This window comes from Epargyreus clarus, unplaced genomic scaffold (genome assembly GCF_041222505.1).
Source record: "Epargyreus clarus isolate Ecla_fem2 unplaced genomic scaffold, WU_Ecla_fem_2.2 ptg000029l, whole genome shotgun sequence".
Classification (NCBI taxonomy): domain Eukaryota; kingdom Metazoa; phylum Arthropoda; class Insecta; order Lepidoptera; family Hesperiidae; genus Epargyreus; species Epargyreus clarus.
In genome coordinates this window covers 10,361,318-10,505,496 of record NW_027332235.1, presented here as the reverse complement: position 1 = coordinate 10,505,496, position 144,179 = coordinate 10,361,318, and the positions used below count along the sequence as shown (strand labels likewise).

Here is a 144,179-nt window from a genome sequence, read left to right as displayed (position 1 = left end):
ATCCAAGTTACCAGTTACACTCTTAATTAATGATCCTAATCCATCGAAAATACCTCTTTTTGTGCGGTTAGGTTCTAAGCTTTTTAGTTGGGATCTTATCTTTATAAGTTTGGAGGTCAAATAGTCAATTTGAAGTTCATATATGGGTAGGGTGTTGTTGTCTAATTCAGTCTTAAAATAGTTCAATTGGTTGTCAATAGAGTTAAGTTGGTTTTCCAAGTCTGAGAGCTGTATATACTGTACAAAAGAATGGTAATGGGTAATAATTTTAGTTTGTCCAAGGTTAAAGGGTAGTAGTCCAGGTCCATTGTCAAGTGGTTCCAGTCTTATCTCGAGCGCCATCGTCAGGTGAGCTAACAGTACCAGTCGAAACCTGTAACAATTTTATTTGGGTTTCTTAGGCGCACGTTTAAGGCGGGATTTAGCGATGGGTCCTTTCTTTTTTGAGGTATATATGTGAATAGGGAGGTCGGCAAGGACGGTATCCTGTGTATATCGTGGTGCTAGTTTCTGTCTATTAGCTAATGGGTTTTTAATAAATACTTGTTGGTCAGGTGAGTATTCTATTTCGGGTTCGCGGTTCTTATTTCGGTTATTCATTAATTGGTTACGGTCAGCTGTGGTAGACTCGTTTATCAAGTCGTATACAGTCTTCATTTGTTCACGATGAGTTAAGATATACTGTTGCATTAAGTGCTCGGTAATGTCAATGTCCAGTGGGTCTCTAGGGTCAAAATGTCCTCTTATTATGTCGTGGGGTCTGCATTTAGTAAAGCTGTGTACTGAACTATTATATGCTAATATCGCATAAGGCATCTGATTAATTGTCGGTTCGTCCTTTTGTCTAAGTCGTAATATACGTAAATGCTCTAATAACGTCGAATGAAATCGTTCTATGATTCCATTATCATTAGGTGAATTAGGCAATGTTCGGTGGTGGTTAATTTTGTGAAGTCTTATAAATTCGGCGAAAAGTTGATTTGTGAATTCGGTTCCATTGTCGGTCACTATAGTCAGGGGTAGTCCGTGATGTGTACAGTAGGTCAATAATCCTTGTAAGATACTGAGGGCTGTACCGTCACGTAAATGATAGGCTTGTCCGTATTTTGAAAAGGAATCTACGAAGGTCAAATATTTCTCATTCTGTGCAGTGAATAAATCCATATGTACTATCTCAAAGGGTCTAGTTGCGGGTGGTACGATATTAAATTGTGGTTTGATAGGGTTTCTGTCATATTTAGTCTGTCCGCATATTGTACATTCGTTTATGTATTTGGTTATTTCTTCCTTCATTTTAGGCCAGTAATAACGACGGGAGAGGGACAAATAGCATTCATTAATGCCTCGATGGTTAGTCTTTCCCTCGTGATAGTGTTTTATTATCTCCTGTTGTCTTAGATATTCCTTTACGTCTTCTAGCTCAGTTTTAGCTAAAACTAAGTTCATAGACGAGTTTCTAAAGTTCCTCTGAAGGATTGGAATAACAGAATACATCCCTAGTGGTGGTGTGATTTTAAGGGCGGTCTTTATTTTGGGGTTAACGTATTCTTTAATTGCATTGACAACGTCTTGTTCTAAAGTCGACTCGGAGATTTGGATGTGGGTTCGTGTGTGCGTGTCAAAAGGTTTTGTAACTGTTGTCCGTCGTTTAATGTCACCTACGATTGTCAAGCAAATTTGTCTGTGGAATTTATTTAAGGGTTCGTCTGTGATGGGGATCTCTAAAATAGGGTCTTCATTGGATGTGTGTATGGTGGCTGTTGAAGATCCAGGGGGTTCAGGTCTCGTGGATAGATCGATTCCACATTCTCTAAGGAGGGATTCTATTTCCTCGTTATTAATCTGAACTCGGGATAGGGCGTCTGCGTTGGTGTTACATTTTCCTTTTTTGTAAATGATAGTGTAGTCGTATTCGCTCAGTTTAAGTCGCCATCGTGTCAGTCTAGAGTTCGGTTCTTTCAGGTTCATTATCCATTGGAGGGGTTTGTGGTCAGTCAAAATTTTAAATTTTCGTCCAAACAAATAGGGTCTGAAATACTTAGTCGCCCATACTATGGCTAAAAGTTCTTTCTCGATAGTGCTGTAGTTCATTTCACTATCGTTTAAGGTTCTAGAAGCATAGCAGATGGGTTTGTCTGAACCTATAGTACCTTGTGAAAGTACGGCTCCTATCGCTACGTTAGAAGCGTCTGTCGTTAAGATAAAGTCCTTTGTAAAGTCGGGATATTGGAGAATGGGGTCGTTAGTCAGTAAAGTCTTACATCTCTCAAAACAGTTAATGTATTCTGAGTCTAAAGTTATTTTATTTGATTTTTTTAAGCATTTAGTCATTGGTTTTGTCAGTCGTGCAAAGTCCGGTATAAATTTCCTATAATAGCCTAAAAGTCCTAAAAATTGTTTTATTTCTTTACTTGTCTTAGGTATTGGGTAATTTTGAATGGACTTAATTTTATCAGGGTTCGGTTTGATGCCTTCTCTAGTAATTACATGTCCAAGATAGGCTGTTTCTAATTTTAGAAATTCAGATTTATCCATCTGAATCTTAAAATTAGATTCTCGAAGTCTACTGAAAACCTTCTCGAGATTCAACATGTGTTCTTGTAGAGAAGTACTGAAAACTATGATGTCATCTAAATAAACCAAACATATTTCATTTTGAAGTCCTCTGAGTACATTGTCCATGACTCGTTGGAACGTCGATGGAGAATTTTTAAGTCCCATGGGCATGCGTAAGAACTCAAAGTGCCCATGTTCGACATTGAACGCGGTCTTAGGGATGTCGTCGGGGTTCATTTCGACCTGATAAAAACCTGAGGCTAAGTCCAAAGTTGTAAAATATTGACACCTACCAAGTTTGTCTAAGACGTCTGAAATATTAGGGATGGGGTATTTATCGTCAATAGTCTTGTCGTTAAGTTTTCGAAAGTCGACTACCAGTCTCCACTTTTGTTTGCCGGAAGCGTCCGCTTTCTTGGGTACTACCCAAATAGGCGAGCTCCAAGCAGAGTCCGAAGGTCGTATTATGCCTTGTTGTAACATTTTTTCTATCTGGTCTCTAACTTCTTGTCGGTGTACGAAAGGGTAGCGATAACTTTTGGTATATACTGGGATTTCGTCATGGGTCCTAATATTGTGTTTGATTTTGTTGGTAAATGTCAGGGGTTCTCCTTCTATATAAAATACGTCGGCATACTGTGCACACAAGGTCTTTAAGTTAGCTTGTTCTTCGGGGTTTAGGTGGTCAGTTCGAAGTCGGGCTAGTACGTCATTAACGCGACTTGGGTCTTGTTCCTTAAGGGTACACTCTGCGTTACAGAGTTCAATAGTCATTGGTCGGTCAAAGGTAAGTAATACGTCATTGTTTGTCGGGTTTCGGATCTCCACTATACCAGTATCGTCTGTCACTGTCGTAATGCATTCGTGTATAACACAATTGCATAAAAACTGTTCAGGGATGTATACGTCGCCATTAGGGTGATGAATAGGGATGGTCACTAGGCGAGAGGAGTTGGCCGGAATAATTTCTTCTGACTTAGGTTTTCTACACTGATAACGTAATAACGGTATACTTGCAAATTCAGTTAACAAAAGGTTATGTTTTAAATCTATTTTACAATTTTCTAACAAATCTAAGCCAATTAATCCGTCGAAATAGTTATGAAATTTATATATGAATAATTTAATATTTTTCTGGCTATTGAATTCCGGAAAACTAGGTATAGTAATTGAATGTTCATGCGTACTTGTCACACGCGAATTAGTGACTTCAAAAGGATCAAAGTTTCTTTGTATGTGTGAGAAAAAAGTATTTACGGCTTCAGGGCTTATAAAGGACTGGTTTGCACCGGTATCTACAAGGAATTTAAGAGGTGGATTGTGGAACTGAATATATGGTAATTCTTTTTTTGATTGCAAATTAAGTTCTATTCTGGTGTGGTTTCGCAGTGGTCCTTGGGAAAATCCTTCTCGGGTTTTCTGTTAGAGGGTTGCGGCGGTTCTTTAGAGTGCATGGGACGTGAGCCCTGACTCTCACAGTACTGAGGGTAATTTTCGTAGTGGTAGTCTGGTACAGTGTGGTAGTCATAATAATTATTATAGTCAGGTTCTGTATAGTCGGTCTGATAGTTATAATAATAGTCATAATAATCATAATTATAGTCATCGTAGTCATAACTCTCATTAAAGTTCATTTCTCTTGTCTTAAAGTAGTTAGATGGAGGGGGATTGCCAAATCTTTGCCAATCGTGACCAGAGATTCGCGGGGGTAACGGCTTAGGTGTAAAATGACTAACTCCGCTCATAGGTTTTGGTCCTGTAGCCTGAGGGGCGTTCCTGGGAGGAAGTCTAAATCCACTATTATTATAGTTTGGAGGGGGAGCTCTGAACATTTGCTGCGTACGAGTGGGCTGCATAAACATACGCTGCGGGGGTTGGTTAGATTGAGGAGGGGGACGCCAATGCTGGGGTGCATTAACAGGCGTGGGGGCAGGCCTCTGCCAGCTTGGTCCGGGAGAATTTAAATTAGGCACAGAATAATTGTTAAAATACGGTACTTTTGGTGTTGGTTGTGGTGTGATAGGTGGACGCCGGTCCGAGGAAGAGCTATTGCGATTCTGAAGATACATCACGTTAAGTTCCTCTTGGACAAATTCCAGAGCCTTCTCTATAGTTTCGGGTCTCATACACCGTATACGGGACCCGAGAGGTTCTTTCAAACCTCTGACATACGCCTGCTTGGTTAATTTACGATAAAGGTTTCGCTTGGCCTCAATGGTTGTAGCCACAGACTCATGCAAAGAAACGTATGTCATAATTGTACTAAAAAGGGTCTGGCATCTGTCATAAAACTCTTGAGGGGTGTCGTTACCTTGAGTCGCTAGAGATAGATCATTGTAGAGGGCAGTTTCATCCCTCTGGTCGGCAAAGTTATTAATTAAGGCCTCTCTAATACCTAGCCAACTATCGGGAATGCCGTTGGAATTAATTGTACGAGCTGCGGCGCCCGTAATTTTATTTAAGATGCCATTTATTAAACATAAATTCGTCAACTCGTAGCCTGGATCATTTTTAATATATTGTAGTACTAATTGGTCACAAAATCTTATAAATCGTGTGAGAATATTAGGATTGCCGTCAAAATCTGGGACTGAGCGTAAAGCCTTAAAAATCGTATCTGGGTCCATATTTAAATTAATTATCGTACTATCTAAATATAAGCTAGAACAATTTAAATCTACGCTACAGTTTAATGAATCTGAATTATTAGAATCCGAATCTAATGTATCCAAATTTCTATTATAATCTAAAGCACTATTTCTATGAATCTGTCTTGAAGAGACAGATTCTTCCCCGAGTTTTCTTAGATGGAAAATGGTGGGAAGGGATAGACAACACGAAAAGAAAATGCAATTCAAAGCACTTACATGTGTCTTCTCTGGTCTTTTTCGGCGCTGATTTCTGAGTGCGGCCTCGGCTGAACGTACGATGTTCGGGATACCTCGACGAAACACTTGATAGTGTACGCAGCTGGTCCTCTTCTGTCCGATTTCTTGGTCTTCTAGAGCCTAACCACTGCTTCGAAGTATCCTACCGACTGCGCCAATTACGTTAACGACAGCCGGAGGACTCAAAAAAAACCAAAGTTACTTTAAACTAATTTATTAAACTAATTAAATTACAATTTAAGATTATAGTGGTCGATGTGAGATCCAGCTATATAATGACAAATAATTCTAATTATAATTCAAATGAAAATTATTAAATGCTGATGTCGCGTCAGCTACATCTAAATTGAGGGCGCGCGTGGAGTTAACACGCGCTGCAGCGTCGGCGGTCTTCATCTAGGTCGCGCATGTAACAAGCATAATAGCACAGTAAATGCTAAAATAGAAATAAATAACACTATTATTAAAAATAATACAGTGACAACCTTATTCTTCAATGGAGTGTAGGTAATTATTTTATCAACTAGGCTTACTTTCCATACTGTTCCATACTTGTACTGTGGCTCGGCCGTCTCGGCGCAAGATAAATGAGCGAGATGACTAGACTCGTCTAAACCGACTCGAGGCGGGTGAGTGAGCGAGATGAATATTGTATTGTATGAACAGAAAATGGCTGCCTGGTTGCTTGTCGCTGTGCGTGCATAATGTTTATATTATGAAGAGAGTTATACACGTCGCGCTTCATATGAAAGCTGTATGAGTTGGTTACCAAGTAAGCAAGCAATGAAAACATTTTTTTTACTTTTGTTCACTTGTTTCCGTCGCATAGTCTTAGTACTAACTAATAGGAATACATATTAGTTTATTATTTGTTTTGATTTGACCAAAGCTCACAGCGTAATTGTATTCGGTTCGTACACAGCTAGAGCGATGTGCTCGCACACAGTGACTGATATAATAACTGAACTAATAGCTATATTTATTTGTGTTTTGTGATTATTTTTGGTAGAGATTTTATTGGTTGTTTTAATTATGAAGCGGGCGAGAACTAGTGAAGTTTGGACACATTTTACCGTAGAGTCGGAAGAAAAGAGAATAGCAGTTTGTAAAATATGTGAACAGAAGTGCTCTTTTAAAACAACAATATCAAATTTAAATTAACATTTAAAAAACAAGCATGTCGCGGTGTTAGTATCATCATCAAGCGAATTGCGACAAATATCAAAATCTGACACCGGCTCCGCTGAAACACAGGGAAGAAATTTACAAAATGTTCAACCTTTGGCCGTGTCTTCAGTTGCAGGAATATCCAACCCAGGTCAGGACAGCACATTAACATTAACGTCTTCAAGAACACTGGTGCAAAGTACAATAAATTTAGCAGTTAAAAAAATGACTGCGTCTCAACGAGAGAAAATTGACGAACAATTGATGCTTCTTTTTATTAAAGATTTTCAACCGTTTTCCGTTGTTGAGGATAGGGGATTTAAGAGCTATTCAAATGCTTTGAATCCTGCCTATCAATTACCGACTAGGCAACATATTTCTAATACGCTTTTGCCGGCACTATACGAAAAATGTGTAAATAGAGTTCGTACATGTGAAATTAAAAACATCACTTCATTAAGTATGACAACAGATTTATGGACGTCGGCATCACAAGAGAGTTACATAGCCATATTAGCGCACTACATAGATAAAGATTTTAAGTTCAAAAAAGTATTACTGGAATGTGCGCCATTACCCGGATCTCATACAGCCCTAAACATCGCGGAGGAAATATCCCGGACAATCGATGATCTCGGCATTGAAAAAAAACAGATTCTTATAATAACAACCGACAATGCACCTAATATGCAAAATGCTGTCAAACAGCATTTGGGCTTTAAACATTTTGGCTGTTTTGCCCACACAATAAATCTGGTGGTGGAGAAAGCTTTGGAGGTTGACGCTATAAAATCAACAATAGAAAAAGTTAAAGCTGTTGTTGCGTATTACAAAAGAAGCAACATAGCTATGGAAAAGCTACTAGAGTATCAAATTCAAATAGGCCTCGCGCAACCCAAGAGGCTTCTTCAAGCAGTTCCTACGCGGTGGAACTCCGTGTTCTATATGTTAGAACGTTTCTTGGACTTGCAAGATGCACTGCGAAGTACAGCGGGCTTGTTGGATAGATGCGTACCTATGTTATCTGTAGAAGAATGGCAAATTTGCAGGGATCTCTGTACTATTCTAAAGCCTTTACAAGAAGTCACTCAACAGATGAGTGGTGAGGAATATGTAACCGGGAGCCTCATAATTGTATTTACAAGAGTACTTTTAACTGTCTACGAAAATAAAATTCCTGCTACTATCCACCCCGATGTATCCACATCCGTTGAGGTCATTGTAGGACAATTAAAACGAAGATTGGGGCAAATAGAATACAGTGTTACTTTTTCAATTTGCTCATTGTTGGATCCCAGATATAAAATGCACTGCTTCAATGATAAGTCTGCTGCTGAGAAAGCCAAAAAAAACCTTATAGAACTCGTCACTGCCGAAATCAACAAGAAATCTCAAAGTACCATCAGGTCAGCGTCACCTCAACCATCCACAAGTACAAGCACGTCCAGCGTATCTATTAACGACGGCTTATCAATATGGGATAATATTAGCGAAATGTTTATGGATGTCGAGCCAACTCAATATTCTCCGCAAGCATCTGCAATAACAGAAGTGCAACGATATCTTGCAGATAGGTTGTTACCGATTAAGGACGACCACGGAAAATTATCCGATCCTTCCGATTGGTGGAGGAACCACCAATTTGTATACCCAAACTTGGCACAATTATATCGCAATAAATGCTGCGCCATGAGTAGTTCAGTATCTTGCGAGCGCATATTTTCGACTTCAGGAAATATTCTTACAGATCGTCGAACTAGACTGAAATCGGAAAAGGTCAAACAATTGATGTTTTTAAATGTAAATATGTAAACTAATGTTTTAAATTGTATATATAATTTTATTTTGTTTGCAATACTTCAAACGTGCGTATATAGGTAGATATTTTGTACCTAGCTCACGTTGCAGTGTCTTTAAAAAAAGTATGTAAAAAAAACTAAAAAAAAAAGTGGTGAAAAAAATGATGAAAAATGTATATAATCTAATGTAAGCGTACAGAAAAAAACATTGTACATAGTAATAATCATTGTACATAGGTGATTAACTTTTTAAATGCGCCAACATAACCGACGTTGACAGTCCTAAGCCTGTTGAAGCATGAAGGAAAATTTAATCACCTTCTCCTGTTTACTTCTATAATAGACATTCTACGTGAATTATATCGAGCATATTCTCGAGAATCTTGTATTTAATCAAGAGAATCAGGTATCAATATAACATTGTGTAGCTAATAGTGATCGGTTCACTAATATGTGACTAATATCCCATAATAGGTATGTTATCCTAATGTACGATACGCAGGTATCAATATTACATTGAGTAGCTAATAGTGATCGGTTCACTAATATGTGACTAATATCACATAATAGTTATGGTATCCTAATATACGATAGCTAATTTATTCAATAATAGGATTACCTAAAAATTACCCTAATATAACATCTCTACTGACTTTTCTGCGACATGTTCTAATTACACTCCACCGAGACACGAAGTAAGTTTAACTAAAATACTTCATTAATTCATTAATAATAATATGCTAACGGCTGTTATCCCAAAAGCGGTAGCACTCTAAGCCGAAGCAGTCCTTAAGCCATGTCAGAAACCTTCTAGGTGGCTTAAAATATCTGCGAGCGCCAATTCAGCATTGAGATCGGGGATAGGTAATTTTGATGTTCAGCAAGGGATAGACAACACTTATATCACTAATCAAGTTGTTACCTTCAAATTAACGAAGCAACAATAGTAAAGTGCAACAAAATATAATAAGCTTTTTTTTTGTTGCAGACCAGTTCTGATGATTATTTTCGCAATGAATTTGGAACTTCGAATAATTTAACGCCATTAGAATGTGTTTCGAACTTCGATTCATCGGTCAAGGAGCCTATTAATCTTAATTATAGCGAAATTAGTCACATAAGCGGTTCTCCATGTAGTGTATTTGTAAAAAGGAAACTTCTTTAACCTTATAAAGCAGATGAATTCGTACCAAATCAAGGAATACCTCTCGATGTTAATAATTCCTTGTCTAATGTATCTTTCAAGCCACCTAATAACATAAGTTTAAGTGAAGTTAGTTGTAAAAGCAGTTCTCCTTGCAATGTAATTGTAAGTAGGGAATTTCCACAGCCTTACAATGAATCAGAACCAAATGAAGAGATTATTTACGATATGAATAGCGAATCTCAAATAGAAGATAATTCTAATGATAGTACAACAATTATCCAAAGGCAAAAACCCAAAAGTTTAAAGGTTCGAGATAAAGATTATTGCTTTTACTGTGAGTCATTTGTTTTAAATTGTGCTCGTCATTTAATCCGACACCATATTTATGAAACTGAAGTCCAAAAAATTGTGTCAAAACCCAAAAAAAGTCTTGATAGAAAACAATTAATTGTAGCTCTACGTAAAAAAGGAAACTACCTTGTAAATTCAAAAGAGGTCACTAAACTGATGCGAAAATTCAAATTTACTGATTATTTGCCGTGTACAGAGTGTCTGGGATTCTATTCTAAAAAACTATTGTGGAAACATAAAAAGAAATGTAGTGGTAAATCAGGAAGTAAAAACATTCAATCTGAGGCTCAAAATCTACTGATACGTTATCTTAAAATCGACGAAAAACTTAAGGAAACTGTATTTCCCCGAATGCGAGCAGACAAAATATCACTTATAGCAAAAAAAGATAACCTTATATGTGCTTTCGGATCTCAATTTTTAAAAACTCACCGAGAAAAACATTTCGTTAACGTAGTGTCTAGAAAAATGAGAGAGCTTGCAAAATTATTACTAGAATTAAAAAAGATTGATCGATCCATTATTGACTTATTTTCTGCCTTAAGACCAATTCATTATGATATCATTGTACAAGCAACCAAAATACTGGGAAATTATGACATAGAAAAAGATAGGTATGAACACCTACGTTCGCAATGAATCTGTCCACCACCTTGAAACAATGCTGCAATATTGCAATAATGTATGCATTAAAAAAGCAAGGGCCTTACACGGAAGTAGATACTGGCAAAATAGAAGCCGACTTAAAAACTTTGATTCAACTTATTGAATCAAATTGGAAATATGATGTGTCTACACAAGCTGCAACAGATTTAAACAAGAAAAAGTGGAATAAGATAACTATTGTGCCTTTAGCAAATGATTTAAAAATTCTTAAAGAATACCTAAATAAAAAAATCCTTGGATGCTGCTATAAAAATTAAAGAAGGCTTACAAACTACTGAAACATATACACAACTTTTAGAGACTGTGTATTGTAGGGTTTTATTATTAAATAGGCGCAGGCCTGGAGAACTTCAAAGAATTACAGTGCACGATTATTTAGAAAGCGACAATAATGATAATAATAAGTATGAAGAGTTTGATTGTGCGCTTACTGCCTCAGAAAGGATTCTGGTAAAGAAATTTAAACGTGTTGTCATTAGAGGTAAACGCGGCCGCGGAGTACCAGTTCTGTTTAATAAAGAAGTTCAAGATGACATTAAATTATTATTATCGATTAGGCATATTTTTTTTGCTTCGACACCAAATCAATTTTTGTTTGGTAATCCCGGTTATAACAATACAATTTATGGCTACAAAGTTTTGGAAAAGCATGCCAAATTATCAGGGGCGAAACAGCCTAAAGCAATATCCTCTACAAGGCTAAGAAAACATTTAGCCACCTTATCACAAATTTTTAGCATGTCTGAAAATGATATGGAGCAGCTGGCTACATTCATGGGCCATACTAATGAAGTACATAAAAAGTCATACAGGTTGCCAGATGACGTATACCAAACTGCTAAGATATCAAAGCTTCTCATTCTTATGGAAGATGGAAAAGCAGACGCTTACAAAGGAAAATCTCTCGAAGAGATTGATTTAGATTTGAATGAGGAGCTAATTGAAGAGCCCGTGGAAACAACGAAATTATAGACTATAATCCTGAACCTGAACCTACTTTAGATGCTAATTCTGATTACGTACAAATATATTGTACTTTAAATGACTTATCTCAGGCTGGACCATCTGGTATGCAAAATGATTCTCAACAACTTATTAATGAACCCGTGTCTCAATTAGGTAACGAAAACAAAATACGAAAAGGAAAAAAAAAGGACGTTGGTACCTTGGACAAAGGAACAAAAGGACGTAGTTACAAAATACTTTAAATTTCACATAAAAAATCACCAACCGCCTAAAAGAAATGAATGTGAGAAACTAAAAGAACAACATGTAGATTTACTTAAGAATAAAGACTGGCTAAAAATAAAGGTATTCGTCCAAAATATTTACTCAAGGCTAAGAAATGAGAGAAGAAAATTTATGTTTTAAAATAGTATGTTTTGTTTCAAATATTTTTACTTTGTTAATGCATACCAATGATTAAGATACTTATTAAGTTTGAATTGATGATTAATACCCGGTTTCTGAGCTCCGTATCAGCTGTTTATTTATTCCATAACTTTATCTGATGTTTAGCTGTCATTAAACTTTGTTTAAAAACGATTTTACTGACATAACTGCAATTACATAAGCAAATGCCTTTAAAAGCATTTTTAAACAAAGGACTTAATAAAGAATTAAAAAGGTTGTCTGTTTATTAAATTAATAATTAATGAAGAGATATCTAACAGCACCTCAGAAACCGGGCATGAGACTTTTAGTTGTAGCCACTGATTTATTTTAATTATAATATAAAAATACATAATCCATTGTAATGAAGACTGATTGATGTTCATAATTAAGTTTATTTTGTTATTAGGTAAAGGCAGAGCCCATTTATGTTTAATTATTTAGTATAACTAAAATTGTTAAATTGTAAATGTAAAATGTTTTGATTTTTATGTTTAGATACCCATTTTTTTACAAAATTTTAAATTGAAAGAGAAGCTGCAGATGGAGTTTAGGTTGTAGATGGAGTTAACATTTCTTTTAAGTAGATATCTAAAACAAGAATGACAACATTGGGTTGATAAAAACCCTACTGATTTCTTTTAATTATAATATAAAAAAAATACATGTTCCATTGTAATGAAGACTGATTGATGTTCATAATTCAGTTTATTTCGTTGCTAGGCAAGGCAGAGAAAATTTATGTTTATTATTATGTCAATGTTAAATTGCATTGATTTGTTGATTGAAAAGTTTTTATGTTTAGATACACATTTTTTGTAAAATTTAAAATAAAACATTAAATGTTTTATATTACGATATGCCTTTTATTCCGTATATTCACCTGCATAAATATGACTAGGTACTATTATATTATTCGTATCATAAAACTTCCTCTTTCTACCTTTGAACCTACATGTTCCCACCAACCTGTGCATCTGAGCTTACCTGTTTATACATACTTACCTGTCCAACTCCGAACTTACCTGTTCACACCAGCCTGTGCCTCTGAGCTTACCTGCTTATACATACTTACTTACCTGTCCAACTCCGGACTTACCTGTCCACACCAGCCTGTGCCTCTGAGCTTACCTGCTTATACATACTTACTTAAGACTTACTTTTTAAGATTTTGTAGACCACCAAAGTGAAAATTCCTACGCTATACATAGGTATTGGCCATTTCGCTACATTCACATGAGCGTAAGGTGGAAAACTCTCATGGCCAAGCCATATATTTTGACTAAGGTGTAGCGTTTTGCGAAGTTAGGCCTAGCAGAGTTAGGGCGTGTAGAGTTAGAAGCTTGGCTCTACATGAGATCTGATTACTTTTTGACAGTGCGAGCTACATGGTCTCGTCTTGGCAACATTTAACATGAAATGTTTTTGTGGGATTTCATTTCTTTTTGTAAGTCCTTTATGATATTCATACGAGTATTTTTTCCGTATTTTTGTCCTTAATTTAAAGGGTAGGGGATGATTTACTAAAAATCCTCAAATACATATCTTATTATTTATAACAAGTACCCTATAAGGGGGGGGGGGGGGGGGGTAAAAGTTTAAGTTTTAAGATTTTTTTGTTGTTTGTGTACTATTACTAGCTTACATACCAAATTTCAGCTTTCTAGGACTTCAGGAAGAACCTTAGAATATTGATGATCATCAGTGAGTCAGTGAGTCAGTGACGAAATCGGGGTATTTTAGATATCAATAAAATCTAAAGTACAAGAGTTACGCAATTGAAACTTTATAGGTTTAATAAGTCAACCACTGACATCATATCCCGAAAATTTTGTTTATCTGGTATAATCCAAACCCAAATTAAGAAGGTTCAAAAATACGACGAAGTGCTTCGAGAAAAGGTAGGTAGTGCCCTTGCGCTTCACTTGGCTCGTCTTGGCGGGGGCACTCCCGTGCCCCCAGATTATCTGTGCCTGGAGTCATTATAAGCCCTTATATAGGTGGAAGCTTCTTGGCTGTTAAGCTGGATCCAATAATTCAAAAACAGTATTCGGAACCAATCTGAATTCAATAGTAGATGGATGTAATTTAGTTATTATAATCATTATGATATATGCAGAGCATTATACGGAATTGATTTAAACATACATTCGGATGGAGGCGGGAATGTGCATGCAGTGTTTAGTAGGTATACGCAGGTATTCAGTGTGCAAGAAAGATTTAAGAGTGAACGGATGCACAAATTCAGCTAGAAATATTTAATTTGAATATCACCATTTAACGTTTAAATGAAATTTGACGTCGACTACTGATATGATACTGATTAAAACATCTTACATACGCATTGAAAACATTAAAAATCTCACTACATTCAGTTGACGCCGCAGGGTGGTAGTTTGTAAAGACGCAAGAAGTCCTTCGCGATTTATATATATATATATATATATACCTATCTACTATCTATATGTATATATCCTAGAGATTTTCAGTAGTTGAAATTCAACAAGTAAATAAATAAATTTGTTTGGAAATTATGTAGTTTGATTACTTTTTTACCGCTTTGACACCGTTCGCCATGATAAAGTCTTTCTTCCCTTCACTAAGTTAGTAGGCCTTTCGATTGGTCTGGTCTTCTTTTTACAATTCGACTTAGGACAATCTTTAATGGCATGACCTAATTTCTTGCATGTAAAACATCTTTACAAGGCGGAAGCATCATCATCTTTGTCACATCTTCGGATATTCTCCTGCAATAACTTTCCTTTAACAATTTCACTGGATAGTACCACATTCGAATTCTCTAAAGCCATTATAAGAGGATCGTAGTCAGATGTTAATCCGCTTAACATAATAACTGCTACAAAAGGATTCTCTAAAGGTGAGCCTGTCAACTGCAGTGACAACTCCGTAATTTTGAGCTTTCCATGTCCTCACTCTCATTTAGCTTCATGGTAAATAATTTTCGAGGAGACCCAGCCTGCGGCATAATCCGCTGTCATATTATGCTTTAGACTAGAGGTTTGCACCGGAGCAGTGAGTACCGGAGAATAACCGGTGATTCACCGGTAAAAGTAATCGATTGTAATAATCGGTAATTAACCGATTGATCTCCGGTGATCTCGCATCTTATTTTTTAATATAATTAAGTTACACAAATAAAATACACATTCATCAATCATATTTTATAATACAGTAGGACCTCTTTAATCCGAACTCTGAAAATTTAGCCCCCGTTCGGATTGGTGGAGCGTTCGGATTATAGGGGTATAGATGATAAGGGTATTTTTTGTGAATAAAACTACATAATAGATACATACATAATACAATATTTGTATTCATCTATAAACGTTACATATTTTATTCAACATTTTTAAAGAAATCCAGTATTTTGGTTTGTCGTGTGGTGTTTAATGACAAATAAAAAGCTTTGTCTCGTAATTTACGTAAAAGCATTTTTTCTGGCAAAGGAATATCCACTTGATCAGCCCATTCAAGACATGTATTTAAGGCAGACATGGCGCTTGAATGGGAAACGCTTGCCACGGGTTTAGCGTGTGAAATCTCTTCATTTTCACCATCACATTCCTGTGTTACTTGCCGTATAATTTCATCGTCAGTAAGAGGTTCAGTTTCATTTAGGTCATCATTGCTTAGTAAGAAGTTATTAATTTCAGCCTCAGAGTAGCCTCTATCAACGAAAAATGCTAAAGGAATGTCATCTTCGGATTCAAAGTCTTCGCCTGTATGTTCTTCGATGTGTGATTGAGGCCACAAGGCAGACCAAGATTTTTTTATTAGGTCCGCATTCAAGTGATGCCAGCTTTCAGCCAGTAAGAAAACAGCATCTTTCATGGTGGTCTTCTTAAGGACATCAGATACAGTACATTCAGATTCCAATTCTTGCTGAGCAAAAACTTGCAGTAAAAGTTTTTTCTTGTAATTCACCTTTATATTTTGGATAACGTTTTGGTCCATTGGCTGGATAAGAGCTGTGCAATTAGGAGGCATATATAAAACTGTAAAATCTTCATCAATGGATTGCAGGTCTTCATCAATCGGATGTGCTGGTGCGTTATCGAGAAGCAATAGCGCTTTCAGTGGCAGATTCTTTTTACTTAAGTATTTTTTTACTTCAGGGATAAAGTATGTTTTAAGCCACTCCAGAAATATAGATCTCGTCACCCATGCATTCTTTTGCCCCATGTACTGTACGGGTAGTTTTCGTACAGAAGCAAAAGCACGTGGTTTTTGTGCTTTGCCAATGACCAACAAAGGCAGTTTGTGCGTCCCAGAAGCATTCGCACAAGGCATAAATGTTATTCTTTCTTTAGAAATTTTAGAACCTGGGGCTGTACGTTCTAATTCAGAAGCCAGCGTTTTATCTGGTATTGTTTTCCAATACAAGCCAGACTCATCCGCATTATAGATTTGGTCTGCACATAAATCTTTCTCCTTGATAATATCCATAAATTTAACCTGAAATGGTTTAACGGCGTCTTCGTTATTTGATATTTTCTCGCCGGTCATTTTTAATTGCCGTATACCGTGTCTCTTTTTAAATTTTTCCAACCAACCTTTACTAGCAGAAAACTCTCCGCGCCCAAGCCTTCCATGAAAGTATTTCGCCTTCTCCATTAAAATATCACCTGACAAGGGAACATTTTTTCGACGTTGTTCTATAAACCACGTAAATAATGCATCTTCGAGTTGTGGATTTTCGGGTGTTTTCAACGTCTTTCGAGCACCTGGACCCTTTTCAGTTTTCACAACATAAGATCGTATTTGTTCTTCCTTCTTTTTAATATCGAAAATGGTAGATTTGCCCACATTATATTTTTGAGCAAGAAAGCTAAAAGAAATACCTTCTTTAAGTTGATCCAAAATCTCGCATTTCTGGGAAATAGTCAGGGTAACGTGTTTCCTTTTCTTTGACGTCGAAGCCATGATGCAAAAGCACAAATAACAGTCAAAATGCACGAGCGACACAATAGCTACACAAAATGGCGTACGGATAACAAAATCAAATACGCGTAATACCTACTCGACGTTCGGAAAGTAACTGGCGGGCGAGAGCGAGACAGCGCGGACTCGGGTCGGGGGTTCGGATTACAGAGGTGTTCGGACTAGAGGGGGTTCGGATTAAAGAGGTCCTGCTGTATTTAACATCATGAAAATGAATTATCAACTTGTTTCTTTCGAATTAGATTAATTATTTCAGTCATTAATTCAAAGCGGTCTTATCCGTTTATGTGATTCATTTCAATAGCAATTAACTGGCCAAATCAATAGCAATTAACTGGCCAAATAATTTGTTGCAATTTTGGTGGTTAATTCTGTAATTTTCTGTTTGCGTTCCTTGTTCATTGCTCATTACTATGGGTTGCTGTTTGATATATTTCTAGCACAACCACCTTCTAGTTCTACGTCAGAGTAGGTCATTCTTTGCGCATATTCTTCAAATAAATCTAAATAGAAAAAATAGGTAAATAAAAAATAGATTCTCACATATGTTTACCAAATTCGTAAATTTAGCTTACCATCAGATTCCATTTTGTAGTACTATTCAAACTTATTCTTGTTGATATATTTCAGAATGGCGAAAGTTCAGTCAAGAACTAAAGGCCACTTTGAAAAGTAGATGAACACGGCAAAAAAGTTAAATGTAAATTATGTAATGCGGTGCTAACCACTGGCGGTGGAACATCAAATATGCTATCACATTTGAAACGAAAGCATTCTGATATTATGAGACAATCATATTCTCCAATGTCATCTGGTACAAATTATAGTATAGAAGTATCTACTATGGAGCAGTCAAAATTTTAGCGAATCAAAATTTTAATAAAGTGTACGAAGCTCTAACTTTGATGTTAGCTACAGATTTTGAACCTTTTTCTTTGGTTAATGATAAAAGCTTTAAGAACTTTGTTCATAACAGTAACCCAAACAACAAAATTCCAGATAAAAGAAAAATACGTTATGAATTAATGCCGAAAATATTTGATGAAGCTAATAAAATCTTATCTGAAGCTGATAACTTGTCACTGACCACAGATATTTGGACGAGTCATACCATGGAGTCCTACATGACGATCACTGTGCACTTTTTCTTTTCAAATGGTCTTAAAAGTTGTGTACTAACCACTACACCTTTGATAGAGTCTAGTTAGAGTAGAGTTTTGCACACACTTTGAATTTGGTTGTAAATGATTCCTTAAACATTCCTGAATTAATAAATTTGGTAGAGAAAAAAAATTTGATGTAAAAAAATTGTTAAACATTTCAAAAAATCCAATATTGTTACACTAACACTTCACAAAGCACAAATGGAGATAAATCCTGATGTAGAATCTTTACAATTACTACAGGACGTTCCAACTCGTTGGAATAGCCTCTATTATATGATAAAAAGAATTTTGAAGTTAATTTTAGTAATACTATATAACCGCCGCAAAGAGAAAACTGCCTCAAGCACCTTTAATAATTAGCCCAGAGGAAGTATGATATGAAATGATATGATATGAAAAGTATTACAAGATATGGTGCTTTTGCTGGATATATTTGAGCAATCAACTCAAAGGATAAGCGGAGACCAGTATCCAACCTCTAGTTTGATTATACCTATTATTTACGGGCTATTTGATAACATTCAAAGTTCGTGTCCCAGAATTTCTACAGCGGTAGGTGAAATATTTTTACAAACTTTGAAAAACTGTATGAATGATCGCTTATTGGAATACGAATCTCGAACTGTTCGTCGAATTTCTACTATACTGCATCCCGTTTTTTGAAACAGCTTTAGACAATTGCAAAATAAATTGGCTGCTAAAGATGCTGTAAAGGCAGAAATACATAAAATTTTCCGGATCTGAAACATATCTCAATGCGCAGAAGAAATAGGCACGTCAAGTGAAAATACTACAAGAGAAACTGGTCGGCCACCAGTAATGCAGATATGACATCCGCTACGGCAATTAATTTATTCAAAATGTATACGGAAACACAGTATCCTGAAAAAGCCACAATTGGGGCGAAGTTGTGCAAACATCTTCCTTATTTTCCACGCATTCCCACAAATTTTCTGGTATCAAAATCATCTTCATCATAAATTTCCAGGAAATATATTTCCCTTCATTTAAATTTTTCAAAGGAAATAAAATTCATGGTTATTGTCATCATCCCCATTATACAGAGACTTGCCCTGCCTTAAGGATTTAAGCATACAAAGAAAAAACAAGCATGGGATATTTTAGCCACAAAATTAAAAGGTATTTATTATATTGACTCAGCAGCAACGCTGTGTCTGCGAAAAAGAAAAAAGATAATCTTAGAATTTCTTATACCCGGGAGAGTCTAAGAAGGTACGTCCTCAGTTTATTATATTTAGGTGCTTACGTCCTGCCGTCGCACTTTACGTCTCCTCATAATATTTTACCTAGCCATTAACTTTTTTCTACGATAATCTTTTTTTAACCTAGAAAGGTCAAATATATCGATAGATACAGATATCGCGTCCACCAATTCATCGTCCATCTTGTTTTGATGACTTCGGAATATCTGTGAATGTGAAGAGAACGTTTTTGCAAAACATGTGTGGCAGGTAAAACAAATAAATGTTTATATGTGCGAGCAAAGTCTTCAAAGTCGATACATTAATTGGAAGCCCGACCTATTTTGACCACGAGAAGATTTACCGGCCTCCAAGGAAAAGAAAATTTTGAGGTGGCTTAGAGGGTAGTAGCCACAGAATTGAATATGTTACAAATTGGCTCTGTAAAATCGCCTGAGCAGTGCATGACGGTATAATTTCTTACTTATTATATTACTTAATGGTTATATAACATACAATAACAATATAACACATGTATCTTGAGCCAAATCAATATAACTATATGTATAACTTTTAATAAAAAATGAAATGCAAGTTTTAAGTATTAAACTTTGTTACTTTTTCAGGTAAATATATGTTACAATTGATAAGGTTCAAAAATTACATTATCTCAAAGGTTACATTAATGAAGAAGCGGAGCAATTATTGAGACAAATACCTGTTTCAGATGCCAATTATGACAGATGTTGGGCTCAGCCGGAATCGCGTTATAACAATGAAATGTATCTATCGCACTGTATTCTTAGAAGATTGTTAAGTCAACTTAACATTAATAGTGAATCATTAAAAAATCTTATCGATACAACTGTTGATTGTTTAGGAGTTTGTCAAACTGGGGTATTGAAGTTAACTCTTGGGATATTTTAATAATACACACATTTACTTTAAAGTTGGATCCTGAAAGTAAAAAGGAATGGGAACTGAATGTAATAAATAACATTGAGATTAATCAATTACCCACGTTTGAGCAATTTAAGGAATTTATTGTTAGTCGTTATAGAGCACTGGAATTTTTTGACATTAAGACTAATAATTATTGTAATCGAAATGTTAGAAAAGTAAGTTAATGAAATGAAATACAATAATATTGTAAATATTGTAGTGGAGGACACCGAATAAATAATTGTCATAAATTTGCTAACATTGGAGGGTACACTCGGCGCAAGTTTGTCCAGGATAACAATATACCTTATATTTATTTCTAAATTAATTTATAAATTAAACTTCTTGATTTAATGATCATATATTACCTATGTGTATATTTTCTTACATATTAAAAAATTACACATTATTTTTTTACTAAATAAACCGAATTAAACAGGTTGTTCCAAATGTTTACACTTAGTAGACGCATAAAACTAGTGTAAATCTGCGTATTTCGGAATGAATTTTAATGGTTTATTCTAGGTGTTGGCAACATTGAGTAATCTGTCAGTTGACAATTAAATTACCGAAGAGAAATGCGTGAAAAATTTTATAAAATATATTTTTAAGTATATACACAAGTTTTCGTAAAACATCAGCGCGTCTTTTCTTGATGATATGAAGAAAAGTAAGTACGATCATTTAAAATCTTTGATTATGCTGTAGTTGTTTGTTTTGAGTTCTGGCGTGCAGATACTGTGTGCTGTTTTTCTAACCTCAAAAGTTCCGTCGCCATTTTTTTAACCATGACGAATTCTTTCCTGTAGAAATCGTTTCTGTAGACACAATGTCCACAGAAGAGTTTAAGTCTACAGAAGAGAAATGTTACTGCAAATACTATTTTTACAGAAAAGACAAGATGTACAGAAATATTATGATTACAATTTTTACGATTAAGTGTTACTGCAATATTAATAACGTTTGTCTTTGACTTTACGCGTAAACAATCTATTATCCAATTTTCATAAAATTCTACCTTTTGCCCTTGCCTTGCCTTTTGCTTGATATTAATTTAATAATGTGTCATTTTAGAATACCGCGAAGAAGTAGATCTAGGTCTCAATTATCCGCAGAAGAGTAACTTAAACGAAGACGTGAACAAAAAAAATATGTACACGTCATGCTCGGGCTGAAATGACCGAAGCAGATCTTGAAGAAAGAAGAAGGAAAGATAGAGAAAAGTATCGGAAGAAAAAAGAACAAGGACTTATTAAAACAATTAAAGATTTCACTCCTAGAGAACAAAGAAAAATGAGAAAATTGTGGAAAGAAAGCAAAAGTAAAAAGAGAAAAGGAAAAAAAGAACAAAATTGCACACAATTTTATTGAAATAAATACTACATCTTCAACTCCCAATCAATCACGTAGCAGTGTTGGCAGAACAATATCAAAACTCAATAGACTGCTTCTTAAAACCGAAGATACTAATTTGAAAAAAAAAAGATATACGAGTTAGAGACTAAATTAGCAAAATATAGCAATATTACATATTGAACAACTGAAGTCCCTAAAAAATACCATGATTTTAATACAAAATAAAACCTTTTCTGTATTGTTATCGTCGTTAATAAGAAGCTTGGATATTAACGATATCACATTTTTATAACGTTACATTAAAGTAAGTAATAAGTGACTCAGTTAATACTACAGTTTAAAAACAAATGCGGGTAGGTGAAGTGGGGACGACACCTTGGCGGCGCTCGAATTAACAGAGAGCGACATTCTGGTCGGAGACTTCAGCAAGAGCAGTGGAATAACGGAGATACTTGTGTAGTTATAATACTTCTAATCACTAGTGTGAACTTACTTACGTATAATTGTTATATCGTTACTCTGTACCGTTTATGTGACTATATTATTACATGACTTCAAGACCTTCAAGATGACTTTGATTTCAGTATGTTGGTTTTCCTAAAGAATGTTATTTTATAGTTCACCTTTTACATAAACATACCAAAATAAAAATAGATTACATTTTACTTTGCTTAAAAAAATTAGGATAAAAACAACATTTTCAGAATTAGAGGACAATTTTGGTTTATCTTTATCGTATGCCAGTAAATTATTTTCATCAAACATCCCAATATTAGCTAGTTTTTTTAAAATCATTCATTGTGAACTTAGACAAACAATTAATAAAAAAGAACCTGCCCATTGCATTTGACATCGCTATCATAATGCCATCATAGACTGTTCAGAGATTGACATTCAGAAACCATCAAAGGCTGTTAATCAAACTTTAACATGGTCTGATTATAAGAAAGGAAATACTGTTAAATACCTAATACATGTACACCTAACGGCCTAGTAAAATTTAATTCTCATGCTAGCGATGCCACTATTTTAGAGAACTGTGACTTTTTAAATGTATTGCAACAGAATACTTATAATACTAGCTGACAGAGGCTTTAAACATGTTGAACAATTTCTTCATGAAAAGGTTATAAGGTTATTGCGGCCACCTAGTGTCAATGCTGGTGAAAAATTAAGATCAAGTACTGGACTGTAATTATTATTGCATGTGCACTATTTAACTTGCAGAATTACCTTATAAAATAAAATAGTGTATAAATAGTATTAATATTGATTCAGGAAAAATATAATAAAATAATAAATTACAATGTTATACTACGCGATCAAATTAAGAATATATATACTATATACAGTCGTGGTCAACTAATTAGGGACACTCTTTGGTTAAACCGAATTGTGAATTTATTTTTATTTTCCAACGAGTCTAAAACATATTCCATATCTCTTACATGTAAGTATAATTAGTAATTTATGTGCCCGATTATACAAACAATAACAACTTCTTATACATTAAACCTCTTTACAGTATAGCTGATAGATTATCGTAGTGCTATTTGTTCAAATAATGCTAGCTGGCCATTTAATTAGGGACACTAAGATATTGCGTTCTATTTTCAAAATTTGAATCTCAATACTTTTTTACTTCTTCTCTTATTGTTTCGTGGTAGTTTTGGCGGCAATCCCGATATTTATTTTAAGTTTTGAAAAATATTTTGAAGAAAAATGGGTAAAAATAAAAGTTGCGATCCAACACTACGAAAAATTATCATGAAATTTGTTGTCGAGCATGGTTGGCCATACCGAAGGATAGCAGAACATTTAAATTGTTCAAAAACTATGGTATACAATGCAGTGCAACATGTCAGACGCAATAACACAGATTTAAATGTGCCCAGAACAAAAAGATCGAGAAAAACAACTCCGCTAGAAGATAGAATGATAACCAGGTTAGCTAAGAAAGATCCGTTTCTAGGCTCTATTTTAATTAAACACGAAGTGTTTGGGACAGACGAAAGAGCTGGTGTCTCAGCGAGGACCGTTCGACGACGTCTGGTAGAAGCAGGGTTGATCGGAAGAGTGGCTCGCAAAGTACCGTTGTTGAAGAAAGAACATAGAAATGCTCGTTTGGCGTTTGCACGTAAATATGGACATTGGACCTACGCCCAATGGCAACATGTATTATTCTCTGACGAGACCAAGGTTAATTTGATTTCTTCAGATGGAAGGCAATACGTACGGCGTCCAGTAAAAGCGGAAATGAATCCAAGATTCACAAAAAAGCAGGTGAAACATGGCGGTGGAAACATTAAAATGTGGGGTTCATTTTCTGGACGTGGAGTGGGACCTGTAAGAATAGTTCAGGGTAACTTAGACCAACATCAATACAAGGCAATATTGGAGGAAACGATGCTTCCCTATGCTGAGGAGCATCTCCCTATTATATGGACGTTTCAGCATGATAACGACCCGAAACATACCGCCCGTTCAGTCAAGTCGTTTCTTACCAGTCAGTCAGTCAGTATCGGTGCTAGATTGGCCAGCAAATAGCCCGGACCTTAACCCAATCGAGCACCTTTGGCACGAAATCAAGAAAAAAGTAGCCACTTATCGTACCACAACTTTAGATGAACTTAATGAAGCTTTTTGTGAGGCATGGGCAAACATTCCTGTCGAAACATGCCAGAAACTGATAATGTCTATGCCACATCGGTGTCAAGCGGTAATTACTAACAAAGGTTTTGCTACTGGGTACTGATTTTACACGTAATAAAATGGAGCTGTTAAAGATATTATAATACTGCAGATTTTATTAGTTTTGCTTAACTCTATTTTTCATTATAGTTTACTGTCCTTAATGAAATGTCCAGCTACAGAAATATACCTTAAAATTGAATACATGTTCAACCTTTGATATTAAATACTTTTTTCTATTTATTTATTCTTTTATTTACAGCCATTTAAAGCATAATAATCGGACCAAATTATGCAAATAATAGTTACTAAGAAATCAATAGGGTTTATTATTTGTATGTACATAACCGGTTATTGTTCTTCACTATCTTGCATGTCCCTAATTAGTTGACCACGACTGTATATATATATATATATATATGTCGGCGCAGGTCATTTGAGTGATTCAAATTACGAACGTATTGGAGTTTACAACGCCTTGGCGAGAGATGGCGCCGGGCGTAACGGAACGTTGGAGAAGAAGACAGACGGTCTTGTCATGGCGGCAATGATCGGAGAGCTCCGACGGATCGTTGTAAACCGATATCGAGATGCATCTTATTATTCTGTTCTAGTTTCCATTGTTTGAAGCCTTTTGTGAATTTGTGTTTGTATAATAAAAGTGTAATGTTGAATATTTAGTGATGATTGTCATTCGGATCGCTGATCTCTTACATCGCCTTATGTACGATCTTATTATCTGAAGCAAGCAAAGAAGATATGTGGCCATCAGCCGACATCAGAAGTGGCCCAACCCAGCGCCCCAGGAATAATCGTGATAATTTCAAGGATATAAATTCTGCAAAAAATGTGTGACAAATAAAGATAGACATAATTGACATTGGAAGCTTTGTAGCTACAAACGTAATATGTCTTGGATATCCTAACAAAGTGAAGTGATGCTGTAGATAGTTTTCATTAAAGAAATGACCGCAAGAAAAAAATAAGATCTTGAAAGCGATTGATTTCTTCATTATGTGATTCGGGGCTTCGGGGACGTGTATTTTAATTTCTCAATAAACTTAATACAGATGAGAAAAGAACAATAACATGTGCACATACTTTGAAACGATTGTTTGGAAGATTTATAAAATGTACGAAATGAAATTAATAAAAACCTCCTTTTGTTTCTATGAAGTTCGATAGAGGAAAAATGTATGACAATATAAAATGACTTTGTCACTTCGGAAATGAAAATAATGAATTATTTTGTAAATTTTATGTAATAATTTGTGAACTTGTTCCTATTGCAGTATTTTTGGTTACTGGGTAGTTGCATTATTATTGATAGCGAAATATTATTTTAATGTATCATAAATTTTAAGATAATAATGGAAATAGAATATCGCGTCATTTTTTTAATGGGATGAAGGTTGTATTACGAGTAGATAAAATGGATGAAGTAAATATTGGGTTTGTGTAATGAGTACGAAAGTTCTCAGTTCAACGCTTTACTTGGAAATCTTGGCTTGGAAATTGGAAATCTGTAGAGAGTAGTTAAATATAATAGAAAATGTTTAAATATTATTACTTTATTACAGATAAAGAAGATTATTTAATTATCTGCTAACGGGCGATGCTGTACAGGGAATTTTTGTATCGGTCATGTGGTATCGGTGAATTAATTTAAAATTAAATGATCCATTTGTGAGATACTTACAGATGCAAGAATACACCCATACGATTCTGGAGTAGCCTCACGTCTCTACGAAAATCTAGCTATGTTCAGATGTATTCTTCAACAAATAATGCATTAGAGGTATCAAGACAAGAGTTTATACTGTGTGATGAAATAACAGGTACGCTTTGTCGTTATTTTATGTAATCGAAAAGCCCGAAGAAATACTTTATTTTGAATACACAGTATTAATTAGGAATGAATGTGTTTGTTTGATTGTTACGAGTATGAATGCAAACCATGGAGTTAGTACGTGATACGATGTTTTATTCAGATTTTTTTAGCTCTACTGATATATGAAGTGTCTAATAGTCAACAGTGGGTTTATCTGCGGTACACCGGTCAAAATACAATAAATTTATCGTTAATTTATGGTGTAGTGAATTGTGTAAAACTTGGAAAAAAATATGGAAACGATATGAGTTTTTTTTTGCTGTTTTTTCTCTAAACTGAGAGGCCTAGTGAAGTGGTGACTTGTTATTGCGTAGTGCTCTACAATAAAATAATGGGTTTGTACCGGTTAGTTAGTTTTTAAGATGGTCTCCTTGTTCCATATGGGATTTCATACATAAACGAAGTAATACAAAGCTACTTGGTGTAACTGTAAGATAACGAAGTTATGATTGAATGAAAGATGTTGTTTATATACAAGGGATGGGTCGTCAAATAACACCGATTTTTTTTCTTGTGAGCAGTGTCATCTTGTTCGGTACTATAAAGTTGAAAGGCATTTGTCAAAAATTGTAGTGAGGCATTGGTTCTTTTTTTATGAAGACTTGACGACGTAGGCTAAAATATATAACGTGGAACGGGTATGTCTGAGATATGGAAGTGGTCTCTTTATGCATCGTTGGTCTGTAAAGTTTACAAAAGATGTGCTCTGGCTAAAAAAATGCGTTCGCATCTCCTACCTAATAATTTTGAATATTGCACATTGACTTTAGTAGAATATAAGGCGAGACGCATCTATAATTTCTACGTGTATGTTTGTACTTTAAAGTTGTCGATACATTAGTATGTGCAGTACAGTTGTGTAGTATGTTTTTCATTTCAATTGAATTAATTTATTGCAGGATAAGGTGGAATACATATGTGAAATACATTAATTCTGTGCTCCTTTCCTAACCCAAAGGCTCAATGTTCCTCAACCGGACCTGTTCGTGGCATGAGCTGCCTCTCCGTATGGCTAGTAATCCAGAGAATTATTGGGAATCAGTAATTGTGTTTCGCGATATATTTTAATAGTATGGAGAATTTAAATGGTTTGGTGCGATAACAAAGTACAAATACAGGCTACAAGTTTACTGTAAATATTAAAACACTTTCTGGTAACGGGTACTACTTGCAAAATAAATTATTTTTCTAGAAGAGGTTAGAATTAAAATGTTTTTTTTTTTTTTTCTATGTAACAGTATTAACAAATAACAAATGCATAATCATGGGATACAGTCAATATCATGTAGACGGTATTAATTATGGGGATAATTGATAATAAAATAACATAACGAATTTTTTTAGAATTGTGGCCGAGAAAATGAAGAACAAAATAAATTGTATGTGTATTGTGTTGCGGATGAATTGTGTGTGAAATTGTATGTGTATGTGCATTGAAAATTTTGACTACAATTGTGATTTTGAAAAATGTGATTGATTTTTGCTACGCTTTTATTAGCTTGACCTTTTTTTTTTTTTTTTTTTTTTTTTTTATATAATATAAGAGTAGCAGACGAGCATGCAGTCCACCTGATGGTTAGTGGCTACTGCCGCCCATGGACATCTGTAATCAACCCCAGATAGGATTAGATATTCCTACCTGAGGTCGGCCACAGATGCGCCGCTACCCCTGAGGACTAAGCTGGAACGCCTCGGAAAAGTCTGTCTCCCTTACCACACCCTTCAAACCGGAACACAGCAGCGCTTAACACTGCTGTTATGAGGCAGAAATAGGTGTGGCGGTGGTGCCGCCGGAGTCGAACCACAAAGGGTTCTACCACCTTGTAATTGAGTCTAAAGATTCTGTTACATACCTGTATGTAGGTATGTAACAGAATCTTTAGACTCGATTTTTATCCACCTTGAACGATGCGATTAATTTAAAATTTTGAACAATTATCAAGAACCGATGACAATATACGATTTTAATAATCTTATTCTTATCTTCTCATCAGGATCGTCAGGAATCAGGATTAACGATTTTCCGTGTGCGATGTTATCGTGGTTTTTAATTGAATTATTTTCCTGTAGTGTTGTCGAGAATTGATCATTATATGAACTCTGTTGGCAGTTGAAAGGATGTGGAAATTTTATCTTATTTAAAGTTTGTGAGACGCTTTCAACACTTTAGTTCCACACTGGGGTTCCCTGTGTCGTGGGTGCCATGGACGCACGTATGGAGGAGTGCACAAGCACTCAGACCCGGAAACAGAAACCTAAATGCATCCTTTACTTGTTTGTCTCGCCGGGGATCGAGCTCGGGACCCTCTGCGCGTCAGCGCGCGAGGTATCTGGGCGAAGAAAAGGCTTAGGGATTGGCGATCCCTATGTTATGTCACTTTTTAGACCACATCGGCTGTTGATTGTAATGGATAAATTGGAGATTATTTTGGTTTTAAGGGCTGCTGCACTCATCGTGTTACATGTACGAAAATTTTGGATCAATGGCTATTGTGAAGGAAGAGTTGAACATAAAGCGACGGTAGTCTGAAGGACTATGTGACGGTAGTTTGAGGGAGTCGCCATGAGAGGAAGTCGTCATGAGAGAGAGTCGTCATGAGAGGGAGTCGTCATTAGAGAGAGAGTCGTCATGGGAAGCGTCATGGTTCACAGCTTCAAGTTAAAAGGAAAGTATTTGTAATGATTGTACTTATATGGTGCGTTATGTAGATGTCAATGTTGATATGTGGTGAATTGCAATATTAATACTTGGGGTTCGTAATGTACTAGTGATGAGGCGTATATACTGGAACAGGTTTTGAAACTAGGTTTCCTCAAAGACGTATGAGGAGCCAGTATGGCATCCATGTACGAACGCGTTTCGAGTATTTAGGAGTACCACACTCACAGTCACAAAAGCGATCGCGATGCATACGCGTTCGACGTATACCTGCTCCTTACTGTGCTTACATATGCCAAATGAAAATCGACCTTATGTTCTGTACACTAACACCCTTTTTCCATGCACTGTTTTCGAAAAACTCCTAACCTTACAAGACTCATTCGATATACACATGTGTGAGTGAAATCATATAATTCAAATGTCCGTTGAACGCTCCAGGCGCCAGAGCTAGTGCGCTTTGCGATATTCAATGTCAAGTGACAATAGACCTTATTACTATGAGTGTACATTTTATTTTTCTCAAAAAATTGTAAAAAAACTTTTAGTGTCTTTTAACACTTTATTATTTTTAATAAATTATAAAGTTAGATAATTCTTATAAAACATATTCGCGTATTAAAACACATTTATTAATTACATTTATATAATAACTATTTGTATATTATTTTTCGATAATAAAACACTAAAAGATATGTTTACCTTTGACGATTGGGAAAAACGAATACTTATAATTATTAGGATATTATCTGTTAGAACGAGATAGATAGACATAAATTTGTATTGATTAAAACAGGATAGTTAGACTTTCGAAAGACCAAAATAAGTTTTATATATGGTTAGGAAATTAAAAATTGTTTGACCAAGTTTAACAAGCGCGCGAATAGTTTTGTTTGTTTAATGTTAATTGCAACTTTACTAGTCGCGAGTGTTAAATTTAAAATATTCTTATGTTACTTGACTTTATCGAACGTTGGTGGTAATAATTGTGAACAGTTTACGTGTAATTATAACTATTTGGATGAATGGTGATGGAGTGTAAATAATAAACAATTTTATTAGACATTTTAAATAATTCGAACGGTGGTGGTAATAGTTGTGAACAGTTTACCTGTAATTATAACTATTTGGATGAATGGTGATGGAGTGTAAATAATAAACAATTTTATTAGACATTTTAAATATTATTGAACGTGTGTAGGTATAAGTGTATAATAGGTATAAACTAAACTTTTGCTTAAGTTAGTCGTTTTTTGGTGGTGGAACTTTTTAAACTTTTAATATAATAATAAACAAATCTAAAAAGTGAAAATAATTGGATTAGGTACCTGTACCTAGCCATTTCTATTTTAATTGAATATGGCACCCAAAAGAAGTTTAGTTTGGGACCATTTTAATGATAAGGGCAATGATAAAGCCCAATGTAAATACTGTAAAATAGACATTTCTTACAAAACCTCGGTATCTAATTTATCCAAACATATCAATAGAAAACATGGCGTGATACAATTAGTGCCCAGGAAAGCAGAACCTTTAACCACTACTGGGCAGGCGATGGAAGTTTCTACACAGGCGGTAGTTTCTGTTGCTGCTGCAGTATCGCTGCCCCAAGTCAATATGCCCAGTACGTCTACGCAGGCTCAAATATCCGTACCTCCAATAAAGAATACTATGGCATCGTACTTACGTAGAGACTGCTCAAAAATAAAAAAAGACATAGATCGACATATTATGAATCTTTTCATATACGACCTTCAACCCTTTTCCATAGTGGAGGACAGAGGTTTTCGTGAATTGATATTATTTGCATTTCCGAATTACACCATTCCAACACGGAAATATTTCGCAAATAATATGTTGCCAGCTCTTTACGAAATCACAAAGGCTGAAATTAAGGAGATGCTGAATAATGAAATGATATCGATATGTTTATCAACAGACATGTGGACGTCGCGAAATGGAGATTGGTTTCTAGGTGTTACTGGACATTTGATTAACAATAATATGGAAATGCGATCGGTTTTATTAGAATGTTGTGCGTTGACTGGAACGTCACATACTGCCACGTCTCTAGCCGATGAATTATCGCGCGTTGTTCGAGAATGGCACATCGAAAATAAAATAGTGCTTGCTGTGTCAGACAATGGTTCTAATATTAAGTGTGCTATTGAAAAATGCTTAGGATGGAAACATTTTAATTGCTACGCACATTGCCTGAATTTGGTGGTAAGCAAAGCTTTAGAAAATAGCACTAATATTTCTAGTATAATTTTAAAAGCCAAGAGCATCGTATCGCACTTCAAAAAAAGCACAGTCGCATGGGAAAAGTTAAAAAGGTACCTAGAACAAGCGGGCAAACCAATTATGAGGCCTCTTCAAGAAGTTCCCACTCGATGGAACTCTACTTTCTATATGTTGGAGCGCCTAATATTGCTGAAAGAAGAGCTAAACAGTGCTATTTCAAATCTTAACGCCAATATCCCAATCCTGTCGCCAAACGATTGGCATCTTATCGCCAAACTTATTCTTGTGCTGAAGCCCTGTGAAGAAGTCACAAAAGAAATTAGCGGCGAAAGATATGTGACTGGCAGCTCCGTCATCCCGATAACGATCGCTCTTAAATCGGCGTTAACGGCGATCGGGTTGGATGGAACAGAAAAATTGCCAGATGAAATTGATATGATTAGGCAAGATCTTCTAAGCGGACTGCAGTTAAGATTTTCGCAACTGGAGAACAGTCGCACTTTCACAACGTGCATGTTTCTGGATCCGCGATATAAATTGTATTTTGAAAACGAAAATACGGCAGACTCAACAAAAAAATATGTCATTGGCTTAGTGACAGCATTAATTAATGAGGAAAAGACAGATACTCTTACCACAGAGACCACACCAAAGGCAGCAACCGAATCAATTTGGGACCATTATTATAAGAAAATGCAAAACATCAGGCCCGCTGGTACTGCATATTCGAGAGCTGTGGTTGAAGTTCAACGGTACATTGACGACACCGTATTGCAGAAAAATCAATCTCCTTTAGAATGGTGGAAGGAAAATAGAAATTCTTACCCACATTTAGCTATTCTTGCCCGAAAAAAATTAAACTGTCTAGCGACAAGTGTGCCTTGTGAAAGATTGTTTTCTGTTGCTGGCAACATTATATGCGAACGAAGAACGCGACTTGGAATCCGAAAAGTCCAACAGTTGCTATTTTTACAGCAGAATTTAAAAAAATAACAAATATGTACATACTATACATTGTATATATTATGAATATTGTACATAATTATAAATATTGTACATACTACATAGTAGTAGTCATGATTGTGTAAATAATGTTGATATGCTTTGTAAATATGCCCAAGAATTAATAATGATCATGTATATAGAATGAATTGAAAACTTCGAAATACGCCAGCTCTCGTGTAGTTGAATTTATTATTATTTGGATCAAAAACTGTTTACATGATTCGTCACTATCATCTAAAATAATATGGTCATTTTAACATTACCTATATAAAAGCTGACAGTCCTAAGCCTGTAAAAGTATGAAGGGAAGTTTTCAATAGTTTTAACCTTCGATCAAATATGTACAAGATTAAAAGTTACGGCACCAAAAACGGCAAGAGAAATAAGAGCACAAATGAGATTGTGGTCTTATTTCGATTTAATATCGCCCAACCATAACCCATATAGAATAAGGAATGCATGGAGTAGTAATGTTTTAATTTTTATTGCATTTTTAAATTAAAAGAAATGTACTCCAACATAGCAAATCCCAATAATAAGAAAACCGCACAAAACACACACACTCACGCACACAAACACGCACACACACACACACACACACAAACACGCACACACATACACACACACACACACAAACCATACGTACGCACTACTTAATACTTAATATATTTTCAAGAAAATTTATTTAAAAATAGAAATAAGTCATTTTTTTTCATTTTGTTGACTAACACTGTCTAACCCCCGCATTTATAGTGAAGCCAATTCTAGTTCTTAAGTAATTGCTATGTCAAGTAATTTCTCAGAGCTAGAAATCTTAAAATTTGAAATCTATTTTATAGACAAGTATGGACTATTACTTGGCTTAGTATATTTCTTAAGAAATTGCTTAAAATCCTACCAAATGAAAAAGAACATACATTTCAACAATTGTCATGTTATAAAGACATTTTCATTTTCTCAATATAATAAAAACTTCAAATGGCATTGTCAACCAGACGCAATTTTAAATTGATTATTATTTACCTACTACCGAAACAGTTTTATTTTTGTTGAGTCTCAATAATTTTGTTCAATATGAATCGAGTAATTAAACGTAAAAAAGTATTCTCTTGCTTAGAAAATGATTTGTTTTTAGATTTAATGCAAAAAATAATAAATCGTCAATATTATCTATTCTTAAAAACAAACTTTCTACTTCATTCATTTTCAAAACTATAATTTTAATTATAATTTGAATGATCCAAACGTGATCTAAACGGCAAAATCTTGCTTAGCCTTTGCTAAGTAAACGAAATGGCGACTAAGGCTTGGTTAAGAATTCTAAGTTTGACAATTCTTACTTTTCACATTTTCTCAACTATAGAATAAAAACCTTTACTTAAGTACTGATAATTGCTTAAGTCATTACTTTGTCTGGTTTATAAATACGGGCGTCAGTCTCGGTGGATGAGCGGGGTACCTGTAACACGTCTAAAACCTAGTACAGGGCTCTTGCGAATTGTAAATGTGACTGTGTTTATATCAATAAAATATTATTATTTATTTTTATTTTTTGTAATTACTTACCGAGATTCCTTTTCTATTTGTATTGAAACGACATTGCTCGAAACAACGTTAAGTTCTACGATCTACTCTGACTTTAACTTGATTGATGCGACATAAATTTTTGTACGGTTTTATAAAAAAAACTGTACAAAATTTATGTCTTCTTTTTTATTTGTTTTAATTTTTTTATTATTATTTCTTGATGAAATGTTTTATACGTAATAGTTTTTTATTTAAATGTATAATATTTGTAAACTTTTGTCAGCAAAACAACTCCATAAGTTCTATGTTCGATTCGCTAACCACGTATATTAAAAAAGGGCCTAAGTAAGTGAGTACTACAATTTTAAGCGTTAAAGTCATAGCAATATAGTTGAATTTTCCAGTGCTCACTACGCGTACGGTCATAAAATTTTACGAGCGTCCATAATATCGCGAAGTATAAAGTCTTATATCCATTACGGGCTATTCGAAACTAAACTTTAACATACAACGATAAGGTTGGCTTTCATTTAAATGCTTTTGGGGCATAAGCCATATTTTGTATTTCTGTATGTATATTATAGTAATAAATACTGTATTATAGCAAACTCTTGCCATTTTTTTCGAGTTGAATTTGTATGCAACTCTAATAACGTCCGTATTAATAAACAAGACAAAGTAATGACTTAAGCAATAGTTTGTACTTAAGTAAAGGTTTTTATTCTATAGTCGAGAAAATATAAATAACGCTTAAATAAATAACGATTTCTACACTCACAGCCCCACACTCGGATTCCCTGCGCTAGGATAGGGCGCCTTGGACACACACAAGACAAATACACAAACACCCAGACCCAAAAACAGAAATCTAAATTCATCATTCAGATTTCAGTCTGGCCGGGGATCGAACCCGGGACCCTAAACGCGTCAGACCGGCATGGTGACCGCTCCACCACGCGGGACGTCTTATGAAATCGTCATATGAAAAAAGAATTGTCAAACTTAGAATTCTTAACCAAGCCATAATACTTTTTTACGTTCAATTTCTCGATTTATATTGAACAAAAATATTGAAATTCAACAAAAATAAAATTATTTTGGTAGTAGGTAAATAATAATCAATTTAAAATTGAGTCTGGCTGACAATGTCATTTGAAGTTTTTATTATATGGAGAAAATGAAAATGTCTTTATAACATGACAATTGTTGAAATGTATGCTCTTTTTCATTTGGTAGGATTTTAAGCAATTTCTTAAGAAATGTACTTAGCCAAAAGTACAATAGTTATAATATACTTGTCTATAAAATAGATTGTCTATTAAGTTTGGTTGATATTAATGTCTTTCATTGTTCGCACAGAGTACTTTATATTATATTATAGGATATAGATATAGCGCCATCTGGTGGGACGTTGAATAAACTTTTTACCAATATACGTATTATATGGGCGCAGATGTAGTAGCGCTATCTAGTGACAGATTTTGTAGATTATAAAAGTTTGCAAGTTTATCAATCTATGACTTTCGGTTCCAAATTATTATAATTGAAATTTAATAAAAATATTTATATTAAAAACAATGTCACACTTGTATATCTTTTGAATAATAATTATAATTTGATTCAATAGTTTACTGTGTCGCCAATGATATAATAAAGTTTTATAATATCATTATGTGTCGCCATATTGAATCAAATAATTGTTGCGGCTATTAATATGGAATTCAATTAACATATTATTATTCTTATTTTGGATTAAGTCAGCTAGTAGTAAATAAAACACTTAATTAAAATTAAAATAATCTATATTTATTGTTAAAAATAATAATCGCCAATTTGTCTCCACCTCTTTGGACATATTTTCATTAAAATTATAAATTGATGTATTAAGTTGGTAACGAATACTATTATTTTAATAACTGAACGAAATGAAATGTACCTAATGTACTGGTGACAAAATAACAAAATTAAATCAAGAGTAGTCGCAGTCAGGGATCGATAATCGACTTATTTGGTGACAGATCTACCATTCTGGGCACAAAGCTATTTATTTAAGTAATAAAACTATAAGAACGAAGTTTATATTCATGTAATGCACTACAATTTTATTGGTAATCCATCTCTTATTTTACACATATATTAACTTTAATTTGATAATTTATACCTGGGAACATTTTTTGTTTATTAGAGAACGAAAATATTACGTGGCGATAGATCTATTAATTAGGAGATACAACTTGTTACTTGATGACAAATATAAATTTTGGTGACAGAAAATATATTTCTCTTTAAAATATCTACTACTAATTTCGATCTAAACATATTACCTAAACATTTACTATTAAATAATTACATGTACCTAAATATTGATAATTCTAATGAAAACGCGGTAGGACCCAGGACCCACGCTAACAAGATTCTATTTGTATTTGGTGACAATGGACTTATACTTATAAATACTCGTGGAGCTAGTCTTAGGAACCAGTATTTACACGTACTCGTACTCGTAAGACTTAGTACGTGTTTTAACGAGTACGACTCATCTCTATAATGTACATATATGGTAGAGCTAGATGTTGGTACGTGGTGGATCGAGATGTTGATATGTTTTGGATCGAGATGTTGGTACGTGGTGGATCGAGATGTTGATATGTGTTGGATCGAGATGTTGATACGTGCTGGATCGAGATATTGAAACGTGGTAGATGGAAATGTTGATATATTCTGTGGTTGCCCCTTGTATTAAGATTGCACACGGTTTATCTAGTTGTTAGTGACGCAAAGATATGACGACATTGGTACTGTGATTTTCTGATATTGGTCTCATTTAAAGGCGTTAAAGCAGAGGCTTTAGAGATCCGTCCGACTTACTAGGGGGCGTCCGGTTCTGTGGGAAGTGGGAACTGCCGGGAATGGTGGCCTGTGTGACTACTAGAAAGCTGACCATGCAAACTTTAGCAACGACGCATGAAGTATCTAATTACGAACTAAGCTGTGGGGCATTTTAGAGTTCTGTAACTAAAGGGTAAAAATGGGACCATATTATACATTAGACCTACAAATGAGAAAATGTGACATTGAATATGGGTTCTCGGACTAATGGAATGGAATAAAAATTTGGGTGGATTTTCGTAGATTCGTATCAATAGATATGGCTTGTGTGTATAGCTGATTTGTTTTCCAGATGCGACACGAGGGCGTGTATTAGTCAAGAATGGCGTGTCGGCGGAGATCTTATACGCGTGAGGACACGCGAGGGTCAGGAAGGCCGTGTCGGCGCAGGTCATTTGAGTGATTCAAATTACGAACGTATTGGAGTTTACAACGCCTTGGCGAGAGATGGCGCCGGGCGTAACGGAACGTTGGAGAAGAAGACAGACGGTCTTGTCATGGCGGCAATGATCGGAGAGCTCCGACGGATCGTTGTAAACCGATATCGAGATGCATCTTATTATTCTGTTCTAGTTTCCATTGTTTGAAGCCTTTTGTGAATTTGTGTTTGTATAATAAAAGTGTAATGTTGAATATTTAGTGATGATTGTCATTCGGATCGCTGATCTCTTACATCGCCTTATGTACGATCTTATTATCTGAAGCAAGCAAAGAAGATATGTGGCCATCAGCCGACACATATATATATATATATATATATATATATATATATATATATATATATATATAGTTTTATGTTCCACGTCATGCTCGGATCTGTGATAATCATGTAAGATCTTATCTCTGGGGAATACTCTATGAATCACAAAATAGTTACTCAACTTTTGATGCTGAACATGTGTTCATATTTTTAAATCAACCAAATCCTGACCTTAACAATGTCCTTTCGAAGGAACGAAGTTCCCCAGATACAAACAACAAAAAGAGGCTTAGTTGGACTTTCTGGGTTGTTAATTAAATTAAGAAAAGGTGACTCAGACGAGAGACTTGCTAGCCTAATGAAAAAACCCCGTCGTATGTTGGAAGGATTAATAAATAAAAACAGAGATATATTAATGTTACATTTTGTTCCCCGTAATTTGGGAATTGAGAATATCACCAGGGAACAATTATTATGCAGAAATCGAGTAATACCAAATGGTGTATTTAATCTTGAAAATAATTCTAAAGCAATTGTAATATGCGATGGAACATATATCTATATAAATAAAAGTTCGAACTATATGTTCCAAAAAGATACATACTCTCTACACAAGTACAAAAATCTTTTAAAAACATTTTTAATTGTGTCATGTGATGGATATATTGTGGATTGCTTTGGCCCATATAAAGCTACTACATCAGATGCAGAAATAATGATTTCACTATTTAGAGACACTTCTTGTCCGCTTCGTGCATATTTTCACAAATATGCACGAAGCGATATCATGCATATTTGCAACGATATAATTCGTTGCAAATATGCACGAAGAAAGCAGAACTTTCAAATAGCAGCCAGCATATTGAACAAGTTTGCTCTAAGGGCTCTAAGTTTGCCCAGAAGAATCCGAAATTGTGCAAATAATTAATTCTAGAATAAATCTGCAAAATAATTTAGCTGATTTTGTTGAAACAAATAATATGAATCGACGTTCTTCCAATTTTGTCAGCATTACAGCAGATTTAGATAATGTTTTAGATTTTCCTCGAATGCTTTCTAATGATTTAATATTATTTGCTTTGGGAACGTATCAAATAAAACAAGCACGCTCATACTTTAGAGAGCTCATACGTTCCCACGGCAGATATTTGATAGAAGTATGTCGAGAGCTGAATGTTGACACTACGGAACTGAATCTGGGAAATCGAACAGTATATCTAATAAAAGGCAAAATAAAATCTAGGCATGTAGGCAGACGCCAATATTTTGTCTGTATAATAATAGATTGGCTATCTATCTGGTAGAAATGGTATACTTGCATATTGCTGCAATTGTCTTGTTGGGCGTCGTACAGTAGGATGTTGTGCTCATGTCATGACTCTGGTGTGGTATCTCGGTTGGGCCAGATAATAATCAATATACGTCCACCAGCAGAATTTTTAGATGAAATTGTGATACAAAGATATAATGACGAATAAAAATTATAAAAAGTGTTTGTTTAAAAACACGTTTTTTACAAATAACATTGAGATTAATCAATTACCTACGTTTGAACAATTTAAAGAATTAATTGTAAGTCGTTATAGAGCACTGGAATTTTTAGACACTAAGGGCCGATTTTTCAATCCTCAGATACTGGACTTTATCTATCGAATAAAATTTATTTGACAGATAATATTTTTTTTAATTTTTCAATCATCAGATAAAGGTTATCAGTCAAATAAAACCGCTAACTGACGAATAAATTTATCTGTTGCTTGGAGGGCCAGTTAAGATTTATCTATCAGTTTTCTATGACATTTTGTGGTTATATAATATGTCATTTATTGGTCTGATGTTGTTGATGTAATATTGCGGTGATAATGGTGACTTTAGTAATGGAATCGTACTCGGAGACAGTGGATATTTCTTAAATAATTACTTATTGACCCCACTCAGCAATCCCCGTACGCGAGTTGAACAATTGTATAATGAGTCTCATATACAGAGCAGAGATGTTATAGTAAGGTGCTTTTGTGTATGGAAGCGGAGATTCCCTGTTCTAAGTATTGGATTGGACTTAGATGTAACCTAACCACAAAGCACAAGATATAATTGTGGCTGTAGCAATATTGCATAATATGGCACGCAGTCAAAATGGGGGAGAGCCTCCTAGAGACTCCGAGGTACTGATGCCACCACAACCGGCATATTTTCAGCAGAATATGCTGACAATGAGGAAACAAACAGTACACACACAGTGTGTTAGAACACAAGGGACCGTGTACTTTATTATTTTGAATCACCAATAAGGTGAAGAGAGTTCTTATCAATTTATTGATTGTTTTAAATTGGTGTAATACTTTTAAAATAAATTCCTATTGTTTATTTTTTTTATTTATATAGTAAAAACAAATATATTTATGTATAGTATATTTAATTCATGCTCTTCTGCAACAGATTCATGTATTATTTTATAGCAATTTCTTAATGTAAACGCGCTAGTTCATGCCTTGCAGCTCTTAATTCATCAAGTCTTGCCGTAACGCTGGCTTTGTTGATTTTAGTTCTGGGGTCATTTTTCTTTTCAGCGCAAGATCATTCTCGTTTTTTAATATCCATTTTTGTTTCATTTTAACCCCGATACACAAATAAAGATACGAATACCAAGTCGCAAATGCACCCAAAAAACACAAATGATGTCCCTTTTGACGTGTATGTCAATGTAAAACATTAACGTCTTCCTTGTTTCAGTCTAACATTGCAGTCATTGTATATGTGCATCTCGCTTGCGTACATTTAGAGTGAAATTAGCAACAGAAATGCATAGACAACAGATAGATAGCTACTGCTCGGATAAAAAATGATTGAAAAATTGAAAATTTTTACTCCTTTGTTAAACAGCCAGTTAATTTTACCCGTCAGTTAACTATCTGGAGAGTAATTTAAGAATTGAATAATCGGCCCTAAGGGCCTCGTTCACCATCACCAAGTAAAGCGTTAATTAGTTACAGCAGGACCTCTTTAATCCGAACCCCCTCTAGTCCGAACACCTCTGTAATCCGAACCCCCGACCCGAGTCCGCGCTGTCTCGCTCTCGCCCGCCAGTTACTTTCCGAACGTCGAGTAGGTATTACGCGTATTTGATTTTGTTATCCGTACGCCATTTTGTGTAGCTATTGTGTCGCTCGTGCATTTTGACTGTTATTTGTGCTTTTGCATCATGGCTTCGACGTCAAAGAAAAGGAAACACGTTACCCTGACTATTTCCCAGAAATGCGAGATTTTGGATCAACTTAAAGAAGGTATTTCTTTTAGCTTTCTTGCTCAAAAATATAATGTGGGCAAATCTACCATTTTCGATATTAAAAAGAAGGAAGAACAAATACGATCTTATGTTGTGAAAACTGAAAAGGGTCCAGGTGCTCGAAAGACGTTGAAAACACCCGAAAATCCACAACTCGAAGATGCATTATTTACGTGGTTTATAGAACAACGTCGAAAAAATGTTCCCTTGTCAGGTGATATTTTAATGGAGAAGGCGAAATACTTTCATGGAAGGCTTGGGCGCGGAGAGTTTTCTGCTAGTAAAGGTTGGTTGGAAAAATTTAAAAAGAGACCCGGTATACGGCAATTAAAAATGACCGGCGAGAAAATATCAAATAACGAAGACGCCGTTAAACCATTTCAGGTTAAATTTATGGATATTATCAAGGAGAAAGATTTATGTGCAGACCAAATCTATAATGCGGATGAGTCTGGCTTGTATTGGAAAACAATACCAGATAAAACGCTGGCTTCTGAATTAGAACGTACAGCCCCAGGTTCTAAAATTTCTAAAGAAAGAATAACATTTATGCCTTGTGCGAATGCTTCTGGGACGCACAAACTGCCTTTGTTGGTCATTGGCAAAGCACAAAAACCACGTGCTTTTGCTTCTGTACGAAAACTACCCGTACAGTACATGGGGCAAAAGAATGCATGGGTGACGAGATCTATATTTCTGGAGTGGCTTAAAACATACTTTATCCCTGAAGTAAAAAAATACTTAAGTAAAAAGAATCTGCCACTGAAAGCGCTATTGCTTCTCGATAACGCACCAGCACATCCGATTGATGAAGACCTGCAATCCATTGATGAAGATTTTACAGTTTTATATATGCCTCCTAATTGCACAGCTCTTATCCAGCCAATGGACCAAAACGTTATCCAAAATATAAAGGTGAATTACAAGAAAAAACTTTTACTGCAAGTTTTTGCTCAGCAAGAATTGGAATCTGAATGTACTGTATCTGATGTCCTTAAGAAGACCACCATGAAAGATGCTGTTTTCTTACTGGCTGAAAGCTGGCATCACTTGAATGCGGACCTAATAAAAAAATCTTGGTCTGCCTTGTGGCCTCAATCACACATCGAAGAACATACAGGCGAAGACTTTGAATCCGAAGATGACATTCCTTTAGCATTTTTCGTTGATAGAGGCTACTCTGAGGCTGAAATTAATAACTTCTTACTAAGCAATGATGACCTAAATGAAACTGAACCTCTTACTGACGATGAAATTATACGGCAAGTAACACAGGAATGTGATGGTGAAAATGAAGAGATTTCACACGCTAAACCCGTGGCAAGCGTTTCCCATTCAAGCGCCATGTCTGCCTTAAATACATGTCTTGAATGGGCTGATCAAGTGGATATTCCTTTGCCAGAAAAAATGCTTTTACGTAAATTACGAGACAAAGCTTTTTATTTGTCATTAAACACCACACGACAAACCAAAATACTGGATTTCTTTAAAAATGTTGAATAAAATATGTAACGTTTATAGATGAATACAAATATTGTATTATGTATGTATCTATTATGTAGTTTTATTCACAAAAAATACCCTTATCATCTATACCCCTATAATCCGAACGCTCCACCAATCCGAACGGGGGCTAAATTTTCAGAGTTCGGATTAAAGAGGTCCTACTGTACTTGGCAATTAACGTTAATTGGCAAGTAAAACTTCCGAGTATCTTCTATCAATTTCACAAACGAAAATCAAGCTTCGAGTAACAACTCACCGGTTAAGTGAACGACGTAACAAATCATACGTTACATTCGTTCAATATTACGTCAAAGTCACTTGTCAAACGTCGTTTTTTGGCAGCTTAGCTGTCATTTTTAATTTCGTATCTTCATTTCGCGTCATAGCGTGTTGTTTATTTGGTTGTTATTGTTTGTATTTATTATCATGGATGTAATGGACAAAGTTAAAAGAGATAGAAGTGCAAACTTTTCGTTGCCCGAGAGGGATATTTTGGTATCCCTTGTGCAGAAATATCAAACTGTGCTAGAAAATAAAAAAAGCGATGCTTCGACGTGGAAAATGAAGGAAGCCGCTTGGGAAAGCATCCAGAACGAATTTAATGCGCGATCTGGAGGCACATTCAGATCAACCAAAACTTTAAAAGTAAAGTATGAGGGCCTGAAACGTACGGTCAGAAAAAAGTCGGCTGCAATACGCTCGGAGCTTTACCGCACTGGTGGTGGCAGTAATAAGGCACCTTCATTGGATAATGTGGAGGAACAAATAAAATCCATGATTACACTCAGCACCGATGGCATGAAAAGTGTTTACGATTGTGATGTAATATCACAAAGTCATGAAAATCAAGGTGAGTTAAATGTTTATTTGTTTAATAAATAAAGTATTATAATGTTCAGTATCGTTAATAAATTATGAATTCCTAATTCCTAATAAATGAAATGAAAATATATGCTTATATTACAGATGTCATTGATGTTCCCAAATTAGAAGAATTTAAAGGGATTTCAGTATTAGACGTTGACATAACTGAGGTTGTACAAAGTGAGACTACTGAAAATCGTAAGTATCTAAAGTACTTAGTAGTTAGTCAATGTTATTTCATAGCACAGTCAATGTTATTTCATAATTATTCCCTCTTATCTGGTAATTATGCTATTTTTTTTACAGAAGTTATGTTACTAGTTACTGACGAGTGTGAACCATTGCCAATTACTAGTACAGACACAATTCCAGGAGAAACAAATATAATGCTAGAAAATATGAATGGTATGAATTGATATTGTTTTTGATGCTTTTTCTAAATATATAATCCTAAAAGAAGTGTGTAGTTGTCTCTGCCTTAAAAGTTTATGTTTAAAATTCATTAATTTTGTTACAGATGCACAAACATTGCTTGATACTCCAATGAGGAAAAATGTAATAACTCCATGTACAAATGCAAATAAAAAATGGGATGTCACTAGTAGAAGGAATTTAAAATCAAGGAAACACTCTTCACTGATTGGTAAGACATTAGGTTTACAGCCACAACACCACATCTTGATTGCTGTGCTAATAGAGAAACTCCCTAGGTCATTATTTCTTAACCTGTGGCCTGAGAGTCAAAGAGCAGCTGCTGTGTATTGGGGTCTGCCGTCTTATCTATTGGCATTTAAATTAGTTAAATAAATAATTGTAAGTTATTTTTTGCAGCACTAAAATTAATTATAAAAATAATTTTGCTAAGAGGGCCCGTGAAATCATACTTACGTTAACAACCACTGCCCTGGATCAAAGTATTACCTGTGCTGAGTGGTCATGTGTACTATTTCTATCGGTATTTATTTTACTATTGTTTTCTTTACAGCTAATGTACAGAAAAAAACACTTTTCGATGAGCTGACTCAAGCAAAATTAGATCTAGTTCTACTTCAAAAAAAATTTTTGGAAGAAGAAATTACTGAAAAAAGGAAAGTGTGGGAATTTGAAGAAACTGAACGCAAGAAGGAGGCAGAGTTTAAAGAAAAAGAGCGCAAATGGAAGGAAGAGGAGTACAAATTAAAATTACAAAATAATTTTAAATGAAAACTTTTGTTTTATTTACTCTCTATTATTATTTAATAATGGTAAAAAATATTCTTGCACCAGTCTATTCCTCAAATCATTATTCAAATCAGGACTCTGTGTTGCATTTTCTTCACCAGCCTCAGTATGTGAGTCATAGTTGTCTGCAAATTTTTCTTCATTTGCATCAATTGCAATATTATGTAGTACAAAGCAGGCAACTATTATAGCTTGTACACGATCTAATTTTAACGTTATCTGTCGCCGAAGGACAGGAAATCTGTTTTTACACACACCAAAACATCTTTCAATGGTGTTCCTTGTCCGTATGTGTGATTCGTTATATAAATTTTCTGCAGGGGATGAAGGATTCAGAAAGGGGGTTAAAAGATATTGCTTTATTTCATATCCACTGTCACCAAGAAGCAAGCTATCTCCAAAATATCCACTTTCAAATCTTTGTTTCAAACAAGAATTGTTAAAAATAGTCTGATCATGAACAGACCCTGGCCACCTTGCCACAATATCCAAGCATCTTAATTGACTATCACAAACCACCTGAACATTAATTGAGAAATTAGATTTTCTGTTTCTATAATTTTCAGCTGAATCGCCTCCTGAAATAACAAGTATTACATTAAAATGTTGTACTATGTACGTTCCTAGGTGAACAATCATAATAACTTCCATTCATGATAATATTTAGAAATACTTATAACATACCGGGTGACTGTATTGTAACATGGGTACAATCTAGAGCTCCTATTACCCTGGGGAATTTTGCGATTTGATAAAAACCGTCTTGTAGTGCAGTTAGGTCCTCAGGGAACTTTATTGTAAGTGGTCGTAATTGAGCGATAGCCTCAGTTACTTTCTTAACAATACGGCTTGCTGTTGGTGGACTGACACCACAAAAGTCAGCCGCACTTCTTAAGTACGATCCAGTAGCAAGATACCTCAACGTTAATAATAGGCTTGCTTTAGTTGAAACTGCTTGATTTCTGAAATAAAGATTTTATGATTAATTAAAGTAGCTGAAGTAGGTTACTGATAGAACGCCGCATTCAATCTTTACGTCCTTCTATACGTCGTCGTATAGAAGGAACATTATGTTTTTATAGGTTATCTATTAAGAAAATCATTTAATTAAATTATTCATAAATAATTAATGATACTCACCTTTGCGTTTTAGAAGTTATTTTATGTTTTATAAGGTTATGCACTTGGTTTACTGCAAACTTCGATAAACGAAATCTAGCCAAAAAATCACTTTCGTCTAAAGGAGAATGCCCATTCTTGGTACTGATTTTTCTCATGCGTCAAAATGAAAGTAATATTAAAATTATTTTTTGATTTTTTTACATAAATTGTCGATCAGAATAGTTTCTTTGAACAGGGGATTCCATTTAACATACAATAAGACGAAATGTTGATTGTTGTTCTTAAAAATTAAAATGGCGGCATTTTATACTCGGAATTCAATAAGATCTATTAGTGTTTTGACTAATGATTTTTCTCATGCGTCAAAATGAAAGTAATATTAAAATTATTTTTTGATTTTTTTACATAGTTTGTCGATCCGAATAGTTTCTTTGAAGAGGGGATTCCATTTAAGATAAAATAAGACGAAATGTTGATTGTTGTTCTTAAAAATTAAAATGGCGGTATTTTATACTCGGAAATCATTATTTTAGGTTTTTAAGATTATTTTAGGTTTATTTACCTACTACCTTTAAAAGAAAATGGAATATGTTAATCGAACTACATTATAGGTACCTACTATCAGTTAAAATCGACCATCAATCTATCGTCGGATATTTTCGATTTTGAGGCTATGTAACATTTCGGTAAATAACTTCAGAACCCGGGTGCTGATCTAAAAAATAATTATTGGTGGTAGTATTTGGTTGATTATACATCGTCCACAACAAGTTTCAATTTGATGCAATTCTGGACGGCGGTCCATACTTTCATGGGCATTGTCCTTTGTAAAATAATCAACACGGAATTTAAACACACGAATCCTCGGTATCCGTTGCAGCGTAGAATATTCTATTCATCCAATTGATGGTCAATTAAATCAATTAAATCCATTTTTACACGACCGATACACAAATGTTCATAAATCTAAAGCCTGTCATTTAATTTAACTGCCAAGTAAACACGCTAATTGGCAGACAATGTGGCAAGTAAGTTACGAGTCAGTTTAATCATATGATTAGTATTACTCGAGCGTCGTGAAATAGACACATGCAGTTACGGGTGACTTTAACTGACGATTAGTCTACTCGATACTTTACTCAAGGGTGGTGAAAGAGGCCCTAAGACTAATAATTATAAGAATCCAAATGTTAGCAAGGTAAGTAAGGTGTTACATGCTGTGAATAATGTGTGTAAGTATTGCAGTAGTGGTGGACGCCGAATAAATAATTTCATAAAGGAGATGTTTCATTTTCGGCCATCTCATGTACACTATATCTAAAAAACACGAATAATTTGTATAATTGAACAAAAATACACATATATTTTGATAACGTAAAGTATTCCTGTTAAAAAATATTTAAAATAAGCATTCCTCATTGAAATATTAAATATGGCGGAATACTGTCAATGTCAAGTTTTCAAAACTGTCGATGTCGGTCAGGGAACCTATGTGTACCCCACACATAGGTTACTATACTCTTTGGGTGTCGGTAATTCTGTATTTAGCTGTTTTTGTCGTAAAGTTATTGTTACCTTAGTACTTTACAACCTGGCTTTTATTTTGGTTATCCCGTCATTGTTTCTGAATTTAATTAATTATTTATAATAATTATAACAAAACCTCCTTTTAAATAGTATCAGGTTTTATAGATGTAAGTGACATGTCAAATTAAAAAAGAAGAAGTTGTCAATTTGATATGTGTAAAAGTGGATATATACATATTATATAATAGTGGAATCCAATGTAAACGTTGAATAAATATATGCTGATGAGAAGATTCCATTTCAATCCTGAATATGTTTCTGCTCTGTGCTGCTTACGATTTTGGATTGATTCTAACTTACTTGTTTACCCAGCTTATGTTTTATGGACTCTTGTGAGTTTCGTGCGATCGCTGTGGATTGTGTTGACAAGGATGAATCCTTGATATTGATATTGATATTGAAATATCATCAGGTAAAATATACATCAGTTAGTTGTATTAATCGTTAAATAATCGTTAATAATTTTAAACTAGAGAAATCTTTAAATCTTTTTACATTTCTCTTTTTTTTAGATAATTACAATAGCAAGACAAGGACATTCTTGGGATGACAAAATAATCAGTTATTATTGCAACTGCATCGCTGGGGCAACAAACCGTACTAGTAGGTAGCTGCGCTCACATGATGACCATTGTTTGATGTTTGGGCTGAGCTCGTCATAGGATATTACAGAACCTGCTACATGATCGGATAAAAATATTTATAAGAGAAGATATTGAAAATGAATAAATAACGTATCTAAGTGAAGAATAAATAAAATATTATCTAGATGTGTACTGAAAGTTGTTTTATTTACACACTTAAATGTTTTAACTAAAATAAATTGTTATTGAAGTACATATTTTGGTATGTTTGTTTTAATTCAAGAGTTATGAAAGTAAATATAATTAATGTTTATCAAATATAGGTATTGTTTCTCAATACATACAATACAATATTTATAGACCTACGCCCATTTGCGTAAAAATATATTTAAAAGTATATAATGTACCTATATAGTAAGTTAAAATAGAATGACAGATGACATTATTACGGTAATCACTACCGCCATGATGATTTTCCACTGTTGTGTTGCAAGTTTAAATGTAAATTATTTTTTTTAAACAATAAAACGGACATGATTTGAAGAAAATGAACGCCTACGAATTGTTCTTTGTATGTTTTCTTAGTTTTTAGTATAGTGTACTAAAGGTGGCCGGGAGCCCATACATTTTGAAACATCTCCTTTGCTAAGATAGAATGGATACTCGGCGCAAGTTTGTCCAAGATAACAATCTATGTTGTAATTGTTTAGGGCACAATCACTCAGTAAAGTTTTGTAAGCTTACAGCTTTAACTTGGAATGTGTTTGCATGACTCTTTGTTTAAATATTTTTTAAATGCTGTCAAACGTTTCTTTTTTGCGTTAATAAGGCTTTAATTCAGGGAGTGTTGAATACAATTTAAATTTCGCGCCTTACAATGTTTTTACTCTGTAATTTTTACGTAAAAGAAGTAACTGTTCTTACATCAGCACATAAACAGACGGAAGTGACTAACTACTAGACTAACTAAAAGACGGTTCCAAAGCTGAGGTATTTTGCCCAAAGCCGATTGCAGATTATACATTGAATATGGGAGGCGTCGATCGTTTTGACCATTACAGATCCTCCTACCCTACATGGCGAAAGTCCAGAAAATTTTGGATGCGATTGTTAGCAAGAACGCTCATTGGCGACTTCACGTGCAAGAAACAGCGATTAATTGTTTTCAAAAATAAAAAGGGAAGAAATTTCGGCGTGCCTGACGAAATGCGTCTTCAGAGCGTCGGAATTCATTTTTCTGAAGCGCAAGAAACATATAAACGCTGCAAGTTCTGTTCCACGCGAAAAGAGGCCAAACGGTCGAATGTAAAATGTTCCCACTGTGGTGTATCCTTTTGTGTGAAAGGCTGTTTTAAAAAAAATCATTTAAGTGAAAATTTATAAAAATAAACATTTGTTTCTTTTTTACTTATAAAAAAGTTTTATTTTCCTGTTCAGACAATGGTCATAGGGCTGCCACATTTGGAAATCGTTACACACAGACAACGGTCATATATTAGCCACCTAAAAAAAAATGCTGACCCTTTATTATTTTTTTGAGAGTGACATTCAAAGTACGCAATTATTACACTTATTACACTTATTGAGTACATTTGGAATTTTCTGTGTTATTTTGTGTTTCGTTTGTAATCGATCATGCCACGTTGGGAAGCTAATCCGTTTTGGGACCATTATGAAAAAAAAAGAAGATACTATCGGGATTTGTAAATATTGTAGTCAGTATAAATAAACAGTTATAAATCGACGACGGGCAACTTAAGGTCCCATTAAAAAAAAACACCCACATATTTTCGCAAATGATGTTTCCATAAGTCCACCAGCACCGCCTCCACAACAAATGTTACCTCAACCTCCACAACTACAGGAAATCGCAACAACAGAAGTATTTGTGGACTTCACTACTACAACTTCAACGACTGCGACCGCAGAGCTGCCATCATCAAGTAGTGCTTCACTTCCGGTAGGTGCCCTCCTACTAGAAAACGCCGATGTAGAGTAAGATGTAAGTAGTATATAAGCTTGACGCCTATTGTAAAAGAGTGAGTAATAAAGTACATCCGAAACCTATTGGACGTTTACTATTACCGTCGTGGACACCTATACCCATAAGACAAGAGATGAAAAAAAAATTGACAGAGACATGCTCGATCTGTTTATCGACGAAATGCAGCCGTTTAGTGTGGTGGATGATAAAGGATTCCAAAAGTTATTGTCATGGATTCCAGGTTACACACCGCCTTCAAGAAAGACGATATTGAACTCCTTAATACCGGCATTACATGAAAAAACGTCGAATGAATGTCGAGAAATATTAAATATAGAAGCGGTAACAGCATGCTGATTCCAATATTGCAGTTTGCAATTTGCAGTTACTGCGCTCTACATTTCGCCAAAGTTTAAATTTAAGTCCATCTTATTAGAATATAAGGGATGTCCTGGCAGCCACATAGGTGAACTCCTTGCACAGCAATTAAAAGCATTATACTGGAATGGAATCTATTAGGAAAAGTAAATTTTACAGTTAGAATAATTGTCGCACATTTCAAACGTAGCAGCCAAAGTCACCGAGAAACTAATGAAGTACCGAAGCTGATTGCTTGGGAATGGAACAGCCACAAAAGCTTTTTTGACCAGCTGGTCATGGAAGTTGCCACAAGATGGAACTCAACTAACCTCATGATACAAAGATTTGTTGAGCTAAGTGAGGCCGTCAAAGCCACCACAGCCGTGATAAATAGAGAGTGGCCAATCGTGACATAAGAAGAGTGGGCAAACCTTGAGTTGTTGGTTGGTTTTTTAGCACCTAAACAGTTGGGGTAATTTGTTTTATTATAATATGTATTTGATATATTAATCCACATTTCTTCAGTAGGCCGTGGTAGTTCCAAAGGCCATATTTCCCATAAATTTGAGCAGGCTTGAGCTTGGCGTAAAATTGAGAAAAAAGTTTCATAAAATTTCAGAAATAATTGTAGATATTGTAGATTTTCTCACCACGCTTTTTTTGTTTTGTTTTGTTTGCACTGGTCTTTGTATTCTTATCGCTTGATCTCTTTGTATTTTTTGTAGTTTTAATAACTTACTAATTACACGGTAATTAGGTTTAATTTTGCTTAAGTTGTGTATAGATTGTGTAGTATTCATTAATCATTAAGTGAGGTTCTCTTTATTTCTTTTGTTTGTTATTTTAAGTGTTATTTCTTAGCATTGGAGGTGCATTTCATTGGTGTAATAGTTCGTAACTATTTTTTTTGCAAATTATCCTTGCCTACATACGTTGCATTTTGCAGCGAAATAAATTTACCTAACAATTGCAATCCGGCTCATGGTCATTGTATATGTTTATTTATTTATTATTAAAACACATTAAATATTTATAGATCACTTATAAATATATTACATATTGACCATTTTCTATCAAAATGTATGGGGTCTGCGAAACAAGGCACTAATATTTAACAGACACGTTTTGTTAACAATTACGATATCATTTGTTTGACGGAAACATGGCTTAATAATGATTTTAACGGTAGTAAATTGTTTGATGATCTTCTGTCAGTTCCACTTGTAAAACTTGTAAAACGATAATATTGATGGAATTCATCTTTTCCGCGATCTTGTAGATCATTCAATGAAATTGTTCGTACTGTTGAGTTTAGAACTATTCTATACCAACGATTTTCAGTTTAAATCTAAGCTAACTAATATTTATTTATCAACTCATTTTGATTACACTTATGTTTTATGACTTGTTTTTCATATTAAATTATTTAAATTATGTCTATATGTGCAAACTTTTTAATTGATTTTATTGTATTATGATTTTATGTTACACTATGTACTAGCTGTAAGTTTCCTAAAGAAAATAAAATAAAATAATAGCTCATCGAATGTTTTTACTGTCATGCGAAAATATATCTTAAACCTATTTGGATAGCATCTATATTCGAAATATGTGTGAAACTGACCAACAAAACGTTGTACGCTATAAAGTATCGTCGGCTAGGTGAGAACGTAAGCTGTAAACTGAGTAAACGTTCACATTGGGGCTGACAGGGGCATACTCATAGTCGGCGGCGGATACGTTGGTGGTAACGATACCTTATTGCCGTTACCGCTCATTTCATCGATGCTAGCGAAAAAGGAATACAATTAGATTCAATTTTACTTGGTTGCATTGAGTTTAGTGAGTGTCACACCAGCGCTAACTTGCGTAATTTTTAATGAATATCATATCGGAATGGAAACTTGAAAATAAGGTGATAGCAATCGCGAGCGTCAACGCGGGCAATATCACAGCAGCGATAAAGCTTCTCGATTGGCAACAAACTTGCTTCGAGCATACTCTCAATTTGTGTGTGCAAACAGGTTTTGCAAACATATCGGCTATTACAATAAAGGTTAAAGTAATAGTACAATATTTTAAGAAAAGTCCACACGCCCTTAGTAAATTATGCGAAATGCAAAAACAGCTCCAATTAAACGTATTTAAATTAAAACAATACCTCCCTACAAGTTGGAATTCCACCTATGATACGATAAAAAGAATGTGTATATCCAAAGACGCTGTGATTGCGACCATAGCCACAGAATAATAAGTACTAAAGTACCATAGCTCTAATCAAGAATGATCTTGCACTGACGGACTATGAAGGGTCAGTCCTAGAGAAGACAATACATGTATCATATTAGAGTTATTTTATAACGTTACTCAAGAAATAAGCACAGAGAAGCATGTAAGCTTATCAAAAATAATTACATTTATTCATTTATTTTATTGGACTATTAACAGAAATACATGTTATATTATGATGTAACGATATGTGTCCTTAAATTTGTAGTGCTTACATGTAATTCCATTTATAAATAATAGTCACAGCATGCGATGTGTAGCCTCATACATAATTAATTATGGTACAAATTGGCTCAGTAAAATTGCCTGAGCAGTGGATGCCGGTATAATTTCTAACTTATCGCACCTACGGTGCAATAACGTCACTTATGCAATTTTTTGTCAAAACTGAACTGAGTATGAGAAAATACTTCTAATCCACCTCTTTACTCGGTGCGTTACTGTCACTTGTGTAGTACGCATAGTTTCATTGCGAGGGCACTAGTGTCGTACGTTTTTGGCGCGAGTCTGGACGGCACTGGGAGAAACAACGTTTCATTGGTCAGTTGCGCGCGGCCCCCCGCACGAGAAGAAGCCCCTTGGAGCTACAACGTCGCTAAGGTAATTGTGACAATTTATTTTTATGTTTTTGGAGCAATAATGACACTTTTGTGAAGTAATGACATTGTTTCTCCAATTTTTGTATTTTATGGTTTTAAAGTTAAACATGAGTGACAATATTGCTCCAGTATTTATAGTAGGTACTTAGGATTAATGTTGTTGGTTAATATTTAAAAATATTTATTTGTTTTTTTTTATGATGATGATTTGTTCCGACATGATTAATTTTAATGCGGCGATTCTAATCACAATATTGATTAAAATAGTCTATAATTTATTACCTGTTTATTATCAATTTAATGTTATTTTTTTTTTAGAATGAACCAACGTAGCAAAAATCTTGTGCTGCTTGCACTTTCAAATGGCAGTGAAAAGTCGATTGAAGTGCAAAACCCAGCCAACTCTACAAGGTTACCATGTTCAGAACCAAAAAGTATATTGTGTCGTAATACGGATTCCGAGGTTCAAGTATCACCATCCATACTAGATGACCCCACAACTCCACAACCCCACCCCACAATCTCAGAGCAGGATGATTATTATTTAGAGAAGCAAGGTAACTCTCCGTCTTTTTTATTTGCGGCTAATGAAATGAATGAAGAAAAGGGTGATGACGTTCAAACGGCCGATTTTTCCGGCACAGATTCAGGAGATGAATACAGGCCTGGCCCACGTTCAAGATCGTCTTCAACCAGTAGCTCCAGTAGCAGTTCCAGCAGTAGCTCTAGTAGTAGCTCTAGTGATACTTCTGTAGAAAACAATATTTCTTATAACGAGAATCTTATACACGAGCAACCAGCGCAATCTATCACTAAGCCGAGAGGCAGAAAGCGTACGCGTAATCCAAAAACCTGGAAAAAAAATGTTGCCAAGCAATTGAAAAACTCTGGTCAAGCGTATATCTCAGTAAAGAGCAAAAAACTTAATCAAGGTAAAACAATGGGACCTACATGTACCTCCAAATGTCGTTTGTCTTGTGCTGCTAAGTTTACTGAACAAAAGAGGATAGAAATCTTTGAGTCTTACTGGAAGTTGGAAAGTATAGAGAGAAAACGGGATTATTTAAACGCTTGTACAAGAACTTTGAAATGTGCTTATCGCCGCATAAAGACTGACAAAAAGTACGACAGAAAAGAAAATACTGCATATTACTTGCTTAATGAGAATAAGGACATCCGCGTTTGTAAAACTTTTCTAATTAACACTTTGGGTATCACACAACGGATCATACGAACTGTTATCGATGGCAAAGCTCAGAATGATGGTTTTATTCCGCCTGATCAACGAGGAAAACACGGAAAACAATGTAAATTGCAACCTGAAGTTATACAAGCAGTAAAGGATCATATCGAGTCAATTCCAAAGGTTGAAAGTCACTATCTCAGGGCTAGTACTAGCAGACAATACATTGATGGGGGCTTGACGGTGGCAGAATTACATAGAAATTACTGTAAAATTCAGAAACAACATAACAAGCCTATTGTGAACTACGACGCTTACTCACGGATTTTTAACCAAGATTTTAATATTGGATTTTTCAAACCCAAAAAAGATCGGTGCGATGAGTGTGAAGCATACGAAAATGCCTCTGAAGAAGAAAAAAATAAATTACGGGATAGTTTTAAGTTGCATCAAGAGGAAAAAGGCTTAAGTAGACATGAGAAAGACAGGGATATGAAAAGATGTCATGAACCTGAAAACAACACAGTTGTTTTCACCTATGACTTACAAGCGGTGTTACCATGTCCTGTTGGCAAATCAAGCTCATTTTACTACAAATCAAGACTGAATTGTTATAATTTAACTATATCGAATGCAAACAAACAAGAAACAACCTGTTATTTTTGGCATGAGGGGTTGGCTAATCGAGGAGCCATTGAAATAGGATCGTGTTTAAATACTTAGAGCAGATTGCATTTGAAAAACCAGGCTGCGATGTTGTTATATATTCTGACAATTGCTGTGGTCAGCAAAAAAATAGGTTTGTTTTTGCAATGTACTATTATGCAGTGAATCGCTTAAATATTAACTCCATTCAACACAACTTCTTAATTCGAGGTCACACGCAAAACGAAGGTGATGCAGCTCACTCCGTTATTGAAAAATCTGTGTCTAGAGCCAAAAATGCTGGATGTATTTATGTACCCGATCAATACATTTCCCTAATTCGTGGAGCCAAAAAAACTGGTAAACCGTTTGTGGTAAATGAAATGAATTTTAACGATTTCTTCGATTTGAAATCCCTTGAAGAGAACATGAACTTTAATATGGCAAAAAATGTTAATGATTGTGTTATCAAGACCGGCGATATCAAAGGTATTAAATTTACTAAAAATTCTGAAAATTACCAATATAGAACTACATACAAAACTATCAATTGGGAGGAAGCTAAAGCTATTGTTCAACCGAAAAAACTACGTGGCAATAGAGGCAATCGAAGAATAGAGGAAATTGATTTGAAGGCAGCTTATAACAACAAAATACCAATTTCAGAGCGTAAAAAGCGTGATTTACTGCAACTATTGGAGGATAACCTTGTGCCAAGATACTATGCAAGCTTTTATAATAATTTAATTTAACATTTATTTCTTATTTATCTTTTACAAAGCCTATGATGCTACGTTAAGAATAAACTTTTTTTTATATAGGATAAGTAAAAAGACTTGTATTTGATACCTATTATTATTTTAAATTAGTTAGATATAAAAACGGGTACAATGACTGTGATTAAAAAAGAGTAATAAATAGTTAAGTTTAATGAATAGGTAAGTGCAATGATAATGTTCTCCCCTAGTTGATCTGATTCGGGACGATTGTTCAAGTTTAATAAGTAGTAAAAAGTCTGTCATTATAAGTCTGATTAATAAAGTTAAGAAAGTATGTTAAATTTAATAAATATTTTAGAAAATGCACGATGATGTGTTTTATTTGTTATGACACAATTGACCGATTTAATATTTTCTAGATCCATAACGTCACTTCTGCGGGGGTAATAATTTAAAAACTTTTATATTTCCGATATAATAATGAGTTGAGTTTTCGCTGTTATGTTAAAATAAAGATTAAAGTTGTAATATAAGTATTATAAATTTAATTTTTTATTCAAAAATAACTATACATTGTAATTGGATGTTGAACTTTCAAACTCTTCTCCTGAAAAATCACGTCAGTTGTATAAGTGACGTTATTGCACCGTAGGTGCGTTATTATATTAGATATCGCCCTACCCATATTATATTCATAAATCATTATGGAATGACTAATATTCTTGCTTAATAGTAAAACTTCAATCTATCAATTGAAATTGTAGGTTTGAAGAGAATATAAAAGTAGAACGTGCGCAAAAGCTGCAAAATTAAGAAAAAAGAGGGCAAGAACAGAGAATATTCAATCTTCACTTCACTCAATCAAGCACTTAATCGATTCAATCAAGCAGGAAAATAAAAATAAGGAAATGTTCCATCCCTCTCAGTATGCAGCATTCTCCAAGGAGTCTTACATAGTTGAGCATTTGCGTATTTTGAGGGTTAAACTAAAATAGAAAATGCTTTTATTTACGACCTTATTTGCCCAGGTCGACCAACCATCGTCCCTATTGCCACAGATTTAAAAGTGCTACAATATAACCTGACGGAATAATAAAATTTATATTTTATTAATTTATATTAAGCTTTGATGGAGAGTATGAAGAGTTGCCTCCCGGTAGAACTTAACGAAGAATAGTAAATGTTTCCTGAAAACCTAGCAGACTAAAACTTTAGCAATAGCTGAAAGCAAATGGCGTCATTTACAAGAATTAAAAGCCCTAATTCCTTTCGACTGTCACAATTATTACAAAAAAATATTTATTCATTTATTTACTCGGTTTGCCAATGGTATAACATCACATACAATAACAATATTACACATGCATCTTGAGCCAAAACAATATAACTATGTGTAGTATTCGCTCGCCAGAGACCAAGGAACAGTCGAAACAGTGGACTTCACACGGCGAACTTGCTCCGCGGAAGGCAAAGACTGTCCAATCGGCCGGAAAGGTGATGGCCACTTTTTTCTGGGATTCACAGGGTGTGATTTACATCGACTACCTGCAGAAGGTCAAAACGATCACAGGGCTATGCTGAATTATTGGATCGATTCAACGCCGAATTGTAGAAAAAAACGGCCCCGTTTAGCGAAGAAAAAAGTGCTCTTCTACCATGACAACGCACCGGCTCATACCTCCGCCGTCGCCACGGTCAGATTGGTCGAATTGGTCTATGAACTCTTACCCCATCCACCGTATTCTCCAGATTTTTTTTGTTTCCCAAGTCATCGCCGCCATGGAGGCCTACTTTGCAGACCTCGAGAAAAAGTATTTTTCAGACGGATTAAAAAAGTTGGAGCATCGCTGGGTTCAATGTATCGAGCTAAGTACTTATTAGACTGCCCTCGTAGGTGACTACGGACACTAGTCATTTTTTCGCGCCGCGCTTACTAAACTGCAGAAAAATTAAATTTGCTAAAGTTCTATCAGCTGTGAGTCCATTATCTAACATATCACAAAAACAAGACTTTGCGACAAAAAAACCATCAGTAATTTTATGAAAACAGTATTTGAAGAGAAAGGACAGAATTGTTTAGAGAACAAATACATATATTAATGTCGATGTTTATCTTTTTTCCAGCTTTAGCTTTAGCCTTAGTTTGGCTCCAATATTATCTTTGTCGGTTTTATTATTTGTATTCATTTCATTAATTTCATTTAGTTCTTGTTGAAAGTTTTTCTTGTTGGGGTCTTTTAATTTTTAGTTTAATTATAGATTTTTTGATCGGCAATTTTATATGGCATGACAAAAATTATTATTCAGATTTCAGTCCATGATTTTTGGAAAGTTGTTCAATTTTATAAATGCATTCATCCCTCAAATTATACGCACAGACTTAGAAAAATCTGTTGATTTTACTAATTTTATTATGTTTTTGTACAGATTGATTCCGGAGTTACTATAAACGGTACAGAATATCCAGCCATTGAAGCTCCTGATGTACACGGCATTTATAACGTCATCGCTGAAGAAAATGAAAATCAGCAGCGAACTTCGCAAATACAATATGTCAATAATAACGTGTCAAAATGTGTAATTGCTCATTGTAATTATGCAGAACCAAGAAAAGATCATGAAAAAAGTGGCTTAAATTTCGGTTCAGCTGGATTTGGAGCAAAGTAGGGCACCATTTGTGTGCCTACTAGTGCAAGCTCAAGGATTCAAGAATTAAAGAAAACCATGGAACCCATTAATACATCGTGTTGGGAAATGGCCACAGGAGAACGAGAAAATAAACTATGAATTATAATAAAATGAAATTCACTCCAAAAAGATACTTTTTATTATATCGAATCATTGACAGAATGACAAATCAGAAGAAGTAAAATATATGTTTTTCAGCTGCCAGCTTTATCATATATAACCTACTTGAATATGATACATTATAAGAGGCTTGAGTTTTTGCTATATTCCAATAGCCCACCTCAAAAATTCAAGTATAAATACGTTCTTTTCAGAAAACTTTTTGAATGTCATTACATCTACCACCACTTCACTAGGTGTTTTATTATGGAGAAGAATAAATATAAATGTTTTAACAATGGCAAACATAACCATGGCACATGTGGAGCTGAAGATACTTAAGACCACATCGTTTTATCAGTCAAATATACAAAGAAAACTTCAAACAAAACCTTATACTCGTACTCTGCTTTAGCTGTTGAGACTGCAAGAACTGCGAGAAATTATGCAATTTTAATTACTTTGAACAAATAGTTTCTAATACTATGTTTGTGCGTCTCGTCGCGTTCTCAGTTCCTCAGTCAGAGTCCACATAAGCAATAATTAACTACTTATAATTACAGCTTTCATTGATTAGGTTTAACTATTTATATCTTTTATATAACATTAAAAGATGTATTAAATATTTACACATTTAAGACAAAAAATCTGGATGCGTAAGTACATTTACTTTTACATTTCTATACAATACTACTTTTATTTACTTATAACTCTACAATGTGCACCTTGGCATAAGTCAGTATTTACATGTATTTACATAAATTACACTTATAGAATATTTTTAACACATTTTGCACATTAGTAGACTGATTAAGTGATATTGTATTTGCTATTCTTTCAACATCTATATCAAGAAATTATGTTATTTATTTTGTATTAGTAATATAAATTATTTGCATTAAAATGTTTTTGCAAATTTATAATGCTTATTTTGTTGAAATTATTAAACCATATACATACGTGTGGGACTATACATATATCTTATTCTATACATATATCTATTCTTATCCGTATTAATTTATCTTATATAGGTATATTTAAACATTTATCTACATGCATCTGCATGAGAATGTACCTTCAAGAGTTTTTAAACCCTATATTTAAGTATAACATGAAGACGTTCAAACCAAAGCCGAGATGTCTGCTTTAAGCCGTTAAAGCTTTTATTTAATTTACTAACTTTATTATCTTTAGGCAACCTTCTTTATCTTTAGCAACCTTTACCTTCTGGTACTACCATATAAATATTCTCTGTATGAAAACCATTATAATATATTTTTCTAATTATATCAAATGAAAATTTACAAAGGTAGTCTTTTCGTCCATATGGTGTACTTTTAAATCTTTCTAAATGTAGTAAATCTGGCTATTGGTGCGAACGTTACATCTTAATCCTGTAAAATTTCTTATTGAAACTGAATTTCTTAGTGAAACTTCGAGCAACTAAACGAGCTTTGTTATTTTTTCTGATTTACCTACTTAGTTCATTATTATTTGTGGTAAATACCCACTTGCAACTAATAATGTTAACATATTTAGGTCTGTAAACAAAATATCAGATTTGATTGCTCCTTTGTGGCTTAATTTCACTTTGTACTGCTTTTCACCATTTAATAGGCACCTTAAAATACCTTTAAATTATTTAGGTAATTATTGCAAAGTACTTAATAAAGATCAGCTATCAGGATTGTGCATCCGTATATAATAATTCAGGGATTGATCAAGTATTTAATAGTTATTGTTGACGTATTATCATTTAAGGAATGTTGTTGTTAGCTTTCAATTAGTTTCGCCGAATCAGAGTCAGGCTTTCTAAATTTTATATTGATATGTAATGCTCAATGTTTGTTGTCATTATTTTCAATATTTAATTCATCAACTACATGATTAGCAGCTATGGACATCTCATTACTTTTAATATTTAATAATGTATATCCATTAAAATCTTTACCAACTAGGCTGGATCTAAAATATTTTTATCTTTAATCTTGCTAACTGTGTTACGAACGTAGCAGTAGCACCAAAACATTTTCATATGATCGATTTTGTTTTTACCTTGCCACAATTTACATGGTGTTTTATTTATTTATTATCAGAGCTTTAGTGGGGAATATGTATATTTTTATAAATATAAGTAGGTATATGACTGTTGTAACAGCTTCACCCCAAAAGCTTTATTTAATTTCGCATTTACAACCATTTCGGTTAATATACGATTCATTTGCTCTGTTTCACCATTTTATTGTGTTTTATAAGGTAAATTTTAATGATACATAATTATCTTGCCAACAAAAATTCCTTAAGTTCATTATTTCAGAAATATATTCTCGATCATTATCATAATGTAAATGAATAATGTTACTATAGGATACATTTTCACTTTTAGACTTTTAAAATGATACTTATTTCCCATTTAAAATACATGTAACATAAAGACAATTTCTGTCATCAAAGGAAGTCGACGTTATCGAATCGCAAACATCACTGTGAATAATAAAAAAAAAATGTTTTTTTTTTACCATTAGCTGGTCAGTCTTGACTTTCAGAAATTCAAGATCACAGATTACATATAAGTATTCAAGATTGTCACATGACGGTCAATAATAAAATCTTTAAAAATATTCAAATTTCATCAACCCATTTATTGTCCCACTGCTGGGCATGAGTCTCCTATCAGAATGAGAAGGTTTAGGTCATAATCCATCGCGTTAGCCAAGTGAGTATTGGTAGACTCACATACCTTTCAGATTTTTTATTATATAAATCTTTCAGGTGTAGAAGATTTCTTCACGATGTTTTCCTTTACCTTTTAATTAAGCAAGTAATAATTAATTTCTAATACACACATAACTTTGAAAAAAAAATTCAGAGGTGATTGCCTGGGATTTGAACCTCGGACCCTTCGTTAGACAGGTCGAGTTTCTTAACCATTAGGCTATCACTGCTATTCAAATTTAATTTCTGTTTATTCAAATGACCCTTTGTGCCATAACTAGTACGATTTCTAACTTTGAATTAAGTTTATTTTATACTGTGATCTTATGAAAAATAATGATACTATCATCCTTTATACTACATATTAGACATTTACTATTTTTATAAATATGCCCTTCATTTTTTAATAACCGGCACATACCTTTTATTATTCAATTCGATTTACTAAGAAGCTGCATAGGTACAGCTTAAGTTCCATAGAACTAAAGTTCCACAGAACTTTTGGTGAACAGTATAGAATTTTAAATTCTTTGTTTTTGACCTTTACCAAATCTTTAGCTCCTCCAATTTTAAACGTAGTCTGTCATTTGACACATATTAATCCTTTGTATTTTCAAAGTGATCAGAGTTTTCAAATCTAAAAGAAAAACAAGTGTCAGGATTAGAATTGGAACAAAAATCAAATAAATTTCATTTTTAAGACATAAAAACGAAACTGTCCTTATTTTTATTTGCAGTGTCCAATGCATTTACAGTTATATAGCTACTACTGTCTCCATTTTGTTGCAATTAGGTACTTGATATAATGACAGTTAGCATCAGTAATAGCGACGGGTTCAGATCGCAAAAAATATAATTTTTACACCAACAGTTTCCATGATAAAAATTCATATTAGCTTGTGTATCTGCATGATGTAGTAAGTATTCTTGTAGTAGTTTACACATTTTTCTATATTAAAATTTATATTTTTACAAGCGTGTGATATTTGAAGTTCAGTTGTTTCAGGTCTCAATTTTACTTTGAACATTTTGAATGTATTCATTGAATCTAAAAGATGAGACATTGAATTATATGCATTCCGTCGATTCGTTTCATCCTTTGATCCATAATCCGTCGATCCATTTCATCCATTGATCCATTTAATCAAGTTTAGCACCAAGTTAGTGATCATATTACTCAATCATTAAAATAAGTTGTATCAGCGTTTGATATCTGGTCGCAATTCCAAATTAAGTTGTTTCTTACGCAGTCAAAATAATTGTGTAGCCAAAAAATTCTCCATTCGTAATTTTATTTAAGTCATCCATTATTGTTTTCGCCGTAGACGGTATTGGTTTAGACACTTATATATTATTGTTTGCCATCGCCGTTCGCCATCAAACATTTTTCATGTGTCTTTTTCTTCCGCGACTCCATGTTTGAAATATCACATAAATTTTATACTTAGTAGATGACTATATTTTTCAATATTTTACGATAGCGTAGCCTGGGCCCATAACCTGTTGGGAAATGGCCACAGGAGAACGAGAAAATAAACTATGAATTATAATAAAATGAAATTCACTCCAAAAAGATACTTTTTATTATATCGAATCATTGACAGAATGACAAATCAGAAGAAGTAAAATATATGTTTTTCAGCTGCCAGCTTTATCATATATAACCTACTTGAATATGATACATTATAAGAGGCTTGAGTTTTTGCTATATTCCAACACATCGGAAACCTTGGAAAAGTTTCAGACACAATTATCCAATCCAGAAAGCTTTAGAGATATATGTTAGAAAATATTCAATATTAAAGCCCCGAGGCCCGATTCCGAAGCCGCCTTCAGTTTCTGGGACTGTTTATCGGGTATCACCAGATCAGTCCCAAGATATATTATGGTATTATCATTCAAATTAAATACATGTACGAAGTTTCACTTCGAGACCACAGTTAAAAGTAAGTAAAAATTCACTGTTAAGGTCATAAGGTCTTGGGTCGATGTCCAGGTCAAACAATGTTAGTTTTTTTAATTACTGTTTTAGTTATATACATAATATTCACGATGATGACTGATTTGATAAAAAAATACTAGTTCCCAATTTTTTAACTTCATTTTCAGATATTCGGCTACTGGTTTACCTAAAAAGCCAACATGCAAATATAACTCTAAATCTCGGAAATGTATGTTACTTGCTAATCAGGACCTCTTTTATTTTCATAAAAGACTGTATGAAAACAATGATAAGACTGAACATGATAATTATGTAATTAAGCACATTGTCGTCACAAAAGTCAAACGTTTGCGGCCAAGAAAAAGGGACTAAAAATCCTAGGACATTTAGTGTGAAATTTTATATACCAAAATATAAAACTAAGGAACTTATCCCGGTGTGCAAAAAAACTTTTTTGCTGGCGTCACGTTTAAAGTCCTCTAGGATAGAGGGAGTAGCAAAAAGGCATTACCAAACTGGAAGTTAAGCTAAAGAAAATAGAGGAGGAGACATACAGCAGTTTTCTTTTGCCTCTAGAAGAGAAAAAAAAAGCCGTTGAAAAATTTATAAAAAGTTTGACTCCTTTAGAGATTCACTATTGCAGAGATCAAATAAAAATTCGCCCATACCTTCATCCAGACTTGAATATAAAAAAAAAATGTTTAAAATGTACGAGGATCAGGTTTCACCAGGATTCGGTGTTCAACAGGGTTTTTTTTAGAAAAAAAAAAATTGATACCAGATTTAATATCGGATTCCGTAGCCCAAAAACGGATGTCTGTTCAATATGCATTCAACTGTCTGAGAAGATCAAAATTGAGACTTCTCAAATTAGAAAACAAGAACTCATAACACAGCATAGAATTCACAAACTGAGAGCTCAACAGTTTGACTGCGAAAAAAATCTTCCTCTGCCTAAAATACCAGACCAGTCTACATACTACTCAAGACAACTATATTTATACAATTTTACAGTTGTTATCGGCAATTCACGCGCATCCATGACTACTAATAATATTCATGCGTATATTTGGACTGAAGATGAAGCAGCTAAAGGTTCCAATGAGATCTGTTCAGCACAATATCATTGCATAAATTCATTAGACCTGTGGGTCTACCGCCTAACGTAATTGCTTTCACTATAGCTTTAGTTTATGACGTCATTTTGTGATTTCGTACCGCCTATTAAACACTATGACAGTTCTAAGTACTAATCAAAGTTATAGCAAAACCGAAAACAAATGACCGAATGAAATGGTTTGAAATGCTTGGATTTGACAGATAATTCGGCACCGCCTAATTTTTCAAGATGGCCGCCCTAGCTTTCGATGAAAGCCATCAACGTAATACGAACTGTCACCAAAGCTGTTGGTGATCTCTCACAGCTTACTTGTAATAACGATCTTTGAACAAATATTAAGTCATTTGTACTAATATTTTATTCAGAATTATTGCTATTTATACGTTTTCATATCATAATAGACGTGTGTTCTGTGTATACTGCTTGTTTTGTGTTTTTTTTTGCAATTTTTTCAGGGTTTCGTGGAGTGGAGAAATGGCGCGAATGCTGTTGCTGGTAGAGGCAGAGGAGGAACGGCTTAGGACAATGCTGACGCTGCGTAGGAGACAACTGCGGGATGCGAGCCAACCCATGCTGCTGACAGAGCGGACGTTCATTGAAACATTCCGCTTGACGAAGAACAACTTCATCACTCTTTGCGAGGACTTAGTGCCTTTGTTGAGCACTCCGCAAAGAAGTACTGCAATTAAGCCAGAGTTGAAGGTATTTAGCCATCAATTTATACTCAACGAGTAATTCCGAAACCACTAGGTATTAACTTATACTCGAAAAGTGATTCCCAAACTACTAGGAAGGTCCCTAATATTTATAGGTAATTACATCCCTACTTTTATGCCTTTCTATTCTTGCAGATTCTTGCTGCATTGCAATTCTATGCCAGTGGGTCTTACCAACGGAATGTTGGTAATGACTTCAGTTTGGGACTGTCACAGACATCTGTGTCTGATTCTCTGGCAGAAGTGACGGAAGTCCTTAATGATCCCCACATCATTAAGAAATATATCCACTTCCCAAGAACTGCAGAAGAACGCAACGCTATTGCAAGAAGGTACCTACCATCTTTTATTATTTGTTAAATTTGCTTTCCTACCTTATTTGTTAATAAAAAATCTCATCTACTGTGTTCTTGTTGCAGATTCAATGACCAATTTGGTTTTCCCGGCATTCTGGGTTGCATCGATGGCACCCATGTGTCAATAATTCGTCCGAGAGACTACGAGGAAGCATATTTCAATAGAAAGTTGTACCATTCCCTTAATGTGATGATGGTAATAAAAGTACTATACCTACCTAATACCTACTATATAATTTCAAAGTCAATAAGAGAAATACAGTCATAAAAATAATTATCTACTTGCTAGTATACTTTAAAACTGTTGTACATAGATAGTTCATATAATAAATAAATTAGTTAGTTATTGTTAGGGTTTTTTTACCTATTTGTTTATGTTTTTAGATATGTGATGCAGACTTACGCATCTTGCATGTTGATGCATCATTGGGTGGAGCAAGTCATGACTCACATGTGTGGAACGTGAGCAGTGTTAAAATAGGCATGCAAAGACTGCATGAGATAGGTCACACCTTTTGGTTCTTGGGTAAGTAGCAACTTGAAGCAATCTATTTGTATATAAATTATGTTAATGCCATCTAAAAAGGATGAATTACCTCAATGAAGAAACACTATGTTCTTGTAGTAGACGTATTTAATACGCTTTTTTTTTTCAATTATAAGCTAATTTGTTGACACTGACAGGACGCGTTTAGTTTTTCAATGGCTTAATAAAAAAAGGCAATTATTTTGCTTTTTAAAATTCAGAAGTGTGATATAATGTACTTGTAATTAATATAATTAATATAATAATTTAACATAGTAACTAAAAAATTACAAATATTTTCATAAAATTAAATACTTTTAATTAATAAAATAAAAACCGTAAACCGTAATCAACTAGCAATAACCAAACGCAGTTGCCAGACTTATTTCGTTCATCTTCGATCAATAAAGTTAAAGCTAGAGCTCTTACAAAAGTGCGGCGATCATAGGCGGTCGCTCAAAATGAAAGCTATGCTAAGTGCTTCGCTTTACCTTTCATCAACGCTGTAGCTATAGCGTTGAGATAGGCGGTAGACGCACTGATTGGAATTAACAAAATAAGGCTGATGTCTGACGGCTGTGGCGGCCAAAATAAAAATTCTATAATTATATGTATGATCATGAAATGGCTGCTAGAAAATACCGCTAATATCAAGCAAGTTGAAATGATATTTTCTGTAACATGACACTCTTTTTTACCGGCCGATAGAGTGTTCGCCTTAAATGAGAGAAAGGTAATGAAAAGAGAGAATATAATTAGACTAGGCGATTATGAGCATATTGCCCGGTTTACATTATTCCAGTCCAGCGATCCAGTCCAGTACTGGATTGCTTACTGGAAATATGTAAACCGGCACTGGAATGAGCTGAATCCAGTAAGCATTCCAGTCCAGTAACTGGATTCGCGGTCTACTTTTCAGTCCAGTGCGATCAATCCAGTGGAACTGGAATAATGTAGACGGCCAATCCCGTGCCATTCCAGTGCTGACGAAGTACACACGTGTTGGTCATTTTTCCGGACTTTTTTTACGAAGAAAAAGGATTTAACAATGGTGAAGAAGTTATCTGAAGACGAAACTGTAAAGTTTGTCACAATATACAGAGAAAATCCGTGTTTATGGGATATAACATCAGAACATTATAAAAACAAAGCTATGCGCCAAACTGCTTTGCAAAATCTGTGCATTGGTATGGAAATTGAAGGATTCACAGTGGAAGATGTGAAAAACAAAATAAAAAGTATACGTTCGACATACTACCTTGAACTAGACAAGATTAAGAAGTCATCCACATCTGGTGCTAGTGGCAATGTTTACCAACCCAAAGTGAAATGGTTCGCCGAATTCAATTCATTTATTAAAAATGTGATGGTGAAGCGTAAAACACACGTATGTATTTTAAGTTTTTTATTTTAGTAGCATATTATTTGTTAAAACACACAAATTTATCAATGTATCATATGATTTTGCCATGGTACTTTTCCTTCGTTTACAAAATAATTAGTGAATTGAGTTCTTTTTTCCCTTGCATGTGTTGCTGAGTTGTTACTGCCCTGCTGTATGATACTATCTAAAGAGGTTATTTCGGATCTCCACGTTCCATTAATCAAATGACGGTCGTTGTGATCTTCATGCTCTACACAAGTAGTAGTCATATAATTGCTTGACTTTTTTCTCAACCAATTGTGTAGAGAGCAAGCTGCATACACAATGTGATCCACAGTATGTAACTTAGTTGAAATAGCTTTTTCGAAAATTCTGAATCGACTTACTAATATTCCAAAAGCGTTTTCTACAATGCGTCTAGCACGGGACAGCCTGTAATTATATATTTTTTGTTCAAAAGTAAAATTAGCCCCAGGATATGGTTTCATTAAGTATGTTTTTAGTGGAAATGCTACATCAGCCACAATCACTCCGTCTTCTGGAATAAAACTGCCATTTTCTAATTTAGTAAAAATGGAACAGTTTTTGAAAATACCACCATCCGAAGCGCTTCCATTTGCGCCCACATTGCTATACGTAAAACAGTAATCATGGTCAACAAGATCCATCAATACTATGCTGTTTTCTTTTTTATAATTAAAGTTCGTACTTCCATATTCATAGGAGCCAGTAATTTTTATATGTTTTCCGTCTAACGCTCCGTAGCATAAAGGAAAGTTCCACTTATTCCGAAAGCCTTCCTCGACTTGTTTCCATTGTTCCGCAGTGGGTATCTGCAAAAATAAAGTAAAAATATTTTATTTTCAGGAAAATACTGATGATGCTCAAAATAAAGAAAATACTGACAATACTCAACCTAGTGACAATATGGGTACCTTACTCATACAAACCCAGAACCAAGTCTATCAGAACCGCGAAAGAAAAGAAGTAAAATTTCACAGCTGTCTACAATAGTCAGTAGCATGAAAGATATGCAATACGATTTATCCAAATCAGAAACAGTGGAAGATGAATTCGACATCTTCGGGAAACACATTGCGAAGCAATTAAGAAACCTTTCTACAGAACAGGCTATCCTAGGCCAAGAAGAAATTCAGAGTGTGATAACAAAATGTCGACTACACGATTTGAAATACGGAAATATGACAGCGAATAATCCTAAATATTTTGCAAACACACATGCCAATGAAAATTCGTCAAGACCAAGTAACAATTATGATGTGTCAAGACCAAGTACGAGTAGTAGTACTTATATGCCATTGAATAGTCCAGCGTCTGTAAATTCACAAACCACTGAGGACTCGTTAAATGTAGTAAGCGATGACCCAGAACACATTAACTGAACTTTAGGCGTAAACATTATTTTGAGTTGGCAACTCTGAATAGTTGAATGAATAGATACTTAGGACAAGTTGTGGCTTAAGAGCGAAACTTTATTTAATCATGATGTAAGTACATAACGACTAAGCAATAGAATTACTTTAGCACCTATTCAAAATACAAATGCCCCTTTTAACATAATGTACCTTCTAATCAAGTACGTAATTATTTAATTTCAGCAAACTGATTTATATTGTATTGGGCTTGGCGGCAGCGTGCTGGACGGTACTATACATCAAGGAAATAAAAACAAACAGAAGACCTAAACCGTAAGTAACACAAACAAAATATAAATTCCTGCGGCGGCTTCTTTGATGTAGCTCTTAGACCAAGCCAAAATGCCGCCGCAAAGCTTTATCTTTTATGGTCATTAGTAGGTACACGTAATTACGATAACTTATATTTTCGTGCTTGCACCTTTGTCCTTCTTGCGACTACAAACGGCAATTGCACGTGCAGATAATGCGTTGATTATTATTAGATGTTTCGTTTTTCATAGAACCTGCCAAGAGTAAATAATAATATGATAGGTACTTAGTGATTTTTGTTTTTTTTTTTTACTTGGAAACGGATCGACTCCACTTTACCATGGATAAAGTTAACACTTAAAAATATGTAGGTATAGTAGATACTCCAACGAGTGCCTGCAACCCATTTATGGCCCACTACTGAGCACGGGTCTCTCCTCACAAGTGGAGAAGGCCTGGAGCATACTCCACCACGCTGCTCCAATGCGGATTGGTGGAGACAGGTTAGTGGCCAACCCGTTTGTCGGATGTTTTCAAACCGCCCGAAAGGCCTCCGACAAGGTTTAACGACTGCCATCTATCGACAACAACCGGGACCGACGGCTTAACGTGCCCTCCGAAGCACGGAAACGCGCATGAAATTTTTGCCACTAGCGGTCACCCATCCAACTCCCGACCGCGCCCGACGCTGCTTAACTTTATTGATTGTTTTCAATCAACACAGCTAGCGAGGCTATGCGCGCTTCAACGAGTAGTAAAGAAAAAAATTGTAATAATTGGGCAACCTGCAAAGCTCTATTTTATTAAGTACGTGTTTTGATTGTTGTTGATTGGAAAACATCGCGGCAAAAAATGGTGCCAGTTTTGCCGGCACCGTCAGCACGACCACCGTCAAGTCCAATAGACATTGGCCAGATCCAGACTGGCCAAGGAGAAAAATACAATATAAAAATATGAGAACAGAACGGCGGGACCGTGCCTATCCTTTGTAGGCACGGTCCCGCCAAATAAATAAATGAACTGAGACTACTTACACTTATTTTATTTATTCTTATCCAAAAGGACCTAACTGATAGAATAAATAGGTATTTAGGACTTATTGATCGTTTAATTACTAGAGACACGCCTCGTAATTGCACAGGTGCAGGTACTAGTGAAGACCAATTTATGTATATACAACAAAAATTAAATACCTATAAAACTTATTTTTATTGTAGGATACCTACTGAACAAGTGTTAATTCTGTTAACCCTCTTACTGTCTTCGTCTTTTTTAATACTAATTTTTCCACATAGTATACAAATGAAAGAATTAGCCAAATCCGTTTGTGTCCGTAGTGTCGTTTACTTTGACAACTATTTTACGTCTTTAGAGCTAATATATATATTACGAGAAAACTATGGTATATTTAGTTTAGGGACTGTTAGGAAAAATAGATTGAAGGATGCAGAGAGCAAAATGATTGACGATAAATCGCTACAGAAGAAAGGAAGAGGAGCTTTTACTCAGGTGGTTTGCAATGAAAACAAACTGAGTGTGGTCAAGTGGTTTGACAATAAGCATGTGAGGTTAGTAAGCTCTTATGTTGACGCTTTTCCCCTTGAGAATATCAAACGTTTTAGCAAAGAGTCTAAAAGTCGCATCGATATACAATGTCCACAAATTGTGAAGCATTATAATCGCCACATGGGAGGTGTGGATTTGGCGGATATGCTAATAGCATTATACCGCACAGGTATAAAATCTCACAGATGGTACATGAATATTTTTTCCCAGCTTTTGGACATATGTGTAAATAATGCTTGGCTGTTACGTCGTAGACATGACAGACAAATAAATAAGAAGAGGAAGCAAGATCGTTTGAAAGACTTTCGATACGAAATCTACGCTGGACTTCTGAAGCGTGATAGAACCGTGCCTGTAAAGGACGTTGAATCTGTACCTGAGAGGCAAAAGATAAAGAAACCATTGGCCGAGAGGCCTTTTGATGATGTGAGGTATGATAAATACGATCATTGGCCTCAGTTAACCGGGTATCAGAGATGTAAATATTGTAAAGGAGGTCAAGCAAGTACAATGTGCACTAAATGCAAAATACATTTATGTTATGTCAAAGGCAGAAACTGTTTTTTGGCTTACCACACGAAGCACTAAAATAGCGCAACGTATAGTATACTATACATAGGTTTTTCCAAAAAATATCAGCTCAAGATTTTTTTTGTATTTTTTGTAACTTTTTTATATGTCTAATAAACCATTAAAATTAATTTTACTTGTTTTCATTAACAAAAATCATCATGCGACTTTAAGGGTTAAGGTAAATAAACAAAAGGGAATCAACCAAAAAATCTTATGGATTTGGCAGTTTCGCGCTGAGTTGGCGGAAGCTTTATGTAATTATGGAACATACAGAGAGAACAAGAGGGGAAGACCTAGCTCAAGCATTGAAGAAGAAATAGCCAAAAAGAAAAAAAATAGTATCATGCCAGCGATGCCACCTAAAGATGTTCGTCTTGACAAAGTTGGACATGAACCTATTACAACTGATACAAGATACCTTTCAATCCTTTGTTTAAAAAAAATGTAATTGTTTTGTGTTATTTCATAACAGTTAAAACAATATAAAGTTAATATTTTTAACCTGTATTGCATACTGTTTCATTTTTGATACACAACCTTTTTCAGTAAAAAAAAACACTTAAAATATTAATTTTTTTTATATTTCCCCGTTGAAGTACCCATTAACCTGAACAAAATATTTTTTTCCATTAAATATATAAAATCATGCATTTAAGGGTTAAATTTTTCAGATAGTCTTTGAGGTTATATTAAAAAAAACTACGAGCTTTCGGGCAAAGAGGTCGCATACGGTCGTTCTCGCCGTGAGTCATCGCTAGACGACGCAATGTGCGTCAGCCGCCGCCACGTGTGTGCCACGTGACACGTACCCGCCGCGCTACCAGGCGCGGAGTTGTGATAACGCGAGTGTTGTGTTGTGCGTTTTACACTGTATCCCTGGGTACAGTATATAGTGTGTACAGTGCAGTGTTTGTGTCTTCGTTGTTAGGACAGTGTAGTTCGTTTGCCCGGCACAAGCAGCTTGTCCGGCGTGGTTCCAGCCCGCACGCTTACACGAGTAAATTTTATTATCAGGCACTCACCCCGAAGCACTAGATCGAGACGTTAGGGTCACACACTAGGTACACACCTCCCTGTTTAGGTACACACCCACCTTCGCTTGTTGCCAGTATGGCAACGGCTCAATGGTTAGAGGGCATGCAAGCGTACCTAAAGGAACGCTTCCCAAATGTCCTCGAGTTATATAATTATTAACTCGGGCATGCTTTTTACTTTCAGGTAACTCACTTAGTACAAAACAGATACAATACTACAAAGGAGGTCATAATAAAAACATTGAAAGAGATAACTTTTTTTATGTTTCACAAGTGACATACTTACAATCACTAATGCTACAAGAAGTTTTCTTGTATTGACGGTTCACTTTATTGACATCGTAAACGGATCGTCTGCCCTTCAGAGCTTGAACCTATGCGCCTAGAAACTGTCTCAGGTATATTTGAAATACTTTATAATTTTGAAACCCACCTCTAAATTATTTTTATTTGCAATTATTACATTTTATTCTGTGTACAAATATATCTACTTATTTTAGGGTCATATAGGACAGTACATCCAAGAATGTTGGAAAGAAATATGTGAAGAGTTTGAAATTGACAAAAATAAAATTGTATCCATTACCACTGATGTCGGCGCAAATATAGTGTCAGCGGTACGATTGTTTTTAGGTGATAATCATAGGATTCACTGTACGGCTCACGTCTTAAACCTTGTAGTTGATGGAGTACTGAAAGAAGTTAAAGAATTTTCAGCACTAAGCGATCACGTCAAAACCATTGTGACGTTCTTTAAGCAGTCAGTCAACGTCATGGACCAATTACGAGCCGAACAAGAATGATGTGGAAAAAAAGAAGGTCAGGTGTTGACATTGATACAAGGTGTCAGCACTAGATGGAATTCTTGCTTTGACATGCTAGAGAGATTCGTTAAACTGTCTACATTAGTAGCTAAAATTTTAGCCACAAAAGGCCAAACTAACAAGAATACGTTCACCGGATAAAAAATCTGATCAAGCAGCATCAGAACAAGCTAGTGGGTCCTCTATTTGGTTCAGACATGAGAAATTGTTAAATCTGGACACAGCTACGTCAGAGGTTCCAAGCAGTGGCTGTGTACCCAATGAACTGAAGCAGTCGTTGGCGGGAGTATAACCTCCCGCGAGTAGGAGGGGCGGGGATGCGGGGAGGGGAGGGGAGCGGGCGCCGAAGCCATTCGGGAAAAAAGACATCAGCGAGGACGCGCGCGCGCTCCGTACATAATTTAACATAAAAAAGACAATAGTGTGTTTTCGAAAAAAGTGATGTAACAGTTTTGATAGACAATTTACCGTTTGATAGACAAATTAGCAGTGTGGCGCGAACTAAGTATTAATTATTTGTTCAACATAAAAACCTGAACAAAAGTGGCAACCGTGACAGGACATTAATATTCACCACGTTGGCGAACGGCGCGTAACGAATAACGCCACGAGTGCCTAAAAAAACGACGCTTCGAGGAAATATCCGTATCCTTTTCTACTTATTTTTCCTCTTAATTTGTGTTGGAGCGTGATTTTCTGTAAGTACGTGAGCATATTTCAGCTTAAATATAGCTAATGGTTGTAATTCTTTATAACCATAAAAAGGTGGTAGAACTCTGTGGTTCAACTCCGGCGGCACCACCGCCACACCTATTTCTACCTATTAACGGCTTGAAGGGTGTGGTAAGGGAGACATACTTTTGCAAGGCATTCCAGCTTAGTAGCGGCGTATTAGTGACCGACCTAAAAAGGTAATTAATCTTATCTGGAGTTGATTGCATTCCTTCAAGGGCGGCAATAACCACTTACCATCGGATGGACTGCATGCTCGCCTGCTACTCCTATATTACATATAAAATAAATTATTTTTTCTTTCCCATTAATGCTCTTAAATTCATGCATCCCTATTTATATTATAATATTATTGCTTGTGGCATATGCATATAAATATACTTAGGCACTAAAGCGCGCATGCTGTAAGGCATGGTGATCCTAAATCTTTAATCATCATAGCTTATAACATATAAATAATTATTTACGTAATTCCTACATTCTTTATATCCTTAAGGGTTACTTAATGAATGCTTATGTAGCGACATTATATTTCGCTTGCTAAGCAAGCCTCGGTCCACGCGTTTACCCCTCGCGGACAGTTGTCTCTAATACATTGTACAGAATAAACGCGGTTAAGTAACTACGGTGTTATTAATTCATCTCCAAAAATTAAGTTGATACAGGGTTGTTTGGGGACTTTACATAAATATAAAAAGGCACACCCCACAGCCAGTACAGTGGTGACCCAAGACGTTTAGTGAAGTGAAAAAAAAAAACTTTAGTGCCATGAACCCGCAGTTACCAGTTGCGCCATCCGCTAACATTGCTCCCGCGGCACCCGCATTACCAGCCATGCCTGATAAGCCAGCCGGACCCGCAACCAGCAACCCCGCTACTTCAGCATTGGAAGATGACATAAAACCAGATCTCGCGATGGTTTCGCTCTCCTCCAAAATTCCCGATTTTTGGACCGATCTACCCCGGGTATGGTTTATCCGGATGGAGGCAATACTTGCCCCTCAGAAGATGGGAGATGAATCTAAATTCAACATTGTTGTGGCCAAATTATCTAAGGAAGCTGTTGAACAAATTACCGACATGTTAATTAATCCTCCAATCCGAAATAAATATGAAGCATTAAAGAACAGGTTACTTATGATCTACGAAGAGTCGGAGAATCGTCAAATCCAGAAATTAATTGGTGAAATGGATCTAGGCGATCAAAAGCCATCACAGCTATTACGCCGTATGAGAGACTTATCAAGAGGAAAAATATCAGATGAGACCCTTCGAATTCTGTGGCAGGGACACTGACCCCCCGCTACACGTGCTGTACTCGCCGTGACAGAAATTCAAGACTTGGAAAATCTAGCGAATATTGCCGATAAAATATTTTTGGCATATCTTTTACCAAAGATAATTCTTTACAACATTCTTTATGTCCTTAAAGGATGTGTGGTTTATGCTTATATTTTTACATAAATAGACTTAATATTGGTTTTAACTTTATTTTGTCCAACAGGCTATTAAGCGTACTTATCGTGTTAAAAGGTTACATCGTGCGAAGTAGCATACGCGTGATCGCGCCGCCATTTTATAATCACATTTACATAATTTACGGTGCGTGTACCAAGACCGCGTGTACCTTATTTAATTTATTGATTTGTACGATTTTATAAAATGCCTCAGTAGGCATTTTATAAAATCGTGATCCGGATCAGTGATGGTTTGATTCCGATCAGTGATCCGGAATCAAAGCAAGGCAGTCAAATTCTGAGTTAACTACAAAGAAAATTTACCACAAATTTTTAGTAAGTGGTCATTCGTATATGACTTGTTTCTCAAGATAGCAACCAATTGATTTTGCCGGCCCGAAAAACAAGGCCATTCATAATCATTAATATTACATAAGTCTATCTTTTCCACTCAGTCACTTGAAAGAAATATAACAAACAGAAAAATGTTTGTAAGAAAGAGTAAAGTTGTCTCGAAATTCAATGTCTAATGTTTCATGAAATGCATCCATTCCAGTTTTTATAAAGGATGTTTTATTGGTGGCCAAGGAAAACGTAAACCAAAATTACGACAGAGCTCGTTGGTGTTGACTTGTACTCCAAATATGTTGGAATGAAAATTTAAAAGTGAGCTCAAAGCTCCACCTTTAAAAACGCAAAGTAATAAAGACATATTTGTAGAAAATGACGAGGAAGAAGATTTTTCGAATATTCCTCATGACGATGAAGAGGATTGTGCTTGCATTTACCTTAACGACCTTTATTCAATATCTAAGTCCGAAGAGGACTGGTTGCTGTGCTTCCAATGTTTCCTTTGGTGAGTCCGCTTCTTGTGCTGGTGTAGATCTCTAGTTTCGCAAATAGACAATAGTGGCGAATTGAAAAATAGAAGGGTCGTTGAGGAAAAAGTACAAAATATGGATGCTATTGCTGCCGATGGACATGTTTCATTGTCTAAAATCTATCTTATCAATCTTTAAAATATGCCAAGTCGTGAATTGAAACCTTCTTGTAAAGATAAATGTAAATTTAGATGTGGGTTTAAATTTACAGAGGAGCAAAGAATACAGGGGTGCAATAGAAAAACAATGGTCGTTTATTGTTAATAGCGTAGACATCACAATCCCAAAACAACGTTACGTTAAAGTAGATTCGGATGGAAATATTGCACTATTCGAAGTAACAACAACGCTTTCTTTTTGACTATTTTGGGAGAAAAAACAACAGTTTGTAAATTGTTCTTCAAAAATACTTTGGGGATCAATAATCTACCCATAGAAACAGCTTTGAAAAAGAAAAATAGCAACACTAATATTTCTTCCATGAATGATAACCGAGGTACTCATTCAAATCATAATTCAGTGGATGAAAGCATTAAAAATGGCATCAAATTGTTTATTGACACTCAATACCGAAGAAATACCGAAGATTGAGTCATATTATATCCGGGCTAACTCAAAACGAAATTATATTGATGGTAGCAAAGCTATCACAGATCTTCATAGAGGTTATGTGGAAAAATGTAAATCCCAAAACGTCTCCTATGGAACCTACATTACATTTTATCGTATGTTCACACAAGATTTTGTTTTTCAACATTTTGTTTTTCATTCCTAAAAAGGATTTATGCGATTTATGCGAAGCCTATAAAAACATCACAGACGAAGAAAAATAATCTAAGAAACAAGATTATGAATTACATTTAAAGGAAAAGAATTTGTCTCGTATTTGAAAAAGAAAAAGATAAGAATAACAAAAATATTTTAACAGCGGTCTATGATCTTCAAGCAGTGTTCCAATGCCCCAAAGGTGAAGTCTCAGTTTTTTACTACAAGTCAAAACTAAATGTACATAATTTAACAATTTATAACTTACAAAATAATTCAGTTGAGAGTTTTTATTTATTTATTTTTATTTAAATTTCTTGTCACACCTTAAACTAGTGTAGCAAAGGGTAAACTTAATGCCTAATGGCATTCTCTGCCAGTCAACCCTGGGCGATGGCGATAACATGTGGTAGGCTTCTAAATCAAAACAATAAACTGCATACAATAAAATGACATAATATACTAAATACAAAAAAAATAAAAGTACAATTATACATATAATATACGTATATATATAATACAACTAAATATGTATATACATATAAATATATAAATATATATAAATATATAAATAGAGTTATGTATGGGATGAGTCTAACGCCAATAGAGGTGTCAACGAAATTGCTACCTGTGTTTACAAATACCTAGAGAAAAATTCTGTAACGGCGGAAGACCTCGATGTTGTCTTTTATTCAGAAAATTGTGCCGGACAGCAAAAAAATAAGTTTATGATCTCAATGTATACTTATGCAGTAAAAACTCTGCCAAATATAAGATCAATTACACATAAATGCCTCATCAAAGGACATACACAGAATGAGGGCGATTCAGCTCACTCCATAATAGAGAGAGAAATTAAAAGACAACTGATCAGGACCAATGTATACACCTGACGCTATCGGAGCTATAAAGACGGCACGGAAAAAAGCAAGCCATTTAATGTCAATGATGCTTTAAATTTTTTTGATTGGAAAAGTATGTGCAATAAAATGAACTTTTCAATAACGAAAGATGTAGATAATAATACCGTAAAACTGGGTGGAGTAAAAATTATAAAAGTTCAAAGCTCTCATCCTGATGCTATATTCTTTAAAGAATCATATGCTGACAAATTATTCAAGAAAGCAATAGTCTTGAAGAAGAAGAGAAATAATAATAGCCAGAGCATTAATATAGGTTTTCAGAAAGCCTATCTCCAAAAACCTGGAATAGGAGAGAGAAAGAAAGCTGATTTGATAGAATTGATGAATAAAAATCTAATTCCAGGATACCACAAGCCATTGTACGAATCCTTGTAATAAGACTGATTAAGTACAAAGATTTTTTTACTCACTCTAGTACCAGTGATACTCAAATACTGACAGTATTCAGACACTGACTCAAGTCTTAGGTACCTCAAATAGGCAACCGAGTGAATAAAGAAGGAATTTTTAAAACTTGTTTATCCCTTAATAAGGCAAGGGGATATAATTTCCCACCAAGGCTTCTTTTGAAAAATATTTAATTTTACGTGACGTTTAACCTTTAAATGAACGCAAGTATACTTAGCAGCTTCTCGGTTAATTTAAAATTTCTAAACTGGCAATACATTTGGTAATAATGTCATCTTGTGGATGTTATGTCAATGTCAAAATGACATGACGTGAAAGTAGTGCCCGACGACGGTTATTTTTCGGAGACCTTGAAGAAAAATATTTAAATAGTTCAACAAAGATTTCTGTAAGTAGAATATGTTATATATTTCGTATAAATAGATTATTCCAGAAGTGTTTCGTATAGTTTCCATATGGATTCTAGCGATTTTTACCTGTAAAAAGTTCAAATTACAAAGTGGGAAATAATTTCCCTTTGCACGATTGCGCCTGCACTTAGACACGTAACTATCTATATGAAAAATACATTTGTCAGTCCCAACTCCTTCTAATCAAATTTTCTGTTTATGGCTGTTTTGTTAATGACATGTTCATAATTTGTATATTTACCTACAGGTTTTATAGACCATGAATAGGAAAAATAAGAGAATTCATAGCGCGGCGGAGTTGGAAGCCATCGTGGATAATCTGTCTGATTTATTTGACATAGACTCTGACGATGATGCCTATTATCAGGCAGCCGCTGTTACCAGCCCAGCAGATAACCTAAATGTGATTGAAGATTCCATTATCGAAAGTCGTCATGAGGAAATTTTAGGTGCTTCTCATATTTTAGAAGAAAATATTGAATGTACAGCATTATATTCGGAAAGTTCGCTGAGAGATGTTTTGGAAGGAAACAGCACGATTAGTAGAGTAAGCGAGAGATCGGAACAACTAAATGAGGTTTCACCAACGCAGATCATACAACACAAGAAGAATGGAGAGAAATAGTGAATCTCAATGATAGAGAAATCGAGATAGAGCAATGTATTGATGAGATATTCCATGAAACCAGTTACGATTATCTCATTCACACAGATGACACAAGTGCGGGACCTTCTATCCACAATGTAACTGAAACAGTTAATCAAGTATAGTGCCACCAACTTTTCTGTTCAGTAGACAAATCTGGAACTAAAACAAATCCGACCGCCATTTTGAAATGTCATTCCGCTGTCAATTCTTTGAAGTGTGAGTGCTCTTTGTTTTTCGATTCGAATATAATTGTAATAAGTGATTAAAAATGCCTAAGCCTCTCAAAAGTGATGCACGGGTCATTATTTTAAAGGTTTTAGATTTCATGAGGGAAGAAAAACGCCTGCTAGCTCCGAAAATACCGTTTGAGAAAGTGACAGAACGCGTCGCAGCTGCGACAGGTTAGTGTTGCTATGAAGTGTTGATAGTTAATTAATAGAAAGTCCCGCGTAAATATTTCAGTTATTTTATTTTACTTAGTTAAAGTGTCACTGAGTATTTTTGGTAGTAAATGTTTTTTTATACTTCATGTATTTATATTTTTGCTACAGGAGTAAGCGAACGATTTGTTTACAAGCTCATGAATGAAAAGCTGAAGAAAGTAATGTCAAACTATCTACTCCCGGTAAGAATAGAGAAAGAAAAACAGGAAAATTGGACATTGATGATTTTGACATTGGCGTCATACGGAGAAAAATTCATGAATTTTATCCATTTAGGAAAGAAATTCCGACTATACCAAAATTATTAAACATACTTAGAGAAGAAATTGATTTCTCTGCAAAACGTGAAACACTTAGAAAACTGCTGCATAAAATAGGATTTCGTTTTAAAAAAACTAAAACAAATAGAAAAGTGCTATGTGAGCGTAATGACATAACTGCGTGGAGGGCTGCATACTTACAAAAAATTCGTGAGAATGAGTCTGGAGAAAAAAAACCCGTCGTTTATTTAGATGAGACCTATATACACTCATCTCACTCAACTGACAAATGTTGGCAAGGCCCAGATGTTGAAGGTGATTTGGAGCCAGTATCAAAAGGGAATAGGTGGATTATAGTTCATGCAGGAGGCGAAGAAGGTTTTGTAGAGAATGCTCTTCTTGTGTTTAAATCAAACACTAAGAGCGGTGACTACCATGATGAAATGAATAATGATAATTTTAAAAGATGGACTATTAAGAAATTGCTGCCGAACCTGCATAAGCATACTCTTATAGTGATGGACAATGCCCCCTATCACAGCATTTGTGTTAATAAATGTCCCAATTCAAACCACACTAAGGCTGTCATGCAATTGTGGCTGAGGGAGAGAAATATAGAATTTTCTGAGCAAATGACGAAACCTCAACTGCAAGAATTAATAAAGCGTAATAAACCAGCTCCTGAATATGAAATAGATAATCTATTAAAAAGTCATGGCCATTCTGTTCTCAGGTTACCGCCATACCACTGTGATTTGAACCCAATTGAGATGGTTTGGAGTTCAATGAAGAGAAATGTCGCTGAGCGAAATGTTGGTAAATCTAGTGCTGAAATGCCCCAGTTAATTCAGAATGCATTCGATAAAATAACAAAAGAAGAGTGGAAAAACCATTGTCACCACGTAAAAAGAATTGAAGAAAAATACAGGAACAATGATGGATATTTAGAAGAACCATTCATTATTAAGTTGCATAGTGATAGCGAAAGCGATTCAAGTGACTCTGATGACGAATTATGTAAATCACTTGGCACAGGCACCTCAGGCGCATCGTCATTATTTCGCTCAGGGATGTCTGGTGTGGAGCCCCTCGAAGTTAGAGATCATGACCATAATTATTTTTATAAAATATAAATTTTATTTTTATAAAATATAAATAATTGAGTCATATAGAATCAAAGGCGGCAATCTCACTTTTTGGCAGTTGTGACCTAATGATGCAGAAAAATTTAAAAAGTTGAAATTCATAAGTTTATTTAACACATCAGAATCAAATGTGGCAATATTTTAAGTAAATTAAATACAAAATGCTAGCTTAGTTACAAAGGTGGCAATATTCCGACAGCTTAGAGTCAGAAACGGCGCTATTGTGCACTCGACCAATCACAGCAATGCATTTCGCCTCTTTACAAGATGGCGATTAACGAGTTTTTCATACTATGCGTGTTTGTGTTTTTTATTACTTTATTGAAGTTTTAGGGATTAAAAGTGAATAAATCAACTGAAATTCTGACTATGGATGATCAGCCCACCACTACAAATAACCGTTTCTCTAGGAAACGCAAAAAGATCAAGAAAATTGGAAGAAGAATATCTCAAAGAGAAACAGGTAAGCTTCCTAACTAGGGTTCATACACTCACGAAGATAGGTATTTCAAATGATGTAATAATATTTTATTATTTAGGCATGTATTTCTATGACATGATAGATAGATAGATAGAAATATTTTTACATGATATGATATGTCATGTCATGAAAGACATTATAGATTAGCTTCAAATTTTGAGTATAAATACTATCATTAATAGGTAAATGGACCTATAGTACCTAGATTAAAAAAAAAACGTTTTCTATCATATCATTTCAGATAAAAATTGTCGGAGTATATTTTTCTACCAACTCCAAAAAAGGGGGAGGTTTTTTAATGTTACCTATTTTTTATTACACATTTTATTATGTGAACCGATTTTAATGTTTTGTTTTTTGTTTGAATCTAAGCAGTTTCGTAATTCTTGTTACTTAGATCGGATGAGTGGTTATTGAGATATTGTTAATGATAGCCTTTATAACTAGAAAAATTAATGCTAATGTATCGACTTCTGTAAAAAAAACAATCATAACAATTTCCTAACCTTTTTTTTCAGATACTCGTCCAAATGCCTACCCACGCGTGTGTGTGAACATGACCAACCCTCATTCCAATGCTCTAAAATAACGATGTCTGATATGCATAATCTACACAGCAAATTTTATGCCCACAAGGACAAAAAAAGTCAAGACGCACTAATTTTAAAATTTTGTTCAATTAAGGCCATTTCAAAGAGGACGCGCCCACGAGTTACGAAACAAACTTCAATAAAATATGCTGTATTTGTTAATAAACAGAGAATACCTATATGCCAAAAACATTTTCTTAACATCTTTGGAATCACAAAACACAGGGTAAATTATGTCATGAAAATGTTTTATTACGCGGGAGAAATAGCACACGAGAGACGTGGTGGGTTTCGAAAAACTGAAAAATATTCAAAACAAAAAGAATCTGTTCACAAATTTATACAAAGTTTGAAGTGCACAGAGTCGCATTATTGCCGAAAGGCTAAAATTGCAGTAAGAAAATACTTGCCTGCTGAGCTAAATATAAAAAAACTCTTTGAAATGTACAAAAAATCTGAGTGGGCAAATGTTGAAGTGAAGCTGTCGTACTTTAGATACATTTTTAACAATTTTTACAACCTCGGATTTGGATCACCGCGTACGGACGTTTGCTCAACATGCCTCGAGCTAACAGAAAAAATTAAAACTGAAACTGATTCCAACAAAAGAGTTTTGTTAATAACACAAAAAAGAGTGCATAAATTAAGGGGAAAGGCGTTTTTTGAGAAATTGCGCGAAAAGGCAGATGGATTAAAAATTATCTCTTTCGACTGCCAAAAAAACCTTCCCCTTCCTAAATTGCCAGATCAAATATGCTATTATAGCCGTCAACTTTACTTTTATAACTTGACCATGGTAGAAGGACCTTCCGATCAGCCAATGACCAAAGAAAAAGTCTTTGCATACTGCTGCACTGAGGACGAGTTCCACAAAGACTCTAATTTGGTGGCATCAGCTGTATTTCATAGACTTACTGAAACTAATAAAACAGGAATTGACAAAATACGCCTTGTAGCGGATGGGTGTGGGGGACAGAACAAAAATAGCATTGTTATTGCAGCATGTTGTAAGTGGTTGTTGACATGTCCGACTATCAAGAACTTAGAAGTCGTGTTCCCAGTTACAGGACACTCCTACATGCCCCCGGATCGCGCATTTGGTATAATAGAAAAAAAATGAAAAAGCAAGAAGTTTTTTTGCATCCTGATGAGATCAAAGCTATTGTGTCTGAGACTTCTACCATTATACAATTTGGTGATAAGTGTCCTGTCAGTGATTGGAGAGAAACAACCCGGTCGATTTTGACACCAACAACTTCTTGGAACGTTAAGTTTAAAGAATGCAAAAGATTCATACTGGTTCGGTCCAAAAAGCCTGGTAATGTTCTTGTGAGAGGCGAATACTTTTATAAAAGTGACGTTGGAAAAGCTGCCAACATTTGCAAGAAGCAAAAAACTATTTCTATGATTAATGCACGACCACTGCGGAAAACTGTCGCATTGAATAACAAGAAAGTTAATGACATTAACACCCTGTTAACTAAACATTTCGGTAAAGACTGGCGAGATATATCATCTCTCCAAATATACAAAAACCTTATAACGACTCAGGAGTCTGCAGTACACTCCTCCGCCTGAAGGAGAACATTACTGCCAAGAACTTTTGGAGGAAGTTCACGAATTACGAATTTAAACAAATGATAGATATTGACGGCGATTCCGCGACACATCGACCTTAGTCGCACTAAACTAAAATATAGTGTGGTCAAATTGCGTCCTTATTCTCTCTAGGATAAAGTCTAAATTATGCTGGCCCCTTCACCCCGGTCGCTGACCGGAGTGGTCGTGACCTACTCGATTACAAATGGACCAATCAGGTAACAGCATTTATTTTACTCAACTAATTTTAGTCGAGACATGAAACGTGTGGATTAAATAGCGTAGATCGTTTATAATTTCTTTTCTATGACTGATCCATTTGCAATCAAGTAAGTCATGACCGCTATGATTGCCGCTGAAGGAGCCAGCTAATTGAGACTTTAGACTTGAGATTATAGAGACGCAATTTGGCAGCAAGGCATTTTAGTTAAGTCTGATTAAAATCAATGTGTCGCGGAATCGCTGTCATTAGCAGCAATATGTAGTAGATTAAGTTTAGATTACAATTTGGTTAAATAAATGAAAAATACTTGAACAATTTTTTTTTTCATTTTGCACAACCCTAACATTTTGCATTTTTTCGTTGAATACAAACATGGCGATCTATCCATGACTTGGTGTCAAATGTGGCCATCTTCACATAGTTTGGGATCAAAAACGGACATTTTCAATTATCAGAGACAAAGATGGCTTTATTGGATTTTCATATTTGATTTTCTCCATTGTTTTCAATTGTAGGTTGAAAACCTTATTATTAAAAAGATACCTGAACATACCAATCAATATAATAAAAAAGTATAAAAAAAATCCCTAGTAAGTCTTTGGGCTTCGTAAACAGTTTTTTTTGATCTGTCAAAAATATCTTAAAATGAGATTGCCGTTTTTGATTCTATATGACTCAATTATAGTTAATAATTCTGGACTTTTTATTTTTCCTGTCCTAGAATATCATTTAAGAATTAAAATTTGACATTATTAACCTAATTCTTTTTTTTAGGATGTTTACGAAGGTTATTTATCTTTTTAAATATTTTTTACATATTTTATCTAGTAAAAATCATAGGTCTCAAAGTTGTTGAGCTCTCCCTCTTCAGTAGGCAAATATAATTATATGGTAACATTGGACGCTGCACTAGCGACCCTGTCAACTGAACAGATAAGTTGGTGGCACTATATCGGAACAGCATTCAAGGCAAAGAAGAGCTTGCAATGTATCCAGGCCAAGACAACCACGAGAGTGGAAAATAGAAAAAGAAATACATAATATTCCAGAATTCATTAATCCAATTCAACCACAATCTGCATATAATCAGAAAACTCGCCCCATTGATGTTTTTAATAGATTTTTTCCAGAATATTTGATTCAAATCCTAGTTGAACAAACCAATAGATATGCAAGTCAGCAAAACAGTAACCACTATACACCAGTATCAGCAGAAGAAATTAAGGCGTACCTTGGGATATTAATTATGATGGGCCTAAACCCATTGCCCGATATGGAACTCTACTGGTCAAATGGTCCTTTTTATAATAATCCCGAAATCTCAAAAAATATGACAGTTAAAAGATTTAAAAAAATCACTGAAAATTTGCACATCAATGACAATGAGAATGAACCGAGGAGGGACTCACCAAAATATGACAAACTGTACAAATTGAGACCAATGATTACGGAACTAAATAAAGTGTTCCAGCAAGAGACAGTTAATTCTAGTAAACAGTCAATAGATGAGTGTATGGTGAAATTTAAAGGGCGATCATCCTTAAGACAATACATGCCCAAAAAACCCATAAAACGTGGGTTTAAGGTCTGGGCGCGTTGTGACTCAAAAACATGCTACCTCTATCAATTTGAGGTTTACACGGGGAAAGGAGACAATATGGAAGACGAAGGTCTAGGATACAATGTTGTTGCAAAACTTTCTACAAATCTTCCTGAAAACACACTCCCTGCATTTGATAATTTCTTTACAAGCTGCAATTTGCTGGATGATTTGTATGAAAGAAAAATCTTTTCTGTATGTACGGTAAGAATAAATAGAAAAGATTTGCCAGATATACTAAAAAAATATCAGCCTAAACATCTAAAACTGGAAAAGAATCAATTTGCAGCTATAACTGCAAAACCTATTTACAGCCATTAAGTGGCTTGATACCCGAGATGTTACTGTTCTCACGACAGCTCACCATCCAACTGACACAATATTGGTTAAAAGAACTCAAAAAGATGGGACAAGGAAAGAGGTCCTCTGCCCCAAAGCTATTGCAAGCTACACTTGCGCTACTACAGGCTTGCGCCTTATTAAGGGTTATTTATGTTTAGTTAGTGTCATTGTCCAAAATCAATCAATGTCCAAATAATTAATCAATGACAATAATTTTTATGATTGTGATTGATTATTTATTTTGGACTTTGTACTATTTTGGACTGTGTGTTTTGGAATTAGTGTTAAAAATACTCCAGTTAGCATTAAGTTTTTGAGTAATCGAGTACTCAAGTACTTTATGCCAACTCGAGTATTTATAGATACTCTTGACTCGAGTCTTAACACAATTCTTTTTTTATGAGTAACAGAATACTCAAATATGAAAAAAAGCTTACTCGGCACATCACTTATCCTAGAATGCTAGCAAGCAACTAGTACTCTGGTGCAGTTGTCTGATCAAGACCTTGATACAGAATATACCCCTGTAGAGTGTAACCTACAAACCTCCTTCTATCTCTTGAAAACCTAATATTTTAGATGAAAAATAAGGAATGTCAATAAGATTGTCATGTCAATTGTGTATATACAAAAATTAATGTTTTATCATTTTTATTTCTCTTATTGTTCGCTTACTTTTACTTCTCAATTGTAATATATAAATCTATAATATAGTGTGTCGTGTAAATAGCTTCGGAGTATTATTTCTAACGATGCACCACTACACATCCTATACCCCTTTACAAATCATTACATGGCTACGTCCAAGCAATGCAATCCACATTTTCAGATATTGAGGCTTTAGACATATTTAAATTATTTTATTATAGTAGTATTTTTAGTTAATTATTTTGTGTGCTTTTCATTACATGTTTTTTTTATAATAATGACTAATAGCTGGTATGATTGTATTATTTAGCATTAAAAAAGAAAAGGAATGGTCTTGAATTGTATTTTGAGCGGGAATAATAATCATTTACCTTTAGTACTTTATTGTGAATCCTCACATTTTAACTAAGTTTTGACATGTGTAAAACCTGTAACGGTACCATTTAATTGAACTTTATGTATTGTTATTGACCTATTGTACTAAATGCTTTACACAATAAAATAAATAAATAACAGTTGTAAATTGGTCTTGAACCAAATTACAACCATTATTATTTAATAATTTTATGTTTTGAGCAAAGATTAGTAAAGATACTTCGCCGCCTTGAAATTGAATGAAGCCACAAACGGCTTATTAGTAAGTTCTTTTTTTTTAATTCATGACAAAAAAAACATTTTTAGAGAAAATTAAATGATAATAAATGACTAATACTGCGTAATTTACATAATAAATAAATAATTATTTCAAATATTTTAGGGACATTTTAGCACGGAGACGTGGCAAAACTTTTTTACGCAACTATTTCAGTTCTCAAAACTGGATACATTTTCTTGTGAGTAATATTTACTAATCTATGGTTTTGAGAGGCAGAACTCAAGTCCGACTGGTTGTGAAGATTATCAACAACAGACTTCAAGACGCGGAATTCAAGCAGAATGCAACACACGACCATTTTACCATCAAGTGAACTCATTCTGGTATAAGCATATTCGTAAACATTTTATGCAGATAACGTAATCTAGCACTTCACTAATTTCAGTAGTAAATTAATTGAACTGAATTAAGTAAATATTGCCATTTTTAACATTATTATAACCAAACAAAACCTTTCTTCACCATTTGGCAGTTATAAAAGCACCATAGATTATACACTATAAAAGCACGCATCACGCACAGAGTAGACAGCTCGAGCACAGACTATTTAGAAAATATATATTCGCAAACTATGTATATTGACAGTCATAGCTAATCGTTTTCGATAATATTCACGTTATGAATTAAAAATCACTAACATAATATATATATATTTTTATCGATTGTATTATTATTTTGTTTGTTATATAAGGTTATATAATTGGGTACTTGACAGTTATAACAATAAAATATGAAATATGTTGGATATGATAGCTTATAAGTAAACATAAATTATGCAGTATTTCGTTTATTTTTTAATACGTTCTAAGTATTTTAATTTTTGAAAAGAAATTTTCGATTTTTTATCTGTGGATTTTAAATCCCAAAACGGCGACAGTGCTGCCTCAAATGTCATGTGACGTCACTACATCGAAACCAAACAAGACAAATAATAATTAAATCGTTTGCTGTTAGAGTTGGTTGAATTTATAATATGTTGTGAACCGAAATGAAGCCATACTATATTAAAGCTGATAGCGTGAACCTGCTTAAAGAATCTCCATATATGCAGTGCAATAAATCAAAATGGATACAAAAACTTGCTTGAGATAACCTATGGAAATATCAAATAAACAACGTAAGTAAAACATTCTTTATATTTACTTTTAATCATATCGGACAATTAAAACATTTCTTAACTGACTTCAGACAGAAAAAAGGTTGTCTTCAAGTGATTATTAAGATTTTTTTAAATATACTTATATTCTTATGTGAACTGTTTTAAGGTTATTAATTGGTTATATTTATATTTACAGATCTTCCCGACAATCGTATAGTGACGACGTTAGTGACGAAGTTAGTATGTGCAGTTTAAGAGGAAGGCAAGTTTGTGTTTCATGAAAAGTAAAAGTTGTCCTGAACACAAGGTACATCAATGAAAATGAAAATGTGATGACTGTCCTGCGTAGAAGAAGTGAGGAGCCAAAAGTTTCGAAAGTGGGCACCAGTCTGAAATACATAAAGTAAAGTACACGGGAAATAGTACTTCTTTACTTGCGTAACCTACCCAACAAGATGAAGGAAGAAAAGTGACCATACAGTTCCTATTATTGCATTGCAATTTAATTCTGAAAATGACAGTGATAAAAATATATATACATTTGTTACGGAAAATAATTTTAGTAATGAAGAAAAGCAGACACGCAAGCAGCACAAAAATTTAGCTTAGGTGATCTGTAGTAATTATTGTAACTGTAACATATGATAAATATATACAAAAGTTCTACTGTGTGTACTCACTAATAGAACCATATAAACCAAATAAACAAAGAAATCGGTTAATAAAATACTAATTTACAATTATACAGTCCTGTAAGTTAATCAGTGCACATGCACAAGCAATAATAACACAGTCATGAAATATTTTAATCGTGTCCTATTAATTAGAGAATGGGCCCTTAAAACAGAATTCTCATAGACGTCTTATAATTCTCTTCTATTCTTATCATGGACATCTATATATTATATTAAATATATGAATACTTCCACTTGCTGTTTTGTTTTGATTACGTCCCGTTCCAATGATTTGGAATTGACGAATCACTCGAGAGTTACTAAATTTATTCCTTTTTGTCAATAATCTTACATAAATAGTATAAAATATCATTGCTGGCAAACAGAGGATTTAAACAAATAAGAATCTGCAAGTTCTTTAACGTTTATGAGATTTGGGTTTAGGAACGTGTATAAGCAAATTTGTTAGGATATTTAGCGATCGTACTTGAACACATCGTCACTGCACACGCCTTGTAATTTGACATTCTTGCAATTGTACTAATTAAAAGTTAAATAATTCCCAAGATTTCCCCTGAAGTATGTGTAGCGTCGAAGTTTATTTCTATATTTTCAATGTGTTGACATCACGCTACGAAATGACACTTGACCGCCTGTTTTGGCGTAACGTTCCGTTTACCGTAATAAAAATATGTTTTTTATTAATAAATAGCCCTTTTTTCGAAAAAATGATCAATGAAAGGCATATATAATACGTATATGAATTCATTAAAACAGTTTCCCAAAAAGTGTCAAGTAGCCAATTTAACAATGACCATTGAAATTTTAAAGGCATTATAGTAACAAAATAAGAGTCTTAAAAATAAAACGGCATGAAAGAGTTGACATTTGTGATGTCAAAGTTTGATTTAGATTATTGACATTTTTTCTTTATTTTAATATTATTGTTTTTCGATTCAGAAGAGAAAAGTTTAACTGCGTTTCTAGTTTCTACGTTTGGCGCCGCAAACTCCAAACCTCAACGACCGTTTGGATTATCAAAACGCTGCTATGCTGCAAACGCTTTCAACTATATGCACATATACCAAGTTAACCTGCCACATGATTGAACTTGTGATGCTTTAGTAAGCGTGCGGTCGCGACATTGAAACACATAAAGTTAGTGTACTGTCTATGTTTCACCTTATGTTCAAGTATCGGCTCACTGTACACACCGCACGTACATCTTACTCCATAGCTTTCAGCAGAGTGAGGTGGGGACCATGCCAGTGTAATTGGTGAATAACCGTTCTTCTTAACATTAAACAATAAGTAAATAAAAAGTAAACCAATATGTAAGTGCATGCATATTTCTTTATACCTCCACAATGTTGTTATTTTTATAATACTGTCTGTACTGTACCTACATAAGTTCTTATTTGTATTTCTCATGTTAAATAAATTGTATTCGAATGAGAAATAAATGTCTTAAACCGTATATAAATAAAAATAATAAATAAATGCCGCGCTCACACCATACCATTGCGGCGTGTACACGTGAGACGACAGAACCTTCATATTACTTCTCATATACTACATCTAGTCAATCTATGAGTTAGTCACTACTGTTCTACAATGTGAGGGCTGATGGCATTTTATTATCATAATCCCGAGAGGAGATTTCGTCAGTTTTACATAATGCTCTATGACGCTGCCCCCTTTACGTATTATAAAGTGGTTTCTTTATTTTCAAAAGAAATTGTGCACTAATTGTTTATCCGTTTTACGTCGTTGTTCGTCAAGGCTTGAAGCCTTAAAACACTGCAAAACATATAACAAACACAACTTATACACTCATACACTCAAGTCACTCAACTAACACATAATACATGACCCTGATGATGGTTGACTTTATTGGTGTTAAGAAGGAAAAGTTGGTATTTACTGGGAAATATGGTTTTCATTGTAGTAGTGATAGCCTAGTGGTTAAGTTGGCCTCTTGATCGAGGGGTCCTAGGTTGAAATCCCAGGCAAGCACCGCTGATTTTTTGAAATTATGTGCATATTACAAATTAATTATCACTTGCTAAAACGGTGAAGGAAAACATTGTGAGGAAACCTGCATACCTGAGAGATATATAAAAAAAAATCTCAAAGGTATGTGAAGTCTACCAATATGCACTAAGGTAGCGCCGTGGACTTTGGCCTAATCGTTCTCATTATGAGAGGAGACCCGTGATGTTGATGATGATGATGTTTCTCATAGATCTGATAGAAGAGATCCAGATCCAATTAGTTTAAAACAATGATGTACTATAATATATTTGTAATCAGACTAAAGAACAAGCATATAAACTGTTCATTTATTTATTTAAGCATACAAACTTATAAAGCTTCAGTGCTTTTACCTTTTCCTGAATTTTTATCCATTCTTCTGCATAAAGCTGGTCTATTTTATTATTAAAAGCATAAAAAACATTGTTTCCTTGGTTCAATCAAGTCTTTCCAACTCTATTATCTTGAATAATGTAATAATAGAATTCTAGGGTGTTAAGTCTTACAAAACTTGAAACTTTTTGACTGAGTCGAACTTGTACTTTTTCTAATTCTTGTTTTCCTTTGTAGAATGGTTGAAATGTCCTGCAATTTTCATATATTTTGTAAGTAAAGATTTTACGCAAAAAATTGCACAGTCTAAGCTTTCAAAGTCTTTGAAAGCTTTGGCCTGGATATTAATTTCTATTGATTTGCTGTTCTTGACTGTTGTTTTTTATCCAAGTTCGCATAGAGTTTTGGCTACTTTGAGAATCATAAATCTGCCAAAGACATATCCCTTTGATCGTTTTGCATGGAAGGTTTTAGTCGTTGATATAAAATCCACATATTTTCCATTATGAGGTCTAATAAATGTTAGAATACGAAGTAAAATGTCCCAAGTATACTCATGCCATCTTTTTCTTTGTATCAAGATTTTGGAACAACCCATGATACCATCTACTAAATCTACACCTTCAATATACCAATTATTTCACCAACAATACTGGGCTGATCAATGTTTATGTATCTCTTAATTTCGAACTCATGACTTGGACATTTCACTTATGAACGTTGATATTCTTAAAATGTGATGTGGTATAGTATTTCCTTATGGTACGTAACACTACAATGAGTTACAAGAAAATAAGTATGGACTGTTCAATATTTGGGATTGAAATTATGGTCATACAAAATCAAACATGCACTTTTTTTAAATAAGGAACTATGGCACTGGTTAAAACTGATTTTATACTGTTTTTTTTTGCTTACACATTTTACTGTTATGATGCCATCCAAGAAAGTAAGAACAAAGACAAAGATTTAGACTAATTTGGCATAGAAAAACTGTGTAGCAGATATAATTGTTATATACCACCATATAGGGACATTAAATGATTTGTTACAGAAATGTTACAAGGGGTGAAATGTTATTTATTTTAGAATTGATGATCATACGTTACAAGAGGTTAAATGTAGGAAATCATTCAAATATCTTTATTTGCTTGAATATAGGTTTTACAGTTATAATATAAAGATGACTATATTGCACCTAGCAAGGTATGCAAAAGTTATAATATCAATGAAATAATTAAGTACATTTACAGTCAAATTATAATATATTACGTTCTTATAACATTAATGTCAATTTACAAATCCACCTGTAAGACTTTAAAAAAAAATTAAATGTCATTCTTTATTCCTATAGAATACAACAATTAACCCTTAAATGCATGATTTTTCCTTTTTAAATAGGGTAAGACCGGGGTAGTTGGCCATAGTTTTTTCTAAGCTCTATCAGAAATCAAATACTTATGTTTTCATAATTATATTTAATTTTTATTAAACTTTCACTAATAAACAATGATATTATTAACATAAAAGTAACAATTTTTTAGAGATCTCCTTTTTAAAATAACTTTTTTTAAAATCACAATTGGCCATCTCTCCCGAGGTGTCCGGGCGTGATGGCCATGGCATTCTAATGCCTCTCAGAGGTTATGGTAACCTCTAGGTAAGGTTACCATAACTTAATTCTAGACTTACAATTATTTTTTGGTCTCATTTTTCACTTTTAAGTCTTCTTCTCTTCGCCACATCTGGAGAACATCGTTTCAAATACAGTTCAGTGTCCGTGAACCCAAAATTGGCACATTGTACACTGAAGCCAATCTTCGATGAGAAGTGTTTCATAATAGTTTTCACCAAAACCAGTTTCAACAACAGTTGTCCTTTTCGTCCAAATTTCTTTTCTTGTTCTCATCTGACAATAATTCTAATGGAATATCATCACTATTATCAGAAAGTCTTTGAATGGCTTTTCTTTTTACACATCGACTAGTACTTTTTTTTGTCTCTTCCTTTTCCTTCTTTATTTTGACACATTTTCTTACGTTTTTCCTTTTTTAGACTTTTTTCTGTAGCATTTTTTCTAGTTTTGATGTATTCTTCCGAAGTCAATAGTGTTCCAACTTGCTTTGCTCGTTTACGCACTTCAATCAATTTTTGTGGAATATGTGATATATCCTGTAATATTCGAGATGGCGTGTGATCTAGATCTTTACTGAACGAAGCCCCTTTTGGAGAGCTCGGGTGTGAAACATTAGCAATCGTAGTAGTTTTTCGGAGACTTTTGATTTTGTAGGAACGAGTTCAGGACTATAGTTTGTATCACTTCTTGGTTCAATAGACCTGGTATAGGTTCATTTTCATTGTCTTCAGCAGATGTACGCTGGGGAAGCACTTGTTTAACAGAGGTATACGTCGAGTCACTTGTAGATGCTAGAATAAACGCATAATCTGGCACCGCTTCTGGGTTGAGCGGATACACTCTAGTTGCTTTAAATCCAGCAATTGCATTTTCCGACGATGCTGCTTTTCCCCAAGCCTTGCTAAATAAAGCTCCGAAAGAAAGCCTCGATATACGACGTCCTGGGATTTAGCCAAAGATTACACTGTTCATAAAGTGATGTTTAATGATTTAAAAACAGATCGATCTAAGGGCTGGAGATAATGAGAGGTGTGACTAGGCATTGATATCAAAATAATGTCATTCTGATTGGCATATTCCAACATTTCCACGGAATTTGTATTACAGCTATGGACTGATCCTCAAAATATAACGTAAACCTAGGATCCAAGATGTTCTTGGATCCTACATATAGTAAATGTGCCGCTTTTATCTAAATTTATAAATCTATTTTTTCTCTTTTCACCTTTCACATTTTCACATTTCTCTTGTCACCTCTTCACAGGGTTTTAAAATGTTACAAATTTGTTGACATAACTCCCATTCTATTGCCGTTAACGATATATTATTAACGTTAAAATTGGAGAGAGTGCTACCTCTTCCTTTAATTCTACAAACCTCTGCAACATGTAAAACGTCGAATTCCATCTAGTGCTTACACATTGCAGAGGCCTTTTAGGAACTTTTCCTGCTTGTTCCTGGTATTTCTTAAATTTTTGCCAGGCTTGAGCGGATCTTTTGAAATACCCAACTGCAGATTTCACCTTATTGATCACATCCATTATTTGTTTAATTCCACACACTGCTTCATGTACGGCTAGATTAAGCGTGTGCGCATAGCACCCGAAATGTTTGCAGCCTAAATCTAACATGGCTCGTTTAATATTTGCGTCGTTATCTGATACTGCTACCAAAATTTTCCCAGACGTTTTCCAAAAGTTCTGCAGCTAAATTGGCACTAGTATGTGATCCCTCTAAAAGAACACAATCTAACAAGATGGATTGTAGAGTATAGTAATTTTTATTGATATAATGACCAGTAAGTCCCATGTATGAGTCGTTCGTACTTGACATCCATATATCCGCTGTGATAGAAATCGATTCAACATCACTTGCACCTAAAGCTTCTGTTGGTTCTTTATCTCTAGACTGGCTCTCTGACTCAGCCACCGACTGACACAATGTAGTAAGGTTGTTTTCATTCGTCGATTGTTGACTTGCGTATTTAATTGGCAGACACCATTGATCTTTATAGCACTGGCACTTCACTACAGTAGATGTTACACTTCTGTATATCAAAATGCACCTCAAGTCCTTTTGAAGCCACCTTACCAACAGAAATAAGATTTGTTGCCAATCCGGGCACATAAATAACATCGTGTATTTTAGTAGTTTGAGTGTGTCCATCTAACAACATTTCCACTTCACCGTGTCCCTCACTATATATTTTGTGATTGTTGGCCACTGTCACTTACCGTGGAGCATCCACAACATAGTTTTGTAGTAAATCTTTGTTGTTTGTCATATGACAAGTAGCACCAGAGTCGACATACCAAGCATCGGAGTTAATATCAACAGCTAATGCGGTCAGTAATGTTCCATTCCATGCTTTTTCACATTCTTTACTCTGTTTCTCATTTTTGTTACATCTCATTGGAAAGTTTCTGGCATAATGATTCGGTTTCTTACATATGAAACATTTAACTTTATTGTAATAGTTGTTGAAACCTTTTGTAGCACGGTTGGTAAATATTGCACCTTCTTCGCACTTGTCAAAGTCTCTGCGTAAATTCTCCTGTAGTAATTTACTTTTCACTATTTCACAATTTAATGTTCGAATTCTCCAATGCGCTTGAGCTTCTCAAAATTTATTGATATTCCGGAACTCGAAGCCGAAGGCGCCGGTAACAATGGAACATCGTCGTCTTTCTTTGACATCTTGTATTTTGCAATCTTGAGGACGAAACTATTTGTGTACTTTCATAAATTGCGTCTCCTGGGCCCATAACCTGACCTTAACCATAAACCTGATGGGTTAGGGCCAAAATAACACTCGATTGGGAATATATATATAAAGATTTTATATATCTTAATGGAAATACGTTTCAACACTTTCCAACAATATTTGACAGTTTTGACAAGTAGGAGAAAACAGATTAAAAATTGTGCAGTTTATACTCATATTCCTAACACCTATAGCAATTAGATTTTTTTTCATAAGCACCCATGAGTTGATTGTGGTGAGGTAGATGATAAAACAACCGTAAATACCATTTCCGGCTCTTTATTCCAATCCGATAGCTAACCTTTAGTTATAATAAAAATTCTCAAGGAAATAGCAACAGTCACACTTATCATCTCTTTAACAACACGATAATACCTAATTGTACTTATTTATCAAGAGTATATCAAGAGATCAATTTTCTCAATATTCACTTAATCATTACAATACTAAACTTAACATACAATTTGTTTGTACCTTGCAAGTATTCACCCTGATTACAGAATCGTATCATAAAAATCTTTATAAAAATTGGGTATCAAATTTTTATCAAGTAACTCTTTTAAATCCTTCTTTTTATTTTCACCGAGCTTTTGCTTGCCCGTGTATGCTTTTACTGTTGTCAGCTCTGATAGTGGATTCAATTTTTTTCTCTTGTTTCTTACGTTTATCTTTGCAAATTCTGCATCTATGTTGTATGATGTTTTCACATAGAATGAAAAAGGTTCCCTTTTATTCACTTTTATAACTTTGATATCATTCCATGATAAAACATTTTTATCTTCAGTTTCATTAAAATTGTATCCCCAATTTTCCTGCAGTTTTTTTAGGTCTAAAAATGAGTCGTATGTAAGTTCGTGTACGCGGAACATTTGACCAGTCTTTTTGGCATTTTTGATAATGGCTACATATTGGTGGGGGCAATAAATTGGTCCTGATTTTAAATTCTTTTTAATGTCTTTTTCGATCAGGCTATGAATATTGTCACCCTCATTGTGAGTGTGACCTTTAATTAAAAATTTGTGTGTGATTGATTCTATATTCAGGTGGGTTACAGCATAGAGATAAAGCGCTACTATATATTTATTCTTATTTTGACCGCAGCAGTTGTCTGAATACAGAATCAAGTTCAGGCCATCACTATTACTAGCAGTTACCCCTGCTTCACAACATAGTCTCTCAAAGCAATCCAATAAACAGGAGCCTATCTCATTAGCATCGCGTTTGGCATCAGTTTCATTCCAAAAATAGCAGTCTACATCAGTATAGGAATCTTTGGATTGGCGCAATTTTAGTTATCTTTCGGTCAGTTCTATCCTGACTCTCTTTTGCTATATCTTCTTCCTCTTTTTAATTTTGTAGGAACTATTTGTTTGGGAAAATGCTTTCGATTCTTTCTCAATGTGCCGACCAAGTGTGTCTCATTCTGCAAAAGTTCTCGTGCTAACCCCATGCTTCTGTACCAATTGTCGGTATATAGAGTATGCCCTTTATTTAGCAAATCATCCGAAGCGCCATAACAACCTTAGTAGGCGTTGTATTAACGTCGTCATTCTATTTTCCACCATAAATACTAATTTTGTACGTATATCCAGGCTTGAATAATTTGCCACCATACTTATAGCGTTTTTTGCTTATTGTACTGCCGAAAAAATAATCGCCTGCAAAAAGGAATCACACTTTCGGCGATACATAAATCTTCACCAGATGTATAGGTGTATAGCACGTAACTTGTTCAAGTGATGTACCTCTAGGTTGTTTCTTCAGCTGCTTTTCCTCTGGAAGTTTGCAGTTGGGAATGTGATTTCTCTTAACGGTTCCTAAAATACCACGACGTGACAAGAATTCGATCAAGGGTAACGATGTGTAGTAGTTGTCGAAAAATAGTCGATAGTTTTGGTTAACAGGTATGTCTCTGGCAAGTAGGACAACTACATTAGACGATGCACCTAACTGAGGGTCCCCATATTTCTCTGACCAGTACATTCGCACATTAGGCATATAAACGATGGACATGAAGAAAATAATTCCTATGAACTGTCTTATTTCCTGGCTTGTAATATTTATGGCTTTAATAGCATCTTTTTGCACGCTACAGGTTTGTTTCGTCTCTTATGAGATCCAAAATATCAGTAAATAAATAAAATAATACTTGACAAATAATGAGCTAAGGAAGTAAACCATAAGTAAAAATACAAGAAAGTGAGAAAAATAAAAAATATAAAAGAAAATTATTTAACAAACAATTAATAATATAAAATATTAATCAAAATCAAAGGTATAGTCATTTTCTTGGTCTCGCCGAGGTTAGGGTGAGGCGGTCCAAGCTGCTCCACCGTCGCTATAGGCTTATCATTCCGTAGATCCTTTGTTGACGAAGGTGAAATTTGAAGTGTAGTCTTAGGAGGGTCAGACAGTTTTAGATCGAAACTCTCATTGTTTGTAGATGCACCCGGTACACCGGTCTTTTGCGGCACCAGCCTCGTTTCTTCGAAACCACTATTAATATTGTAATAACAACCACTGCTACCACAGCGTAGCATAACGAATATTGATGAATGTCGTGGTTGTTGATCGTCGTTGGGAGTAGAAGCTCGTTATTTATTTGTTGTTCCAGTAGTTTTCCGACCATTCTTAAGTTTTTTTCTTCAGATTCGAAGTTGCGGTATGCGTTGCGAGTTAAGCATGGAATTTATCGATTTCTCTACTTTAGGTATCACTGCCAGGTTTATTTCTTCGCTCGAGGCGCTGTGGTATAAGTTATCAGAATAAAATGTAAGAGAATCGTTTTGTAATTATTTTAACAATGACAATAATAATATATAATTAAAAATTTACCATCTTTGATTTCCGGGTTTTTCATTTCGTCCACTATTGTTTTCCATATACCTTTTTTTATTTGCATTACGGTAGTCTTTTGCCTCTGAATTATACAATATAGGATATTGCTTGACGTATTCAATAAATAACTCCATACTGAAAATACGTGTATCGCTGCCTGTCTGCGTACTAGAAAACAACACTAGCGAAAGACGTCAGAGGGGTAACGGAAGGGGGTGAGAGGGGATTAGCTTAGTCCGCATAGCTTCGGATCGGCCTACACAACTAAGTTAATAAGATTGCATAGTTTGCGATGGACGCACATACATGAAAAACTGGGTCAACTTTGCGAGCTAAACTAAACTAACTTATTTTAGTTGGCGGTGGACGTTCGGCTTAAACATCGCCGCTCCACCACAAGTTTTTGTGTTGAGGTCCATCCGAACAACTGCGCATTTTCGTCGATGTCCTGCAGCCATTTAGAAGCACTCAGGGTTTTATCTGTCCCGTCGAATTTGCATATCAGTCCGTCGTATCCCGCTGCCGTCATCATGTTGAAATGGGTGACCGCATGGCTTCGCCCGCCTTCACCTTCGCACCTTCTTTCGTTCTGCATCATTTCGCCTTTCTTTTCCATGTCGCCTCTTACACACCAAGGAATTATTATCGTCTAGTGAATTCACGTTTTCGCCTTCCGTCAGACACCTTAAGTTTTTTCGCCTTCCATCAAACACCTTGATGATTGATGCTGTATTTTCAAATTTTATTATTTTTCTTTTCACAACGTTCGCTACCGCTCAATCGCTTACAACCAAGAGACATTCCAAATGTAGTGTTGCCAACTCAACCCTTTCGCTACGTTCCGCTATGTTCAACTTTAAAATTTTAAATCCTACACTTCCAACACTGGGTACGTCGTTACGCCGTATAAAATTGTTTTATTAGTTTCACGGTATTGTATTCCATCAATTATGTATTGTATTGCGATGTAATCAGGAAACTTCGCCCGCTTTCCTCCTTCCTTCATAGATAGCATATATTGATGGAACGATTCATCCTTACGTTTTTTCTTAGGAGCCATAATCTGATACATTTCTTTGCTATTTACTGCTTCCGGGAGTTCCTTCAACATTGCAGCTTTAAGGTCTTCGTATGTTTTAAAAGTTTTTTCCGATCTCAGCCATATTTGTGTCGTTCCGGACAACATTCGTCGAGCGATAATTAGGGTTTGTTGCGGTGTCCAGCCAAATATCTCCGCGTTGTCCTCCATATCTTGCGCCCATTTACTTGACGAGTACGTTTTGTCGTCGCCGTTGAACTTCCCAATATTGGACAAGCCCTCCATTGGGCCGCTCGTTTCCGCCGTTACTTTTTCCGCCATTATAGGAACTAGCACGCTGCGCCGCCGCCGGTGTATTTTCAAAAAGTCTCGTTACATCGTAATTATTTGACTATCGAGAATCCTGGACGAGCCCCCAAAATGTAATATTCGGGATCTCGAAGTCAAAAAACACTTATTTCTTCGTAATTTTTATTTTCCACTTCTTACAACCGTCTTTCTTTGTGTCCGTCGTTCGCCTTCTTCCATATCGCTCATTCACACCACCGTCACCGCACACTCCTTCCTATCATTCAATCACTCAGACATCCACATGCATCCCGTTTTGCCTATTATTCATAGTATCTTAAGTTCCATTCCCACATATATAAGAGCCTATTCCCGCTGATCCATGTTCTCCACAAATAGCGTCAGAATACACAATGTTCAGATTCTTCAAAATACTTTGTATCTTATAATGGCTACCTGTAGCATCCCAAATTGGAAACATCTTAAACTTGATATTAAAGGATTTTGGATCCCAGGTATTTTACGGTCAGACAAATCCTTAAGACACAATTCTGGGGTAGTGTATGGGATATTAACTCCCCGAATAGGGACAACTAATTCCGGATATACTTCAAAGTTACAAACCAAACATTTCGGGTCAGCCAAAACAAACAATTTTCTAGCCAAAACGTTTTCTAGCCAAAAAGGTTTTCCAAGACATTGTTTTATGCCGCAATGTCCTGTGAAAGAAACAATCATTTCATCGATACATAGGTGTTTATTTTTGGGTAATAACATGCAAGCTCGTTTTACAGCAGTAATTATTGGTCTTACTTTCTACAGCTTGTCGGCTTGTCGGTCTGTATCTGAAATATCGGTATCTATTACAAACTTAAGCTTATTTCTTAGGAATAAAATTCGATTGCGAGAAATTGTGTTACATATTAAGAGAACTTTACATTTTCTTTCCCAGGATATACGAATGGTCGGATAACCAATACATGACACTGCCATGACCATACCAATGAAGACTTATAATTCCGAGGTCGTCAAATTCAGTTTAGAACCGTTTTCTTTTCCGTTACTGATTTATTAACCGATTTATTAACAATATTGTTGACTTGTATTTAAGTACCTTAAAAATGATCAATTTCGCTATAACCAGCGATTTAGAACGGGTAGTATAAATTGAACTATCCTCAGCTTGAAGTCTCAGTTAAACCATTCTACATTATAGTTGAATTCAGGTACTGGAGATGCACGCCTTCGACAGCGTCCACCATGTCTAGTGCTTGTCCTTTCTCTCGCCGTAAATTTTTACAAATATAGTTTTTTATTAGAGGTAAAAATCAATAATAGACATTTGTTTTTTTAAAGATCATTTATTTCATTTAAATGTCTATGAGTACGTTTTAGGCGATCCATACATGAAGCCTTTTTATGAGTTACTTTTCGAACATAACGACTGCTATATCGCCGATAACACGTGTGATATTATTTTCTAGTCTTTCTTTAATCGATGCTGGTATATTGGAATAAAAAAGAGATTTTAGGTAACCCATCAAAAAGTTGTTCAATGGCGTCATACCGATCTAGGCGGCCAATTCACCGGTCCAAATGAGAGATGAATTTCACACCAAATTAATTAATACTGGACCATAATAGGTCCATCGTTTCGAGTGCTTTGCGACATGTGGCACAGCCTTGCTGAAACCACATGACATCACAGTCGACACCTCGACCGGATTAATAATATTTCCCACAGATTTCTGTCAGTTCACAGACTCAAAAGAGGAGCTTATTCAGCGTGTTTTTCCGGACATAAAACAACTATATAATAACCATAATTGGCTGAGTGAACGAGCAATATTGGCAGCAAAAAACAAAGATGTCGATGATCTCAATTCGAGCATTCAGGATATCCTTCCAGGAGAGTTGTTTACTTACAAATCAATTGATACAGCTACAAACCAGGATGACGTAGTAAACTATCCTACAGAATTTTTAAATGTCGAAGTTAATGCATTTCAGTAAAAACACCCTGTGTATGTTGTTACTATTACATAATGTCTGAAATAAAAATCATTTTGATACAATTCAAACAATTATTTTAATAAACATGTAGGTGACATATATCTTACGTATATATTATTATATCAATATTTTATATATTTGAACTTTACACAATATTTATTTTATCATATTTATTATATCGCACATTAATTTCCTTAACGTCATTAAACAAAAATTATCAATTTTGAGCTAAGTAACGCCATCTATACTATGAACTATTCCCTATTTTTTCCAAAAACACTGGTTTTAATAGTTCACGTAGAATCTGCTAGATGGCATAATGACGTTACGTTGTTTCGCGCGAAACGCATGAGTTGTGACTGCAGAATGACACATTCGCCATTACGCAACGAGTTGTCAACAGTGAATGATTATTCAGTGCAAGGAATAGTGACACTTTACGCATTGAGAGTTGAAGCAGTTAAAAAATCGGTAAGTTTTAGATCTATAATGATGTCATAACGACATTTTTTGTTTAGTGTCTTTAATTAAATAACAATAGCCTGATTTTTTTTAAACAGTTAACAACATAATGACACTATAATGAAAATGTCGTTATGACTTTTGCAAAGTAGCTTCATTTTTTAATGTATATTGATATAATAAGCTTACTGACGTTATACCTCGTAGTCAGTATAGAATTTATGTGCGTAATATCGACACTATACGCATAGTGACATTATGCTTTCGAGAATTTTAGTTCTCGCTTTACTGAATTATGTATATTTTTGTTTAGTGGCATTTGGTACCCATACATTTAAAATGGAAATGCATCTAATTATGACATAATTTGCTATAAAGGCACTAATAACAATTACATTATTGTGATCTTGGTAAAAAAATTAACCAATTTCGTTTGTGTCGTTGAGCCAGATACGAGTAGGTATATTGGTTAGTAGGTACTTTGGTTTATTCTGGGCAATTTGATTTAAAATATTTTTCTCTTCATTTATGGTTCAATTATTTGTTTAATTTTTACGAACATAGGTAGTAATAATTATTGATAATTTTCAAATAAAATAACTTTTTTCAGTAAACGATGCCACTACCTTCTGAGCGAATTAAAAAGCTACGAGACATAGTTGGAAGCTGTCTTGAAAATCACAATGCAAGTACCAATGAACAAAGATCTCAAGATATTCCGCACATTGAACAATGGGAGTATAAGACTTCATACAATCCATTGAGTACTTTGCAGTTAAGACGACGTGTAACTAATGACAGTGTAGAACGGCTAAGAAATGTCAAAAGACAATTATTTACAAATATGGAAAATTACTCTAATTACAATATAGAAAATGAACCCATGGAAGCAAATTATATTGATGAACAATGTACATTTATTGAAGAACAAAAGAGCCTTGAACAAAACTGTGCACCATCAGTATCTACTTTGCCCGAGTATTCAGGTGACAACATAATATGCAATGAACCACTGAATATCGCGGTTAATAGAAGAGACTCATCCACATCAAACCTAAGTAATGGATCAAACGGCGATTTCTCACCAGCTTCTGATGATGATCGTACATACTTACCTTCAAGAAAACGACGTCGTCGCAAGCGTTCAGTAAGGTCCTGTGATTCATCCACGTCATCATCATCCTCTTCGTCGACGTCAAGTTCCTCATCGTCAGACTCTTCATCAACAAATTCCACTGTTACCAGTAAAGCACTCAACAAACAAGGCAATAATTTGATGCCAGTTATGGAACTTGAAGTTACTGCAAGCAATGCTGTAACCGACACACATTTACACAATACTCCATCAAACGCAAATAATATTGTATCAGACATTGAAAATAATGAGACTAGCTTTAATGAGCCTGTTCCTGCTATCCGTGCCCAAAAGAGAGCACGTGTTCAAAACAAAAAAAAGTTAGCCAAGATTTTACGAAATAAGGGTCAATCGTACGTCTCAGCTTCATTAAAATTCGTGACTGAAAGAAAAATAGGACCGCCGTGTAACGAAAAATGTCGAATTAAGTGTCGTGAGCTTATTTCAGAGGAGATTCGCCAAGGTCTTTTTGATAATTATTGGAAGATGGAGTCGCTGATGCGACAGCGAGATTATATTGCTATGCATATGACCAATATTGTCCCAAAGTACCAATATAAAAAAGTGGACAGCAACAGAAAACTTAAAAATGCATTCTACTTTCATGTAGATGACAAAAAACAAAGGGTCTGTAAAACTTTTTTTAAGAATACCCTTGGTATAAACTATAAATGATCGACCTATAAGAACTGTTTTAGATGGTAAAAATCAACAAGGAACTACGGAGATCATTGAGAAAAGGGGAAAGCACAGCAGCACCGGGATCCCTACACAGATGATAGATATTGTTAAAGAACATATCGAATCTATACCAAGAATTGAAAGTCATTACCTCCGGAAACAAACAACAAAACAATACATCGATGGTGGAAAAACCTTGACCGATTTGTTTAATGACTACAAAAAAGATTGCATATCAAGAAACGTACCTCATGTTAAAATTCATACTTACCGCAAAATATTTAAATCAGAATACAATATTGGTTTCTTCGTGCCTAAAAAGGATCAATGCGATGACTGTGTGGCCTATAAGAATGCTGATGCTGCTGGTAAAGAAGCAATGAAGGATCTCCACGAGAATCATTTAAAAGAAAAACAACTGAGTCGCAATGAGAAAGAACAAGACAAAAAAGATATAGGACCAACGCGTATTGTTTCATGTTACGATTTACAAGCAGTGATGACTGTTCCTAAAGGCGATGTGTCTATATTTTATTACAAATCTAAATTGAACTGTTTGAATTTCACAATTTCAGAGCTTGGCAAGGATCATACAGAATGTTACTTTTGGACTGAAGTAGAAGGAAATAGAGGAGTGAACGAAATTGCATCATGCGTGTACAAATATCTACAGAAGATGTCGTCTTCCAACCCTGACGCCGAATTTATATTTTATTCAGATAACTGCTGTGGTCAGCAGAAGAATAACTTCATGTTTTTCATGTATGAGCATGCTTTAAAAATGCTACCAATTAAATCAATTACCCATAAATTCCTGATAAAGGGACACACACAAAATGAAGGAGACGCGGTTCACTCCACAATAGAAAGAGAAGTTAAGAAAATGTTGAAATCGGGACCGATCTATGTACCAGCTCAGTACATAGTTGCCGTGAGAAGTGCCAAAAAACGAGGACAACCGTATATTGTAAATGTAATGAGTCACACGGAATTTTATGATATTAAAGCAGTAACTGACAAAGCTATTTCGAAAAATATGGATGGAGAAAAGGTGAAACTTGCAGATATAAAGATAATCAAAATCATAAAAAATGAAAATGAAGCAGGTAAAATACAGTTTTTTTATAAAACCTCTTATGCTGACACTGATTTTAAGGAGATTAAGTTAGAAACCACTAAAGTCGCAACACGCAGACAAGGGACAACTGCTACAATATCTGATCTGAAACCACTGTACACGGCTAAATTACCATTAGCTGAAAGGAAAAAAAAAGATTTGAAGGCTTGTTGATCATAATCATATTCCTAAATACTACGCCTCATCTTATTTTAACCATATTCTTTCTTAGTAATTTAGTATTGTTCTTATATTAGTAAATTTAAAAACAACATAAAAATATTTTTAATAATTAAGAAACGAGAATATTGTTATATTTTTCATACTTAAGTTAATTTTTGATCTCAAACATTGTGTATTTTAATTAATAGTTTGTCATTGCCAACCAAAGTGTTATTCTAATGATAAGTATAGTACAACATTTGGCAAAGGGAGATCTCCCGCAGGGCTAGGTGTAGGCTCATACAGAAGATGTCGTCATCGAGTGACAGCGGATCGAAAACGGCGCGTTCGCAAGTAAACATGCGGCCACGACGGCACATGAAGATGGCGGAGCCTATTAAAAACGTGGACCATGGTACATTCAATTTAAAGGTACCACCGTTTTGGTCAGAGAGACCGTCCATATGGTTCGCGCAAGTCGAATGCCAATTCGCTATTGCGAATATAACTGACAATAAAACTAAATTTTACCACATATTTTCAATTCTGGAGGGACAGTATGCCGCAGAGATTGAGGACATCCTCGCTGGGCCAGCAGACTACGAGAAGCTGAAGGCTGAACTAATTAAAAGGCTTTCAGCGTCGCGGGAAAATAAAGTGAAACAATTATTAATGCATGAAGAGCTGGGAACCAGAAAGCCTTCGCAATTCCTACGACATAAAAATATTTTTAATAATATTTCTTTTGTTAAAACTTGTTGCATGTGACAACGATGTAGCTTCTGGTGTCCGTATTGATAAGTGAGATTACCTGTTTAGAAATCCCCTTATCCAGTCCTTAGATGCGATTTTTTTTCACCCAGTTTTCAGGAGTATTAGTTTTCTTTATGACTACAGCTATTAATATCCTCTATTACATGTTGTAAAGCATATGGGCCCAACATTTTCTGTAACTAGTGCTTCCATTTTTGTTCTAGCGAGACGAATTGCTGCCTATTTTAGCCGTAGCTGAATTGACTTAATTAACTTTATTAAATTTTATAGTACGATCCATGCTATTGTAGGATAAATTATGTTTTACAGTGTGATATGTTAGGGCTAACATAGATGCAACAACGTTTTTTTTGTCGCTGTATCGAGACGATGTGGAACCAGATGAGTCAAGGAATTTCTCAGGTAGTCCAGATGTTCTCCTCATTTCTAATTTTGATTTGTGTTGTTTTGTTCGCAGGTACTTTGTTGTTCTCATAAAGTATAGAGTACAATTACTTGAAATAACGTCCAATACTTCATTATAAAGTAGTTATATTGCGAAAAAACTTTCTCGATAGCCATCCAGAGATAAAACAACAAATTACCCACAATATTAGCAGGAAAAGGGAATAAATAAGCAATAAGGCGACTGAACAGTTTTTTTGACGATTTTAGAACTGAATTGGCTGATGTACCACCAGAAAAACTTTATAATTTTGATCAAACCGATTTCCACGAAAACCCGAAGAAGGCAAAGCGTTTATTCAGACGCAGTTGTAGTAATCCGGAATATATGATAGTAGTAGTGTAATCCGGAAATTATGAAGAATACTACAAAATCCTGCTTTACTACCATGTTCTGTGGGAATGTAAAAAGAAGATTTTTATCACCATTTATAGTATATAAAGTGAAACAAAAATGGAAAGAGTTATAAATTTCAATCGCATCCGGGCCTATCATAGCCTTAGATGTTGCTGCCTGGATTGGCTTTTTGTCCAGTTGAATCGTAGTGTCGGACCACTCGATTTGTTAGCCATTTTTCCGACGCGTTGATTTGTCCACGTCAATTTGTAGGTTGGCTGGCAGCTTTATTCCTGATACTGCGTCGTTCAACGTTTTGTAACTTTTTAATGTGCTTTATTTTGTTTGAGACGTCATTATAACTTCAGACACCATGTTCAGTAGTTATTTTAATAAAACTCAAATCTTATTTTAGCAAGTGGTTTTTATTTGACTTTTAGACAAAATATAGATAACAGAAACGTCTATATCTATTAACTATGAAGTTTAGTTGTCTATACTTTACACTTTCGCTTGTGGCGGCAGGTTGTGACCGTCAGAATGGCGGGTGTAGAGTCGTATTTAGCTCTCAAATAGTGTCGAAACATTGCTTCCAAGTTGCTTCCCATTGCTTCCAAAGACGAGAGAGTTGCTTCCTTCATAATTTAGAATAAAAACAACATTTTAAGTTCACCGGCCATTCTGACGTCAGGATGGCCGGTGAACATAGCGTAGCGTAATAACTATGCATAATAGCTGAAATTTACAAATACCAAAGATTGCTTCTCAATTGCTTTCTACGTTATTCGTAAATTTATACCATACAGATATTTAGGAAACAAACATGCCGTAAAAATTTAAAAGAAAGCCAAAAGCGCCTATTTAAAATATAAGAGCAAATTGTGGGTTAAACAAATATTACCTATGTTCAATCCATGATATCATTTCAACATTCTATTGCGCCCATTGACATATGTACCAAAAGTGGCGAGTAACGTACAGTCAACGGCAAAAGTAGATGATCAAAATCGGACACACAGTACTATTAGTTAATATTTGGTACACTTGACAATCTCGTGCTTTAGAAATACTTCACCGCCACACTATTTTGACGCAAATTACGATCATTAGTATTGAATGTACGATTTCGATCATCTACTTTTGCCGTTGACCGTACCTGCCTCCCTGAAACCCGCAGAAGGCTGTTGTGGCTATTATCTGCTTGAGTAAGCTTAATAATATTGAAAATAAAATGCTATTACATTCAAATTAACATTTTTTTATTTATGAATGTATGTACATTTATTTCCTAACGTAAATAATGCAATGTGGAATCACTTTTTTGTTTGAACTTCTTATAATTCTGGATCTCATGTCGTCGTAACATTGTCATATTTTTCCACGCCTACAATGCGCTTTGTAATGGCCCATTTTACCAAGCACAGGCGGAACAAACTCTATGACTGAAATTAGTTCATATTCGTTACTTTGTAAAAATAATGTTACGAGCGTTTCATATACAGAAATAGGTTCCTCTGATATTTCAAAACTAAAAATATGGTCACTTTGTTCTATTATTTGATTTATAATACTCCCATCGATGTATGACAAAGCTAAGGATTGGCAAACAGAGCCCAGTGCACACGTGTTTGTTGTAATTATAATCTCGTTGTCAATTACAAATCCGCCGCCGTTTGAAAGCAATAAAACTTTTCGTTTTGGTTGAATCTGGCGCTCTTTTTTTTCCAGACCAAGGCCTTTCCAATTTTCTACCAAACTGGGATTATCTGAAAAAACTGAATCATCACTAAATTCGGAAACAACTTTGATTTTATTTTTAATATGCCTTTTTCCTTTTTTCTTTTCCTGTTTTTTTGTATCAGTGAAGTAACTGTTTGCGATTTTTAATTCTCCGAGTAGATATTCTAGATGTTTAATTATAAACTCATCAACACGCAATCGGTGAGATTTACTATCGATTTTGAAAAGGAGCCTTTTCATATTCTTGAAATAGGACTCCACATTTGAAGATGTAGGTTTATCTATATTTGATTTGTAAAGGTTTTTCATAACATTGGACCATAATGGAAACTGGCTCATCAATCGCGATAAAACATTAATAAAAGCTGGAAAATAGTAAAGATTTTCGTGGTTACCCATATCATTGTCATCACATAGAGTAATGATAATTTTTTCAGAATCAATTTTATCAGAAAACCATTGAGGAAGTCTTTGTCCAGACAATGTTGCATTTTCCCGTGCTATGCTTTCGGAAACAGAATCTTTAAATAAGGATTTACTGGAATCTTCAATTTCAGTATTTAATTGCACACTATCTTCAATTTCAATTTCAGTATCCTTCACATGAAATGCCGAAAGTTGTTTTAGTTTCCTCTTAGAGTGTTCACACCTTGACGGTTCACCTTCATAGTTAATGCCGTCTCGTTGGTTCAAGCATACAATAATTATATCTGATATAATATCTTTTGCTTTGGCATAGTCGTCGCAGTTTTTTAACTCAATTAGACACTTCACATAAAAAAATTTCACTCTGATATCTGTGTGCTTAAAACAAGACAAATTAAATAAAATTTTGATGAAATGGCTCGTGTCTATGCGTATGTAGCATGTATTATCATTAACTTCTCCATCTTCCAATCTTCTGTATGATTCTTCAACATATTGAGCCGTGGACTCATGTTTCGTGAAAGCTTTCACTGCTGCGCCAATTAATGCGGAAGAATCATCTAAGTTTACCTCATTGGGAACTGGATTTTTGTTGCTCCAAGCTTGAAGCCACCGACAAATTATATCCATTGACTGGCTTTCAGACATCATTTGTGAGACTGGAATAGAACTCTTATTTTCCTGTGTTTTCATAATCAAAACATATAAGAATATGTGTCTAGTCACTATAAATTTTTTATTGGGACCTAATCCTTTGAAGATGCTGCCAGTAGCATCAATGCTAAGAATTAATCTATCAAGTTCCTTAATATTTTTACAACAAGTATCTTGTAAGTGAGTCCAATAACACGGGTCAACATGAAATTTGACTTTGATTGCAAAGCATTAAATTTCGGTAGTTTAGGTCGTAATAAGACGGAAAAAAATATATGGCATGAAAAACTTTGCTTTTGTGCTTAGAAGACTGATTGAACGAAATTTTTAAAAATCTCGGATTTTAATTTTTGATTGAAAATAAAACTATTGAAATAAAAATGTTTATTATTTTTATTAAGTTTTAATATCAAATTAGCTTACAGAAAAGTGGAAAATAACTTAAAAGTGCACACTTTTACTTTTTCTTTTATGTTCATAGCTACTTTCTCTCAATAAACCCCAAATATAGTCGCCCATCATGTTTTCATTGTATTGGCCTTGATAGCGTTGTTCAAAATTCATGATGTCCTGATGGAAACGTTCTCCTTGCTCTTCGGAATAGGCTCCCATATTGTTTTTAAATCTATCCAAATGCATGCAGCATGATGTCTTTAGTTCATATTTCACGTCTCGAACTTTAATAAATTGACCACATATAAAACAAAATGCATCAGCATCGTATTTGCACTTTCGTGACGACATTTTAAGTTATTCTGGGCTTGTAAATAACACCTGATGGTTGTTTATCACTCGGGTGCCATCTAGCGGCACAGTGTAAACGTTAATACCCCTCTCTCACCGCGCGGTCTTTTTAAAAATATTAAAATCAATTAAAATTTATGAAAAAAATTGAAAAATGAGTATTATTATTATAACTATTACAAAAGCAAACTTTATACCGAAAAAAGGTATTTTCTTTTCGTTTTTGTGCATAACTAACTGGAAAATAATAGTATAAACTTTAGGACAAAGAACGAAAATATTTTTGTAGAGTCGTGTAATAAACGTAAAAAGGGAACAAAGATATATGCTTTATGACTTCTTTGTACGGTGAAATTTGAGTCATTGTCCACAAAGATAGTAGTTGGTTTGTATTATAATACGCACTTTGTTTTTTTTCATACTTAATTTGCCTTAAGCATCCGACCGTGGGTAAGAGTGGTGGTTCAATGTCATTAGTATTCATAAGTTCATTAGCTAACTGATTGCGATATGCGATTGCAGATTCGGATTTTAGTCCTTCTGACATCTCTACACGTTTAATTGGTGATAATTTATTTTTTTTGTCGATAATATGAACGAATAATGCATTGATATCAGTGATAGTACACAAACAGTGAGCTATTTTATCGACAGGCCAGGAAATGACGATATAAATGGATGCTATGCATTGTTTACATAATCCTTTGCAACTGATTTGTTCTCCATTTCTAACAGAATATTGGTTAAATATCCAAGAACAGGGGCTTCTTGTTGCTTTCCATATCTCTTCACGCAATAAATGAGCCCATGCATGTTTCGGCAAACAGTACTTTTGTGTAATAATTGTTTTCAAATTTCGCTTAGCTCTGATTTGCTTACTCAATGGCTGTATTTTCTCCCACTGGTATAAATCTATCATGAACTCGCACTTCACTGTCTTTAATGTTGAGTTTTTTATATCAGGTGTAGCAGCATCATTAAACTGGACACAGTCATCTTCGCTTATTTCGGTTACATCGAAAAAATAATTCAAATTTTTTTAACAGAAAGATACAGTCCTTTTTCAGTAATAGGTCTTGATAACACACTCTTTATTTCTGTAAACACAGGAACACTTGCAACAGGTATATTGTTGATAGATGGAAATAAATGTTTATAAGATGAAAATGCCTTTTTTTGTTCATCCAAGGAAACCACAAACTTCCTTCCTTGTTTCATTGTAAAACAAATATATTTCACAATCAAAGTCCATTTATTATCAGCACAAGTAAAATAATCACACCGCAAAATAATGTGTCAAACAAAATGTCAAACATGTGTCAAAAAAAAATAATCAATCTACCGACATTATAGTAATTAACCCATAAAATTATCGGAACGTTATTAATATTTTTAACCCACAATTTGCTCTTATATTTTAAATAGGCGCTTTTGGCTTTCTTTTAAATTTTTACGGCATGTTTGTTTCCTAAATATCTGTATGGTATAAAGGAGATGTTTCATTTTCGGCCATCTCATGTACACTATATCTAAAAAACACGAATAATTTGTATAATTGAAGAAAAATACACATATATTTTGATAACCTAAAGTATGCCTGTTTAAAAATATTTAAAATAAGCATTCCTCATTGAAATATTAAATATGGCGGAATACTGTCAATGTCAAGTTTTCAAAACTGTCGATGTCGGTCGGGGAACCTATGTGTACCCCACACATAGGTTACTATACTCTTTGGATGTCGGTAATTCTGAATTTCGCTGTTTTTGTCCTAAAGTTATTGTTACCTTAGTACTTTACAACCTGGCTTTTGTTTTGGGTATCCCGTAATTATTTCTGAATTTAATTAATTATTTATATTAATAATAACAAAACCACCTTTTAAATAGTATCTGGTTTTATAGATGTAAGTGACATGTCAAATTAAAAAAGAAGAAGTTGTCAATTTGATATGTGAAAAATTGGATATATACATATTATATTATAGTGGACTCCAATGTAAACGTTGAATAAATATGTACTGATGAGAAGATTCCATTTTAATCCTGAATATGTTTCTGCTCTGTGCTGCTTACGATTTTGGAGTGATTCTACCTTAGGGCTCGAACACAAAACTGCGATGCGACGCGATGCGATTTCGCAACGCAGAAAATTGCGATGCGAATTGCTGCGATGCGATATCGTGCGGCGTAGCGTCTCTCAGGGTGACCAACAACAACAACCACTGTGCGATGCGAATCAATTCGCAAGTTCTTGCGATGCGTCGAGGGAGCTCGCAGATTTTTGCGATGCGACGTCGCATCGCAGTTTTGTGTACGAACCCTTACTTGTTTACCCAGCTTATGTTTTATGGACTCTTGTGATTTTCGTGCGATCACTGTGGATTGTGTTGACAAGGATTCAATATCATCAGGTAAAATATACATCAGTTAGTTGTATTAATCGTGAAATAATCGTTAATAATTTTAAACTAGAGAAGCTAATCTTTTTACATATCTCTTTTTTTAGATAATTACATTAGCAAGACAAGGACATTCTTGGGATGACAAAATAATCAGTTATTATTGCAACTGCATCGCTGGGCAACGAACCGTACTCGTAGGTAGTTGCGCTCACATTATGACCATTGTTTGATGTTTGGGCTGAGCTCGTCACAGGATATTACAGAACCTGCTACATGATTGGATGAAAATATTGATAAGGGAAGATATTTAAAATGAATAAATAATGTATCTAAGTGAAGAATAAGTAAAATAATATCAAATGTGTACTTAAAGTTGTTTTATTTACACACTTAAATGTTTTAACTAAAATATATTGGTATAGAAGTACATTTTGGTTTATTTTGGTATGTTTGTTTTAAGTAAAGATTTATGAAAGTAAATATAATTAATGTTTATAAAATATAGGTATTGTTTCTCAATACATAGGTACAATACAATATTTATACATGTACGCCCATTCGCGTAAAAATATATTAAAAAGTATATAATGTATATAGTAAGTTAAAATAGAATGACAGATGACATTATTACGGTAATCACTACCGCCATGATGTTTTTCCACTATTGTGTTGCAAGTTTAAGTGTAAATTATTGTTTTTTAACAATTAAACGAACATGATTTGAAGAAAATGAACCCCTACGAATTGTTCTTTGCAAGTTTTCTTAATTTTTAGTATAGTGTACAAAAGGTGGCCGGGAGCCCATACATTTTGAAACATCTCCTTTACGAATAACGTAGGAAGCTATTGAGAAGCAATCTTTGGTATTTGTAAATTTCAGCTATTATGCATAGTTATTACGCTACGCTATGTTCACCGGCCATCCTGACGTCAGAATGGCCAGTGAACTTAAAATGTTGTTTTTATTCTAAATTTTGAAGGAAGCAACTCTCTCGTCTTTGGAAGCAATGGGAAGCAACTTGGAAGCAATGTTTCGACACTATTTGAGAGCTAAATACGACTCTACACCCGCCATTCTGACGGTCACGGCAGGTTGCAACGCGCGGGTCCGTCGCAGCCGAAAACAATAGTGCCAGCGCCGTTTTCGGCAACTTTCGGCTGCGATCCGTATTTTCCGCGAACGGACTATGGTTATCGGGCTATGGCTGCTATGGTTTGTTTATAAAGAAACTGCTTAATATTGTCTGTCTTTTGAATTATATTTTTATATGTCGAATTAAAATAAAATATTATTATAACAGTTACGCGGCGGTTTCTCTACACGCTAATAACTACAGAGTATAAAATCTATGAATTCTCCTGCTAGCTGAGTCCGAGTAGACAGTTTGTAGCGTGCAAATATTTCACTTTTTAACGTGAATAGATTCTAACATGGAAAATGCTGAAGGTACGTACTGCATGATGAGATGTAATCATATATAGCTGGCGAGACGTGATTTATCAATAGTTTGAATTCAACTTCTTCAGAAAGATTTGTTTTAGTGTCAGACAAACTTCCTTGAGATTATTCTAGAAAACTCTCGAACGCTCTTTCCCAATTTAGCTACTGAGATGAAGCATTTTGAGATGATGTTGGATCCATAGCAATTCTGTCCGGTTTTAAGAATCGATACATTCACTGTTACTTTCTGTTTAATAAGTTATAATAAGACAAACCCGAATATTAAAGGTTCTATGAAAAAACCTATAAACAGAAAAGCTATAGTCCGATTCATAATTAGGTGTCCAAAATGTAGATAAAGAAAAAAATACCGATATCAAGAAACTACGTTTCAAATGGTAGTTCCTTATTTTTGATGATATTAAATGATAAAATACAATGATAATAAAATAATAATTTTAATAGATTAAGATCAATTCAAATTTTCCAATATTTATATTAACACAAATTCGTCAAACCGAAACTTGAATGATGTATCTGCTACCTTCAGAAACACTGGTTTTGACGAAATAAAAGCTTTTATTGGAATGTTAACATTGACCGTCATTATTGGGATTTAGAGGACGATATCCATTCCGGATGTATATTCCAAATTGTTGGTAATTGAGAACGCAACCTCATCTTAAGATGGCATTAATATATATGTTTTAGTTGGCAACTTTTTTTTCTCTCTTCCTGTCATTGTAGCAGACGTTTATCACGAATAAAAGTGTAATTGTTTCCGTGTTATCTAAAATAGTTTTATTTTATTAAACAACCTAAAATATCAACATGGTAGCAGAGCGTGGTTTATAAAAGTACAAACGCAGTTTAGAACAAATAAAAATCCGACCGACATATTGAGATTACTGCAGATTCTAACTCAGACCGCCGCCTGAGTTAGAATCTGCCATAGGTCATAATTTCGTGAAAAGTTATCAAGTTTTCTTAAGAAATGGCCAATACAAGCCACAATCCATTTCATATCGATAGACTTGTCGGAAGAGACAATTATGTGACTTGGAAATTCGTCGTGGAAGCTTATTTCAAATTGGAAGACTTGTGGGACTGTATTGACGGAACCAATGCCGATAAGAAAAAGGAAACTAAGGCACATTCAAAACTCGTACTATTACTGGATCCAATAAACTATGTACTTGTACAGAGCGCGAGTACATGTAAAGGAGTCTGGGAGAGTTTACAACAAGCGTTTGACGACAGCGGGTTGTACAGGAAAGTAGCCTTACTGAGAGACCTAATTACAAGTACATTGGACAGTTCACGAGACGAAGATGACTATGTGACTAAGATTATGCCGACCGCGCACAAGCTCAGGAATATCCACTTCAGTATAGATAATGAATGGCTTGGAACGCTAATGTTGGCTGGCTTTCCCGAAACCTATAAGCCAATCATCATGCGTTTGGAGAACTCCGGAATGAAGATCAGTGCAGACTCAAAACAAAACTTCTACAAGAAGTTCAGCGTTCAGAAAGTGCAGCATTCTTCATAAAAAAGCCCACCATTCAAGTAAATCACATTACAGCTAAGGTTCGCAGAGGGCCCCGATTCTTCAATTGGAACAAGCATGGCCACATCGCTAAGAACTGTCGTGCTCCTTCTTCGGAGACGTAGATGACTTCTTGATGTTAACAAATAATAAGAAAACAGCAACAGATATTAAAGAAAAATTAAGAGAGGAACTCGGTATGAAGATGTATGAATGTATTGGCATTAAAATAAGTAGAAATCGCCAAGCAGGTGTGATCATGATATACCAGGAGAAGTATATTAACCAAGCATTGGAACGTTTTGCCATGTCTAAATGCAAACCAGTACGCACTCTAATAGAGGTGAATACTAAATTTCATAAAAAAACCTGAGAAAGAATGCAAACCAGTACGCACTCTAATAGAGGTGAATACTAAATTTCATAAAAAAACCTGAGAAAGAATGCAAACCAGTACGCACTCTAATAGAGGTGAATACTAAATTTCATAAAAGACCTGAGAATGAAGATAGCAATTTCCGATACAGAGAAGCGGTGGGTTGTCTTTTATATCTGGCACAAGTCACAAGACCTGATATTATTTATGCGGTGAATAAATTGAGCCAGTACTGTAATGGTCCGGGAATTCAGCACTGGCTTGGAGTAAAACGAGTCATCATATCTCCAAGGAACCAAGACCCTAAAGTTATGTTATGATAAGGAGGATAGTAAAGATATAACAGGGTACTGTGATTGCAGACTGGGCGAGTGACCCTCTTAACCGAAGATCCTGCACCGGATACACCTTTATTTTTTAAGAAAGGCTGCATGTCCTGGAATTCCTGTATAGAGCAGACTGTGGCGCTCTCTACAGCAGAGGCCGAATATATGACAATGGCGGCGGCGACACAGGAGGCCTTGTGGCTTCAACAAATGCAAGCTGAACTCGAAGGCTTGTATAGTAATAATAGTGTATTAAACATTTATAGTGATAATCAGAATGCAATAAGACTAGCATCTACAGACTGTTATAAACCTAAAACTAAACATATAGATATAAGATTACACTTTATCAGAGAGAATATTGTTAATTTTGAAGTTTTTTTTTGTAAACGGTTGTAGAATGGTTGCTGATAATTTAACAAAGGGTGTAACATTTGAGAAACACATGTTTTGTATAAGTGAAATGGGTTTGCGTTCTGAAAGGATTGTTGGTAATTGAGAACGCAACATCATCTTAAGGTGGGTACTGACCAACGTTACGAGGTGTAATGTAACGTGTTACACAGCGAGCATTTGTGCAGTCAGTACGTAGAAACAAGGCGCTCGCAGCGAGCAACGAGCCGCTCGTTGCTCGCTGCGAGTGCTCCACCCGGCTGTCGGTTTTTTGGCGAACCCTTTGTGTGTTACGCGGTTCAGTCAGTACGCTCTTGCAAGTAGTCACGAGCGCACGCGCGTCGCGAATCATCAAACGTCGTTCATCTATATTTTAAAAAATGGAGTGGGACAAAGAAAAAACTTTGTTTTTTATAGAAAAATACAGAGATGAGGAAGTGTTGTGGAATGTAGCTCATCCAGAGCATTATAACAAACTCAAGAAAGAAGACGCTTGGAATAGATTGGCTTTGTTACTCGACAGTGAAAGAGAAACATGTAAAAAAAAAATGACCAGTTTACTGGCATCATTGAGGAGGGAGAAACAAAAAATTAAACAATCAACTAGTACAGGACAAGGTACGTAATTATTTATTAAGTTTTTAAGTACATAGGCCCACAAGTGACAGATACAATTACTTATTATAAAAAATAAATACAATTATTTTGCTAGCATAGATAACGATATTCACGAAATATACTACTTTGGGTCGACGTTTGTTAATTGCAACTTTAATTTCAGGTGCAGATAAAGTGTACCATAGTAGTTGGTTTGCATACAAAGCCATGATATTTCTACTTGATAGAAATAGACCTCGTGCTACAACAGATACTGTAAGTCCATTTTAAGCATAATTATTTTGCCAGCTTACAGACCCTTGCTGAATGCAGTATTCAGCAACTTCATCACGAACATTGTGAGCAGATCTTGTAGCCCTTCGCGGTCTTATTTGCAAGGGTAACATACTAGTCATATCATTGTTACCTTCTCTCCAGTTTCCTAATCTGACTTGGCCGTTCGATTCTTCGTCAAAGCTACCTGCAGGGGTATATACCTGAGCATTATTACCTTTTCTTAAAAAATTGTGAAGGCATGTTATTGCTGTTACGACAGATGTCGCGGTTTTCGGTTCTAACAACATAGGTTTCCGCAAAACTCTAAACACTGCAGACAATATGCCGAACACATTTTCCACCACTCTACGAGCTCTGCAAAGTCGGTAGTTATATATTCTTTCTTTAGAACCACGTTCATGATATCCTGCATATACTTTCATCATATTTCCGGAAAGAGCAAAAGCTTCATCGGCAACAAAGTAAAATGGAATTTCTTCTGTTCTTGCTGGCAACGCAGTGGGTTGAGGGATGTTTAATGCATTAATTTTTAGTTTTTCGTTTAATTCACAGTTATTGAAAACCCCTCCATCAGATATTCTTCCTTGACATCCAATGTTTACATACAAAAAGTTATATTTCGCGTCAACAACTGCCAGTAATACGATGCTAAAGAAACCCTTGTAATTATAAAATTCACTTCCACTGTTGATCGGTGACTGCAGTAAAATATGTTTACCGTCGATTGCGCCTAAGCAATGTGGAAAATTCCACAAAGTATCATAGTCATTTGCTACAACCAGCCATTGCTCTGGTGTTTCTGGCATCTGAAATAATGATTTATATTTATTTTCAGCTACGTGAAGGTGAAGGTGCTTCAGAACAACCGCTTGGTGATTGCCCTCCGCCTGCCAATGAAAGCGACAATGATTGCCCTCCGCCTGCCAAAAAAAGGAAGAAAGCAGTTGTCCCAAGCCCAGAGGAAATAATGGCATCTACTTACAACATTTTAAAAAAGAAAACCGAGCAAACGGAATCAACTTCGCACAAAATTGACGAATGTGAAGCCTATGGTATTTTTTTGGCAAATAAACTAAGATCGTATTCAAAAACAACAAAAATGCATGTACAACATTATATATCTAATATATTGTTTAGTGCTGATCGCGGAGAATATGACTATGTTGGCATGAATACGAACAATTATTATTCACAAGGATACTCTACACGAACAATTTCAAGAGCCTCACCGATGCCACAGCAAAGCCAACCGATGCCACAGCAAAGCCCTGAAACACCTGCATCAAATACGTCCCATCAAAGTGACTATGGGTCACCAGCTATGAGTGAACGATTTTTATCAGAATTTGGTGATTTAATTGATTAAATAATTTGATATGTAATGACTGCTTTTCTGAATTAATTAAAACACTACATACCTTTACATATTCTTTTAATGCTCCAATAAGGGCTTCGCTGACCTCTTTTACTATAAATCCTATTCGTTGCTTTGATATCTTGAAAAGATATTGCATACTAGTATAGGAATCTCCTGTTGCATAAAAACGAAGCGTTAGTGCTAATCGTTCGGTGACACTGATTGCTTTTCTATAATTTGTATCCTTTTTATGTACACTTGGTCCAATTAAATTCACGAGTTCTTCAAACTCGATCGGAGACATACGTACAAAGTTTTTATACTGTCCAGTAATCATTTGGTTTTTTAAAATTGCTATCAATGACAAACCACCACATACGCCTCTGTTTTTAAATAAGTTTGATGTCCAGTAACGTTTTTTCTTCTTCTTAATTTGGATAAAACAATAATTAAGTAGAATCAAAGATACCAACGCGGCCTCGCTGTCGGCCATCTTGAGTGAACTGGCGGCGAATATGGAGCACAGAGTTTTGACGAGCATGTTACGCCGATTTTAGAACACAGCGTAACGTGCTCGATGCGTACACGCTCGATGCGAATGTTACATTACACCTCGTAACGTTGGTCAGTACCCACCTTTAAGTTGGCATTAATATGTATGTTTTAGTTGGCAATTTTTTTTTTCTCTCTTCTTCCTGTTATTGTAGCAGACGTTTATCACGAATAAAAGTATATTTTTTTCGATGTTATCTAAAACAGTTTTATTTTATTAAACCACCTAAAATATCAACATAAATAAAAAAAACTCTCAAAGGTATGTGAAGTCTACCAATACGCATTTGCATCCAAAGGTTGCTACTTCTCAAGTCAAAACCGTTTAAAAAAAATATTGAGTCACATTCATCGTACTCATATCTATGGCAACAAAAATGACATCCGAGTTTGATTGGCAACATTTGAGTAATAAAACATGGCCTAATACTTGTACTTCAGTCGATTTTTATTACGAAGTATATAACGATTTGGACGCAGTAAACGTCTCAAGATATCGCAATCTTCGGATTAGCGTTTGTTACGATTCCCGTTTCAAATGCAAGTGTTGAACGTGCTTTCTCCATCATGGATATAACCAAAAATAAGCTACGGAATAGATTATCGATTGAAATGTTGCAAAATATAATGACGGTTCGTTTCACATTCATTCGGAATGGTGGATCATGCTCTACAATTAATCCACCTTCAAAAATGTTAAGTTTATGTAATGTCAATATTTAGAATTTTAAAAATGCGGATTCTTCAGAAGAAGTTGATATAATTTATAACGTATTAGATATTTTATAATTAATAAAGGTACTTAAGAAATATTCACTAAAGTTCGAGACTCAACAGGTCTGGTTTGGCCTGTCAACGAGAAGCAGAGTATTTGGCACATGAAACGCGTCATACAATACTTCCTCAACAGACCAATCAGACTGAACGATCGACGTAGATTTAAGAAGACGGGTGGTGTTCCCTCTGGCTCAATGTTTACGAACGTTATAGACTCGATTGTAAACATGATCATTACTAGATACACCATCTTCCACACAACCGGAAGTTTGTTGACTTTCAAAAAATACTCTTGTTCAGTTTTGTCTATGGTTCTACGTATTAATTATCTGTCGTTGGTATTAATTTTAATCTTTAGGATTAAAAGCATAGAGATTCTAGTTTGAATTAGTTCGTTGTAAATCGTCGTATTCGTCGTGTCGTTCGCGGTGGTGTATGCCGCCGCCGGAATTTTTAACTTGTTCGAGAAGCTTCGGAGTCGTCGGTCGCGCTCGCGCAATTTTGTCGTTTTAGTTATACTCCGAAGTAGAAGCCACTATTCGTATTCGTAGCGTTTATTTTAAATTCGTATTAAGTTCATTGTTCGCGGTGCAACGTGTTGTAAGATCGACGCCACGTGAGAAGAGGAAGAAGGTAGAGGTAACTGGTAGACCATTCCGAGGTAAGACTAGCTAGCTCGAGCTTAGGGTGAGTTGAAGGTGCCTTATACCTAGTACAAGAGGCTGCGCCCATCAGCAGTAGGTGAGTGCGCGAGTGGTTATTTTCGTATATACAGTCCACTTAACCTTCTTCGGGACACGATCATCCTGTCCATCGAAGGAACATTCGGTTCCTTATTTGTTCTAACGGCCGCGGAAATTTTAACATTTTCGGTCTTAGCGCCGAATCTAACATTTTGGGCCATCGTGCCGGATGTATTCATAACACTATATGAATAAATTTTAAATAAATGAGATTTTAATTTGAATTTAAAACCTCCTATTTGGGACATTAAATTACTATTTACCTGGTTGAAGGAAAACCCTATTAAAGATTCACTATTTGATTTTTCTAGAAGAACAGCTTTAATCTTATTATTGACATCTGGGCGAGGACTACATGATTTTACACTTTTACAAATCTCAGATGATAAATTTAGACAGACAGATGATGAGACAATTTTCTGGCCTGAATATGGTTCTAAGACGGACTCTGCTACATACCAACAATCTGGTTGGCATTTGCTAAAGCATGAGGATCCAATGATTTGCCCAGTAAAGCATATAAAATTATTAATAGAATCATCTAAGATAAGAAGGTCAGAGGATAACATAAGTCAATTATTTATTGCAATAACGGGTAAGGTTAAACCAGCTTCTAGTACTATGATTTCTGGGTGGCTAAAAACGATTTTTAAAGCATCAAAGATTGAAGCACCTCCAGGTAGTATACGTTCAGCAGTGGCTTCCATCAGCTTGCTAGAACAGAAACCAGTAAAGAGACATTTAAAAAGTACTATCGCCGACCCGTTATTCTAGCAGACAGAGAGGAATCTGACTTATTATCATGCAACTTTCATTCCATTTGATTAATACTCTTTGATTGATCTCAGCACTAGAATGTGCAATCATAAGAATGTTTTTAAGTTTTTTTAATTTTATTTAAGTAATGGTAAATTACAACAAAAGGTGATAATATATGTTTTTGTTTTTATCAAGACCTGAAAAGGCATTTTAAAATTTGTTTTCCTTATGTTTTAAATATTTTTTCTAATTCTATTAGGAAATTTTATGTTTGTTAATCATAATCATAGTCAAGCTATTATATTGGTCAGAATTATAGAAGTATTTCAGTTTTTTTGGAATACAACTGGAAATATAATAAACAGAATAATACATTTTCATTAAATACAGTTTTGTTTCTATGAGAATTAGTTTACATTTTATACTTAGGAGTTGACAATTTTATCATAATTGAACATTAATGTTCTGACTATGTTTTTTATCACATAGCGTTTGTGTTTACTTTTCACCAGCAGATATCAAACACGTCTTTACTAAACAAGTCAAGTGTAATTGCTTGCTGGTGGTGAAGAATATGACATTTACATGACAGCGCGCCAAAGGCGCACTCTAGCTGGTGAGTGATTGGTCGGAATCTGCAGCAACATAGACAATCTGGTGAGGTTTTTAACTCTATTAGAGATTTCACAGACTCCTTCACCCAAACGTATTGTCCAGAAAAGTTGGCCTGTTGAAGGAGTTGATTAACACTTCACTCGAGTCGAGCTCCGGTATAGAAGACTATGTCAGTAAGACAATGAATGCCGCTAACAAATTAAGAAACATTGACTTTGAAGTAAACGATGAGTAGCTTGGCACATTAATGTTGGCTGGTTTACCTGACCAGTACAAACCAATGATAATGGGGTTAGAGAATTCACGCGCGAAGATAAGTGCAGACTTCATTAAAATTAACTACAAGAAGTGAATACTGAGAATTCAAGTAGTGCATTTTATTCTAACTTCAAGAAGCACAAAAATATTATCAATATAAATCCGAGCAACTCATAAAGAAAAAAAGGGTCCTAGAAAACACACACATTGCAAACAAAACTTCAAAGAACATGGCAAACAAGAAAGTTTTATTGCAGCTTTTTCAGCGTTTACAGATAATAGTAATGCAAAATGGTACATTGACTTTGGTGCGTCCATGCATATGAGTAGTAACAAGGGATGGATGTACAATGTTCGTGAGCCATCAGTTAAAACTATTATGGTGGCAAACAGGGAGCCACTGACTGAGGAGTGTGTCGGTGATATCAGTATCCATGTATCACCACATGATAAAATTTAAGTAAGAAATGTTCTTTATGTACCTGGATTAGCAGCTAATTTACTGTCAGTTAGCACAATTACTGACAATGGATTTAAAGTGTCCTTCAACGAACAAGGTTGTAATGTAGTAAAAGCTGAGGGAGATATCTTATGCTCAACTACGTTGAAAAATAAATTATATGTATTGGATACATATACAAATGATGACGAAAATGCTAATTTGTGTTTGACAAAGCGCATGATAATGACTTAAATCTTTGGCATCTTCGGATGGCTCATTTAAATGTTTCAGCACTGAAGAAATTATCCAATTGCGCTGAGGATTACACTAACACAGAGTCTGCACGAGAATATATCATGTTCCAGCTGTCTTGAAGGAAAGCAAAAAAGGTTACCCTTTAAGCAGGCAGGTACTCCAGCAACACAACCTTTGGATCTTATACATTCGGATCTATGTGGACCGATCTTCTTCGAAAATACTTCTTATAGAGGTATGAAATATTTTATATCCTTTATTGATGATTATACTAGATTGGTTCACATATATTTTGTTAAAGATAAATTAAACATATTACAAGTTTTCAAAGATTTTAAAGGTAACGTAGAGAACCAGTTAAATCATAGAATAAAAGTTATAAGAACTGATAATGGTAGAAAATATTGTAACACCAACGCAATATATGTTACGCTGCATACCTGAAAATTAATTGTTTTATTACATGTTTTAGGAAAACTTGTTATGAAAAAGTGGAGAGAGATAAGAGATGCCTGGGTGAGAAAGAACACTAAAAGATAAAAAGAATTGCAAGACGTCTGGTTCCACTGTCACAAACACGAAGCCCTACAAATACCATAATCAGATGCTGTTTTTGAAAAAAGTAGTTGCTGCTGGTGAAATGCACGAAAGCGTCACTGCTAAACAAACTAAACAACACACCGAAGATGACACCACGACATCGAATGAACCTACAAACGAAGATGACAGTGTGACTACAATGACACAACTTGACAATGACAGTCAAAAGGATAAACAAAATCTAGCCCCCCGCCAAAACGCAGAGCACCAGCCAAAATAAATTTTAATGAAATTGATGCCAAAATTATGTCCTACATTGACTATCAGGTAAAACCGAAGAAAATTGAGCAGGATGATCGCTATTTATCGTTCTTCAAACGTATCTTGCCGTCCTTGGCTTTGCTCGATGATGACCAAACTTTGGAATTCCAGTCAGGGGTATTAAACCTATTACAAAATATTAAACATAAGAGAGTTGGCCAGTCAACATATGACTGGTCAGCCTATACACAAACATCTGGTGCTAGTCACTATCAATTCCAGGGCTATTTTAGCAGACCACAGCCTGCTGATAGTGCACTATATCCAGTACAACCTGTATAGAGTGATGCTAGCAGACCACAGTCTACTGATAGTGCGCTATCGCCATTACAATCTGTATACAGTGATGCTACGTTAGATTTGTCTAAGTTTTAAAAATAAAAGTACGTACCTTAAAAATATAGCTAGTTTTTCTTCTGGGCAGATACTTTTCCTCCAACGAGTATCTTGCTTTTTTAAATCCTTTTCGAATAGTTTAAGAAGTTCATCAAAAGTAAACATTGACATACGAAAGTAATTGAAAAATTTCGATTCATCACCTCGTGACTGACTCACATGTAAACTGTAAGCACCCTCTCTAGATCTTTGGGCCATAAGTGGATGTTGCCAATAACGTTGAATCTTCCTTCTCCGACCGACGTACCAATACAACACGACAGCGTCCATCCTTGTAGAATAGCGGCGGTATACTGCGAGTTTTCTGTTCACTCATCGCATCCAGTAATGACGGATTCGTTGAACGTTATACGGTGCATAAATTTACCACTTATCCGTTAAAAACGTACCAATAAAACGGACTCCCATGTGTGAACGGGCCGTAACACGGTTTGTGCAAGAAATCGAAGAGAATGCCGAAATCTTCGGATGGACAGCAGTACAGCAGCTCATAGTAGCCAGACGGTCGATCGTGAGCACGGCAGCATTGTGGCTTAAGTCGGAGAAAGCTTTTAAGACGTGGGAAGAACTAAAATCTGCACTGGTAAAGGAGTTCCCCGATGTACTGGATGCGAAAACGGTTCACGAAAAGATGTCGGCGCGTAGGAAACACAATGACGAAACCCTGTTAGACTACGTACTCATTTTGAAGGAGATGGGTAAACACGGCAAGATGTCCGATTATGTGCCACCAAATATATAATCGACGACATAGAGGACGGCAAAAGCCATAAAATCATCCTTTATGGGGTAACCACTTAACAAAAAAATCTATCTAAAAGATAAATTGAAAATATACAAACAAGTCAGTGAAAAGATACGAAAACAGAGACGTGATATTAAAATGTGTAGAACCTGAAAAGAAAAAAACATCATATGTTCATCAGAAAAGGTGTTACAATTGTGGTGAGATGAACCATCTATCATCTGTTTGCCCTTATAAAATTGAAGGTCATGGAATCTTTGGAATCTGATAACTTTATGCCAGCAGTCGAAAAAGTGAGGCAAGACATACTAGGGAATATTAAAAATAGGTTCAACAATTTAAGCCGTAGCAGAACATACACAAATTGTATTTTCTTAGACCCACGATTTAAGCTGTATTTTGAAGATCCGGCGACAGCAGAAGAGACAAAGCGTAGAATTATTGCTCTCGTTGTGCAAGAACCAAATAATGCACGGGAACTTCAAAATAATAATACAACATCTGAGGATAATTCCAACACATTGCGAACTCCAACTCAGGGTAATAAATCCATATGGCATGATTATCATCAGAAAATGAAAAATATTCTGCCTGATGGTACTGCACACTCTTGAGCTATTGTAGAAGTACATCTAGGCAGATGACAAAATCCTTTGTAGACAGGACTGCCCACTTAAGTGGTGGAAGACACATAGAGCAATCTATCCTCACCTCTATCAAATTGCAATACAAAGGTTAAACGCGATGGCATTTCGGTTTCCTGTGAGAGTGTTTTCGGCTGCAGGGAACATTTTAAATGAAAGAAGAGCTCGTCTAGAAGTAAGAAAATTACAGCAATTGATATTCTTAAATCAGAACATGTAAATATATCCATACAATTCCAGAACATGTAAATATGTACATTGAACAACTATAACCATAGATAATATTGTACAAATAACTGTATATAATGTACAAAATATATGATTATGTATATCTCGAATTGAAAACCTTTAAATGCGCCAGCTTGATTATTAGCAGTATTTTGTAGTGTCATGAATTTTGCAAAAAATCTAATATTTATTTTTAAATGTCAAACTGTCAGCCCTAAGCCCGTTAAGCATGAAGGATGGTTTTCACTTCTGGAACCTACACTGAAAACGCTTTTTAAGCACTGATTTTATACCTAATAGCTATTTCTTTTCACACTGTTACAGCACAACAGGCTGTTATTTTGGAACAGGTTTTTGAAACTGTTACCTTATTGAAACAGGAACAGGCGGAACAGATTCCTTGTTTTGCCTGTTACAGACCACTCCTAGGTGACACCACAAAAATGGAGAGGTTGCATAAGCCACGTTATAAAAATTGAGGATGAATTGAGCAATCGAAGATAAAGCGACCATATAATTGATGATGTCACTGACAGATTCGTCATTAATGTAACTGGGTTCGACATTGAAACCGATTCTTCAGAAAAAGATTATCTTTTTAAATAAATATATGTACTTCAATTATATTATCGTCTAGGACAGTGTTTTTCAACCTTTTTCATGACACGACCCCCATACTAAGAAAAAAAAATTTGCGACCCCCCTTTAATTTTTTTCATATACCTATGTTGTTATGGTCAAATATTTAATCCATACAACATTTTTATGCGTCCTTATAATCCTTATTTGAGCATTTAAATATATTGAATTAAAGTCTTCAAGGGCGGGAGGAAAATATCACACAAAAGACAAAATTCATGGCTTTACAAAAAAAAACTTGTGGTCATCGTCTATAATTCAAAAAACTTCGACTCATTTTCTTCGACCCAGGCCTTTATTGAAGAAGTTGTAAGTGAAATAAATATTAACGCATATATGCCTGGCATGAAAATGGTGTTACATAATTTGAAGGAAGAATTATGCCACTACTTCTCAGTGCAAGAAGTATCAGAAAGTATTGCGCAACGGTGGATTTTAAATCCCTTTTTAACTGCAGCTATAAATGAGGCAAATTTGGCAAATAAGCTAAAAGAAAATCTTTTAAAAATATCTGCAGATGGGATGTTGCACTTAGAATTAAAGCCTGTCAGTTAAACAAGCGCTTTTATGATTTTTTCAACATACCATTGTATATAAGTTCGTGTATTTTTTTGTAGGCAGCTTGCCTCGGTGAAAAATGGCTTAATCAATCAAAAAAATTAACGTGTCTATAAAGCATAGGTTTCTGGAGAAGTGTCACACACAAAATGAGGAGGATAGGGTGCACGCCCTTATAGAACGAGGCTGCAAAAAACATCCTAAACATCCGAACTCCGGAGAATGGCCTTTACTGGTCCAATGGGCTAAATACAAAGAAGAAACCTAATATTGACAACTAATATATTTTTTTGATTTAAAGTCTCACGCGAATATCAAAGTATAGTGTAAAACACAGAAGGGATTAAAGTGTCGTGAAACTTTGTAAAAGAAGTATTTGGATAAATCCAAACCGAACAAACTGTTGTATAAATGTGGGCTTATCGACATAGAGTATAAAACAGTTACTATATCTTCAAGATACAGCATTGCGGTGTGTACGCTGTTAGATTGGCAATGTATAAACTCAATCTATATAATGTTTTTTCATAAAGCTGTGTCACATTTAAAGCGATGTCAATTCGCTACATTCGCTGTCGTACCGTTGTAAAATTTTCACTGAATAAATATGCTAAAAACTGCAATGCTGTATCTGTTTTACCAAAGTTGGTAGTATAAGAAGTAGCTTACAAAACGCCATCAATTTATCCAAAGAATAAAGATCTCATCATTTTACTAGTGTGATTCACACTTTACATTGGCTTAACATCGGACATTGCTAAGAGGTTTGATGTCAGCGACCACTATAATACAGATCGTGTATTACTTCCATTTCCACTGGGAAGCCCTAAAATTAAGATTAAATCTCTGGTGCCTCCACTGTTTGGCAAATTCAGCAGCCCAAAAGCGAAATTACTGATTTTTGAGCTCACGTTTTGCTTGATTTTGCTCAGCACAGCAGTCTGGTCACCGGCAGTCATGCTGAGATCTACTGGTGAAAAGTACGAAGACACAGCAGAACAAGATTTATTTTCAAGCCTTAAAAATTTAGCAACACAGTTATTACTTTGTGTGTGTTCATGGCACCCACGAGTGTAGAAAGCGTTATTATTATCAAATTTACACTAACATAAAATATGATAAAACAAGGTTTCCAATACATGGCGTTGTCGGGTTAAGAGGAATGTGCAGATCAAAACAAAATCAACTGTGCTAAAATGGGAGAGAAAGCTAAGGATATTATTATACAATTTCAGAAAAAAGTATCTTATTCGCAAAAAAAATATGTTATTTACGAACGCCACTAATTCAAATTCAAGAAAGAATGGGAAAAGTTTATTTATTTATAAGAAGCGGCGGCGTTAAAAGGTGGCGAACGGGGCAATCGCCCGGGGCCTCTCTTTTGCAGGGGCCTCGCGCAATAACCCAAGCAAATTTAAAAAATGTAGAATTTTTTAACTACATTTATATTTTTATGCATTTTTTTCACCTTGATACTTAATTATTTATTCAGGTTATATATAGCGGTAAATTTGTGCGAAACAAAACAATATTTACGAAATTACTTCGCGTGATCTTGATGCCGGTAGAAAATTTGGGTCAGGTAGTTCAAAAAGGAAACGAACTATCAAAAGAAAACAGGTACAAGAAACTACGTGGATCTTTATTGTATACAAAAAAATTAAGGAAGAGAGAAATATAGATACCATGACTTTATTAAAAGACCAATTCGAAAGGGTGTTATAGGTTATTGGCGGGCATCGAAGTGGGTCATTCGCTTCGTGCACAACTTATTTTAATAGCTTTAATGGCACTCGGAAATCTGATGTCGTTGAGACTTTCCTCGCTGCAGCAACAACGTTTAAATTAGTGGGACACATAGATGATTAAGATACTCTCAGGAGTATTCCTCTAATCTTGAAGGAAGAAGCAGCTGTTTGGTGGAATGGAATTAAGGAGCAAGTAACAACCTGGACAGATTTCCAAGCGCGCCATGCACTTGCTCCAATAAGACCAGCTTATCAAATATATCAGGAGATTTTTGGCGTTAACCAGAGGGAAGAAGAGTTCACGGAGGTTTTCATTGCGAAGAAACGAGCCCTCTTTGTGCAGCTACCGGAACCAAGCCACTCGGAATCCCAGCAGATTGACATGATTGACGGCCAAAAAAAAACTGCAAAAAGAAGCAAAGGTGTGCCTATTGTAAGTTCCCAGGACACTATGAAGTCATATTGGAAGAAGCAGAAGGCAGAAGAATATTCTGTACACAAAATCGGCTAGTACTAGGTACACTGCAAGTGGCACTCAGGCTCCGCCATCTCAACCTAAGTTCTCTTGTTACGGATGCGGCAGATTGGGGGTTGGGGGTACGGACCCAATTCATGTCCATCTTACTTTTCCAACAGAGAAAAAGTAGATGTATCGCGCTGATTGTACAAAACGATAGTTGCACGATGGACCGAGAAACACGGGGCTGTTAAAAGATTTGCAGAAATGGTTTCCGTTATACGCGAAACACTTGGGGCACTTCAAGATGCTGCTAGTAGCAACGTTGCTACTCAAGCATACCATCTCCAAACCGCTATAGGAAACAGCCAGTTTATTGTTTCTTTAGTTATACTGAGATTTTTCTTTCATATATAGCAAACCTTAACAAAGCAATGCAGAAAGTCAATGTCGATCTGACCAACATTTGCGAATATACAAAAAGAGTAAAAATGACTTTATTAAACATTTGGAAAGGAAGTCAGTTCGCAATCCTTTTTGAGCAAACGCAGCAGAGGAATTCAAGCAATATACTTATGTAACAAGGCAAACCATGCGCAATAATATTGCAGCAGAAACTGCCGAACTATACTAAGGACGAAATGTGTTATACTCTTTCATTGATCATGTTATTACAGAACTCGACGCTCGTTTTAAACCACATAAATCGACGATCGAAGGAATCCAAATGCTACCTGGAAAAAAAACCAGTAATGACTCCAGGATAAAAGGAAATCTTAAAAAGATTTCACAAACAAACACACAAAATGAAGGCACAATATTTCTGAGTGAATATGAAATGTGGCACAATCACTGAAAATCTGTAGTATAAAAACCTGCAACTGTAATCGACGCTATTGATAACTGCGATGATCAGTTAACAAAACTCCCTTTAACAAAAACGCTTCTCATTATTTTAGTCACCCTCCCAGTGTCCAATGCCACCCTTGAAAGACCTTTCTCTACCTTAAAGAGGTTAAAAACGTACCTAAGAAATAAAATAGGGCGATGAAAGACATACTCGTCTGGCTATAATGAGCGTACACCGAGATCTGGCGGTGCAACTTGATTCCGAAATTACTAATCAATTAGTAAAAACACGTAAAAGACTAAATTTATTTCTTTAAAGTTTCAAGTTTAACTTAACTTTTGTTACTGTTTCAACGCTTTTTTGAATAAATAACGCAATACATTCATAACATATATTTTTTTTTACTTAGAGGCACCTACTTATAACTTAAGTTATTGTATATTATAGATTACTAGCCATTATATTTGCGTGTTATAGTCGAAATGTCTAATTTGTAAATAAAAGATTTAATTGGTGTTGGAGCTGTTTTATTTTCTTCGGGGACCGATTAGGTTACGCGACTTTTTCAATTTTATTACCTACATATGATGGCAAAGTTTAAAAAAAATACATTAAAAGTGGTAGATATAACTCAGAATAGGCAAGATATGTCAATAGCTTGTCTGATTCGCAATAAACTTACAGGAAAAGTTGTAGAGGCTTTATCTCAATATGGGGATTCTAAAACGTGGGAGGACATTAAATTAATACTCCGAAAGCGGTTTGGTGATTTTCGCGACGAAGTGCAATTAGTTCAAAAACTAATGCACTTAACTAAAGATAAAATGGGTATCGAAGAGTTCTCAGAAAAAAATAGGGACCTCACATACTCGTTTATTAAAGCCGATCCAGATAAGAGAGCAGTTTATGAAAAAATGGCTCTAGAAGTTTTATTTGATCAGCGATTGTGGGATATTAAAAACTCCAATTCAATAAAATATATTTAATCGGTGAGATTTATTGGGTTTAAACCCTGCACAGGGTATAAACCCAATAAATCTCACCGATTAAATTCCTCCCACAGGCTATTATATTTATTCGGGTATTTATAAAATGCTTATAAAATTTACAACAAAGTTTTTAAAATAGTTTTAAATGTTTATTTAATAGGTACTCTTTACTGTTTTTCTAATGGTTTTACATTTTTACGGGTTCAGATTAATCAGTGTATTAAGACATTCTAACCGACAGGAGACAGGACAGTCAGGACTCAAGGACAGGTCAGTTCTTAGAATTTTCTAAAGCTATTTTTGTAAAAGCAGCTCTTAGGATATTTTTTTATAATTTTATAAAGTTTATAATGAGATCCGGATACAGTTGAATGAAATCTGCAAATTATATTCATCTTCAGCGATATGGAGTAACTTACGCAATGAAGGAATCATAAATTTCGTGATATCTAAACCTTAAACAGTGTTCGTAAAAACCTTGAATAGAATAGAAAATAAACGCAATATTAGCGAATATATCGCAAAGGAAAGAAAAAAATGTGATGAAAACTAACGGTGCGAATAAGTTTGTCGTTATCTTTGGTGACAACGCTAAAATATGCAGAAAGCATTTGATGTTGTAATAAATAATTTCTCACATATTACACCTCTAGATTGTTGTGCTCGTGTATTGAACATATTAAACCTTTCACGACCACGGGGACTCCGATGTCTCAAGCAAAAATCATGGATTAATTAAATATTTACGTACGTAACCATTGTAAATTATTCTTTTACTTTAATATTTCGGAATGTACCTTTTTATTGTTTTTTACTGGCAATACATAATAACTAACACCGTTTATTGTCACCGGAACGTTAGAGTTCTTTTGGCGCGAATGATCAGCTGTTTGGAATAAATAATTGATATTGTAAAACTGCTTTTCAAGTTTTTACAGTGTCAAATTATCGTTACCTGGTAAGTAAATTGTTATTCTATATATTCAGTAGTAATGTATTTATGTTGTATTCTGTGATAAATCGTTATAAAGATTATGGGACACGGATGTCCCTGACGGCGTAAAATGATACTTTCTATACGGAATTTCTTAACTTTTTGGCCTGGTGATTTATACCAAAATGCTATCATTTTTTTATTCATATTTTTGCAGAATATGTTTCGTAAGGGACGTGGAGTTTTTGAAGTTCGAGAAAATGAAATTCATCAAATTTTGATGGGTGACAATAGCGATGAGGAAGATGACTTAGTGCTTGATGAAGAAGACCAATGACTTCTAACACAGGATGATGACCAAGGGGTATTTGATGTCGAGATTGAAGGAACGACGACTCTTCAACGGCAAGAATCACCTGAACCTTCAACATCTCGAGAGGAAATCGTCACTGAAGCACATTCCAACCTTCAATCGGTTTTCAATTGAAATCCGAGAACATACCACCCAAATGTTTTTCCTGATGTGGAATATCAACTCGGAAAGGTGAGAATCTGTCAAGAAGTTCGAGGCCGATCCATTGACTCCTTTTGACATTTTCCGTTTAGTAACTAATTTCGACATTTTAGTTGAACGTATAGTATCCGAGTCAGAACAGTACGCTCACCAAAATGGACGGGAGTTCACTATCGAAATCTATGAAATGAAAGCATTTCTTGGTGTGAATCTGGTTATGGGCTATCATATCTTGCCATCATTGAGAGATTACTGGTCCACCAGAACCAGACATGGCGGTACCATTCATTTCAAATGTTATGCCAAGAACGCGATTCGAAGAAATACGCAGAAATCTACATTTCTGTAACAATGACGACGTAAGAGACATAAACAGCCCTAACTATGATCGAGCATACAAAATCCGGCCAGTTATGGATTCACTTGAATAATTCATTTCAAAATGCTCTCAATAACACGAAAAAACAATCCATCGACGAGCATATGATCAAATTCAAGGACCACACCGTAATGAAACAATACATAAAAAATAAACCAGTAAGATGGGGTTTCAAATTATCGTGCAGATGTGATGCGGCAACGGGTTACTTATTTGAATTCGATTTATATACCGGTAAACGAACTTCAGGGACAGTATGGATTAGGTGAATCAGTAGTGCTGAAACTTACGACAAAGCTGGAAGGTTTGGGATGTGAAATTTACATTGATAATTTCTTCAACTCACCTTTGTTGCAGTACAGGCTGATTGACCAGAATATCAAGGCATGTGGGACTGTTCGAACTAACCGAAAACATCTTCCGAAATCTGCACCAGTGGATAAAAAATGAAGCGTGGAGACATTTACACCACAAGTTTTCAAGGAATGGATACTAAAGCGGTACATTTGTTGACCAACTTTCTGTCACCTGTAGAAACTGATACCGTAAAACGGCGGCAGGCTGGCTCAGCAGATACAATTGACGCGAGATGTCCTAAAATTGTGTCACACTAAAACAAAAATATGGGCGGAGTGGACCTAATGGACCAACTAAAAGTGTGCTATGAAATAGATCTGAGATCAAAAATAAAGTATTATCTTCGCCTATTTTTTGATCTGTTAGATATATCGGTCAATAATGCACATACCGTCTACAGTAAGATTCATGAAGAAAAAAACATGAACGATCTCTATTGTCGACAATTCAGACAAGTTGTTGCTCGGAGTTTGATAAATGGTTTTACCAACAGGCAAAGAGGCCTTCCAACTGCAAGAAGTAGTGTAGTACGCAAAGCAGTGAAACGACAATTACCATCGCACCCAATGGAAAAGTCGAATGCCAGAAAGAGGTGCGTACATTGTGCTAAGTACAAAAAAAGAAAACCGCACAAATAATACTTCTGTTTTGTGTAAAGTGCACCTTTGCTACACTAACAACAGGAATTGTTTCGCCGAGTACCACAAATAACTTGCCCTATTATTATTATATTTTTGTTATTCATAAATAAGTAAATAAAAGTATACTAAGTAACAAATGTACATTATTTACAACAAAACACCCTTACCAACAACTAAACCAAAATTTAGATGTTTAAGTAGAAAGTAACCCTAGAGACCATAGTAGGGACATATTTGTCCCATAAATTTCCAAAAAAAAAAAATGTAAAAGTTTTTTTCAATTTTTAGTACAAATTATGTTTTGAATGTTATGTTGTTATGAAAATAAAATAGAAAAGGAGAAGTTAAAGGAGGAATTAATCAAGTGCCAAGGAGAAAAATCAACATACGCAAGTGCGGTAAAGAAAAATATGAGCACAGACACCCTGAAAAAATCTACTTTACATTCTATTATAATATCCTCTAAAGATGAGACTGAGACAGGGGAGGAGGTGCTGGCCAAAGTACGGAAAACCATAAATGTAAAGAAAGGCTGGGTACAGGTCGAAAAAATAAGGAAGGCCAAAGATAACAAGATAATACTAGGATGCAAGGACAAGGATGAAAGGGAAAAAGTTAGGAAGAGACTAGAGGAAAAGGGAGGAACCCTCGTAGTCGAGGTCGTCAAAAATAAGGACCCGCTGCTTATTCTTAGGGATGTCCTGTCCTTCCACTTAAATGAGGAGGTTATACTGCCGTCATAAGAAAAAAAGACGTATCTAACACTTTTGCCAAAATTGAGTTATGTACATATTCGGAATCAGTAAAAAAAGACGCATCTGCTGGTATTTTTGAATTTTTTCTATTCCAAACTGGAACCCTGTTAATGATTATGAAATAGGACGCATTTGAGTATTATCGAAAGTATTACTAAAATAAAAAACCGCTTCTGGTTTTTACTACGTTGAAAAAACGCATTTACGTTGAAGCGTCTTACTTTCTTCCAAAATATTAACTTGATCCTAAAATTTAAAAACGTTTCTACACGATACTAAGTAAAAAAGTCAGTTCTGCACAGATGGCGCAAGTGGCAGATGTGTTTTTTCTACTTAGTATCAATGTTTGTGCGGAGGGGAGTGGGGGTCGCAGTTGTGAGTCCGATCGGCAGTTGCGCCTAAACATCGAAGAGGACATCACGTTGCGTTCGCGCACGTCGCGACTATTCAACACGTGTAATTATTATTCGCATCCTAAGGTAAGTTTTCGTAAAGCTGTATTTAAACAACTTTTTCACCTTATTTGCTTTAACCTAAAATATTTATTTAGTTTTTAGCTCTGATTCATTTTAGTGCACACTGCATTTTGACACTAAAACTAATCGGAGCCAAAAACTAAATATTTTTAATCTTGTAGGTTCCGAAAAGTAATGCCTACTACAATTAATTTTATTACGAGTTAGTTTTATCTTGCAATTATTTTGTAACAACATATAAAGAAATAAACAAACAAGGTCGCTTTCATTAAAAAAAGTTTATTTTTTTATTTTTTAGAATGAGTTGCAGTCGGTCCTCAAAAATACTGGCATTGTTGGAGCCATCAACGAGTTCCAACCAAGAGTCACATGACATTAATAATGATAATCTATTTCAACATTTACCGGAAACAAACAAAAGTATACCAATTTATGACAACCTACAGTGTAACTTAGACGGAGAACTAGATTTCGATTCAGATGATTCAGTTTTCGATAAAGATTATGTACCACCAAATTTAATTTCCGCTGCTAATTCCAATGATTCAGATTTTTCATCAAATATTATCCCAAATTCACAGTCTCGTAATATAACTGTGCCTGAATCGCCTGAATGTTGTAATGACGAAAACACACCACAAGATTTAACTAAAAAAGGAAACCCTAGGAAACGTAAGAAGTATGATCAATCAGTAGCAGAGAGGCGGGAACTTAAAAAGCTTAATGACATGGAATCTAAATATAAATTAAAACCAGGATGTGATATAAAATTATGTAAAAAGAAATGCCATGAAAGTTTCACAGAAGATGAAAGAAAAGATCTCAATAAGTTTTTTAGAAAACTATCTTGGAAGGATCAACAATATTTTATAAGAAATAATACATCTAAAGAAGAACCTAAGAGGAAGACTGTTAAAGAAAATCGAAAAATAGATAGAAACACCACCGTCACGTACTTTTTGTCTAAAGATAAAGGGACAAAATTAAAGGTTTGCAAAATTTTTTTTTTAGAAACGTTGGGTTTCAATCGGAGAAATGATAAAGCTGTAAGAAATGCTTTAAGCGGCGTATACAATGGAGAACCATTAGATGGACGTGGATCTAATCCTAATATCAATAAGATAGATGAAACCAAAATTATAGAAAATATCAATTCATTTAACCCTTCCGTATCTCATTACCGGCGAATTCATGCACCAAATAAAAAATATTTACCATCTGACCTAACCGTATCAAAAATGTATCAAGATTTTTGTGAAAAGCAACCTACAGATAACCCAGGTACTAACCAACAGGTTTCTTATGAGTACTACAGGAAAGTTGTAAAGAAGTTAAATATATCTTTTACAAAACTTGGACACGAAGAGTGTGAGATATGTGAAAAATATTTTCTTCACAATGCATATCATAAAGAGCTAAGACACAGGAAATGTGAAGATTGTCGCAGTTATGAGCATCACCATCAGAAGTATGTAACAGCTAGGCAAGAGTATAAAAAAGACGTCAATAAACAAAATACATCTAATATGAACCCAGAAACTGCATATTTTTCGGCTGATTTAGAAAAAGTTATCATGCTTCCACGTATTGAACAATTTAAAATTGTCATGTTTTGTCCAAGAATTATAATTTTTAATGAGAGTTTTGTCCCTATAGGTGACAAAAAGAGAAACCCAGTTTGTCAAACCTTTGCTGCTATATGGCACGAAGCGGTATCAGGTCGTAAAATGAGTGATATAGCGAGCTGTTTCAAAGCTTTTTTACATGCCAATAGAGATTTAAAACACATAGTTATCTGGTTAGATAACTGTGCGTCACAAAACAAAAATTGGACGTTATATTCATATTTGACTCATCTTGTGAATTCAGTAGAGGTCAATTTTGATTCTATAAAACTAAAATATTTAGAGGTGGGCCATACTTTTATGTCCGCTGACGAATTTCACCACCAGGTGGAATTGGCTATGAAAAAGAAGAAACATCTCTATGATTTCGAAGATTTTCATCAAACAGTTGCGAGCACTAGGACAAACATTAACGTCAAAGTAATGAACTTGGATGATTTTTGTCAATTCGAAGACTGTTCTTCGTCGTACAAACTACAAAACACTACACCTCGAGCTTACTTAAGTGATATGTGTGAAGTAACATTTCACAGAGGCACCCACATCATTCAATATAAGACTGATTTCACTAGTGAATCCGAATATTCTCTAGATTTCTTAAGATTAAAAAATATTAAAAGTGGGATACCACCACCAAAAGTGAAATCAAAATACAGAGGTATTACATATGAACGTAAGACGATGATCATACAAAAACTGACTCCTTTGATGCCAGACAACAGAAAACCATTTTGGTATAATCTACCCATTAACAATGATAGTGTTGATCTCTCCCGAAGTCATGAAGAAGACTGATTTAAAACTAAATGTGATTTAGACTACCAAATTCTTAGATTTAAGTGTTTTTTTCGAATTTGTAGTAGACAGATATTTTATTTTACTTCATAATATTTAACGTTACATTATTACTAACTGTACTTTGTTGTTGTTAACTTAAAAATATTTCATTGTAATGATTGTGTTACTTAATTGTTAGTTATTGATTATTATTATCTTTTTAATTTATTTTTTCTGATCTCATTCATGTTTTAGTTATAGTTTTAATGGTTTTAAGAACAAATTTTGATTGATTATTTCTAAAAGAAATGTTACAATGAGCGAATTATTTTGATAGAACTAGATAAGCTCCTATTCATTTGTAAAAGTTCCTTCCTGATTTTTGGAAAGGAAAGGAACGTTCCTTATTTAAGAATGAGTATGTATATTTCTTAGAGGATTATTATGTTTTTGTTTTTACCAGAGAAACTGGGATTTTTGTTAAGAACTTTTTTCATAAATAAATGTTATTTCTTACATACGAGTACATTGCTGTTTTATTTTATCTTAACAAATTAAATACATTATGATCTAATGAGTTTATTTTAGGCAAAGTAGTCATATTTGTAAACTAGACGGATTTTGTCGCATCATTTAATCAGGTATTACTAAATTGAAAAGGTGGTATGATGGTAGAAAAGGCTTTTTCTTTTGGTAATTATCGTATTATTACTAGGTAGAAAAAACGTTTTCAAAATTGCTAAGTTGAAAAAGCGTATCTAGCCAGAAGCGTCTTTTCTATTTCGTATGATTAATTTTTCAATATTTTTTTTTCTACAGAGAAAAGGAAAATTGCATTTATTTATTTAATCATATTAATTTCATCTTAACCATTTTCAAAGTTAGTAAGCTGAAAACAATTCTCACATTTTTACACCAAAATAACATGAAATATTTTATAATGTTAGGGACAGCAACTGATTTACTTTTTGGATTGCAAAACATTTAATTTCTCCAATATTAGATTTTCGTAGAAACGTCTTTTTTTGTTATGACGGCAGTATAGGCGCCCTAAGAAAGCAAAATAGGGCTATTTTTGACGGCCTCGAAAATAAGAAGCACAGAATAGAGGTGAGATATAGGAGGAGAGCACGAAACCCCCTGAATGCACACATCATACTGTCCGTATCGGCAAAAAATTGGAACAGGGCCCTCGCAGCAGGAAGATTAAGGGTGAACTATGTAAGATTATGTTTTTAGGGTGCCTATTAATTCATTACATCTAGCTGATTAAATAAGGTAATAATTGATTTAATAAGGTCATTGATTTAATAATACCTTATGGTCCTGAAAGGACCCTCCCTTTACGCTAACCATTGACGTCTATAAAAAAATGGGTCCTCGGAAATTGCAACCCAAATGTAACACATTTCAATGGACTATAACGAGGTGGTTAAATAGAATATGTGCTTTTAGACTGCATCTTCAGTGAATTATTAACAAAATCATTATAAAAGTGATAATTACACTAAGATAATAAAAGATATGAATGACAGTAGTTTACACCCGCTATTTGGGTGTTTATTTGGGTTTAAACCGTATTTCACTCAAAATACCCGGTTTAAGCCCGTATCCACCCTGAGGGTTTAAACCCTCTGCCCATATCTAGTGATGAGTTAAGTAGTACCGGTACCGATGGTGATTCTTTTGAACTTTGTAAGAAAAACAACAATAATGAAACTAATAAAAATAATGTGGAAATACACGACAGTTTGTGGAACTGTTTTGAGGAAGTTTCTGTAGATTACACGCAGAATGATGAAAATAAAGTGAAAAGTTCCATGGCAAACGAGATTGATATTTTTTGGAAACTGTTCACCTATATCGGTGGTCAGCAAACGCAAAAGCGTATCCAATCGCAAAATTTGCTAAGATTTATCTATTACATATAGACCATTGTACGCGTAGAATTATAATTGTGTCTGTAATAAGCAATAAACTTTATGCGCAGTACCCTGTCTATTAATCGCAGGCCTGTACTTTTGGAAATCAACCAAGGGGACAATTCCACAGTGGTGATCCTGAGAACCGCAAACCGCGTTACTAGGTCCATGCTCGTAACCTCAAGGCCTGTGTAGGTGCGTCTCACTGTGCTTCGAGTTCACAACCTCAAACACAACGTGAAAATGTATCTTCAAAAAACGCTCTTCAAAAAACTTCGACCAACCCGCTTCCAGGGCCCTGCACGATACTGCTATACATTTGATTTTTACTGCGGAAAAGCCGAGGAAATTTCTCCTGATCCATTAGGATCTAGAGTAGTCAAAACATTACTACAAAAATTGAGCAGAGATCCAACATGCCATCAAGTATTTTTTGACAACTTCTTCACGAATTATAATCTTTTGGTGGAACTGAATAAAGAAGGATATCGTGCTACTGGAAGAATAAGGGAAAATAGGACAAAGTGTCCACTAAAAAGTACTAGCCAGATGAAGAAAGAAGATCGTGCCTCATATGATTATAATACGTCGTTCAATAAGTCCTGGGACTAACCCAGAGATTGCATGATTCATGTGAAATCAACCTTATTTTTTAAAAGTACCAACCTTCAAGTGACATGTCAGTCTTCGTTTCGACGCTACAGGATCCGTTGTTAGGAAACCCTATCCTGAGTCAAAGAGGGTTTATTATTATGCGGGGATCATTAATATTGAGCATAAGTTATATCCAATATTAGAAATGATCACAAATAATCATACCGCTGAATCGATTGGGAATTTTTTGAAATTTTTTAAGGGAATTTGGGCTGAGGGTAATGTGAAATGGCCACCGTTTAAAGATGTCACTACTGACTGGTCTTGGGCAAGTATTAATGCTTTAATTCGCGAATTCAATAACTTATCAGTTCGTGAATATTTAAATGAAGTCCATCAAGCAAGCAATGAGAGCAATGGTGAGGCATTGGCGGTTAGCCTGGATATCGCGAAGGCCTTTGACCGGGTCTGGCATAGAGCCCTTCTCGCGAAGCTTCCATCTTACGGTCTTCCTGAGAGGTTATGCGCATGGGTAACCAGCTTTCTGTCGGAGCGGCACATCAAAGTCGTCGTCGACGGATGCTGCTCTGATACGAAACCTGTAAACGCTGGCGTGCCCCAGGGCTCAGTCCTATCTCCCACACTATTCATTCTGCATATCAATGATATGTTGCAACAAGTAGGCAACATACATTGCTATGCAGATGATAGTACGGGAGACGCTACGTATACAGGCCGCGCAAATACCTCTCGGACTCTCGTGGAAGAAAGCAGAATCCGACTTGTGTCTGAAATCGAGGACTCTCTGGAGCAGGTCTCGATATGGGGTCGACTTAACCTTGTTGAGTTTAACCCCACGAAGACACAAGTCTGCGCGTTTACCGCTAAAAAAACCCCATTCGTCATAGCGCCAAGGTTCCAAGGTATCCCGCTCACCATTGGTAAAAGTGTGGGGATCCTGGGAGTTGACATATCGTGTGACGTGCAGTAACGGGGTCATTTGGATGTTAAGGCGAAGTTGGCATCAAGAAAACTGGGCGTCTTGAACAGAGCGAAGCGGTACTTCAGCGCGGGGCAACTCCTTCTGCTTTATAAGGCGCAAGTGAGACCCCACATGGAGTACTGCTCACATCTCTGGGCAGGGGCGCCCCAATACCAACTTAACCCACTTGACTCCGTGCAGAAACGCGCGGTCCGAATCGTCAACGACCCGGTGATCTCCGATCGGTTAGAACCTTTGAGTTTGCGGAGGGACATAGGTTCCCTCTGTGTGTTCTACCGGCTTTACAATGGTGGGTGTTCCGAGGAACTATTTGACCTGGTGCCTACGTCACCATTCCTCCATCGCACCACTCGCCGAAGGATGAAGTTCCATCCACACCAACTGGACTCGTGGCGGTCCTCCACGGTTCGGTTTGCACGGACGTTCTTGCCGCGGACGTGTAAGATGTGGAATGAACTTCCTCCTGAGGTATTCCCGGAGCGCTATGACATGGGGCTCTTCAAAAAAGGTGCAAAAAGAGCTCTCATACAAAGCCGGCGATGCATTGGCGACTCCTCTGGTGTTGCAAATGTCCATAGGCGGCGTTGACTACTTTCCATCAGGTAGCACGTCTGCCTAATCGTTAGGTTAAACGATAAAAAAAAAAAAAAAAAATCAAGCCATTATTTCTAATGAAATCCCCAAGCTTCTCCCCGTGTACGTTTGTTACCCCCATTTCATGAACATGTTATCAAGGCAACTACAAAAACGGCGGGTAGAAAAAAGATTGAGGGCTTTTATATTAGAAATAATGGCTAAATTAGTCCACATTGAGGACTACAAAATTTTGAAAAAATGCTTGAGGTCATTATTTGTGATATTTTTATATCCTGAAGCAAATCAAGAGCTGTTTGATTCTCTCCAGTTCTTGTCTGATCTGCCCAACGCTCCTGAAATTCTCGATTCTGATGATGATGATGATGATGATGATGATGATGAAGATGATGATGATGAAGATGATTCCGAAGATGTTATTGACAGTGAATTAGATGATGAATTGGACGATGAATTAGATAAGAGTAATGACCCTGAAAGTGAGAAAAGAAAAAAATCAGATCAGAAGACAACAGCGGCTTATAAGTCAAGCCCGTTTTATTTAGATGCTCTATTAATAAAAAATGAAATTCAAGAAAAAATTGAGCTTTTGAAAAAGAAAATAAATTAATAGATAATGCTTATTGCTGCAAGACTTTCGTCGAGTATGCAATGAAGCGAATCATTCCTTTCATTCCTCTCTGGTCACTGTCTGCACGGGAAGAAAAGAAGCACTCTTCTAATGCGTCCGTGGATTTTTTTTTTTAAAAATGTCAAAATTGAAAAAAACATTGCTGTTAAAGCTGGGCATTTCATAGATAAACGGTACCAAGCAATTTCGAGTCGGTATAAGCAATTAGATTTACCGATACCGAAAGTTAATATTTTACGAAAGCGACGTGTTATAAATGAACCGGATAACATGCAATCAGAGGAAGCATGGAATCGTGACAAGTCTAAACAAGCTCCAAGGATTCCTTACCAAGAAGGAAAAAGGTTGAAACGAGCTATCGACAAGTTAAAAGTTCCTGCTCTGATATTTCATAACAATGGTACGATAAAAAATATTGATTATTATTATCATCCAAACTGCCCTCGTGAATATACCGTCGCTCTAACGAAGAGCCTCAATGATGATTCAATTTTGAAATTAAACGGAGAAGATTACAATACTTTGTACGACAGAGGATGGCTCTTGAACTTTACTATTGACTACTGTGCTACTGCATTAATTAAAAACTCGCCAGAACATTCAAAAGCAGCTTATGTCATCTGTGAAAACAGCTCTAAAATTTTAAAAAATTCCATAGAAAATTTTGGTCAGAACTTTTATCTCAATATGAAAAAACAATGGTCTCGTAAAACCCATCTATTTCTTCCGTGTCATGTTCAGAACTCTCATTGGATTCTTGTTTATGTCCAATTAAAAGAGAAATGGATTTATTTATTAGATTCTGGTCAAATAAAAGAAGATCCCGAATTTTATGCAGCAAATTTAAAAAAAAATTTCAGTGCTGTTTTCCCCAGCAAAAACAAAAAGGATAATTGGCTTTTAAAAAATATGGTTTATCCATCTCAAGATGAAAAGGATGGTTTTAATTGCGGAATTTACGTAATCTATTTCATCGAACAAATCTTAAAAGGTATCATCTTTTATTCACTCATAATATTTTTTTTAAACATGAGATTAGTGTGATTAGTATGCTACGGTTCTTAAACTAATTTGATGTTTTCTTTTAGTCAGTATGTATAGTTGCTTAACGTTAATTATTTAATTTTTTTTAAGGGCATCAAATCATACCATTGAAATTCAACCCCAAAGAGTATAGAGAGCAGTTAAAAGTTAAATGCCTTGAGAATTCATTAGATGTTTCCGATTTGTGTCTCGTATGTGGACAAGGAGTATTTAGAAAAAAATTAAATTGGGTTTACTTGAAAGCTGTCAGAGGTGGTCACATATCAGCTGTCTCAAACATTTGAAGAAAACTTACGAGGAGATTAAAAGTGAAGATTATAAATATAACTGTGATTTATGTAAGAAATGATTCATGGAAGATTGATAATAGACTAAAAAGCCTTGATTAAACATAAGAATTAAAAATTTTTGAAATACAGACTGAAAAATTTTTCTTCCTTATTATACTCTTATTATTTTACGTGCCCAATACTTACCTTACACGTTGATACCTTACCTCGGTCATAGCTAATTATTTTTAGTTGAATTGTCTTCATTACATGTTTTATACAGGATTATATTATTCATACATCACAAAATAACTAACAAAATAATTAGTTTTTTAGCAATTTTGCATAAATTTGAAAATTTCATATTTATGAAATGATAGGAAACACGGTGAGAGTTTCCCAAAATTTAATTTTTAATGTAAA

The 144,179-nt window shown here is 35.0% G+C and overlaps 3 protein-coding genes, 3 long non-coding RNA genes and 3 pseudogenes across 8 annotated transcripts; 8 read left to right on the top strand and 1 right to left on the bottom strand.

Moving 5' to 3' along the window:
• Positions 1-25,468: 25,468 nt before the first annotated feature.
• On the top strand, positions 25,469-37,237 carry LOC140754307 (uncharacterized). Of its 2 annotated transcripts, none has more exons than XR_012103641.1 (4): positions 25,469-25,737; positions 25,866-26,123; positions 27,076-27,217; positions 28,616-28,936. It is a non-coding gene; the product is annotated as an uncharacterized LOC140754307 (long non-coding RNA). The 2 variants fall into 2 exon arrangements; XR_012103640.1 differs by lacking the exon at positions 28,616-28,936 and adding an exon at positions 36,793-37,237 and having other exon boundaries at positions 25,470-25,737.
• A 59-nt stretch (positions 37,238-37,296) lies between these two features.
• On the top strand, positions 37,297-38,678 carry LOC140754581 (uncharacterized; annotated as a pseudogene).
• A 3,740-nt stretch (positions 38,679-42,418) lies between these two features.
• Positions 42,419-44,062, top strand: LOC140754248 (uncharacterized). 2 transcript variants are annotated; one of them, XM_073089209.1, is made up of 5 exons: positions 42,419-42,842; positions 42,959-43,054; positions 43,163-43,261; positions 43,374-43,499; positions 43,842-44,062. In XM_073089209.1, the coding sequence occupies exons 1-5, from the start codon at positions 42,419-42,421 to the stop codon at positions 44,057-44,059; spliced, it is 963 nt and encodes a 320-aa protein (XP_072945310.1). In that variant the 3' UTR covers positions 44,060-44,062. The 2 variants fall into 2 exon arrangements, with proteins under 2 accessions (XP_072945310.1, XP_072945309.1); XM_073089208.1 differs by having other exon boundaries at positions 42,959-43,261.
• Positions 44,063-64,847: 20,785 nt separating this feature from the next.
• On the top strand, positions 64,848-68,616 carry LOC140754413 (uncharacterized; annotated as a pseudogene).
• An 18,675-nt stretch (positions 68,617-87,291) lies between these two features.
• LOC140754364 (uncharacterized) lies at positions 87,292-88,356 on the top strand. The gene is made up of 2 exons (XR_012103649.1): positions 87,292-87,708; positions 87,887-88,356. It is a non-coding gene; the product is annotated as an uncharacterized LOC140754364 (long non-coding RNA).
• A 910-nt stretch (positions 88,357-89,266) lies between these two features.
• Positions 89,267-115,577, top strand: LOC140754396 (uncharacterized). Its single transcript, XR_012103656.1, has 3 exons — positions 89,267-89,522; positions 106,098-106,946; positions 113,482-115,577. It is a non-coding gene; the product is annotated as an uncharacterized LOC140754396 (long non-coding RNA).
• Positions 115,578-116,854: 1,277 nt separating this feature from the next.
• On the top strand, positions 116,855-118,791 carry LOC140754316 (uncharacterized). Its single transcript, XM_073089312.1, has 3 exons — positions 116,855-117,092; positions 117,256-117,347; positions 118,204-118,791. The coding sequence occupies exons 1-3, from the start codon at positions 116,855-116,857 to the stop codon at positions 118,732-118,734; spliced, it is 861 nt and encodes a 286-aa protein (XP_072945413.1). The 3' UTR covers positions 118,735-118,791.
• Positions 117,344-119,360, bottom strand: LOC140754315 (uncharacterized). The gene is made up of 2 exons (XM_073089311.1): positions 118,787-119,360; positions 117,344-118,174 (listed from the first exon to the last, which is right to left on the bottom strand). The coding sequence occupies exons 1-2, from the start codon at positions 119,264-119,266 to the stop codon at positions 117,359-117,361; spliced, it is 1,296 nt and encodes a 431-aa protein (XP_072945412.1). The 5' UTR covers positions 119,267-119,360; the 3' UTR covers positions 117,344-117,358.
• Positions 119,361-120,155: 795 nt separating this feature from the next.
• On the top strand, positions 120,156-125,609 carry LOC140754580 (uncharacterized; annotated as a pseudogene).
• The last annotated feature ends 18,570 nt before the right edge of the window (positions 125,610-144,179 follow it).

What these genes read in the sequence shown, in the direction of transcription:
- LOC140754316 (XM_073089312.1), top strand. Translation starts at nt 116,855, where the DNA reads ATGGAGTGGGACAAAGAAAAAACTTTGTTTTTTATAGAAAAATACAGA. An exon ending in ATCAACTAGTACAGGACAAG is followed by an intron (nt 117,093 to 117,255) that starts GTACGTAATTAT and finishes CTTTAATTTCAG; the next exon opens with GTGCAGATAAAGTGTACCAT. An exon ending in CTCGTGCTACAACAGATACT is followed by an intron (nt 117,348 to 118,203) that starts GTAAGTCCATTT and finishes ATTTATTTTCAG; the next exon opens with CTACGTGAAGGTGAAGGTGC.
- LOC140754248 (XM_073089208.1), top strand. Translation starts at nt 42,419, where the DNA reads ATGGATGTAATGGACAAAGTTAAAAGAGATAGAAGTGCAAACTTTTCG. An exon ending in AATGCTAGAAAATATGAATG is followed by an intron (nt 43,262 to 43,373) that starts GTATGAATTGAT and finishes ATTTTGTTACAG; the next exon opens with ATGCACAAACATTGCTTGAT. An exon ending in GAAACACTCTTCACTGATTG is followed by an intron (nt 43,500 to 43,841) that starts GTAAGACATTAG and finishes TTTTCTTTACAG; the next exon opens with CTAATGTACAGAAAAAAACA.
- LOC140754315 (XM_073089311.1), bottom strand. Translation starts at nt 119,266, where the DNA reads ATGCTCGTCAAAACTCTGTGCTCCATATTCGCCGCCAGTTCACTCAAG. An exon ending in CATTAAAAGAATATGTAAAG is followed by an intron (nt 118,175 to 118,786) that starts GTATGTAGTGTT and finishes TCATTATTTCAG; the next exon opens with ATGCCAGAAACACCAGAGCA.